Source organism: Platalea leucorodia, assembly GCF_965183815.1.
Source record: "Platalea leucorodia genome assembly, chromosome: 16".
Classification (NCBI taxonomy): domain Eukaryota; kingdom Metazoa; phylum Chordata; class Aves; order Pelecaniformes; family Threskiornithidae; genus Platalea; species Platalea leucorodia.
In genome coordinates, this window is record NC_138838.1 from 1007809 (window position 1) to 1129656 (window position 121848).

Here is a 121848-nt window from a genome sequence, read left to right on the forward strand (position 1 = left end):
CGCGGCAGAGCCTGCGGGACGTAGCTGCCTTTCCCCGGCACAGCTCGTTCCTGCGGGCAGAGCCGGGGCCCGGGCCAGCTCCTCACCGGGCTGCGACGGCACAGCGAAACACTACCGACAGCGCTGCGGGGTCTGGCAACCTCACTGAACCAAGCTTGAAGGAATTCAAAGGCAATTTAGCTTAAATATAAAAATAAATTTTTATTTTGTTAAAAAACGTTTAAATATTTGTTTGTGATTTTTTTTTTTTTTTTTTTTTTTAATTTAGACTTCGGCAGACACACACACTCACACGGCTCGGAGAGTAAAAAAACCTGGCAGCAAAGCACCCCTGGAAGTGGTGGGGAGCCCGCGGGCAGGGGTGCCCGTACCTCGCCCACGGCAGGGTGGGGGGCGGCTCCGGGGCGACCCCCGGCTCCGGCAGTCTCTTCCCGTAGGAGCTCCCAGGCAGGGGAAGGACCCCGCTCCTGGCTGGCTGGGAAGAGGGGAGGCAGCACCGTAGCTCCTAGGAGCTGGTAAAACCCAAAAAAGTTGGGGATGAGCTAAAAATGAAAACCAGTTTGGATTTGGGGAGGGAGAGGGGAAACCCATCCGCTCGGGCCTCCTTCCGTCAGCGGCTCCAGAGCACCCCGAGGTGGGGAGGGGGCACCAGGAGAGGGGAAGGGAGGGGAGAGACTGCCAGGGCTGGAGCCCCCCACCCCGGCTGCCTGTCTTTCAGTTCCCACGACGAAGGGACAACTCCCCCAGCGCGAGTAGCCACGCAGTGATGCTACTGTCAACACCCAATTAGCCAGGGCGCGTCCCCCGCAAAGGGACGGGCGCCCCCCCAAAAAAAAGAAACTCCAAACAGCAAATCCGGCATAACCAACATGCCGCCACGCACACGGTTCAGTTCTTCCTCCAAACTCGATTCAATGAGTGCATCGCAACGGGAGCACGAATAAAGCAAAACAGAGGGGGCTTCACACGAGCGGGGCAGGGGGAGCCGGCGGCCCAGCGGGGAGCGGCGAGGGCCGGGGGCACTGCGTGGCGGCCGGGAGAGGGGTGGAGGGACCCCCGTCCCCACCCCACGCCGCCAGCTGAGGATGCGCCGTAGCCTGGGACCTCGGCTGGAGGTCTGACGGGAGATGAAGTCACGGCGAGGGGGTCGTCACCCACGGCACCGAGACGCCCACGCCGGGCCGGCACTAAGCCTGGCTCGTGTTCTGCAGGGACGGCAACAAAGCAGAGCCCTCCGGAGGGAGCGTGTTCACCAGGCCACGGGATGAAACAACGGGGAAAGGTTTCGGGACCTGGTGAAGACGGCGTCCCTCAGCAGCCTGGAACCGCGGCCGGCAGGAACACAGCATGTCTCCAGCCGGGCTCCGAGCGGGGGGGAGGAGGGCACGGGAACAGCTAGAAGAAGCAAATGGGGAAAAATTTACACGTTATGAAACATGGCAAAATAAAGTAAGGGAGGAAACGCTGCAGATATGTACAGAGGTTCATCCAGCCTTGGCTGTGGAACTGTTCAAGTAAGAAGAGTTTGGTTTATCCCGTCCCACCCTGGTCGCCGCCACCCAGCACGGTCTCCGGCTGGCATCAGAGACGGGGGGCCCTGGCCCCATCGCCGCCGGTCCCGCCACGGGGACGGCTCTAGACCAGAGCCCCCCATGGGCGCGCAGGGGCTCCTTGCGCAGGCCGGCGGAGAGGGCCCAGCGGCACCGGAGGTTATTTTTTGCGGGTGTGCTGTCTCCGTGCCTGCAGTCGCTGGCGAGCGCCCGTCTTGGATCCCGCCCCGATGGAAAAGGCAGGGGTGGACGAACCTGGAAGCAGAAAGGTTGCTCAGGTCTCGGAGCTGGCACGGGGGGTAGCGTAATCCCCGTCCTGGGGGGAATGGGAGGTTTTGCATCCCCCGAAGCCCAGCAGGTACCACCCGAGCCGGCTCCCAGAGCACAGCCTGGCCCTTCCGCCGTCCCCAGCCCGAGGGGACAACGTGACCCCTCAGCTCCCCAAGGCCAAAACACCACCTCCTTCCTTACCGAAGGAAGCGCCGACTCCTCCGAAGCCCGAGGCAGGAGTGCTGGGCGTCCCGAAGGAAAGGCTACTGCTTCCACTCCCCACTGCTCCCGGGATGGGCGTGCTTTGCCCGAAGGTGGGCGCAGGAGTTCCTGCAAAGCAACACTGCTATGAGCCGGGGTCGGGAAAGGAAGAAGAGCCTGGCCTTTGGGAGCCGGCACAGATCTCCCTCTAGGGAGAGAAGCACCACAGTCCCCCGGGACCACCCTCTTCACCCGAGAAGCCCTTTTAATGCAAGAAGTTGTGCTCTCCTGGTAATCCCTGGGCTCTCCTGCCAGCAGGGCAGCACAGGAGGATTTGTAGGCCAGGGAGGAACAAAGGCCTCTGTCTTCCTAGATCAAGTAGCTGCTCAGCATGCGGGTTTCAGCTCTGTGGGAGGCGAGATGGCCCAGCGAGGGTGCAAAGTGGTAGGCAAAAGCTCAGGGAGCAAGAAAGAAGCGATTGCAATCGCTGGCTGGCAGAGTTTCTACTCACCAAGAAGTTCCAGATTGCTTTTAAGCACTGGCAAGACCTTGGCTTCTGCAGCGTGCCTGGCTGGGCTCGGCACTCATGCGGAGCCAGGGAGCTGGTGCGTTCAGAGGGGCCAAGGAGCAGAATTTAAGGATTCCCCTCCGCCACTGAGGGCTGGGGACCCGGACAGCGAGTGACGGAAGCGCCTTCCCTTCGCATGGCAAAGCTCCGCACAGCACAAGCGCCAGCCCCTCTAAGGCTTCTGAGCTGGGGAGCTCAGCAAGGTCCGGCAGGAAAGCTGCTGCCTACATCTAGCCCTGCCCTTCACCCCCCGAGAAGGCCCGTCCGCCCCGACTCACCTCCGAACGCGGGCTTGTTGGGCGTGCTGGGCACGGTGAAGGCGAAGGGCGTGCTCTGATTCTGCGCACCCAGCGCGCTCTGCGTCAGGGAAGAGCCGAACGGCGTGGCCGTCGCAGCTGCCCCACTCTGCCCTGCCCCGAAGCTGAATGCCACGGCGGGAGAGCCACTGCTCAGGGCGGGCGTGCCGATCCCGAAGGCGCTGGCGGAGGGGCCCGGCTGCGCGGTCGCCCCAAAGGTGAAAGGAGAAGGGGTGGTGCCGAAGACGGCGGTGCCAGTGCTGCTGCTCGTGGTCTGGGTGGTGGAACCGAAGTTGGCAGTGGTGGAGGTGGCCGTCCCGAAAGAGAAGACCGATGTGGTGGTCCCAAACACTGCCTGGGTGCTGCTGGTGCCAAAGGAGCCCTGGGCGCTGGTTGTGCCAAAGGCTGGCTGAGCACTGCTGCCGAATGCCGGCTGAGCAGCGGACTGGGCTGTGGGAGCTCCAAAACTGAACGGGGGGCCAAAGCTGACGGGGCCAGCAGCGGGTTTGCTGGCGGGCGGCTGGCTCTCCGCAGCACCGGCGCTGAAGGCGGGCTGACTGGCTGCGCTGGGATACGGCGGCGGTGGCTTCGCGCTTGTGCTGAAGGAACTGCCAAAAGCTGAAACAGAGGAGCCAAACGTCAACGCTGCTTGGCTTGTGGTGGCTGGGGTAGAGGAGGTCAGTGTGGTGCTCCCAAATATGCTAAAGCCCACAGTGGTGGTAGGAGCCGTCGAGTTTGAAGGTGCTTGGCCAAAGGCAGGGCCTCCTGGGACACTGGTGGTGGCAGTGACTGTGGCTGGAGGTGGCTTTCCGAACTGGAACACGGGCCCTGGGGCGGCAAAGCTGGCTTCTGTGCTGGGAGCTGAGCTGGCCGGGCCCCCGAACAGGAAGGGCTGCGACGTGCTGGTGGATGTGGCAGCGGTGACGGTCAGGCTGGCAGTGGGGCCAGTGGAGGCGGGCGGGTTGAGTCCAAAGCTGAACACTGGTTTAATGGTGGCATCTGTGGAAGAACTCTGCGTGGTGGCAGTCGTAGCTGCTGTGGTGAAGATGACATTAGGGAGACCTGCGAATCCTGCCAGGGTCGTTGTGGAGGCTGCTGGCAGATCTGCGGCCGAGGCCGGCTGTGACGTTGGTTTGAAGGCGAAAGGAGAGGCCTTCTCTGGAGATGAAGCTGCGGTGACGCTGCCGAAGATAGGCTTGAACATGGTGGTGGTGGAGGATGTTGAGGAAGGGCCTGAGCTCGCAGGCACGGTGACTGTGGTGGAGACAACAGCCGTACAGGGTGCTGCGCTCTCGCTTTTCGGCAAAGCGCCAAAGATGGGTTTGAAGACAGGGGTCGTGGTGGGCGCAGCAGCAGTCGTGGTGGACGCAGCAGCGGCCGCGGTCGTTGCCGGCTGGCAGGTAGGGGTGTTCGGCATCCCGAAAAGGATGCTTGGCTTTGGGAAGGAGGGAGGCTTGCTGGGGGTCTGGCCCAGCTCCGTGAACGCAGGAGGTGCCAGGCTGCTGGGGGCCTGCACCCCCAAAGCAGCGGGGGCAGCAGGGGCAGGCGTGCTCAACACAGGCACAGGCTTGGTGTCAGCAGAGGTGGCGGGCAGAGAACTCGACTCCAGCGATACAGCAGGAGCGGGCGGCTGCGCAGCTGATGAAGGCGGCTGGAACGTTACCACAGCTCCAGTGGAGGCTGGAAAGGGGGAGAGAGCTTAGTTATGGACAGGGGGTCACCTACAGACAGCTCACCCTCCTGCCAGGCACCCACCCTGCTGCTGCGAAGGCTCCCGGAGCAGCACCTGTCCGTACCAGCCAGACCCAGCCCTCCGCAGCCTCCAACGGGACCACGGGCTCAGTTTCCCCAAACTTGCCCCCCCCAGACCTGCCGGCCAGCTCCGCTGCCAGCAGAGCATTTGAACAAGGAGTTTTGCCACCTGCCTCCCACAGAGGCAACGCAGAGCTCCCACTGCGCCTGCCTTGCTCTGCCAAAGTCCCACTCTGCCGACCCTCCTCCTCCTCCTCACCTGCTGGCGCAGGTGCAGCCTGGCTGCTCTGCATCTTCTTCAGGCTGTCCAGGAGCGAGTTGGTGCTGGCCGGGGCAGGAGCTGTCGAGGTAGGTGCAGGCCCTGGGGAGGTCACGGCGAATGCCAGCGGCCTGGACACAGGCGTAGTCTCTGCAGTGGTGCTGGGGACTGCATCTACTGGGAAGGAGCAAGAAATCAGGACCTGCAACTCGCTGTAGGGGAACTACCCCGTAGCACAGCTTCCCCAGCAGGTAAGGAAACTGCACGAACATCCCACGGCTCCAGCCCTGGGGAACCCCACCCATCACCCTGGGGACTCTGGGCATGAGCTCTCCCGAGTCTGAAGACACTAAGAGCACCCCCAGACCCGAGGACCAGGTAGGACTGGCCCAGGAGCTTCCCCAGCCTGCGCTACGCAGACACCCCACTGCCCTGCCAGCCCTGGCCCTGGGTTTCTACCCCTTGCCGTCCCCTCCGCGTTCCCGGTCTGCCCTTACCAGCCTTATCCTCCAAGACTTTGTTGAACCACTGCAACGCTGCCTTCTTCTCCGCGTCCAGGTCCTCCGACGTGATGGAGTAGCCCAGCTGAGGCGGCGGGGGCTGCCAAGAGAGAGCAGCAGCTTAGCTCCTTCTCAGGGAAGCCGGCAGAGCCTCTCTGAACGTGTGGTGAAGGTTGGCCGTCGCAAGACCCGTGAAGCAGGTGGTTCTGCCACAGCACGCTACCGCGGAGCTCCGTTCCCCATTCATTTTGGCCCCCGGCTTGGCGCTGAGGGCACGGCAGGCCTTCCCCAGGCCATTACCTGGTCCGGCAGCAGGCAGCACAATCACGCACAGCCCACCAGACACTGGGGCTGGGGATAGCGTCACTTCCCACTCGGCCAAGGACGGGGCCTCCTTCCTGAGGGCAGGCAGGTCAGTCTCCCCCCAGCCCTGCAGAAATTGCAGTGAGCACATTCTATCGCCAGAGGAGGGCAAAAGGGGCTGCGAGACAGCGACGTACCAGCGCCAGCTGGTCCCCCCGGCGAGACGACAGCAACTGGATCTTTCGCTTGCGCTTCCCGCTGCTCCCCGACATGGACGGCGGGCTCAGGGAATTCTGCTTCTTCCGCACCGGCGTCTCCGCTGCTACAGAAGGAGACAAGTCAGGACCAGCTCTAGGCAGAGGAGGCGTTTGGCTTGTACCAACGGGGTTGTCCTTTCTGACTCCTCTCTGGATAACCCATCGCAGGGGGCAGAGGCAGGGCTTTAAGCCAAGGACAAGGCTGCGATGCCCTGGAAGAGCAGCTGGCCCCAACACACCTCGGGGCAGCCTGTTACAAGAGCCTTCTGGGGCTCTGCAGGGCAGCAGCCCCTTCCCACCTCCACAGACGGTCCTTGCACGCTGCCTACCCGAACCACAAACCATGCAAACTGCGCGAGCCACATCTAGCGCTGTGCCACGGGACCCTATCTGCAACGGGCACAACGGTTTTCCTCTCTGTTTTAGCTGAGGAAGCGTTGGAATAAGCTCAGCCTAGAATTTGATCAGGGTGCTGTTTGTACCACAGCAGATCTTGCCCCACGGCTGACACCTCGACCCATGCTGGCTTGGGGGCTGCTGTTCCCCCTTGCAAGCCAGCTCCCAGGCACCTGCTAAGCACACCTACGCCGTCAGCACCCCTTGCTTATCACCTGGAAATCCCTTCAGGGCAGTTGCTGAGGCCAGCAGAAGCGCCACTGCCTTGGGACCAGCACGTTCCTAGTCTCCAAGTGACGTCTTAAGCCAATCCCACCTGCAGACCTCAGCCACCTCCTGTCCCACTGCTTGCTTGCACCGGTGGCCCATCCAACCCGGGCACAGAGGTGGGGCCCACCTACGCTCACCTTTCTCTGTCTGCAGCTCCTTGTCCGATTTCACCGGAGTCGAAGTGTTGGAGCGATGCGACTCCTCTTCCCTGCGCAGGGGAGAGAAAGCCAGTTAGGGTCAACCCCAGGCTTGGCCCCATCCCCAGGGAGCAGGATGAGACCGAACATGAGCCCAAGCGCTAAGAACTCCCACCGACATCCCTCGTGCGTTTCTTTGCCTCCGCCAAACAACAGACCTCAGGACAACAGCCTTGCGCTCACCAGCTCCAGGCAGAGGAGCTGCTCCCCTCCCTGGGACCCCAGCTCGGTCGGGCTGCCGAGCCTGCGCACCCTCCGCAGGACAAGTCAGCCTCAGGGCAGCAGCCGGGGGTCCTGGATGGGTGCTGCTGCCCCTCGCAGGTCCCTGGCTTGCACCCACCCTGTCACCAGGGCGGGCGGTTGTGTCGGTTTTAGTTCTGACATAAAGAACTTCTCTGAGCCGGGAGAGAAGAGAACAAGGGCCTGTGCTCCGAGGCAGGCGCTAAACCACAACCCTGCAGTAGCTCCTCTGAAATGATTTTGAGGAGATGGCAAAAACTGGGGCCTGTCTCTTCCCAGCGTTGCGGCAACCAGCAACCGAGGCCACACCAACGCCACAAGGCAACGTCGCCTCTGCGGCAACCTGAGCCCTTAAATCTCTAACCCGGCCTGGGAGCAGGGCAGGGATGGTGCAGCTCAGCACTGCTGCCGGGACCGCAGTATAACAAAGCGGCAGGGATGCCAATCGACACAACAAAGGGGTTTCCACACTGGGGGGTGACCCAGCAGCCATGTCTCAAAGGGGCCTGGACTGTCCTGACTCCGGTGGAGAGCGGGACTCGGGCACCAGGATGGCTGGGAAGGTGACTGCTCTCCTCCCGGCTGGCATCGACGAGCGGGCGCTCGCCGAACGAGCAGCTGGTTACCTGGCTTTCTTGAGAGGCCACTCCGGCGTCTGGGAGCGGGAGGACGCCGGGCTGGACAGTGGGGACATGCTCACACCACTTCTCTTCAACAGCTGGAATGCAGAGAAAGACCAGCAGTAACTCAGTACAGGGGCTAACAGGGAGCACAGCCTCCCATCCTCCTCCTCGCCTGCAGATTAAATCCCATCTCCCAGGGCTGTGGCTAACAAGTCCAGAGCCTCCCTTGCTTCACCACCGCTTAACTCCCCTCCGCATTCCCTGGAGGGCAAAGTCTGGCCTCCCCAAACTGAATCTGCTCTGGGAGCAAGCAGCCTGCATGCTCGTTACAGCCTGGCCAGGAGGGCAGGGAGGGAGGACGCTGCTGGCCAGATGCCGGCTCTTGCCTTCGTGCGGCACAGGCAGAGGCTGCCCTGCTGCCTCAGACGCCCTCACGCGCGTGGGGCTGCTCTGGCAGGAGCTGGCCACCTCCTCACCAGGAGCTCGGAGCGGACAGATCCCACCTCAAGGATTTTAGACTCACCCCAGCCAGAGGAAACCTTTCCCTACCAATATATTCTGGAGGAAACCTTTCCCCCCCCAGACTGCAGAGCTCCACGAGCCATGGCTACGTCCCACTGTCACATCTGCAAGCCTGACCCAGGAGATAAGCAGTGTTTTATTAGAGCTCAGCAGCTGCTGAGGGGACCTGGGTCAAAGTGGGAGCGCATGGCTCCAATACTTGCTGACTCCAGCTGAAAAAGTGGCAGCGCAGCAAAGTGATTTTTTTTTTTTGTTCCTTTCACCTGGATCTGTCCACCCTAGTAGGCTGGCCAAGGCTGGGGGGGGGGAAGCCTCTTTCTTGCTTCAGTGTAAAACAAGCACTGCAGCAGGACAGCTCAGCCTGGGGGCTCCCCCAGTAGCATGCACCGAAGGACAAGTAACATCGCTGCCTGCTGCTGCCAGCCCGGCAGCCTGCCTAACCCACGAGGAGATGAAACCGCCTGGCTGAGCTGCGCCGGAGGCTCCCCGCAGCAACGCAGGCTCCCCACAGCGCCGGAGGCTCCCCACAGTGCTGGAGGCTCCCCACAGCGCGCGCTGGAGGCACCCAGCGACACCGCTCTCTTCTTGTGAGCCCAGGGTTTGAGTTACGCAGGGCCATCCCAGAGGAGGGTCGAACCGCTCTGCGCTGGGCTCCGGCGCTGCCTTTGGCAGGGTGTTTCCTACCTGGGAGAGGCCCCGGCTGGAGCTGTAGGAGCTGGCGATGGCGTTGCGGATGGAGCCGGGGATCCCGCCAGCGTACGTATTGTTGAGGGAGCTCAGGGAAGAGGTGCGTGACCTCTTGTTTGAGCAGTCATCCGGGCAGTGCGAGACAAGGCCCCGCTTCAGAGAGCCAGGCCTAGAGGAGGTTAAAGAAGATTTTATGAGCTCCCCACTGCTCTGCCCACAGGTCCTTTAAATGCAGGGCGGGTGGAGGAAAGCAACCCTGCTCCTTCTCACAGCGCAAGGCCTGGAAAGAGGCCTCAGCAGCAGCAGAGCCCTTACAGCCACCGGCCTGCGCTCAGGGTGACAGACCGAAGGCATGGCCACGGCCTCTCTTGCTCTCCCCCAAAGCTGAGCTCCGCAAACGAAAGCCAAGCACCTTTCCCAGAGCCCGCAGGCTTTCGGACCCCCCTCCCAGCTCACAGCAGTTGCTTTTGGCCCGATGGGCACTTACTTGGGTATGAGAGAGGCAGGGGCACCGTTGGCTACCAGCGGCTCAAACGCCGACTGCCCACTTCCACTGCTATCGTGGCGCCTGCGGGAGAGATGGCAGAAGCCTGTGGTGGTGTGGAGGCAGCAGAGGCAGGGGCTGCCCTCCCAGCCTCGGGAGAAGACCCCTTCCAGGCGGGCTTGGTGCTGAGAAAGCACAAACCTTGCTTTTTTCTTGTCACCCAATACCCAAGGACAGACATTTTCCCCATCCCCATCCTGCTGCAGGTTTTCTCTCCGCCTGGTCCTGTCCTCACTGACTCTCACCCTGAGCTGCTTCCTCCCAAGCACCAGCAGCTGCCTGCTGGGCAGAGTAGTTTTGATGTAATGAAATCTTTGCTGAAATCCATTATTCTAAGCCAAAACATTTCATAGAGTCTCAGCAGCTCATTTCTGGAACGGACCTGGGCTCCAAAACTCAGATCTCCTACCTCTCCCTAGCCAGTGCCCTGGACTGTTTGAGTCAGAAACCAAATCCCCCTTCCCACGATTCAGTGAAGATCTGAAGTCTGAAAGTCTCAAAGCAAACCCTGCTGCGAAGCAGAGCTGGAGGTGTACGATCAGCTCCGTCACTTAGCCCAAGCGCTTCCCTTGAGCTCAAGCAGGCTGAGCCCATCGCAGAGGTGATCCAGCGCTCTCCAGCTGACGCAGGCTCCTTTCTGCCCTCAAAGGTCGCAGGATTTTCTGCCTACAAGCATTGTTAATGCTTGCCAGGCTTTAATGCCATCAAAGTTGGCTTTTGTGGCAGACCTGGGTAGTGGCGTGTTAAAAAAATAGAATAAAGAAAAAAAATAAGCTGATCCTATCTGCGCACCCATCCTGTTGTCATCATGCTCAGCTCTTGCGGGGCTCAGATTCACCAAGCCAAGGCAGAGGTTCAAAGGCAGAGGGAAATCCAGCGATGGAGGAGAGGACAGCATGCCCTGCCGCAGCAGGAAGGCAGCCGGCGGCTCCCTGCAAACCGCCGCTCACCCCGCCGCGCTCGCAGGGCCGCCTCTAGCAGCAGCCCCAGCGCAGCACGCGGGGCAAAGCGCCCCGCCACTGCCCACACCGCTCCCCCGTGGTCTCTCCTACCCCTGCTCAGGCCCAGGCAGGCAGCCCCGGCCCGCGAGGGGCAGAGCGGCAGGACGCGAACGGCCTCCGTGTGCACAAGTGGGAAGGATGAAAAGCAGGAGGGGAGAACGGCGAGGCAGCGCTGTGCCCGGGCAGTTAGAAAGGCTCCGGCAGACCTTGGCACCCAGGATTTACACCTTGTCCTTCCCAGAGCACCGGCAAAGACGCTGTACCCTCATTTCTTCAAGCTCAGCGCTAGAAATCGCTGACCTTGACTAACAAAAGCAGAAGATAGTCTCTTTTGTTTACCCTTGTGTTTTTACCTCCTTTTGCTAGCTACAGCGCACAAAGGAAGCATGCAGATATTTTAAAGCGTGATGCTTCCACCTGGGGCTGTAAGACCTAGGGATCCCGTCTCTCCTGGAAGCCTGGGGCTGACAGAAGGCCAGAGACGATGAGCCCACAGCAGGTACCAGCACTTCCCACCACTTTTCCCCAAGGGATGACAGAAGCCCCTGCGATGACAGAAGCCCCTTTCCCTGCCAGGCTTCCCCAAACCACATCCCAGCCTCTCCCAACCCCAGCGACGCAGGGGAACACACTTGACCCATGAGCTTGCCCAGACAAAAACCTAAACCGCATCCCTTTGATCTCAAGGACAACTCAAAGTCTCGGAGGCCTTTCCGCCACAGCCCAGAGGGCCGGGTGATGGGGCGTGCTTCCTCGCCGCGGTTCACTTCCCACAGCGCTCTTCCAACCCAGCCTCCTGGTCACACCGGGCCCGGTGCGCTCCGGGACACGTCCCATTTGTCATCACTGAAGCGCTAGCCCCATTTACGACCTTCCCAACACACCGGCAGCGACCTGGACTGCTGCCTTATTACCTTCGCTTGTTTTCCTGATCGTTCCCAAAAGCCTGGTCCTCCTCCCCCTCCTCCTCCACCGCCCTCTTCCTGCTCTCCTTGATGGCGTTCAGCACCGTCTCCTTTGCACATGGGTCCAGGCTGCTGTTGGCGGGGAAGGCCACAGGCGAGATCAGCTGCTCCAGGCTGCGAGGCAAAGCAAAGCCTTAGGCAAGGGGGGATCCCCCCGCCACCCCAGGGAAGGGGGGTGCGGGCCCTCCCGCAAAGCCTCTCCGGGAGGTTTGGGACCTGCAACCCTCCCCGCAAGGGGCCAGGGACCGAGCGGCCGCTGCCGGCCCAGGAGCAGCGGGCTCTCCCCGGGGGAGCGTGACCGGCTGAGGGCCAGGGAACCGGTTCCCCCCTCCCCGTCCGGCCCCATCCAGCTGCAGCGGGGCCCGGTCCCCGCTCCCGTCTACTCACGCTGGGGAGCGGGCCAGGCCGGCGGCCGGCCGGGCGATCCTCACGGTGACGGGGCTGCGGAGCGGAGCGGCCCGGCGGGCCCAGGGCGCGCTCCGGGGCGAGCAGCCCTCCCAGCGGGCGGCGGGCAGGCCGAGCGGCGCGGCGCCTCGGGCCTGCGGCAGCGGGTACCGGCGGCGCGGGGCCTGCGGCGGGGCCCTGCGGGGACAGAGGGGTCAGCGCCGCCGGGGCGCGGGGCTCCCACCCCCGCTCCCGCCGCCCTCCCGCCGCCCCCGCTTACCCGAGGCCGAGGCGGCGCGGCGGGGCCTTAACGGGCCGGCCCGAGGCGGCGGCCGGGCCGCCGTTGGCGGTGGCTTTACCGGGCGGGCGCGGCGCGGGCGGGCCGGGCCGCATCGCGCACCAGGCCCCCGCCGCGCCCAGCGCCGCCGCGCCCACCAGCGCGCCCCGCAGCAGCGGCAGCAGCAGCAGCAGCAGCAGGAGGAGGAGGCAGAGGCAGCCCAGGGCCGGGGCCAGCGCCGCCGCCGCCGCCGCCGCGCCCCGCCGCCCCCAGCGCCCCGCGCCCGGGCCGGCCCCCGCCATTGCCGCCGCGCCGGGCGCAGCCGAGCAGCGCCGAGCCCAGCCGAACCCAGCCGAGCCGCGCCGAGCCCAGCCGAGCCGAGCCGAACCCAGCCGAGCCGAGCCCAGCCGAGCCCAGCCGAACCGAGCCGAGCCCAGCCGAACCCAGCCGAGCCGCGCGCCTGCCGCGGCCGACCGGCATGCACTGCGCGCGGGGGGGCGGGGCTTGCCCCGTGTTTGGGCGGGGCTTGCCCGGGGTGGGCGGGGCCAGCCCCTCCCGGCGCGGCCGTGCCTCCCGGTGTCGTCCCCCCCCATGTCCGTGTCCGTGTCCCCGCCGCGGTGTCCCCTGCCCCGTCCCAGCCCCTCTGGCCCCACCCTGGCCCCCATCCCACCCGCTGGTCCCCATCTTCATCCCCACAGCCCCTTCCCAGCCCGGGGCCCGTGGTCCCTCGGGCGTCCCCCTCCCCAGCCGCGGTGTCCCTGTCCCCAGCCCCCGTCCCCACCACGTCTCCCCCACCCGCATTCCCATTTCCCTGTCTCCGCTCCAAAACCCATGTCCTCGGTGCCATCCCAATCCCCGTGTCCCCCTCCCCAGATGTCGCCGTCCCCACCCTGTCCCCTATGGCCCCTTCCAGCCTCTGCGTCCCCCCTTGTCACCTGCGTGTCCCCACACGTCCCCATCCTGACCCCACACATGACCCAAGGCTGCAGGCACCCCTGCGCACGCAGCCCCTGTCCCCGGCCACCACCCTGCGTGGCCGCCCCTGTCCCTGGGGATGAGCCACCCCACGCGGTGCTGGGGACCGTGGGAAGGCCACTCCGGCTGGCTACGCCACCGGGTCCCTGGGGGACGTGGGTCCCCGGGGGATGGAGTGCTGCCCGCCCTGCTGCCTGCCAGCTGCCTGCACCTTCTGCAGCCCTGCCGTGCCCTGCAGAGCAAGGCCACTGTGGCAGGGACCATGCAGAACAGAGCTGCGGGGACAGGCCACGGCTGCGGGGACAGGCTGTGACAAGGCTTTCTGCAGCACAGGGGGACCAGGTGGCCCCGGCCAGGGCTGGGGGACCCTGGGTGCTGCCCAGGGCGGGATGGCACCCCGGGAGCGTGACGTCCTGCCGCAGCGTCACGCCTGGGAGGGGACCTTCCCCTGAGCATCGCCCTGTCCACGGCCCCCAGTGGCCACCCAGCAGCAGGACCCCCGTGCCGCGGCCCTGCCAGGGTGACCCTGCAGCGCAGGCGGGGAGGGCAGGGGGGTCTGCATGTCACCCCCCGGGAAGGGACCAGGGCGGTGGGGAGGCCAAAGCCCCCCCTGCTCCTCAGGGATGAGCAGGGACCAGCTCCTGGTCCCCTCCCAAGGGACGTACAGGGTGGCCCTGGGGACAGAGCTGGGAGGGGGACATCATCGCCGGGACACCACCAGGTCACCTCAGCAGCATCTCCCCAAGTTATTTTTTTGGGGGGCACCCAGCACACCCATCGGGGCAGAGCCCCAGGGTCCCCGTGGTGACACAGGTCCCCTGCCACCCACCCCGGAGCCGGCCGGGCAGGGCTGAAGGCTTTATCAAAAAATCAAAACCACACAACTTAGTAGTTATTATTATATAATGAAAAAAAAAAAAAATATCAATCAACCCAACCTGCAGTGGAGGGGCACCCCCGCTGTCCCCATCACCAGCGCCGGGGGCCGCGTGGGGGACACGCCGCCACCGCCCGGCCGAGATACAAAAAGGAGAAGGGGTTTCAGCCAAGAGCAGCGCCGCTGTCCCCAAGCCCCTGCCACCACCGCGACCCCCTCGCTGCCCCCCGGCCCTGACCCGGCCTGGAGGCCTGAGGTAGTTGGGGGTACCCCGCGCAGGCGAGACCCCCCCCCTCAAAAGAGCGGGGAGGGTTTTGGGGCTCCCTGTGTCCTGCAGAAAAGGGATGGTTGGTATTGCAGCCAGAGGGGAGCCAGCGCGGGCGAGGGTCTGGCTGCGGCGGGGCATGGGGCGGCAGTGGGAGCACCAGGGGGGAAGCCCCGAGGTCCCTGAGGGGTCCCGGGCAGGCTGGGGGCATGGAGCGGGTGTGTTGGCAACAGGGCTGGCTGGGGGACGCGGGGACACCGGGTCCCTGCACGGTGGATGGTTGCGCTCTCCTGCGCGTAGGGGGTGGCAACCCCGAGGCCGTGGTGATGGCCTGGCCGGGCAGGGGACGCAGGCGGGTCCCACTGCTCCGAGCGCCAGCCGAGGGCTGAGGTGGGAAAGCACGGGGTGACAGCCCAGCCACCCCTTCCTAAAGGGAGAAAGGCCAAATCCTGCACCCCCAGCACCCCGAGGGGGCTGGTCTGGCTGTCTCTCCCCGCCGTGGATGTGGCAGCTGCCTGAAGGCAGGGTGCAGGCAGTGATGCTGCCAGGCCGGGAGGGACACCCTGGCCCTGCAAGGGGCACCAGCAGGACCATGGGGGTGGCCGCGGGGGACGAGGACAGCGCTGCGCAGTCTGCCGCCGCTGCCCCCACTGCAGTGAGGCGAGCTGGGGGTCCCGGAGCTGGCAGACACGCCCCTGCCCTCCGAGGCCCCTGCTCCAAGGCACAAAGGTTCCCCGGCCGGTGCCAGCCCCACAGCCGCCCCTGCCCGCGGCAACGCTGGCACCGATCCCCCATGCACCAAAGAAGGGGGCAAAGACGCGGGTGGCACTGGCCCAGAGCGAAGGGTCACGGGGAGCTGCTTGCTCTGGCTTCGGGGTGCTCCAGTTTTGGGGCGCCCCGGCTGCCCCCAAACCCTCTGTGCTGCTGCCCTAAAGCCACCCCCCGTCCCCAGGAGCTGGTGGCTTGTGCGGTGGCATCGCGACTGCCCAAACCCGCGCCCAGCACCTTGCGGAGGGTTTATTGCTGGCATGAACACAGTGATCTGTCAGGGCAGGGCAGCCCAGCTCCGGGGGGCGGGGGGAAGCATTTTGGGGACCCGGCTTGGGGGGCAGGAGCTCACAGCAGCACCCCTCCCGCTGCCCGCTCCCTCCTCACCGCCGGCCGCTCCCGGCGCTGCTGCCGGCACCCTGGTCTCACCGGCCGCATTGTCCCACGGGAACACTCCCCGCCACCCTGCAGCAGCCAAAGGCACTCGGTGCCCCCGCCGGAGGGGGGAGCACACCTAGCACCAAGCCCAGCAGCACCCCAAAAGCTGGCTCCTGACCCGGCAGCACCCCCGGGGCCCTTAGCACCGCGGCAGGCTCCTTCGCAGGGAGGGGGGATGTTTGCGCTGAGCCAGGGACCGGGTTAAGGCTGGAGAAGCAGCGAGAGACGAAAGAAACCCGACCGCTCTCACTCAGCCAGAGCCGGCTCAAAGAGTTCTGAAAAATCTGTGCAAAAACAAAACTAAAGGGTTAAAGACCCCCCCCGAGACCCCCCCCCCCAACCCCAAGCAGCTCTAATAAATACATGTGCGGTTTGCGGCTGGCGTCAGGCCGGCAAGCCCTCGCTGCCGGCCCCGGGGTCTTGCCAGGTGGCTCTCGGTGCTCCGGCGCTGGAGGCGGCTCTTGGCGGGGGGGACGCGGAGGACGTGTGCTTCGGGGTGGCTTCTGCACCAGTTTATTGTGGATCTTCCCAAAAGGCTGCGCCGGGCTGGGTCCCAGCCCGCCGTCGGGGTGTCCCCTGCGGGCTGCTTCTGCTGCGGGTGTTACTCTGCAGCTGGCGAGAGGGGAGAGGGTAAGGGGGTGCGGAGCGACGCGGTGCCCCCAGCATCCCTCCATCCCATCCCCTTGGGACCCCAGGGCTTTGCAGGGCGGCAGAGCCCCAGCAGCACCCCAGCACCCTGCCCAGGGGCGATGTGGGTCCCACAGGCTCTTGCACAGGTCAGGGTCCCTGTGGCTTTGCCCATGTGTGCCAACTACTCCTGGGCTCCGCTTGTGCCAGCCGGAGTGAAACCCATGCCCGCTTGCTGCCTGGACTGCAGGCAGGGCTTCCCCATCCTTCCCGGAGCAGCTTCCCAGGTGGAGCAGGACTGGGATCCACTCACCGTCCTCCTCCCAGCCCTCCGCCACTCCTGCCAGCTCGTAGTGCTTCTTGCGCAGCTCCCCCAGCTTCTGCCGCTCCTTCTGCAGCTGGTTTTCCAGCTCCAGCACCCGCACCTGAAGGACATCGAGCACCCCATGGCCACCCTGCGCCCCGGCACAGCACCGGGTGCTCCAGCTGCCACGGAGCCGTGTGGGGCTGGGCACCCCCCTTTCACACCCGTTATCTCCCCGATACCAAGCCCAAAGACCACCGAGGTACATCCCATGAGTGCTCCGATGGCAAACGGTCCCGGGGAGGGGAGCGAGCTCAGGTGGGCACTGCCTGTGCAGGCAGGGGAAGGCAGAGTGACCTGCGTGGGCATGCTGGGAAGGGGAATTCCCCGGGGATGCCCCATGCGAGGTGGAGGTGGGCACTGTGGGGCAGCCCGGGGGCACCCAGGAGCAGGGTGTTGTGCCTTTGGGTGTTGTGCCATGATGGGCACGGCGTCAGGGAAGGCTCGAGGACCAACTGCACGTGGCTCCTGGGCAAACCTGGCCATTGCCTTCACGCCTTGGGCTCTCCCTGCGAGCTGGAGGTGCCTGGGACCAGGCAGCCGGGCAGGGTGCCTGCACCCACCGCATTTGGTGCCCTCACCCACCTCTCCTCCAGCCTGGGCGGCCTCTCGTTAGCCCAAACGAGGCACCAGCAGGTGTGTTTCCGAAAGCATGGGGAACCTCCTACCTGTGAGTCCATCTCCTGACGCTTGATCTGGGTGAGTGTCATGCTGGAGAAGTCCATGCTGTCTGTGGAGAAAGACACCACCGCCACCTCTCGAACTCCGCTCCCCAGCTCGGACCCCCCCGGCAGCTCCCATGCCGCTGGCAGGGTCTGCTGCCACGGGACACGTGGGCAGCGAGGGGCAGCCGCAGGCAGAGACCACCGGGGCATGGCCAACCGAAGATGGTGAGCACGAAAAGCAGAGGTTTTGGGGCAGGTCTATGCTTCTGCAGCCCCACGCTTACCTTTCTCCTCCACCTGCGACTTCCCGGCCTTGGTGGAGGCCACCACGCTGGCCGTGGCCTGGTTGACACCCCGGGAGGCTTGTTGGAGCTTGCAAAGGTTGGCGCTGTCTTTGTCTGCCTTCACCTGCCGGGGCAGTGAGGAGGGGTCTGCGTACGCCCCGCCGGGGGAGCAGGAGACCAGCCCCAAGGTTTTGGGTGACCACGTAGTGCCCCAGGGTTACCCCAAACCACGGCCAGGGGAGCAGCCTCACTGCTGCCCGCTCGAGGGTGGGCATCTCCCAGAGCCCAGTGCAGGCAGCGGTGGGGGGAGCTGCCGGGCGATGCGGGCAGCGGTGCGGGAGCATCCCGGGGCGCCGGGCTCCTACCTTGGAGGCTGCCACCAGCTGAGCGGTGCTGGCCGCGATCTCCCGGGAACAGACCATTAGCTCCTCGAACGTCCCCTTGCCTTGCACCACCAGGTCGGCAGCATCGCTGCGGGGGGGGCAGAGAGGGGCTGGAGCAGCCTCCCGCCACCTCCATCCCCTCCCTGTGGGGACAGCAGGACCCTGCCATCCTCTCCCCGCTCCAGTGGCACTTACACCATGACGGTGGCACCCCAGCCCACGGCCTTGGAGGCGGAGATGAGACCCTCGGTCCAGCGGGAATTCTTGGCGTAAAACTCCTTGGGGGACGCTGCGCCCTGCCGTCGGGAAAGGCACAGTCACGCGTTGGGGACAGGGGGGTGGCAGGGCCCCCAAACCCCTGCTCTCGGGGGAAGGGAGTAAGTCAGGGTTTCATTTAGGATGTGTGTGGGAGCTGGGGAGACACCGAGCCCGGGAGGTGACGGGGTCCCCTGCGTCGGAAGGGAGATCAGGGACCTCCGTGACACCCCGGGGACCACGGCCAGGGTGAGAGCCCAGGGCTGGGGCAGGAGCTCCGGGCAGCCAGTGCTGATGCCCCAACGAGCCAAGGCTTGGAGCAACACGTCCCCGGCAAGCGCGCGCTGACCCCCCGCTGGCCAAGCACCTGCTGCCCTGTGCCCTGCCTGCACTCCTGCCTGCACCCCTGCCCCCAGCTCACCCGTCCGCTCTCCACGATCTCTCTCTGGAGGTCCTTGGAGGCCAGGACCAGGACGTGGATGGCCTGCATGAGGCCCGTGCAGGAGCCCAGGATCCTGCGAGACAAACCCCACTGAGCCCCACTTGTGGGGCAGAGAGACCGCAGAGCCGTGGGGCAGCCGCTCTGCCTGCGGCACTGGGCCCCATCCTGCCTGCCCGGCTCTCTCCAGCACCCTGGCCACCGCTCACCTCTCGTTCACTTCCAGTTTGACCCCAGTGTCACCAGCCCGTGCCTTGCTCAGCATCTCCTGGTAGAGGGGAGAGAGGCCGCGCTGAGCTCTGCGCGCCATCCTGGCCTCGTGCCGGTGGTCCCGGCAGGCGCGGCACCCATGGGTGCCTCGCGGCATGCGGTGACCCTCACCTCGATGCGGGCGGATGCCGTTTCGATGGCTGCTGCCGTCGCTGCCATCTCCTTGTCCACCAGGTCACCCAGCTCCTCCTGCTTGACGTCCAGCCCTCTGGGCCGCAGCTCCTGGGGACGGGATGGGATGAAAGGGACTGCCCAGGGGCGGCACAGCCCCTCTGGTGGCGCCCGCCACAGCCTGACCCCGTCCCACCAGCCTTCCTGGGGCACCCACCTCCCCGATGGCGCTGATCCGGCCCAGGCAGGTTGTCACCGGGCTGCAGTCAGCTCCTTCCACCGTCCCCGGGTCTTGCAGGGCGCTGAGGTAGCTCACAGCCTCGCTGCCGCACTGCTTGCACATCTCCAGCAGACCTGCGTGGGCAGCACGAGAGGCTGAGGGTGCTGCGCGTGGGGACAGAGGCACCCGGCCCCTGCCTGCCGCAGCCTCCTGCGCACCCCAGCCCCTGCCTGCCCCAGCATCCTGCCCGTGCTCGCCCCTGCCCACCCTGGCCCCTGCCCGCCCCAGAATCCTGCTCACTTCAGCATCCTACTTGCCCCAGCGTCCTGCCCACCCGGTCCCCTGCCTGCCGTGGCTCCTGCCCACCCCAGCATCCTGCCCACCCATTCCCCTGCCCACGCCAGCATCCTGCCCACCCGGTCCCCTGCCTGCCCCAGCCCCTGCCTGCCCCGTCGGGCAGCACTCACGGTCGGCGGGCTCCATGGGGGCCACGTGGGAGGTAGCGCTGCCCTGCAGGAGGGTGTCGCTGACGAGGTGGGCGAAGAGGGCCAGGCAGGGCAGAAGGGAGCCAACGGCTGCGGTGGGAGAGCGGGCACATGCCTCAGCCCCGGCAGGCGCTGCCCCCCCGGCCCACGAGAGCCGGAGCTGCCCCTTTCCCCCAGCCCAGCCCCTGCCCAGGGCTGCTGGCTCTCACCTGCACGATTGGAAAGGTATTTGCTGTGTGCATCCCGCAGCCGCTCCACGCACTCGGAGGCTGCCAGCGTCCTGGACAGGAGGCAATCTGCAGGCAGACAGCAGGCAGGACTCAAACGCGGGGCATCCCTGTGTGCGGCACAGCTGCTCGCCGCCGCTGGCACAGAGGACAGCAGGGAGGGGGACTTTGCGCGGCGGTGGGTTGGGATAACGCCAGGTTTGGTGAGCACCAGGGAACTTGCCTGCCGAGCCGGTGCAGCCGATGTGAGCGGGATCCTCCAGGCGACCAAGGGCATCCTGCACCATCCGCTCCGCCTCCCGCGCAGTGCCCTGCAGCAGGGCAAACTGCTCCTCGGCCAGGCGCTGCTGCAGCGCCTGCTCCCCGCTCTCCTGCCGAACCAGCGCGGGTGTCAGGGCGCCCGCCGCGCCGGCTGCGAATCACGCCCGCGCCCCACCGCTGCCTCCAGTGCTGCCGAATCCCCAGAGAGTGGCAGGGAGGGCGATACCGAGATGTCCCGTGCCCCGTGACCCCGGGGTACCTTGTCCCTCAGCTGGGTCTGCAACGTCTCCAGCTCCATCTTGCTGCTCTCCTGCTCGCGGCTGAGCGTGTCCTGCAGCTGCTGCAGCTCGGCCCGCAGAGCGGCCATCTCCTCTCCGTGCAGCTCCGCTGCCCGGCTCAGGCTGTCCCTCTCCTGCTCCAGGCTGGCGATCCGGGTGCTCTGCTCCGCTCCTGCCTGGGTGAGCACAAAACACCGGTCGGGGCTGTACTTGAGGGTGAACCCTCCAGTTTGGGGACTTGTTCATGGGCCAGGTTCGGGCCACCCCGACTGTCCCTGCTTGGTGCATCACAGCCCATGCAGGTCTAAGCCCTGCATCACCTGGTGCCTGGCAGCACCCTTGCAGCACTGACGGCCTCGCCTGGGGCCAGCCGAGGCTCCTGGGGGAGCCCTTTCGCTTTTATAATTGAAAATTCACTTTTGTTATGACTGTCAGCATCCTGATGGAGGACCAGGGGCTACCGGCCCCGGAGCCAGCTCTGCCCCATCCCCACCCTGCTGCAGCGTGTCTGCCCACCCCGGGGACGGGCAGCTCCATTTTCCTGCCAGCTTCTGCCTTCTACAATGAGCCTGGAAACCCCTGCTGTCCTCCACAGCTTCGCAGGCATGAAATACCCTCTGGCATGGCAGCAAGCCCATGCAAAGCCTTGCAATGTGATGGCACGCTCCCTGCCTGGGTTTTACAGCAGGCAGAGCCGCCCTACCTGACCCTGCTCTTGCACCCAGGAGCGTTAACCCCCCCGGTATGACCATCACACCCATCTAGATGTGGGGAGGAAGGAGACAGGGAGTTGGTTATTAGGCCAATGCTGGGTAACACCTCCTCGATTGGTAACACCTCGCCCAAGCACCGCGACAGCGGGCAGACCTCCCCTTCGCCTGGGCTGCCCGTCCCGGGGCGGTGGTGGGGTTGGCGGGGGCCACCCATGGGCTCTCACCTGTGTGCTGGACTCCAGGGTGCCCTGGAGGACCTGCAGCTCCTGCCTGCTGGCTGCCAGCTCCCGCTTCAGCGTGTCCAGCACCTCTGCCTGCTCCTGAGACTGCGGGCAAGAAGAGAGGTTGCCGGCACCCGTGCCCCACGGGGGAACCCCCTGCTCATCCATGGCGCGTCCCCCCGTGTCCCTACTCACCTTCCTCTGAGCCTGCTCGCTCACCCGCTGGAAGGAGTCCTCCAGCTCCTTCTTCTCCCGCTCCACATCCCCCTGTGCCTGCCTGGCTGCCGTCACCTGCTTGGTCACCTCCGCATTCTGGCAACGGCAGAGAGGGAGCTCAGCGAACCCCGGTGTCGGGGAGCACGGTTGGGAAAGGGGATGCCAGGGGGTGGTTTTGGGGAGCCCACCTTCCGCAGCAGGTCAGCGTGGTTCTGCACCAGCTCGCTGTACTTCTCCTTCAGCTTGCTGTAGCGCTGCTCGTTGGCCTGCGCCCGCCCTGCCATGCACGCAGGAACGCCGAGATGAGCACCCAGGACCCCCACCCTGGGGCTCACCCCCACCCCAAGCCAGGAGCCAGCTCGGCCTGCTCACTTTCAATCTCCGTCAGGCTCCTCTGCGCCTTCTCCGTGTCCTCCCGCTGCTTCTTCAGCTCCTCCAGCTCTGCCCGCAGGAACTCGCTCTCGTCCTGCGCCTGCTGCTTCAGGTGCCGCTGCTCGGCCAGCTCGGCCTCCAGCTCGCTGGCACGACCGCGCAGCTGCACCGCGCCTCGCGCGCTCTGTGGGGATGGCAGGCGGGCAGCTCCCGGTGCCGTTCGGTGGCTGCCGGCACCGTTTGATGCCCGCCAGTACCGATCGGCGGCCACCCCACTGGGTAGCATCCCGCAGAGCCCAAACGCAGCAAGGTGAAGCAGTGAGGATGCTGGGCAGTGGGGGTGAGCCTGGCCCCCCCGGCCGGGATGCAGCCCCCACCCCAGCACACCTGGGGACCCCCCGTGTGGGTAGGGATGGCTGCACCAGGGACGGAGAAGCCACGGGGGACAGGGCAGGACAGACTGACAGGGTCACCGCCTTGCCCACCCGGGGACACAGCCACCACCCCGCCAGCCCCGTTCCCAGCGTGAGCCGCCAGGTCTCATCATGGACTGCCACACGGGCGCTCGCTGCGTGACACCACCGGATGGTCATCACCCACCTCGGCCTTGAAGTTCTCCAGCTCCTCCTTCAGGGCTGCAATCTCCCCGTAGAGCTGCTCGATTAACCGGTCCCTGGGAAGGAGAGACACCGGGTACATCCTCAGTGCCACCAGCCGCGCCGGTGCCGTGGGGACGCATCCTGGGAGTGGAGGCGTCCCCTGGGCCACCGCAGCTGCTGTGCTGCAGCTGTAGTGCTGTGCCGGGGAGGGAGCTCCCGGTCTGATCCCGGCCACCTCCGTGGCATCACTGGGACCGCTCACTTGTCATCCTTCTTCATCCCATTCTGGCTGTTGAAGTTGAAGGGGTCGCTGCTGAAAGAGCTGCCGAAGATGTCGTCAAACTTATTGTCAAACAGGCTCTGCGAGGACAGCAGCACGGACCTGGAGTGAACCCACCCACCACCCGGGACCCCTCGTCCCCTCCACGTCCCTGGTGGCACTGCCGAGCCAGCCCACGTGCCGGCAGAGCTGCTGCCTGCTCGTGCTGCCTGGATCTGCCCCGCTGCTCCCAGGGCGTCGAACGTGTTGAATGTATTGAATGTGGAGCATCTCTGGTCCATCCCCACCTAACTCCCCGTAGGGGAAGATCCCCAAAGCCATGTCACTGCACACCCCTTCTCCTCCCGAAACGCTCAGCGCCCGAGAACAACCCTTGGTGGAGAGGGGCGTGAAGACCTAACACAAGCACGCAGAGCTGAGGGATGATGCTGGGAAGCCAAACATCTCCAGCCAGCCATCACTGGAGGGCACCAAACCACTAAGAGAAGCACTGCGAGATGAATTCACCCTGACTCAGACCTAGCAGCATCCACATGCGACACCCAGCACCCATGCGGCCCCCTGCGGTGATGCTCCCCAGCGCCCGAGGCCATCCCCACTGTCTCAGCACCCACCACGGCATGGTTTTGGAGAAATAACCCTGGTCTCATGCCGAGAGGCACGGGCAGCGCCGCGGCAGCTTACCTGCGAGGCCGTGTCCATCTCCACCAGGTCTGTGATGGGCTCGCTGTCGGGTGAGGATGCCTCGGCGGGGATGACCACCACGGGGCTGATGTGCTCCGACAGTGCCGAGGCGCGCAGGAAATTGGGAGGGTTCTGGGGAGGGAGAGGAGCGTGGCTGGGTGGGCGAGGACCGGCACTGCCGCAGGGCTTCGGGCACGGTTGGTTGAAATCCTGCCCTGGTGCTGAGCTGGCTGTGCCCAGACTTGTGGGAACAGAGCCAGGACCCGTAGGGATGGAGCCAGGACCCAGTCCCTGGCCAGAGGGGCAGCTCCATCCCGCAGGATCCCACACAGGGAGGGATGCAAGGATGAGTCTCGAGCTCCACATTGCCACCAGCCCCAGGAAGCCAGGCAAGGTGGCAGGTGACCCTTTTTGGGCACTGTCCCAGCGCCACTGGTCCCATTGCTGCTCCTGGACATGGGGACAGCGAGCCTGGGGACCAGGGACCACAGGGTCTCACCTCCGGCAGCTGCGGGATCTGAATCAGCCGCTTGAAGTACTGTAGGTTGCTGGAGCGGTAGAAGAGGTCCTTCAGCCTGCAAGGGGCAGGGAGTGGTTAGGGACGGCTCTTGCCCAACCCAGACACCCCACCCCAAAAGTGGGTAGCTCCAACCCCTCGCCTGGCTCCAGGAGGGTGTCACCGGGCCACCGCGCTGCGCTGGAGGGGACGGTGGTGTGTGCTGCCACCAAACCCACGGCGGGTCCTGGGAAGACCCCATTGCCCGTCTCCCACCTCCAGCACAAACTGACTGCTGGAGGCTTTCCTCCCATAAACGCAGGACCTGATGAGCAGAGAGAAGGACCTGAAACTTGAGCACCCTGCTCTAGTGGAAGATGTCCCTGCCCACGGCAGAGCGGTTGGACTAGGTGACCTTCAAAGTGCCCTTCCAACCCAAACCACTCTGTGAGTCTATGAAACCACAAACCGCAGCAGAATGGCTGCACGGGGCCGCATCGAGGTCCAGCCACCTCTCTGTGCTGTCCTCCCCATGCCAGACCTTGAAGGTCAGCTGAGAAACATCACCACTGCTCCCACCACAGCCCTGGCCATCAGCGGGTTGGGGGCTTCCTGCCTGGAGGCCACGTCTGCACCACCACCTTCAGCTCCCCGCAGGAGCAGCTCCCCCAGGAGCAGGGTACCTCCCTTCAGGATTTCCAATTTTGGGGAGAAGTGGCAGTGTCCGGCCACACCACTTGTGGCTCCCCTCCATTCCGGCCACCCCGGCATCCCAGTCCGTATCTCGGCGCTGTTGATACCTGCCCCGAGGTCTCTGCCCAGGGTGGTCAGAGCCCACGGACAGCCCCGCTATCTGCTGATGTCTGTGCCCAGTGTTTTTCCCCATGGGCACTGGTTTGCAGTTTGTGACCTTGAATTGAGCTGTTCCTCGCCCTGCTCTTGGTGGCCAGTTTTCGTTTCGACTACCCTAAATAACCACATACCAGAGGCCATGGCACTTCACCGCTTGCTTTTTTTCAATCTTATTTAAAATACGGCAAGAGGACCAGTTCAAGCACCGTCACTGGGGATCACCTCGAGACACTTGCTGGTACAAAACCCAACCATTTGTCTCCTCTTCTTTATGCAGTTACTAATCCAGGGGAGACTTGCCCTCACACCTCATTGGATCATGGACTCACAGAGTGGTTTGGGTTGGAAGGGACCTTCAAAGATGATCCAGTCCAACCCCCTGCCACGGGCAGGGACATCTCCCACTCGATCAGGTTGCTCAAAGCCCCGTCCAACCTGGCCTTGAACACTTCCAGGGATGGGGCATCCCCAGCTTCTCTGGGCAACCTGGGCCAGCGCCTCACCACCCTCCCGGTACAACATTGCTTCCTTATGGCCAGCCTGACCCCACCCTCGCTCAGACCCCGTGTCCTGTCACCGCAGGCCCTGGTCAAAAGTCTCCCTCTCTCCTCTCAGCCCCCTTTCAGCACTGAGCGGCCGCAGTGAGGTCTCCCCGCAGCCGTCTCTTCTCCCGGCTGCGCAGCCCCAACGCTCTCCGCCTTTCTCCCCGGCAGAGGTGTCCCAGGCCCGGGAGCATTTTGGTGGCCTCCTCTGGAGCCGCTGTACCAGGGGCCTGTCTGTGTTGTGCTGGGGAGCGCAGAGCTGGAGGCGGTGCTGCAGGGGGGTGTGAGGAGAGCGGAGCAGCGGGGGAGCATCCCCTGCCTCGAGCTGCTGGCCACGCTGCTGCTGCTGCAGCCCAGGAGACGCTTGGCTTTCTGGGCTGCAAGCGCACGTTGCCGGCTGATGTCCCATTTGTCACCCACCAGTGTCCCCCAGTCCTTCTCCGCAGGGCTGCTCTCCACCCACCCACCCATCCCCCAGTCTGTGCTGGTCCTGGGGATTGCCCTGACCCCAGTGCAGGACCTTGCCCTTGGCCTGGTTGAACTTCATGAGGTTCTCATGGACCCACCCCTGCAGCCTGCCCAGGTCCCCCTGGGTGCCACCCCTTCCCTCCAGGCACCCACTGCACCACTCAGCCTGGTGTCATCCACATTTCCCAAGGTAGTTCCATTTTTTCCCAGAACTTTTGGAAATAAATAAGCTCACTCCCACTGCACATCACCCTGCGGCAGCTCACGGCCTCTCACGAACCGAACGCCCACCTCCTGCACGCAGCAGCACCCACCCCATCCCACGCTGTCTTTCTCATGCAGACGCTCTCCCACTCCTCGTCTCCCTGCTGTGCCGAGCGCCGGATCAGCCCCTCTGCTGCCTCCCTCCCCTCTCCCTTTTTATCAACCAGCACGACGACACTCCTCAGCCGCTGGGCACTGCCAGTCCTCCAGCAGCATCCCAGCCACCCTCACGCCCAAGGTCTCCGGTAACTGGGTGACCACGACTTGGTTCTGGCTCTCTCCGCCCCACCTTTTATCAGCTGCTTTTAATATCTCTCTTATTGATATCTTAATTTGGGACAGACACAGGTGCCACGAGCTGTACCCTTTCCTAGCTGTGTCCCCGCAGGGATGGCTTTTCCCACCCAAAAGCCACCTCTGCTCCGCCACACCACCCAGCAGCACCCCTGGCACCCAGGCTCTCTGCAAGGCTCTTCACGGGCCCCTCCTCAGCTTTGCAACACCCGAAGGTTTCATCCTCTGGCTGCCCCTTTTAACAAGCTCCCTTGGGTTTGTGCAACGGGCATTTTTTTTTTTTTAAATTCAACAGAATTGAGTGGAAAAAAAAAAAAATCTCTTTTCCCCTGTCCCGCACCCCCAGCACCATGACCATGAGTCCCCCCAGGGCTTGTGCAGACCCTCACCTCCCACAGCAGCATCTCCAACCGCCTCCATCTGCCGCTTGCATTCTCCTACCCCATTGCATCCCTCTCCCGACAGACCCATCACAAGCAGAAAACGCTGGTAAGGGTGCTGAGCACCCTGCTCAGCCAACACCCAGCCCAGGGCATTTCTGGGCTGTCCCCACTGGCAACCCCCCCTCCACTTGGCTTCTCAGCCCGTGCCCAGACTTTCATCTCAGCACGTCAACTGCAAATTGCATTTAAAACTGCAATTAAAGGGTCTGAGCATTTTAAATCGTCGGATGTGCCGTCAGCGGCTGAATGCCTCGTTAGAATTAATAACGCTGTTATCTGGTAATTCAATAGCTGTGGATTAGCCAAGCGGAGCGGCTGCCTTGGAGGAAGCTCCAGGGAAAGCTGAGAGGTCGAAGCGTGCTGGATTTCAGAGCCCCAAGCAAGACAGACTCCTGCACTTGCTCCATCCCTATTGCTCGGCTGCTGAGACCCGGCACAGGGGCTCCGGCATCCCCCCGTGCTCCCTGCGCCCTGGGAGCACCCCCGGAGCATCGCCGGCAGCGGGGAGAGCCAGCGCGCCGGATCTGGGCACTTACTTTCTGAACTGCTCCAGGAAGCGATCCCGGTGGCCCTGCAGCGTGTCCGCCGGCAGACCTGGAAGAAGCAAATAGAAACATCACCGGGTGTCTCCACGCTGGGAAGGAGCACGGATCGGGGACAACCCATCGGCACAGCCACGTGGGGATGGGTCTTTCTCAGAGATGGCCGCCCTCCTCCCGCTCTCTGAATGCTTCGGGCTCAGCGTCCCGTGGCAGGAGGGGATCACATCCTTCCCAAGACACCCCCAGGGCAGGGAAGTCAGCGGGCTGGCGTTCAGGCAGCTGCCACCACAATTCGAGGTCCTGGGGGATGTGGGTTTTGCAGCCGGTGCCTGTCCAAAGCTGGGGGGCCTCCCCGTGGGCACCATCCCCGCAGCCGAGGGGTGTTTGGCAGGGCAGGCTCCTGGGACAGCTCGGTCCCCCAGTGCTTGCATCTCCTTGTCCCTTGCCCTGCTGACTCCCTCCACTCCCCCAAAAAGGCTGGGAAGGAGACGGGGGGCGAACGGCCCAGCCTGAGCAGAGTGGTGACCCCCGGTGTCCCCCTCCGTGCCCCCTCTGCCCAAGGTGGTGGGGCTGGGGACACTCACAGGAGTGGAGCTTGAAGAGCAGCTTGACGGTGTAGTCGTAGAGGTGGCTGCAGTCCAGGATCACCTGGATGAGCGGGGCCAGGCGGCACTGCCCCGCGGCCGTCACCGACACTGAGCGCGACATGTCCAGGGAGCTGAACACTGCGGGGAAGGAGCACAGGATCAGGCTACGGCAGCACAGGCAGCACCGCAGGGTGCCATGTCACAAATGTCATCTGGAGCAAGAGACCCAGTGGCCCCTAGGGACCCAGCAGCCCTCGGGGACCCAGCCTGGCTGCCGTTTGCTGGCTCAGCGGGAGGGGAAATTCCCACTCGGGACTGGGACTCCCCCGCGGGCATGGGAACAATTTAGCCTGGCTGCAGAAGGTATTTCTGCTGCGGTGGGGACAGGCCAGCCTGAGGCGCGGGACACCAGGCTGCCGGAGACATGTCTGGGGACTCTCTTCATGATCTAGCCTTGTGGATGTCCCACGAGCCGTGGGATGCCTGCCCTCGAAGCGGGCCGGTGCAGCAGGCAGCCTAGCAAGGGCGGTTGGACAAGATGTCGGCTTCATCTCCCCCCACCCCGGGACTCCATCTCCCTCCATCCAGCGACTCCCCTCCAACAGGCAGAGCAGCGAGAGCTCCTGCAACGGGGCTGCACCGCATGGATGAGCCCCCCGGCACTGGCACCGTCCCACCGTGCGGCCACGAGACGAGGGTGCTGCTCCAGTTCCGTCGAAACACAGCCCTGTCCCGCCAGCACCCACAAGCTGGTGCATGCAGTAAATAAAACCTTGCCCCAGAATTGCTTCAATTTACCCCAAACCTGATCCTGCTTGAGCATGCAGAGGCGCATGACAGCCCTGAGGGTTGAGGCTGGCTTGTTTTTACCCCTCCACTTGCTCGTGCGGGAGGGCAGGAGGAAGGCAGGGTGCTCCCATGCCTCCCCCAGCTCCAGCACCGCCACAAACACCCACGGCAGCTTGTGTTCACCACTAATAAAAACCAAAACCTGTCGCAAACCCATGAGTAAGACGAGAACAAATTCAGCCTGGGGAGGCTGCTGGGGCGGGAGAGCCTGAAGTCTGGGCGGTGGAAGCGCCGCAGGTGGCGGGGAGCAGGGTGGGGGGACGTGGCCAGCCCCATGGCACTGCCAGAGGGCTGCCACCAGCCAGCACGGCACGCAAGGACTTCAGCTAATAATAATTCGGGTGAAGTGCCCAGAAAAGAGATGAGCTGCGACGCCCTCAGACGGTATCCTTCCCGGAGCCTCCCCTCAACGCAGCTCAGCCCCCACGGACCCCCCACCCCAACCCCTGGCAGGGCAGCGCCAGGGCTTACCCGTCTGGAAGAGGTTCAGCTCGCACTCCAGGTAGTCAAACATCTCCACCGTCAGCTGAAAACTAGGAAAAAGGGATGAGGATGGTTGGGGAGCGTCCCTGCAGCCACCATGGGCCTCAAACTGTGCCAGGTGCCAGCCCAGAGGGATGAGTGGGTGCTCCGGCATGGATGCGCCAGCCTTGCCCGGGGGCTCTGCCCGCTCCCAGCACCCGTGGCAGGGGTGGGGGGAAGGTGCAAGGTCCCATCCCCAGCTCGGTCTCGCTGCCGGTGAGGGTGGGCAGTGCCGGTGCCACCCTGGCGTATCTGCCCTCCTCCCTCACCTCCCGCCCCTGCCCCGCGCTCACAAATTATTGACGTCGTTCTCCCCCGCCTCATCAAGTTGCCGGTCCGACATCTGGAGATTGCCGGGGAAGCGGGGATTCTGCGTGGGGAAACAGGAGTCAGGAAAGGGTTTCGGAGGATCTCCTGCTCCAGCCACAGCTCTGGGAGCACCAGTGTTGCCAGTCTGGCTGGTGGCCTCAGTGCAAGGACGGGGACGGCTCTTTGGATGCACCGAGGGAGTGATGCAGGGGGAAAGGAGGCTCACACGAGGTCTGCTGAGCAGACCGCAGCATCCCCAATCCATGGCACCTGTATTCTCCCCAGCAAGAAAAGCCAATTCTCCCGGGGCTTAGAAACCTGCTGAGCCAGGAGGAGATGGGGCTGCCAGCTCGTGCGTGGCATCACCGAGAGCTGGAGGGGAAGGAGCTGATATCTGCTTGGGGGGGCAAAGCCTCTTCATGCTGCCCAGAAGTTTTGGGGAAAGTCCTATCATGTCTCCAAACCAAATCGGGGTGATGGGTACAGCCTGGCTTCAGAAAACCCCTCTTTCCAGCAGAGCTCGGAAAGGAAGAAAACAGAACGGGTACCAAACCTGCGCAGCTGGTTACTGTAAGGACGAGGGCGCTCAAAGCCACGCAGGGCTTCCGTGACTTCCCATTCTCCTCTTGGCAGCACGCTGTTATTTTGCCACAAGCATATTCTATTCTATTCTATTCTATTCTATTCTATTCTATTCTATTCTATTCTATTCTATTCCTATTTCTGTTCCTATTTCTGTTCCTATAAGAAAGTATCTGCCTAAATAATAAGCTCCATCAACGTAAGCACAGCTTCCCAAGGTGCGACACGGCACTTCTCCCTTCCTATAAAGATGCTCGCCATCACCCTGGCGGCCGGCATGGCGTGGAGCAGACCCAGAGCCGGCCAACTCTGAGCGCATCCTCTCCAAAGGCCAGCCCAAAGAAGGGACCTGCACCGCAGCACTGCCCTGGAGGCTGGAAACAAGCTCCTGATGATGGGGAAAAAACCCAATTGGGATGGTCCCCTGGGATTCCCCTGGGATGCTCCCATGCCCATGAGCACCCATGGACCAAGAGCCCAAAGGGGAGAGAGAAAAAAAAAAGGATTTTGGTGACCGGCACTGATTATTTCAAGCTGGGGACAGCACTGGGTGGGACAGGATGGGACGGACACCAGCGGAGCCGAACCGGCAGCATCCTGAGCGCAGCGATGCTTATCAAGCGGGGCAGGCGAGGGAGGGCAGAAGCCCTGGGAGCACCAAGGCAGCTGGGGGCTGAGGGTTTGTTCTGTGCCACCTCGTCCCGATCTGATAAATCTAAGGTGAGATTTATGGTCTGTGATGAACCGGGTGTTCATAAAGAAACTGCAAATCTGTGACTCTGTGCTGAGAACTCAGGCTGGGCACGCTCGGCAGCACTTAGGTTAAGTTAAACATTATTTCTCCATCATTCTGAAATTTCCAGGCTGACTTGTTCCTTCCACTCCACTTTTCCTGCCCACATAAAAACCTTATTTCAGAAAGCACTACAGCATCTTACATCCAAACTTCAGTCCTGATCAAAGGCACGTTTCTAGACACATCTATTTCATTTCTCCTTTGCTGACCGTGGCAGATAATCCTCCATGCTCGCACGCCGGTCAGAGCAGCCTCATCCTCCTCCACGCACCAACAGGGACAGACTCCAGCCCAAACCCCCGGCATCCCTCCCCGCATTTGCGGCGATGCAGAAAAGCCAGGCTCTGCCGCAGGGTTTTCCAGGGGATTTACACCTCGGTGCTGGCCCCTGCCCTGCCTGCGCTGCCTCCTGCCTGTCCCTGCTGCCTGCGCTTGCTTTAGCCCTTGCCGATCTTGCCAGGGCAGCGCTGGGGATAGGCAGGAGCTGCTCCTATGGTGCGGCACGGCATGGCGTGGCGTGCCACAGCATGGCCCCCACAAGCCCTCCCCACTCCAGAACCCCATGGCCTCTCCCACCTCTGCCCATCTCAGATACCTGGGAGGGGATGCACACCCCGATTTGGGGGTCTCCTACTGCTTCTTGTAGCCCCCCCAACTTCCAGCCCAGCCCACGTGCCTCCAAGGAGCCCTGATCCACCACGAAACCATCCATCTCCGAGGCACTGGTCCTTGGGCCACTTTTGGCCCAGGCTAACGACGGACCCTGGCAACCTGGGCCACGTTTCACAGAGGCGGCAGGATGGTCACGACAGAGGAGAGAACCCGCGGAGGTGACAGCACCAGGACGGCTCTGCCAGCCCCTGTCCTGCCCCATAACGTTGCCACCACTTCTGGCCCAGTGCCCCATCACCCACCCCTCGCTGCGGCTGTGGGGACGGGACGATGCTCACCTTGGTGTGAAACTCCATCTTGGTTCTCAGCAGTTTGAGGTAGATGCTGCAGAGCTGCCCATAGCCCTCGCTCAGGTGGCCCTGGGGATACCAAAAAGCTGTTAAGACCTGGGGCAGGCTGTGAAAAAGCCTTCTCCCCTCGCAGCAGGAGCAACCCCTCCCTTATCTCCCCCAAAAAACACAGCCAAAACCCTCCTCGCCCACACCCCGACTGCAGGTTGGCTTGCAGCAAACGTGCCGAAGCAATTTGGTCAGGACCTTCTCATCACCTTCTCTGCAGTTTTCAGTGCTCTTTTTGACCACCAGAGCTGAGTTTTACTGGGCTTTGCCATAAAATAGGAAAAAGGCATTTGATTTTGGTGGGATACCGAATGAGACTGGCAAACCCAGCCCGGGGAGGTCACGGCCACCGCGGCTCAGCCCTTGGAGCCTGGGTGAGTCCAGGGTCCAAGCCACCACCACTCCCCAGCCCGGGGCACCGGGTGCCGCTGAGGGACCCCCGGGGTGTCCCCACCGCAGTGGCCGGCAGGGTCGGCCGCTTACCCACATCCTGCTCATGTCGCTCAGCTCGTTCTTGTATCTCACGGAGTCTTTCAGGACCTGGAGGAATGATGATGATAATAAGCAGGCAGCGTGGGCAGCAGGCAGAGCACCAGGGCAAGGCGTGCCATACTTGGAGCCGGCAATCGGGGTAAGGAATGAGAGGTCCGGATGCGTTCCCGACCCTGCAGCCCACCGGCGGTCTCGTTACCCCCAGCCCCAGGGTGCCCCAGTTTCCCCAGCCGCACACGGGGCAGGAGGATCCTTGCTGATGGCTCCTGCACCAATGCTGACGCCCCACGCCCAGGGGTTTCCTCTGGCACCGGCGCCGCAGTCGGCACCGGGGGTTGTAGCGCAGGGGGGCTGTGGGCAGAGCAGCGCCGGGAAGGCTCCGGCAAAGCGAGTGGGGAGGGGTCCCCACCCAGGACTGACCGCCAGGAGGGCGCCGACCCGCCAGCATCTCCCACCGCCCCGTTCAGCCCCAGGGAGAAAGGATTTGGCCCCCGGGGCGGCTGCCGAGCCGAGCTCGCAGCACTCACGTTCGAGTGGCCATCCCGGAGGAGTTTGTGGAAGACGTGACAGAACTTCCAGCAGAGCACGGCATTGCCTGAGAGCGGCAGCCGGTTCACCACCGACCAGAAGGTCTGTGCCCCCTTCTCGTGGTGCGTGCCCAGGATGCATGGTGGTGGCCCGTCAAGGAAACGCTCCTCTCTCCCTTGGCGGTGACGGACGGTGGCCACCCTGAAGCCAGCTGGTACCCGCAGAGCCGAGGGGAGCCAGGCCACTGCAGGGAGCTGATAAGTTGCCAAGCCTGGGCAAACGCCATCCCCAAGGATGACACACGCCATCCTCTCTCCTCCAGCCCCACACCACCGCTCCGGGAGTACCGTGGCACGCTTGGGGCTGGGGCTGTGCCTCTGCCGAGCCTTCCCAGCTGCCCTGCCAGGATGCTGGGGATCTGTTTTTAGTGGCAGCATGCTGACAAGCACCTTCGGGGATTAAGCATCCTCGGCCCAGGGTAGACAACCTGCTGCAGGCATCTGCCCCTCCCGCCCTCCCATGGGATGGCAGTGCCGGGAGCACAAGGCTGGGCACCCACCTACAAACAAAGGCTGCAGCAGCAGCAGGGACCCCGTGCCATGCCGGCAAAACCCCAACCATCACTGAGAGCCCCCCAGGGTCCCATCCAGCCGCCCCCAGCACCCCGGCAGCCGGCTTGTGGCGCTGGCCCAGCTGTGCCAGCACCTCTCCCCAGGCGCTGCTGCCCCTTTTCCGGGCGGCCCCGGCCCCGCTCCCACGCTTGCTTGTCCCGCAGCCAACTTTGGGAAGGATATTTCTGGCGTGTTTCTCCTTGACAGCCACTTCCTGCGCATTAATAGCCTTATTGATGCTGACAGTCTGCAAAAGAGAAGCGGTGGAGGGGGGGTGAGATGGGAAAGGCTCGGGCTCCCCCCTGGTCACCCATCACCCGCTGAGACCCCCCGGCTCTGCCGGCACCTGTGGGTGGCTGGGTCCCATCCAGGTCCCCGGCCCCTGCTCGTGCCAGCTGGATGCTGCCCGTTGCCGGATGCCTTTCTGGGATGTGGTTGGCATCCGCCAGGTTCAGCTGCTGCCAGGATTCATTTACTCAGCATAATAACGATGCAATTAAAGCAGCCACTACAAAGGACCCTCTCCTGCCCTCGGGGCGGTGGGATGGGCAGAGGGAAGGCAAATCCCTCCCCTGCCCTTGGATCACAGGCAGCAGCCGGCAGCTCCTGCTCTGCTTTTGGGGGGTGCTGAGCAGGGAGGGCATTTCAGGGGGCACAGGGAATCCGGCAGCAGGATGGCGAGACTGCTGCGCGCTGCAGAGCGGAGCAGGACCCAGGCTGCCCCGCGCTGTCTGGCAGCAAAGGACAGGTCCCAGCTTAATTGCCACCGAAGCAGAGCGGCTCTGCAGTTGCTGGTGTTCTGCCACAGCCCACCCGCCCCGCGGCCGGACACGGCCCCAGCTGCGGGATTAGAGGGACGGGAGACGGATCTGCTGCCCACAGCGCGGGCAGCTGCCCTGGCTGGCACCTGCTGCCACCTCCCCACCCCACCACCGACCGGCACATCCCAACTCGGCCACAGGCGCGTCCACGGCATCTTGGCCACGGCACAAACGGTCCCCACTGCCTGGCGCTCCCCGGCCGCTCTGATCCCACCGGGAGCTGGCACAAGCCTCCCGTGGGGCAGGCAGCCTCTCCCCAGCACTGCCCACCCTGCCTGCAAGCTGCCCTTCTGCTCTCTGCCAGGAAAGGCAAGACTCGCAATGCAGATGTCGGGGCCTCGGGAAGCCCATGCTGAGGAGCCTGGGCAGAGCCAGCGCTCCATTGAGCCTCTGGAGAAGCAGCAACAGCCGCTGGAAGCGTTTGCTGGGCAGGATTTTTAACCCTACCCCATTTCTGCCCCTCGGGGAGCTGTGCTGGCAGCGGGGGGACGCTGCGGCTGATCCTACGTGGGAGCGCGGTGATGCCGGCACGGGGCCGCCCTCTCCCCGGGCTCCCGTGCCGCTGCCGAGCGCTTGCCTGGTACCTGCTCCGTGAGGATCCCGCTGCCGAGGGAAGGAACCAGCTGGCTCAGCACGGCCAGAAGTAGCTAATTACTGATATAAACCAATTAAAGCAGCAGGATTAATCCCAGCACCTTCCTTGCTGCAATCCTTCTTGCACCCCCGCTTGCTCACCCTCTCCGAGGCGGCCCCGTCACAACCGACCCCAATGACTCTGTGCTGAGCGGTGCTGGGGGGCCCACGAGCACCAGCCACGGGCACCAGCCACAGGCACCCCACACACGGCTGGGCACGGCCCAAAGGCCCCAGTGCTGAGCCCGACCCACCTCCCCAGAATGTCCCTCTGCCACCAAAGCATCCACCAGCTGGAGTGGGGACAACGTGCTGAAGGGCTGAGACAGCTTCTGCTCTCACCCACAGCTGCCAACTGCACCCCCATCCCAAGGCTGAGCACCCCTTTAGCTGAAACACCAGGTCTGGGTCCTGATGTCCCAGTATGAACCAGTTCTGCTGCGGGGATGCAGCTGCTCGCTCTGGCTGTGCTGGCTGCCCTCGGCAGGGCCAGTCCATGCAGCCCCATCCCTATGGCGCTGGCTCTGCCGGGGCTCACAGCAGGTCTTCAGCCACGCCGAACTGCTCACTGCGCTCACCACCAGGTCATCGCTTTACTGGTGACCATGGAGGTGACCAGGGAGATCATCAGTAAGATGCAGGAGGCTCATTTTGGGGTGGCGAGGGACCTAGATCACCAGCTGCAAGGCACAAACATCCCTGTCCAGCGGCAGGCTGGACACAGACCAGAACCTGTGTCTTAGCCCGGCTTTATGGAGAGCTGAAAGAAACACCGGTGGTGGAGAAACCTGTCCCCGATGGGTGTCCCTTCCCGAGGGGCTGGGTGGAGGCGAGCAGGCTCCCAGCGCAGGAGGACCAAGGGTGGGAGCCACTTCTGCAGCTCCGCCCAGCCCCGCAGCTGCAGCCCCTTGCCATTTATGAAAACATAAAATAAAATTCAGCATTAAAAAATTCCCAAAGAAATCCTCAGGAAGGCGCCTCTCTGCCAGCGGCGGAAGCCTGGAGCGTGATGCCCGTGTCCCACCAGCCATCGGTGACACATGCCGTGGATCCGGCTCCAGGTGCAGCTTGTCCTCATCCAAAATCCCGCCTGCAGCCACGACGGCACAGGCAGGCAGGACAGCCACGATGGGCACAGTGCGGAGCACCAGGATAAGCATTTAAACACGTCCCACCTTGAAACGGGAGTCCTGGACCACAAATAAGAACTGCAAAGCCGGAGCGGGTGAGTGGAAGCTCGTAGCCGGAGGCAGGATGGGGACACCGCTCTCCTGAAGCTGGCGGCTTCACCGCAGCCCGTGTCCACTCCGCCGTCCTTGAAAGACTGGACAGGGATGGTCTCCGGAGGGAAGCAGTGCCCGGGGCTGCCGCATCCCCGGGAAAGCTAGAAACAGAGCTCCCAGTTTAACCGCTCTTTCATGACAGCTTTTCCTGGTAAAGCAAAGACACGTTTTTCCAACCGAAGAGGCCCCCAGTGACCCTCCAGAATGGGGAGACACAGTGGGGAGGTGACAGGGGTCTGGCAGCCCCTGGCTCCGGGCGGTGGCCTCCAAGATCCTCCATCTCTGAGCCCCCTGCTCCGTTTGAAGCACACATGAGGTCCATGCAGACAGCAGAAAGGTTTTCCGAGGAAAAGGCAGATCCCACATTTCTGCCCTTGCGGATGCCGCAGGCATCCCCCCTGCCGCCGCATGCCCTGGGATGGCAGGGCAGGGATCCCATCCTGGGAGCCCCTGGGAGCAGGCACCGGGACTTGGGAGATGCCCAAACCGCTGCTCCACCGGCAAGCGGCTCCGGCAGCGCCCGCGCAAGCAAACCGGAGGAGCGCAGGGCAGCAGCGAGGGACCGAGGCTACAAGCGTCACCTCCAAGGGACAAGCCGGGTCAGGGAGGGCAACAGCGGTGTACGCTCCTGTCCACGAATTTTGGCTGTGAAACTGGGTTAGAAGGAGGGAAATTTGGGGCTGCTTTGAAAGAAAGCTCAGACCTCTTTGCCACCAAGAGAGAGTCTTTCACCCCGACCCACAGGTGCTGCTTCCCAACACCGTCTGGCACCATTACGAGCTTCAACACCACAAGGGCTGTTTCCCACCTGCCAGGCCACGAGCGCGGCCTCGGCAGCGCCGCTGGCCCAGCTCCGGTTTCTCACCGACGGAGGGATGTCAGCCCCCGGTCCCCGTACCCACACGGGCACCCAAAGGGCTCCTCTCCTGCTGCCGCCCCCCGCAGCGCTGGAGCAGGGCAGGGGACGACGGCAGGCGCAGGGAGCCTGCGAGGGGCAGCGGGGCCCTTCCTCCCGCCCCGCACCCCTCCCCGCTGCCGGGAAAGGAAACCCCGCTGTTTCCTCTTGTGCAACGCCGCCGAGGCAGCGGGGCCGGGAGGGAAGCGAGAGGGGAGGCTGGTGGGGCCCCGTTCGCAGAAGGGGAGCTGCGAGGGGGTGACACGGCCACGCCGGCCTCTGCCCCCGGGTGTGGGGCAGACCGCGGCCGAGGCTGGGTGAGCAGCACCGTTACTGCTGCAAGCACCGGTAACGCTGCAAGCACCAGTAGCGTTTCAAGCACCCCTTGAGCGGGGCGAGGAAATGCCACTGTCAGGAGCATGGAAAGGCTCGGGCCATTTAGGGTACGAGCAGAATCAGGTAATACAGACCAGGGACTATGCAACCACATCTCTGCCCTGAGCAGCAGGACCTCCCCGAGCCACTTCTCCTCCCTCCGCAGCACCCAGGGGTCCCCAGAAACCCACGCAAGGTTTTTTGCCTTGGCTCGACACGCTGCCACAGCCCTGCCCGGGGGCAATTTAGCACTATCCCATGGGAATCCCGCTGGCAACCAGCACTGCCAGCCCTCGGGGGGAGCTGGACCACATCCCCTGGGACCCCCACGACCCCTGACAAGGAGATGCCACATCAGAGCGGAGCCACCAACAGCCCCACATTGGGGTGACCCCCCCCCAACCCTGGCTCACATCAACCATAACACCTCTCTGGGCGTGCGACTGCAGGCTCCGGACAGGGACAGAGGAGCCCAAAACTGCACAGAGGGACCTGGGACAGAGGGACAGAGGCTTTCTGAGCACCGACAAACACTTCTCTCTTTCACATGCACATATGCACACCCTCACCCCCCTTCCAGATCTCCCCAAATCACGCTCTCAGCCTCCTCTGAATTGCAAATCTCCTGTTCGGAGGTGAAGAGCCAAGCTCTGCTCAGGAGCTGCACAGCACCTTCCCGCTTCTCCTTTCATTTCCAAGAGGAAATAAGCGTTGATTAAAGAATCCAGAGCTATTGCAAATTATTTGGAGAAACTGAGTAAGTCACAGTGCAAATCCTCTTAGTAATGCTCCCTCATTTCTCCTTAATTCCTTTCTATAAATGGAGAGCTGGGATGGAGCATACCTCCAGAAAACTGCTCGCAACCAAGCCCTGCAGACACAGGGGCTCCGGGGAAAGCAACCGCAGAGGGAGACCTGACTACGACAAGCCTGGGGAAAAAAAAAAATCCAGGAGTTTAATTAAAGTGCAAATCCCAGCCTAGCAAAGCTTCGCTCTGGCCCCGGAGGTGTGCAGGACACGGGGGTGCGGGCAAGCTTTTCGGAGGGCACACATCTCTCTTTAAACATCGCTCGCCAACAGCAGCTAAAAGCAAATCACAGCCTTGCCGGTGCTCATGGAAGGTTTTTCTCCAGCACAATCCCGAAGCAAAGCCGGCTGGATAACGCTGGGGGTGCTTCATGCCCCGCTGGGGACCGGCAAGAGCTCCTGGGGAGAGATGGGGTGGCCGTGGTCCCCCCTCTACGGGGCTGCTGGGCACCCGTGGCCTTCGACGGCAGCGGCAGGAGCAGGGAACAAGCCTGGCTTTGTGCCCGCCGGCAGCCGGAGGGAAAGGCAGGCAGAAAGGCAGCGCTGGCAGGGCTGGCCGGCCGCGCGGGGCCAGGCGCCGGGCCTCGTACGCGCACGGACGTATTTCTACGTATAGGAGAAGAGGATGCTCAGCACAAACGGGGTCACTTGTAATCTTCCTGCTCAGTCCTAAATGCTCCCTTTGAACGGGGAGCGAGAGGAGACATTAAAAAATACCTTCCCATCATTTTAACGCGGGCTATTTGGCTGCATCCACTGCTGGATCCATGAGTTTAGAAAGAAAGCACTCCTCTCCCGCCTGGCCACGTGCCGGAGCTGCTCCAGGGATGAAGCACCTTTACCAGGGCTGTGTGAACATCTCCCTGAAGGTGCTGCCAGCTCTTCTCGCCTCCTGCTCCCACCAGATGTGAAATCATCCCCCAAATGACACAAGTCTGAGACTTCCCTTCGCTTGGGCCATAAAAACAACCACATTTTCCCCAAAGCAATGCTGGCCTCCGGCGTTAGAGACCCAGAAACCTTGCTGCATCTGCCGGGGTTTGCTCCCAGCTGCGGTGGCTCGAGATGTACCTCTCTAGGAGGAGATGCCGCCACCACCAGCTCGGATGCCAGCAGAAGGAGGACCAAGGTGTACCAGAGACAGCCCTGAATCCCAAGGAACACCAGCACGGGGGCCTCCGGGGGGTGTTTGGGGACACCTTGCGCCACACCCTGCCCTGGCACATGGGACACCCCAAACCGGAGTCACCAGGAAGATGGCCATGGGCTCCGCGAGCCACGTTGGAAACTGATGGCATCACCACAAGGCTTTTCTTGGCAAAGACCTGCCCTGGCCGCTACACCTTGCAGCATTGCCGCCTTCGCATCTGCTCTCCCAAGGCTGGGAGGATGATGACTTCAGATCGACGTCACACTTGGTCTACCCACCACCAGCGCTCTCCGGTGCATGGTGAAGCCCGATGTGAGCATTATGGAGAAGCTCTTCCAGCATGCACGGTGCTTCCAGGGGGGAAACCACCCGGGCCAGGCCAGGGAAGGGTGATGTGGTGTTCAGAGGTCTCCACACCACGAGGAGACATGAGCAGGTGGCACCTGACTGCCACCAAGGCCTTTGCCTCGTGAGCTATAGTACCGTTATCATGGTAGAAAAATGAAAATAAGTTGAAGAATACACATTTTGAGTGTATCTGACCAGACCGCCCCATTAGCTCCCAGCTCCTCCCAAGGGCAGCAAGGTGGCATCAATGCAGAGGCTGGGATCCGCAGGGTGATGCGCCCATAAGCTGCCTGTGCAAGGACCGAACCCACCGCTCCTCCTGGCCCTCCCAGAGTGTCCAGGGAAAATAAGGAGTTCAATACCATCATGAGAGCTGGGGCAGGACGAGACAGCGCGATCCGATCGCTCCTCCACCTTCATCCGATCGCTCCTCCAAGGAAAGAACGAAGACGACCACCCAACCGACTTGTGGTGGGTCCCAAGGACTCGCGCGAGATTCTGATGCCAGGAGGGGGGAGCCGGGCTGGTCACCAGCACCTGGAAGGGTTTGGTTCCACTGATGCCAGAGACGAGAGCTTGCTACGTTGAACGCATCACTGCCCACCATCGGGGGACCAGCACCCAAAGAGTTGGGCCACTGGATTTCTCCAGCGCCATAAACAATTCATGCAGATTAATTCCTTGGACATGTGTTTTTTAAATCCAGTTTAAGGAATCTGGACTTTTCCAATACACAGATAAACCTTTGGGAAAAAAAAGGCCAGTGAGAAAACTGATTTTGGGGAGAAGAGCTGGCAAAAAGTGAGGCTAGAGAAGAAGCCAAATCTCACCAACAACCATCAGGGGAGCTGACACCATAAAACTCGGATCCCTTTGAAGCCTCCAGCTGAAATAACAGTCAAAAGAGAAGTCAGCCGAGGCTGCAGAAGAGCTTGGGGTGTGCTTTGGTCACCTCCAGCACAGGCCCTGGCTCCTGCTGACGGGCACTTCCGACCCGCCACAACCGGAGACCCCGGCACCGGACCCCAGCACAAGCGGCCGGATCCAAGGAGGGGCAGAAAACCAGGAGGCTCCCCAGGACCCCAGCACCCCTCCGCGGCTGCTCTCCGCAAAAAAACACTCCTTATTTGTCTTGCTTAATTATTGATATGGGCGCTCCATCGCTCGTCCCCGCGTTGCCCAGCCGGCTCGGCCACAGCCAGAGCCTTCCCGCCACAGCCAGAGCCCTTCCCGCGAGCTGCCCCATTAGCCAGGCTTTTCATTTTAAGTGGGGATTATATGCGAAAATAATCTCTTCCAGCAGCGGTGATTTCTATCCAGGGAGGGAGGATGGCTGTGTTTTCCAGGGTCGGTGGTTCAGGAAGGTCCTCCACCACCTTCAAATATTCCTGAAACATTCCCAATGGTCCAACCGGAGTTGTCTTCTTCCCAGCAAATGCAAATATTTGGGCATTTTTTGGAATGGGAGGATATAAAGGAGCGAGGCTGGAGGATGCGGGAAGCAGACGCCAAGAGCTCGTCTCCGGACACGCGTTTCGGTGATCAGCTGCCATCCCAGGACCAACCTTCCTTGGGAAGTTTCATCCCGGCGGGAACACGCCGGGTACGTATCGCCCTACTGGGATGCTCCCGAATTCTGCAGAGCCGGGATGCCCCGGGGATGCGGAGCCCGGCCATGCCAAGGTAGCTTTGGTGGAAATCCTTCCTCGCCGAGCAGCAGCTCCCGCCAGCAGGACGGGGCGTCCCTCGCCCGCGACCCCTCCGGGATGCCCGGATCCTGCAACGGAGCCGAGAGCAGCCAGGACCCTCCGGGCTCCATGCTGCACCCCAGGGACCCTTCCCCATCCCTAACCCGGCTCTGCCGGCGCCTCGCAACAAGCAAAATCCCTCTTCCCAGGTGAGCGGCGCAGGGGATGAACATCCCTCCCTGCCGGAACGGACCCTAAAACCCCACTTTTCACCCCAAACTTGTTTCCATCCCTTATGCCCGGGGGAGGGGCTGCTCCTCCGCAGCAGCGCGCGTGGGGACAGCGTGGGGACAGCGTGGGGACAGCGGCGCTGGTGGCATCACCTGGACCCCGCCGAGGCGAAGGCGGGGACCCATGCCGAGGCCAGGCTGCGGCAGCCCCGGGGGCGATCAGCTCTCCCGGCGGGGCTGAGCCCCCGGTAACGGCGGGAGGGGGCGCACAGCTCCCGCTACCCCCCCCCCCCCCCCCCGGTTCCTCCCCATTTTCCACCAGGAGACGCCGACATCTGGGGGCTTCCAAACCCCCGAAACTTCCCCGGGAAGGAGTTTCCCTGCAGCAAACCCTTATCCAGGGATACCCCTCCCGCCCACTTACCACCTTGCCCAGCTCCATGGCGGGGGCCGGGGCGGGCTCAGCGCGGCGCGGCGGGGCCCATGGCGGCGGCCCCGCGGGGCGGCGGCGCTGGAAGCTTCTGCGGGCGGCGGCGGCGGCGGCGGAGCCGGAGCCGAGCGGGGCCGGGGGGGGGGGGGGGGGGCGCGCTCCCGCGCAGGGCGCGTTCCCGCGAGGGGCGGCACAGCCCGCGGGGGGGGGGGGGGGGCGTGGAGCGCGGGCGGAATGAGAAGGGGGGGGGGGGGGCACCGCCCACGCTGAGGCGCCCACCCGGGAGCGGCCCCGCCCGCGGGGTGGGTTCGGGGCGGAGGAGCGGGGTGCGGAGGGGGCGCCCGGGGGGAGGTGGGCTCTGCACCCCGCCGGGGCGGCCGGCCTGACCCCCTGCCCCGCTGCCAGACCCCCGGCCTGACCCCCTGCCCCGCTGCCCCCTCCCCTGCTCTGCTGCCAGACCCCCGGCCCCATCCCCTGCCCCACCCCCGGCCCCACTGCCAGTCCCCCTGCCCTGCTGCCAGACCCCCTGCCCCATTGCCAGACCCCCCACCCCATCTCTCCGCCTGGGGTGGAAGCTACACCGTGGGTCTGCCCACGGACCCGCGCAGGGTTTCCCTTGCGCAGGAGCCCACTCGGCTCTCGCAATCTCGGTTCCAACAACAAAAAGCAATTACACTGGCGGGGCAAACGAGCGCCCCGGCCTCAGTCCACCACCCGCGGGCAGGCGCAGCGTGCCGCCCGCCCGCCGTGCCCGTGCTCCGCGCAGGGACTGCCGCCAGCCGCGGAACGGGCGAACTCCCAGGCAGGAGCATTTTGGTTTTTTCCAAAGAAGCACTTTAGCATCTTCCGACGGGAGGCACAAAAGAACCCCAAACAATTCTTCTATCGTTCTGCGAATCCCCTGAAAGCCCCCCAAAGCAGGGAGGAGGCAGAGCGTCGCAGCTGCCCCTCAGCTGAAGGCGGAGGAGAAGCTTCGCAGCCCTAAGAAAAACACGCTGCTGCGGTGCTGGCCCTGGCTGAACGCGCTGATCCCCCGGGATTGCCGCAGCCTAGTCACGGCTCAGCCACTTACTCCGGGATGGGGACTTGGCTGCTCTTAATAAGATAACGGGGTCCCACATCCCTGCGGGGACCCACAGGGACAGCGCTGCCACCCCTGCGCCCTGCCCACACACCCCCCCCCCATTAATCCCAGCCCTGGGGGGCAGCTTTTAGGGCCAAGACCCAGGTCGTGTTTTCCTCAGGTGGCTGTTAAAGCCCCCGTGGCGATTCTTGGGACGGACGGACGGACGCGTTGCTGGACAGCTTTTGGCTGGACTGAATGTGTTTTCCTGGAGCAGATGGTTTCCAGCAGCAGCCAAATTCCTCCGGGAGCAGAGTCTGGTCCCTGCTCTGAGCCTGGGGTGAGCAGGAGGCAGCGCTCCGGGTGCGGGTACCTGCCCCAATCGTGGATATCTGCCCCCATCACGCCAGGCACGACAGCCCCTGTCACAACAGGCACGACAGCACGTGTGTGTGGCAGGAACGGTCTCTGCCGCGCCGGCCACGGGAGGCCCGGCGCCAACGCCGGCATTGCTGGGACAGGGCGCCCAGGCCCCGAAAGCAGAGGGGGGACAAACCCAGCATCGAGCACGGTGGCTGGGAAGGGGCAGTGGGGTTTGTGCCCTCCCCACGGTGAGCGATGCCCAGCCGTGCTCTCGGCACGGAAAGCGGGAGCGTGGGTCCTCGCTGCGCAGCCCAGCCCCCCGCCTGGTGCTCCCCTGGCCTTAATGGGATCCTGGAATTCATTAATTCACCCTCAGCCGGGTTTAGCGTTGCTCTGACCCCAACGCTGCCACCGCTGCTGCCTTGCTGTCCGGGACGTCCTGCAGACGGGTCCACGCTTCCCAGAGCACCGCCTCCAGAGGCACCAAGAAGCCACAGCCTCCAGAGGCCTCAGCCCTGCAATGAGCACTTGGCCAGCAGGTTTTAATGCCTCGTTTGCATGAAGAGACCCTATGGCAGGTACGCAAAGAGCACGCCCTGCAAGGCAGAGCCAAATCCAAAGAGCATCCTCTGGAGCAAAACCCAATCCCCCCAGCACACACACATAGGACGGACGTGACTTTTCCTACGATGCCACCTGCATGGGAAATATATAGCTTGTAAAATAACACGCGGGATCCATCCTTTAGCCAGATTGACCAGCGACACCCTGTAATACCATCGAAACCCGTGTGCAGCCATGCCAAGCTGCCCACGTATGGGCTTTGTGCTCCCAACATCCCTCCTTAATCCCACAAATTACGTCAGCTTGTCATCATTAACCTTATTTTTCAAAATCAAGCTTCCACGCAAGCTCACCCCTGAACCAAACATCTCAGCTGGTGCTAAAGCTGGTTCAGAGAGAAGACGGTTATTGCGATGGCCTCCTACGGATGCTGCAGAGCCGGGACAGGCGAGTGTCCGGCTGCTGCGGCACAGCCACAGCTGTGGTTCCTGACAGCTGAGCTGCTCCAGCCAGCAAAGCCTGGGTTTTGGTGGCCACCAGGAAGCACCTGGGGAAAACGGAGAGAGCTCCACGTTCAGCCGGCTTCACAGCAAGGGGGGGTCTTCAGCTGGAGGGCAAAAATAAGAGCCAAAGCAGCTCGGGAAGAAAACCTGAAAATTAATTTAAAGGCAATTTCAGAAGGGTCCCTGGAGCAAAGGGAAACCCAAATGTGGCGAGCAAAGCCGCGCTCCCCAAGCTGAAAGCACCGAGTGGGGAGCGGGGACGTCAGCGCCTGCGACCACGGCGGGGCTCAGGAAGGGCCGGTGGGACCCGTGGGGACAAATCCCACCGCTACGGGGATGCATCGGGGTGAAAGGAATCTCCTTCTTGCTGTACCGAGCCCAGGGCAGTTCCCTCCTGTGGTTCACCGCATCGCCGTGCACAAATGCTGGTGCCGGCACGCGAGAGCCGCTCCTGCTCCGCACGGTGCTCCCGGGTTATTCCCAGGGGCTCCCCTAAAGCTGCCGAGGCGCTGACCAGCTGCTCTTTGCAGGAGCATCAGCTCTGCTCCCAGCTTCCTTCAACTGCTAGAGATACAAATATCTATATATTATACTTAACGCACTGGTACAAACGCACCGAAGGCTGTGTGGTAAGTGAACTTGCTCTAAATGTCCGTGCCGCTGCGGCAGGAGTGGGGGGATGTCCAGAGAATCCCAGTCGGGTGTGCAAATCCACACGCTTCATCCCAGGCTCCAGCAACCCTCTCCAGGCAGCGGGGGGGATGTCCAGAGCATCCCAGTTGGGTGTGCAAATCCACACGCTTCATCCCAGGCTCCAGCAACCCTCTCCAGGGCTGCATCCCACCCCAGGAATTTGGGATGAGCTCGCGGAGGACCAGCCCTAGCAAGCCTCTGCGGGGCAGATGTGCTCCAGTTGGGATGGAGGGAATGGCTTTGCAAACGAAGGCAGCGGGGGGGATGCTGGGATGGGCTGAAGGGGCTGCGGAAAAACCATGGGGCATCAAAGGCGCTGCCTCCACCAACCCCTCCGGCTCGGGCAGTAGGAAGGGACCTCTCCCGGCAGGGAATAGGGAAGGCAAAGCAAGGGCTGCTTCCCTGGAGAACCAGGGGGGAGGCAGCCCCTCGTTTCACCCCGTCCCCCGAGTGCCTTCATCATCCTCCCGGCTGATCCAGCGAGGCGGACAGCCCCCTCTGCTCCCCCCCAGCTGTATTTAATCTCCTCCGGTGCTTCATTCCAAGACCCTTTACACCACCCTGGAAACACCCTCCATCCTCCTGCAGCTCCGTGGTTCTCCCGCGAGCTGCCGGGACGGCACGTGCGGTCTGGACCGCAATGGATGAAGAAGGAGGAGAGACGTTCAGCATCTTCCCTGAGCCCACTGGAGGCTCCGCGAGCAGCTTTTAAACTCTATTTTGGCAACCAACTCATGCTAAAATGAAGGGAATTAGGGCTAAAATGTCTCAGCAAATGTGGCCTTTTGTCATTACGGCCAGCTTGACGAGGTTCATCGGGTTATGGTCTAGAAGGCATTTTCTTTTATTGGTTTTACATTCCCTACTTCTATCGGAGCGAATCTCCGCCTGAGCTGACGCTCGGGGCGGGATGGAGCAGAAAGCTCGGGCCGCTCTGCTCCGTGAAGCATTTACGTCTCTCTCAAAGGTCTCCTGCCTCTTTCCACCCCCCTGCACTGTTCATTTTACCAGGTCTAAAAATATTCCGAAGCTTTTTAAAACCTCTTCCCCTGCAGCCGCCTCCCTCCTTGATGACTAATAATATCTGTTGCTCCCTCTTGATCTCCCTGTATTTCCCAAGTCTTCCCCCAGGGAAGGAACCAAACAGGAGCCGCGTTCTCAAACCACCCCTCGGCTTTAGTCTCTTGAATTCGTTTTCCTCAAGGAATGCCTTGTTTTTTCCAGCTGCTCCAGTGCAGGACCAGTTTAAACTCACCTCCCCAGAGCAGCTCTCTTAGCTCATGATAAACTAGTCCTGCCCCATGGGTTACCCACACAGGATGCTGCTGGAGCACCTTTCTGGTACGGAATCTCTGGGATTTCAGGGTTTTAGGTCTAAGGCAGAATAACAGGTTCATTGGGAAAACCACTGACCACTTCGAAAACTATTTGTTCTGTATTTTGCAGGTTTCAGCTCTTTTCAGCATCTCTCCAGACCCGGAGCGCTCGCTCGAGGGATGCGGCTTTGAGGACTCGTTAGGGTGGGTTTCATTTCTGGTCCATGGAGCTGGGTGAGCATCACTGGCTGTGCAAGGAGTTTTTAGGAGAAGGGAAGGAATGCCGGGCACCAGGGTGTATTTGTAATAGGGTGATTTTGAGGAAAAACCTACTGCGCCATCGCCGCCTGTGGCAATGGTTTCTTTTTTCCCTCTGGGCTGGGAGTTCAGAGCATCGTAACACAGAACAGCTTTCCTGACTGACCTGCGCTGCTCCACGTCCCCCCGAAAGAGAGACGAGACCTGCCGCGGGCACCCTCCCCACGGCCAGCGTCACACCACAGGTCATTTGGGATGCAGGGATGGAGCATCCCTGTTGGCAGAAGCTGAAGGTGTGATGAGTTTGTCCGGACGCAGACACCCCAATACAGCCAAATCCCTCTGGGCTGATCCCACACCACTGCGATTTTCCGAAGGGATTCAACAATGAACCACTGTCAGAAAACCCTTACGCTCGTTAACACCGGTGATGGAAAAAAATAGCCCCGAAATGGTCACAGTCTGGTGAACCAGCTGCTTTTCAGCACCAAAGCTGCACTCGCGCGGGAGGCAGATTTAAAGGGTGTTTGGGTGCTCCAATACTTCTGGAAATCCCCCCGGCTGACTAATGCCCAAATACCTTTGCAAATCTTGATTTAGGAAAAATATCCGCTCCGGAGCGGTGCTTAAAAAGCTCAAGGCCGTTTTCAAATCCTTGTAATGCCGCAGTTTCCTGGGCATGTGAAAGCGAGAGGAAAAAGCAGATCAGTCTAAAGCGGGCACGGGTCCAGGGCTGGCGGCCGCACCAAAGGCTTGCGCCGGCACGGAGCAGGCAGCGTGGGCAGGAGCGGGCAGCCGGCGGCTGCCGGCGAGGGGGTTGTTTCAGTGGGTACCAAGCTCCCCCAGCTCCTCACCACGGGCTGGAGCAGCATGGGGAGCTGGGGAGAGCCGCCCTTCCGTGTCACCCCAAGCAGAAGACAAATGAAGAGCATTGCAGAACCACGCAATCCCCATGGGACTGACGGGCACGGGCGAAGCCGGCGCCGCTGCCAGCCCCAGGCCAGGGCGCGGGCAGGGAGCCCGGCTCCATTATCCCTCTGCCTTTATAGGAAGCTGCTTTGTTGTGTTGTCAATATACAGATTTTCTTAAAAAAAAACCAAAAAAAAAAGCCATGGTTCATGCTGCCATTATTGATTGCTTGTTATTTTTAGCTCCTTGTTCAATCTATGGCCGTTGGTGTTACAGCAACCGCACGAGCCTCCTGGAACATCACTCAGACAGCGCCTGCGGACGGGGCCGGTCCAAGGTTAGCAGGAGCTCAGCGAGCAGCTCTGCAAAGCCAACGGGATTAAAAATGCAAGAGGGAAAGAGAGAAACAGGATAAGCAGCATCCGCCTCGCTCGCTGCTTCACCCTCGTGCTGACATTGCAAGGAGCCAGGCAGATCCTCCCATCCAAACCCGGAGCAGAAGAAACTCCCGTTCCCCAGCTGGCGTGGAGGGCTGGGAAGCTGTAGAAAGGATGACACCAGGCTGAGTGGTGCAGTGGGTGCCTGGAGGGAAGGGGTGGCACCCAGGGGGACCTGGGCAGGCTGCAGGGGTGGGTCCATGAGAACCACATGAAGTTCAACCAGGCCAAGGGCAAGGTCCTGCACCTGGGTCAGGGCAACCCCCAGGACCAGCACAGACTGGGGGATGGATGGGTGGGTGGAGAGCAGCCCTGCGGAGAAGGACTGGGGGACACTGGTGGGTGACAAATGGGACATCAGCCGGCAACGTGCGCTTGCAGCCCAGAAAGCCAAGCGTCTCCTGGGCTGCAGCAGCAGCAGCGTGGCCAGCAGCTCGAGGCAGGGGCTGCTCCCCCGCTGCTCCGCTCTCCTCACACCCCCCTGCACCACCGCCTCCAGCTCTGCGCTCCCCAGCACAACACAGACAGGCCCCTGGTACAGCGGCTCCAGAGGAGGCCACCAAAATGCTCCCGGGCCTGGGACACCTCTGCCGGGGAGAAAGGCGGAGAGCGTTGGGGCTGCGCAGCCGGGAGAAGAGACGGCTGCGGGGAGACCTCACTGCGGCCGCTCAGTGCTGAAAGGGGGCTGAGAGGAGAGAGGGAGACTTTTGACCAGGGCCTGCGGTGACAGGACACGGGGTCTGAGCGAGGGTGGGGTCAGGCCGGCCATAAGGAAGCAATGTTGTACCGGGAGGGTGGTGAGGCACTGGCCCAGGTTGCCCAGAGAAGCTGGGGATGCCCCATCCCTGGAAGTGTTCAAGGCCAGGTTGGACGGGGCTTTGAGCAACCTGATCGAGTGGGAGATGTCCCTGCCCGTGGCAGGGGGTTGGACTGGATCATCTTTGAAGGTCCCTTCCAGCCCAAACCACTCTGTGAGTCCATGATCCGATGACAGATGCACCACCTGAAGCCCTCAATCCAAGCGGGCAGCCTTCAGTAGCCACGTAAGCGAGTCATGGCAGTGGGATGTAAACCTGCACGCTTAACCTCAGCTAATATGTACGTGACCACTTGCTCATTGCTCGCAGATCTCTTCTGTGTCCCCCGCAGCCCCATCTGTACCTGCAGGTTATTCTGAAACCCAGCTGAGGCTCGCTCTTCCTTCACACACGCACAAGGCACCGCTGTAGTTAGTTGCTTCCTTCTTGTAAGCCTAACGCCAACACCATTGAGATAAGCAAAACGCCCAGAAGAAGGAAACGGGGTTAGCAAAGGTCACAACTGCGCTACCGAACCGTCAGCGCCGTGCTCACCGCTCCCATTTTTGCCACCTTGCTGCTCCGTGGGCTGCCAGCGCCCGGAGGTCCCCTGTCACCCACCTCCTTGTGAGCCCCAGAGGTCTACGGGCATAAATACCCCCAGCATCTACCCCCATCAATGGGGCCATTTCCCCCCATCGACGGCCCCCAACTTCATCCGCACTTCTCCACTTCGCAGCCCCTCCGTATCTGGCCCCGTGCCGTCAATGATTCAGAAGATGGTTGATAAAACATGGCTCCCACCCATTTTCTTTTGAAGCCCCCAGGTTCTGCCCTGGAGCCTTCACATATGGGGAGCTGGAGACTTCACGTGGAGCACAGCTGGTGCCCGTGGGGCTGGAGACGAAGCCATGCCAAAATACCTTCACCATCTGCCCTCGGGTGCCTTCCTCCCCCTCCCAAAGCACACGGAGCCCCTTCCCTTTGGTAGTCCCCAAACATCCACCTTAGGCGATCTTCGAATTGCCCCGTCAGGTGAATCATTTTCATTATCTGCTTTTGTTTGTCCCTTGAATTGAGACCCGCAGACCTGGTGGCAATGCCACGTGCGTGACGCTTCAGCTCAATGCCCACCAACACTTGCACACCCACCGCCCAGGACCTTCTCACACCTTCTCCTGAGCTCTACCTCCACGCAAACCCAAAAGATGGGGGAGAAGGGGGCTGAGGGGATGCTCCTGGCAGATGTGCAACGCGTACGCACGCCTCAGCACCTCCAACAAGGCCTAAATGTTAACAGCTTCGGCACATCCGCCTAACAAATGAGGAACAAACTCATCTGAAATGAAACCACCTGATGCAAGAGGTTGGGAAATGCCACAGCAAGTGTTTTCCCTGCAGCCGGACTCCACCCTACGGGGACCAGTTGCTGCCAGACCCCTGCCAGACCCTGCCTGCAGTCTGCAAAGCAGTGCTGGAGGGCTGCAGAGGCCACAGAGGCTGAGCCTGTCTCTAGCTAACGGGCAGCGGCAAAAGTATTTATAGGAAACAGGCAACATATTTACAGCCCCGGGAAAGTTTCCAGCTCTGGGTACGTTCATATGTAAGCGCTGCGTGGTTGCAGGGAGAGGTCGGAGCAAAGCGGGTGACACCGGCTCGCAGCAATGCCATCTCCTCCTCCGACTGCTCCCGGAGTTTTTTTCCACTTTCTTTGGTGTTGCAGGTCACTTCCCAGCTCTCTCAGCCCCCAACCCGGCCACCGAGACCTCTGTCCGCCTCCCTGTCTCCCAGAGAGCCACTTCCCAGCAGTGCCGGCATGCTGTGGCCTCCGAAGCACCACGGGTTTGCAGCCTGCGGTCTTGCAAAGGAGCAGCGGGCTCGTCTCCCTCCCACCAGACCCAGTGGGATCAAGGTGCCCGTTTCAGTCCAGGTGGAAAACGGCAGAGCAAACGAACTGATGTCCAAATGATGGAGAAAAAGGACATTTTTAATTCACCGCTCAGCATACCCCTGCACGCGGCGGGCTACCAGTGCCGAGATGATACCCTGTGGCTGAACCTGCTCCCCTCTCCCCCGGCAAGGACAGAGCTCACTCCCAGCATCCAAACCTCTGCCATTGGGAAGGTTTGACCTTTATAATTAATAAATACTGGTTTACTAAATACATAGGACCTAAGCCTACAGATATTTAATAAATACATAGGACCTAAGCCTACAGATATTTAGTAAATACATAAGACCTAAGCCTAAAGGCCAGAGAGGGCTGTCAGCACTGGAGCAGGATGGAGCTCCGTGTGCATCCCTCTGGAATCTCCCAGGACTTTAGAAATGAGCGCCCAGCTTTGTTAAGCCACCAGCGCCGTCCCCAAGGCCTGGTCCCCAGCAGCCCTCCCCGGCGCCCAGGCCACCACGCGCTGCCGGCTGCAACCAGAGCTCAGCACCCCGCGACACGGGGTGTCTGTTCCCTGTGCACAGGAGCAGGATGGGACAGAGGAGGAACAAGGGATGTTCTCTGATGGATACATAACTGGAAAATAAACCAGTCCTGTTCTGGTATGCGAGCTCAAGCTTTCCTCATGCTCTTTTAAAAGCGCTATGGGCCACGCTCCCCGTGTTCGACACCTCTCCTGTGCCTGCGGATGCTCCCCACCGCAGGTGATGCTCCCCGCAAGGAGCTGCGTGACTTTGCCGGGCTGCGAGCATCTGGCACGCCGCCCGCTTGCTGGGTGTGGAAAGCGCCTGGGGAGCACATGGAGCCGGGGCAGGGATCTCCGCTGGGACGCAGGGTGGAGCCTGAGGTGGAAAAAAACCCAGCGTATAAAGGAAACTGTGTTTCATATGTTATTGCTGCCTGTCTGAGCCTTACCAACAGGAGAATCGCAGGCACGATTCCGTGCAAAAGGCTGCGAAATAGCTTCCCGAGATCTAAATATTGTTTTTTACTCATTTTCCTTGTTCAAAAACAAACACCGCTGGCTGGAGCATGTGCTAGCATGCCCTTTGGCTTACCCAGCCCAAGAAGAAAGGGTTGCACTGTCCCGCTCCCGCCAGCCCCGGCATTGCGGCTGGAGAATGTAAAACCCAGCTCCGGGTGTGGAAAACACGCCTGTGCCTCCTGGCAGGACAGGGAAAACGGATGAGGCACTTGGACTGGGCACAGACAGCGAGAGGCGGCTCCGTTGGGAGCCTCTCTGGCGGCAGGAGGTGATGCCCCTGCACTGGGAGCCACTGGAGCTTCATGGCCACCCCGCTCCCTGCCTCCTCCGGCCCCGCGAGCGGGGTGATGCATCCTCCGCAGTAGGATGGAGTTAGGGGGGATGCAGAGCCAGGAGAGCCCTGGACACAGCCCTGCCTGCACACCGCCGCCCTGCCTGTGCACCGCAGCTGCAGGCAGCAGCACAGCCCCAGCCCAGTGCAGGACAGGCAGGCAGGGCAGCCGAAGGGCTCCGCAGCCCGAGGATGCTCCTGCCAGAGTTAAACAGGGCAGAGGGAAGGGCAGCCCCAGTATCTGCACGTTGTTGCAGGAAATCGGAGGGTATAATCTGAGAGGGAAATCTCTGCTCTTGAAAGCAAATCACAGCATCTGGAGCACGCACGATGCTATCATTGCCAACCGCTGGGCGTGCGTCACTGGCAGAGGGGCACACAGGACACCAAAACGACGAGGTATTGGCTCCGCGAGACGAGGTGCGTGCTCCTCGCTATGGATCGACAGCTGAGCTGGAACTGCAGTGCGAGCAGGCACCTCTTCCCACACCGTCGGTCATCCCCCCTCCGTGATACAGCACTCACATCAGCAAACGAGCCACGTGCAGCAACTCAGCCCCGCTCTCCCAGAGACGGGCAATAAGGGGTCTGGCTGGCACAGTGAAATCATGAAGTTTTCCAAGTACTTAAAATCAAACATCCTCCGAAACACCCCCAATTTCATTCTTTTTCAGCAATTCAGCGGTTGTCGGACACTGCCAGGCCAGCCCAGCCCAGGGGCCTGTGGCCCTCACCGCTGCCAGGGCATCCTCCTGCAAGGGATGTGCTCTGCTGGAAGGTGACAGGGCTGGCCGGCGAGATGCGGGGACGAGGGCTCCCATGAAAGCTGGCGGGTGGCAGCCAGCCTCTGGGACACAAAAGCCACAAGGGTCAGACTTGTCTGGGCGAAGGTGGATGGCTGGCTGAGCGAGGCACCAGCCTGAGGACCGCGGGAGCCGCGCCCAGTGCTTCTGCAGAGAAAAACCTCCATGTTCCTAGGGCATTCGGGGAATCAGGACTTTTTTTACATTTTTGGATAAATAAAGAAGATATTGTGCTAGAAACCTACTGACTGATATGATCAGAAACAGCCCAAAGAGCCCTGAACACAGCTCTGCTGCCGTGGCTGGTCCCCCGCGCCGTACCCAAGCGCTCACCAGCAAGGCACGGAGAAACAGAAATCCGCATGGTGAGAACTGATGAGAATTTGTACGATGCTGCTACCTGGGAGAAGAGCACATTGCAACTAAACACCAGGACCAGGAAAAAATGCAGGTGAGAAGCAGACGTTCCCATATAGGAGCACCCCAGCTGCCGGGACCGCCCGGGCATCGCTGCTGCAGTGCTGCGGTCCTTACGTGGGGCAGACGGAGCTGAGCACTGGTCCTTCTTACCCTGTAGGGCTGGAAAAGATGGAAATACCTAGGATAAGAAGAATAAGCTCTTGCCACGGCCACTCATGCTGCTCACAGGACGCTGGGTATTTCACCGAGCAGTAAACTCGCTGCTTCGCTTTGCAGGCTGGGAAGGAACAGTCCCTTGGAGGTGCTGGGATCAGCTACCCAAAATTTGCCTAGCGTCAGAAGAAAGAAGCCAGCAGACTTCATCCCCTCTGATAGGAATCAGCAGTTCTTAGCATTTCCACAATGGGCAAAATCCCTTTTTCCTGCTGATGGGAAGAGAAGCTGGATAACTAGAGAGTAATTGCTCCCAGAGCTAGTAAATGTGGCAGAAAGGGAGGAAAAAGGGTTAAAATGACAAACGATGTAACAGACACAGGCTGGCTAATTGCCATTTCCATGCGATGGCTGATTAGAAGAAAGAATTGGTTCAGATTTGACCTCAGATTAATTTTTTCCCAAGTAAGTCCCATTCCCAGCAGGCATCAACCGGCAGCAGGGACCCAAAACGGTTCCCATGTGATTAAAAACACTCAGAGGGGGAGATGGCAGCCATGGCATGCCCCAAAATGGTATCCAAGTATTAAGGGATTAAGGGAGAAATCCAGAGGTGATATAGTTAATTATTTATATATATATATATATATATATATATATATATAGTCAGTCCTGGTGGGATGCCCGGGGGAGCCTGTGTGCCCCTGCCCTGGCTTTGCACCGCAGCCAAAATCCCAGCTAATTTTCAGGGGCTGAAAACCACAGGTTTTGTTAAACAAACTGTCCTCTCCTTTTTGCTCCCATTTATTCGCAGCCGTGCAGCAGCCGAAGCCTCACTTCCCTCCCAGTGGGCAGAAATCACTGAACATTTTGTCTGAGCTCTTTGCTCACCACCCAGCAGCTTTAGCAAATACCTGATCGCTTATCCACCCCCCAGACATTATTAATTTCTGCAGCTTCGTCCAACACCGCCGGCAGACAGGGAGCTCTTCTGCCAAACCAGCCACGCCAAGGCACAAAATCTGGGGGTTACGGAAAATACAGGCAGGGGTGAGAGACCTCATTCCCTGGGAAAGCCGTCTCGTGGAGGCTCCACGGCTGGTGTGAGGGCATTGGGAATAAGGCAAAGGAGAAAGAAGACCCAGTCTGAGTGGAAAAAATGCAGGACATGGTTCCCAGCTCAGCACTTGCGGCAGTGGGACTCTTCAAACTTGGACATCTCAGCTAAAAAAATAATAAAACTGGAATGCATAAGCAGAGAGCAGCCCTATTTCTAGCTGCGACTCCTCCCTGTGTGCTTGGCCTCCCAGACGACTCAGAAACTCAAGGCACTTCTTTCCGAGCTATAAAAAGAGCTGGAGCAGGACTGCAATAGCCGGGAAGACAAACAAGAGGGAGCGTGTCCTCCCGTCGAGGCCAAGAGCATCTCACCAGGAGGGGAGCAAAGCCAGGAGATGGTCTTGCTCAACCCTGCTCCTCAGCTAACGTCACCTTTTGAGGTGCCCGCAAGGAGGGAGGGCTGCGGGGCACGGCAGAAACTTCAGGCTGGATCCCACCCACCGAAACGTTGGCTTGTGTCGTGTCCCGAGTCATCCCACCGCCTCTCACCCCTCCTGCGCGAGGAGGAGTAGTGAAGGTCCAGCTTCATGCCGTGCTACGTGCGACCCCCCCACCCGTCAACCCAACATAAGCCCGGGTCACTGGAGCAATGAGATGCTCTGTGCTGGGGGGGAGGCACAGGTACATCCATGGAGATCCATGGCAGGTACCACGGTGAGCAGAGCTGGGGCACAAAGCCTTTCCTGGGACCATGGGGAAGAACGAGCCACACCAAAACGCAGCTCCCTGCTCCCCAGGTGGGCTGCTGAAGGGGTTAAAAACCTTGCCTGACACCTGCTCCACACATCCCAGAAGGACACCATGGACCATGCAAGTTCCAGGTGACCGAATGAGACCATAAAATTCAGCAAACTCAGAAAGACCTACCTTTGCCCTCTCCAGACAAGTATTTATCTCCACAGAAGCAGTCAAACCTTGCTGACTCCGTCGGAACATTTCATTCCCATTTGTGAAGTGCACAAAACGTTTCTGGATGGGAAAACACAAGGTCTTCACCAGGTCACAGACTAGGAATGGCTCCACCAGAAGAGATGACTTCTTCAATGACTTCATTGACTTATTCAATGTCACTGCCTTATTCAGTGCAGAAGTCATCAGCTCTTCTGGTGGAGCCATTCCTAGTCTACACTGACTTCTTCAACACGGAAGAAGTCAAAGTCTTCCCCTGCCTCCACTTCAGCATTGCCCTAAGACCTTGGCAAATCTTCACACACCGCTAATCAGTGGCGTGGGACTTTTGTTGTGAGCAGTTCTGAGGGCTGTAGAGCTGGACTGGGTGGCCCCGAGGTGCAACCTGAAGACGGCGCACTTGGTGCGCACAGTAACCGTGGCTCGGGAGGAAAGTGACAACCACGATGCCCACGGACCAGCCAGGGCGAGGGCCGGCACCAGTGTGACCTGCTGCCAAGCCCACTGAGATGCAGAAGTGCTGATCAGGGCTTGATTCAGTGGATTGCAGAGATGGCATTTAGTCCACACCTGGATGAACACTGCCCTTCACCAGCGGCAGGTTGGGGACCTGAGGGCCACATCTGGTTTGCGCAGAAGATGCAAATTGCTCTTTGCAACCACACCCAAAGCCTTCCCGTGCCCAGATGCCCAATCCCGGGGAGCACTGCTTGGTGGGAGCTGTAATCTCAGGACATGCATCGCTAGGTCGGTGAGGTCTACTGCTGAGGTCTCAGCACTCATGCCATCACCTCTTTTCTGGGCTCTCAGGAGGAGGAGGGACAATTCCTGGGTGTCCCTTACGTCCTGGCACAAGCACCTTGCAACCCCATTTGCACTTAGGAAACCCTGTATTCTTGTTCACTTCCATGTGAACACAATGACTGGAAAACACTATTTTCCAGCCAGCATCTGCTAAATAAAACAAAAAGCGATGCCATGCACTCTCTAGAGAGCGCCAAGCTGCTCGCGTGGAATAAGAGACAAATGGTAACAATAAATAGCGAGTCTCCAGCCCAGCCCTGGTGAGAGAAGCCTCTTCTCCCAAAGGGTCCCTTTGTTTGCTGCAACTTGCCTCTTTTCTGCGTGGTAATTATTTAACGTGCCCTCCTCTATGGCAGCGCCTCGGCTGCCAGCCCAGCTCCAGCGGCACGGTGGTGCTGGCCGAGGGGCTGTGCCATCTCACGCAGGAATCGGGTCCCTCGGCAAAGCGGTGAACGCGGTGGAAAGCTGGGCGGTGAACACCAGACCCCAGGAGACCCCCAAGGAACGCAGACGCCAACGGCCTCTGATGGAGTGTTTGGGGCAGCGGGACCAAAAACCCACCCAGGAAGGACACAGGCTGATGCTGTTAAATTGGGATTTATTGCAATCACATCAAGCTGGCTACCAGTCAGACGAGGTAAAAATAGCATGTAAAATTATGAAAGTCCTGGAATAAAGTAATCACAGCTTCAGCAATCTGATCTGCAAGCATGCTCAGCAGAGTTTTGTTAGTTTGCTCAACTGCCGAGCAACAAACAATCTTCTCCACCTCAACACTCAAAGGATGGCAGATCTGGGCAACTCAAGTCAACCTCCCAACCTAAGTTTCACGAAAAAGCCATAAAAAAAAGCCTGCTAAGCTCACTATGAGCTGCATGAAGCTGAACGAGCTCTGGAGCTACAGCTACCTGATATCTCAGTAACACAGCTTTTGCAGCCACCACACTGATGCTTTTGGCATTGGTGGGAACAGAGAAGGCAATGGTGTCCGAGCACCAAACCGGCACGGCCAGCTAAAGGCAGGGCAAGAAGGGATCAGCAAGCGTGTGCCAAGCCCCGTGGGAGGACACAGGCTCCAAGACACAGCTGAGGGACATACCCACCTCAAAGCCTGCAGTGGGGACTGGGACCATCTGGGAGCATCTCTGTGCTAGACTGAAGATGTTGTTGGAAGCCATGGCCAGGGTCATACTCTACAGCAGCCGCAAGGCTAAGCCCGTCCTCGTGGTACAACACCAACCATGACCACAACCAGCCTACGCCACGCTCTCTCCATCGGTGTGAGACTTGTCAAGCTGCCGAAACGTCCCACCAAAGAAGGGAGGGACCAAAATTCTGTGGTTACAAAAGGAAGCTCCATGCGCCAAGACACAGTTTTAATCTGAACCAGGGTGAGGTTTGGTTGGACATAAGGAAGCAATGTTGTACCCTGAGGGCGGTGAGACACTGGCCCAGGTTGCCCAGAGAAGCTGGGGATGCCCCATCCCTGGAAGTGTTCAAGGTCAGGTTGGACGGGGCTTTGAGCAACCTCATCGAGTGGGAGATGTCCCTGCCCGTGGCAGGGGGTTGGACTGGATCAGCTTTGAAGGTCCCTTCCAACCCAACCCACACTGTGAGTCCATGATAAAATATTAAACGTCTCCATGTGCCTTTGAGCAAGCAACACTCACCTTTCGCATGTAGACCAGGGATCATTTACCTTCCACCGTGATTAGCCTGGAACAGCACACAATGTATAATTAGTCCAGCCGTGGGCTGGGACTCGTGCGTCCGGGCGAAAATACAGGCTGCGCTGCCGGTTTCTGCTGTCACCCGGGGAACAGCCTGTCCCCAGGAAGTTTGCTTATTTGGTGACTGTGCAAAATAAATCAGCCAAGCTGGTGGCAGAGATTAGGGCCAGGATCCGGCCCTTCCTCCAGCCCTCGTGCTGCCGGGCTGGTTGCTGGTCCCACGTCCCTGCTGCCCCGGCATGGGTCAGTCTCGGGGGACCGAATTTCTTTAGGATAGAGGCGTTTTAAGTCGATTCTCTGCAGCCCGCACCAGCACCCAGCCCGCCAGGGCTGAGCCATGGGGCTGCCCGCAAAGCCTCCTCTCCTGCCTGCACCGGGGTGAGTGTGGGCCAGTTCTCATCAGCCCTCCCAGCATTGCTTGCTGTGCGCCGAGTATGTTTTTTTAAATGTAATTATCAATATTCTTAATGAAAAATAATTTTTTAATAAAAAAGAACTTTTTAAAAATGAAAGTGTCAGATTTGTGCAAGAACAAGCCTGCAAAGACGTGGCAACCTCTGGCTCCAACCACTGCCCCTGTTCTTGCTTGGTTCGAGCTACGAATACATCCAGTTTTCTGGCTCAGAAATACACGTGTCCGAGGACCCGCGCGTCTGTCGAGCTCAGGATCTGTGCAAAGGTTAGGGCAGTCGTTGTAGCCCACCAGCCAGAAGAGCGTATGAGTTACACAGCCGGAGGCGGGTGATGGGATGAGCATGGGTACGGCATTTGGGTGCCGGGGCTCACGCCTCGCTGCCTGCGTGCCAGACGGTGCTGGAACAGGCGATGCTCAGCCTGGTCCCGCCTCGCACCCGTGGGACGATGCGCTGGGAGCTGCAACGGGCACCTTCTCCCCCTCCTCGGTTTCTCAATCTTCAACCAAAATTGTCCCTCCTGCACCTTCAGCCCTTTCACTTTGGTCTCTCCAGAAGTTTTTTCCCCTGGAAGAGCAATGCTGGGACAAGCCACCCCCTCCTCGTGATGGGCACCTGCTTCCCACCTGCCCTTCCCCACCATTTTCCCTGGGCTCAAGGGTCACTGCCAGCACCGGCAGAGGGGACCACGCTCAGTCCAGAGTCCTCCGATGGGGAATTTGGTAAAAATAATCCGCCTGGCTGGCTGCTTCTCCCCAGCTTTGCAGGCGGATGGAGTTAAACAGGCTGACGTTCAGAGGGCAGGAGCCCCCGCACTCATTAGCGCAGGACACGCTTGGCAGGGAGCCCTCTCCTAACTGCAGAGCCACCGAATTGCAACCACCCCGGCTCACATCGCTCATGCTGATCTGTATTTTAAAAATCAGATTTTAAAGAGCCTCCTGTAACCATCAGGGCAGCGCGTGCTGAGCAAGGGCAAATGGGTTTTGGGTCAGCAACGTTCCCCAGCCCTTGGCATCCCTGCCTTCCCGCTCGGCCTCCGGCGTGATTTGCAGCAAGGGCCCCCCTTGTCACTTGGTGGTCCAAAAACATCGCGTCCCCGTCGGGAGCAGCCCCCTGGACTCGGTGGCAGATGTCCCCCACTTTCAGCACCAAACCTATTTATCCTCCTGAGCATCAGCCGCTTCTGGAGTCCATCACCACATTAAAAAAATCAGTTATTTCTGCATATATTTAAAAAAAAAAAACCCAACTCCTCCATCCCAGATTGCACTAAAGAGAAAAGCAGCCCCTAATCTGGTAAAAGACAAACTATTTTCTTTCCCTGGGGATGGAAATAAGTTCCTAAGAGGGACTCGCTGAAAAGAGATGAGATGACTCATTTCTTCGCTGCTGAAGCTGTATTCAATCCCCAGCACCTCTAATTCCGATTAAAAGACAGGAGACCAAAAGCATGAGGGGTTCACACAGCACAAAGCACAAGAGCTCATTTTCCTGGAGATGAAAGAGCCATGAATTAATCCCCTGTATCACCTACTCCCCCAGGATGGGCTCAGCTGCCTTCAGCCCTCGCTCCCCGCAGCCAGGAGCTATTTTTTCCTGTTCTTGCTAGTGTCAATATGTTTCTTTAAATATCTTTTCAGAGAGGCTATATATATAGCCCCACTCTGGTGCTTTGAAAGGAGCCTCATTTCCTGTGTAAGAACTGAAGTTCTTGGCAAAGCTGCCGGCGGCTGCAGCATCCGAACCACAAAAATTGTTTTTTTCAGTAGTAAAATGGTATTTCCTCTGCGACTGCGAGTCGTACCAAGCCAGGTCTGGTCTGAAACCAACGGGACTGCTGTGGATGGGAGATACGGTGCCGTATTCCCAATTATGTAAATGATGGGGGAAAGGGATTAATTGCATTAATAGCAGCGGTCGAGCTGCAACGGTGCCCAAAGGTGGCCCAGCCCATCACAGGGACCCGGGTGGGCACAAAGCTGCTTTCAACCTGCATTTGGCTGTGAAAAATTTTGGTTCCCACATCAAAAGGATTTACTAACCAACACTGGGAGAGAAAAAAAAAAAAAAAAAGCCCATTTCATTTGACATCCCTTTGTGCCATATACGTTTTCTCCTTCTTCCGCACGATCTTTACACGCCTGGTTTTTGAGAGGGCTCCTCCAGCAGCACGGCAGGAAAGAAAACAGCTTTCCAGCCCCTGTGAAATGGTGGTGGGATGCCTCATGGATGCTCAGGACCTTAAAAACCTTTCTGAAGAGATGTGGCATCAGCTGCGTTCAGCGTGCTGCATCTCCCCGCCGGGAAGCCCTGAGCTGCAGGGTTTGACACCCCTCTGCACCATGTCGGGGACCTCTTAGGATAGGAACAGTGATGCAGACAGATCAGCAATCACCTTCTGCTGCAAATATGTCTTGCCACGGTAATTTCTGAGTCATAAATTGCTTTTCTTGCTGGTCCAGCAGCAACACACAGTCCTAAGGATCCAGTGTGCAAACATGCCAGAGAAGGTGGTGGCCACGGGCAACCCAAGCGATCCACGTTTCTCTTTGCTACTCGGTGACCTTTCTCAGAAAAAAACTGCAGTCAAAGAAGATAAAGTGCAAGTTTTTTTAGATTTTCTGGAGGAATTTTAAACAAGAAGTGTCTTCTCCCAAAACTCACCACTATCAGGACGGATCATCCTTGGGATTGTCCCCAGTGGACAAGTGCACAGGGACCCTGACGGGAAGGTAACCTTGGTACAAGGCAGCACCACGTCTCCTGGCACAAAGCCCCAGCAGACACGAGCTCTGGGGGACAAGCACAAAACTTCTGTCCCCCTCCACAACCCCAGGCCGTGTCTCCACCAGCGCTGCAGGGATGTCCTCACCACTGGGACCCAGCACCGCCTCCGGACTGGGCAGCCCGCAGTGGGGCAGGGCACGAAGGCTCACGATGTAGCACGGCCGGGGCATTGTAGCAATGAAATATAGGAGAGTTATGTTGCCGTCTTTGTAGCCCAGAAGACAACGTGCAACCACAATATACTGCTTTCCTTCTGCCCAGAAGCCACAGGGGCAGGAACAAGGACTGGAGCTCAGTGCACGTCCTGCTGGGACTCCAAGGACACTTCCCCCGTCTTCACTTTCTGAGCACATTTGCTCCTCTCCAGTGTTCGGTTTCCTGAAATCGGGAAAGGGGCCGGTGCAGGAGCAGCTGAGCAGAATCACGCTGGGTCAGGAAGGAGACCCTCCCAAGCCTCTGGCTTTCCAGGGGCCAGCTGGTGCTTGGGGAAGCCATGCACCACCTCCATGAGTCTGCACTGATGCTGATTGGCGCCCGGCCTCGCCGGCCACGTCCCTGCCGGGAACGAAGGGAAATTCCCCACAGCAGTCCAAAACATGAGTAAAGAAGCAGCCCAGCCTGGCATTTCACCCCGGTGTGCATCCTCCGTGCCCCGCAGAAGTCCTGCGTCCTTCTGCCTCTGTTTTCACCCTCAAGACCTTGGCTCATCCAATTGTTGAACATCTGGTCTTTGCCAAACCAGCCAAGCAAGTCAGCACAGAATGAAATTCGCTCCTCGGCACCATCACGGCACAAGGATGTCTGCTGCGGTCAACTGTGGCGAGGAGAAGGGGAGGGAGACCCAAGGAGGGAAGATCCCAATGCACCAACATAAAGGAAGAGGTCTTCAGACCTTCCCTGCAGAGCTCCGACACCAGGACATGCTCCTCAAGACAACCAGGAGAACTTGCAGGGGATGCAAACATCAGACACCATGTGAAATACAAACATTTATCTCAACATATGGCAGAATTTTCCCTTTTGGTGGTTTTTCTCCTCCCTTGGTGACCTTTGCTCTGTCCAAAGATTTATTCTACTGAGGATGAGGCAGTGAGCAGTGGTGAATCACAGCAAGTGAAACACCAGCAAAAGGGAGACAGTCATTGCAACACTCGTCCCCTCCATGGCATTGATGCACCCCGTGTGGCCATGCATCTGCAGGACAGACAACTGCAGGATTTGGTGTCCCTGTTGCTCAGCTTTCCATGAAAACTATCAGCGTTGACGGCAAAAGAAAAGGGGAGCCCTTGGGCGTGTGTCCAAACCAGACGGCCCAGTCTCCACGGTTCTCACTGACCAGCTCTCGCCCAGCAGGCAGCAAGGACATGTGCAGCAGCGCAACAGCAGGGACACCGTGTTTCGGCACATCCTCGGGTTTCTCACATTTGCATCACCAAGAAAACCAAGACACTTAACCAACCGTAGGAGAAGAAAAGAGGCCACCGGGAAATTTATTCCCATTTGTCCCCAAGCCAACAGACGGACGTTGTCAGGGCAGAGCTGTTGCGCAACATGATGACCACCACGAAAGCATCCCACCTCCAGAGTTTCCCACCACCATGCAAGTGTCCCACCACCACGAGAGCGTCCAGCCACCAGAACGTCCCACCACCACCAGAACATTCCACCACCAGACCTTCCCATCACCAGAACGTCCCACCACCACCAGCGTGTCCCACCACCAGACCTTCCCATCACCAGAACGTCCCACCACCACCACCAGAGCTTTGTCGGGTGCTCTTGTTTTTTCAAGCTGAGCCTCAAACCACATAAATCGGGTGGTGCCAAGCCCAAGCAGGTGTTCTTCGGGCTTACCAAAGGCCCATTTTGACACACTTTCAGCCTGTTCGGGCTCTTTTAGCCCAGAATAGTCTTTCTGGTGAGTGTGCTGCTGTCACAAGACAGACAGGTCTGGAAGTGAGGAGGGAATAAGCCTGTACATGCAGAAAGATGGGTAAAATCTTCATTTTAAAGGCCATTTAACAGATTACACTTTTCTTAAGAAAAGCTACTTTCAAAAAAAAAAACCCCAAAAAACCAAAAAACCACAAAGTTTCTATGAAGAAACTCAGAAAGAAGAAGTTTGACAAAACCCGTGGGTGACCAATGTGTGGAAGATCTGAGGGGTGCCTGGCAAGTTCCCTAAACTGGAGAGAAAGAAAAAATTATGCAAAAAAAGAAAAAAAAAAACGAGGGGAAAAAAAGAGGAGCAAGAAAGGAAATTGCATAGAACTGAACACTCAGAAGAACCAAAAAGCCAGGGAGGGACTGAGCTCCTAAAAACACACACTGTGTCCTTTGGCTGCAAATTGGAGAGGCAGGTTAAATCCAGCCAGCACGGACGTGGCAGCGGGCGCGAGGGCCGGCGGCGCTGGGTGCCGCGGGTGCCGCTCCTCCAGCCGAGGCCGCCGCCCTCTCCGCGTCTGCCCTTCCCAGGGGAGCAGCGGCTCTCGGGGAGCACGTGGGAGCTTTGGGGATCCCACGGCATCGTTTGCTGACGCACGGGACCAGACAGGCAATTGCACGCACAAGCTAGTCCCAGTTCTACCTCTAGTGCTATAAATAATTGATTTTTGAGGTAACTTGAGCAAGGAAGGTAAGACGACTCCCCGTGCATAACCTCACGTCCAAGCTTAAATCCTGATGTTTCTTTTTCTGCAAAAAAACCCCTCAGAGCTGATCCTTGGTCTTTATTTTCATTACAGAGCCATCACCGACATGCTGTTCCCACTCCAGTCTCATCCAGGTCCTGATCCCCCCCCGGCCGCCCCTCTCCTGCCTCAGTTTCCCTTCCTCTCCCACGGCAGGTCAGGACGGCACCGCTTCCCCTTTACTTTCCACCCCTGGATGCCGAAAGGCCCCATCCCGGCACCCTGGGTGCTGCTGGGGAGCGAACAGCAGCCGCTTCCCAACATGTGGGTGCCTCGTCCCGCGAGCGGCCCGCGGGGGTGGCCCCGGCCCCACGCCCTGCCCACGCCGGCTGTCCCCGAGCGGCACAGGAGGTCCCCGGGGCTGACACCCAACGGGGCGACCGGCCCTGCTCGCCACGGAGCCGCGCCGCGTCCCGGGGGCAGAGGCCGTCGTCTCCTGCCCGCCATGGCGCCCCGCTGCCCTCCTGGGTGGGTGGAGCCAGCCCAAGCCCCGCCCACTCAAGCGATCTCCACCTACCTGGAGCAGCCCCGCCCCCTGGAGCCACCCCAGCTCACCTGGGCTGGCCCCACCCACTCAGGCCAGCCCCACCCACCCACATAAGCCCCACCCAGTCGTGCCACCACCACCCTACTGGCCAACCGGAGCTAGCCCCGCCCACCCGGGCTGGCTCCGCCCACTCGACTAAGCCCCGCCCGTTTGCAATAGCCCCGCCCACACAGCCAGCCCCGCCCACTTGAACCAACTCCTGCTACCTGGCGGGCTCCGCCCCAGCAGGCTCCGCCCCAGCAGGCTCCGCCCCTCCCCCCCGGCATCCCCCGCTCCGCGGCCCCGCCCCGCACCTGGGCACGCTCGAAGCTCTCCCGCTCCGCCTCCAGGCCGCCGCCGCCCGCCCGCCGGCTCAGCACCTTGGGCAGCGGGTTGGCCACCTGCTTCATGGAGCTGCTCACGCGGTCCATGGCCCCGCCGCGCCCGCCGCCGCTCCGGCCCCGCCGCGCCGCGCCCTCGCCACCGCTCCGCTCCGGCGCCGCCGCTGGCCGGACCCCGCGCCATTGGCCCGCCCACCTGCCACTCACGCATGAGCACGCCCCGCCGGTACCGCCTCCACGCCGGCGGCTCCGCCCGCCGGCCCGCCCCTTCGCTCTCATTGGTCGGCCTCACTGCCACTCGGGAGGAGCCCCTGGGAAGGCGGGCGCTTAGCCGGCTCCGGCGGCCAGCTCACCTGACCGCCGCCAAGCTCACTGGTCCGGCCGGACGCCACTCAGCGCCAGCTCCGGCCCCTCCGCCAGAGCCCCGCCCTCTGTCCCGCCTTCAGGGACCCTCCCTTTTAGCACCGCCCACCTCAGCCCTGCGGTCACGCCTCCGTCCCATCTCCCTGTCGTGATTGGCCTCCGCCCCTGCCGCTCACACCCCACCGCCCCTCCCCGCGCCCCGCCCGTGCGCGGCGTGGCGCCCCCTGGCGGGGATGGGTGGGGCCGCCGAGGATCGGGGCCGGGGTCGGGCCGGGCTGCGAGGCCGCTGGGGCGCCAGCCGGGAAGGGCCCCGCGGTGCCCGGCCCAGCCCCGGGGCTCAGCGACCTCCCCGGGGCTCGGGGGACCCGGTGCCGAAGGGCTCTGAGCTGCGGCCGGAGCCGGCCGGGGTGGGCAGGCCCGGCGGGGTCCCTCAGGCCCGGGCGTGCGGCCTGCTGCGCTGAGGCCCTGCCCCGGGCTGCCGGCCTGGCCCGGCCCCACGGCGGGACGCGGCCTCTGCGCTCCCCCGCAGCTCGGCCCACGGTATAACCAGGCCACGGGGGAGCACGGAGGCGTGGGGCCCTGCCGGCTCCTGGGGGGGGGGGGGGGTGCGGGGAGCCCTCGGCTGAATCCTGATGGATTTGGGGCTTCGTGGCCCTGCCCGGGGCCGTGGGAGGTGGGGAGAAGGCACCCCCAGGGTGTCAGCGTGGAGAGGGCGACCGCCGCCTGCGGGAAGGCGGTGCGGGCCCTTGGCTTTTGTGTCGTCCCGGCTGTGGATGGGGAGCTCGGGAGAGGTGTGGGAGGCAGCTGCGGGCAGAGCTGGCGGAGCGGAGCGAGGAGAATAGGTCTGGTAGCATTGGGGCAAAATAATGGTTCCAGGTGTCTGAAAAACAAGGAAGGAGAAGCAGGAGAAGGTTTTCAGTTCCCCCGAAGAGCTGGCGGATTGTTGGCTGCGATGCTCTTTTGCATAACCTGATCCGGGCTCGCATCTCTGGTCCCTTCACTCGTCAGAGACTTGTGCTGGTGCCTGGTCTTTGCCCTCTCTCAACCTGGCGAATTGCTGGACTGGGGCTGTGTCCTGGGTTCAGCTGGGATAGAGTTAATTTTCTTCTTAGTAGCTGGTGTAGTGCTGTGTTTTGGATTGAGGATGAGAATAATGTTGATAACACACTGATGGTTTGGTTCTTGCTGAGTAGAGTTTACACCAGTCAAGGGCTTTTCAGCTTCCCCTGCTCTGCCCAGTGCACAAGAAGCTGTGAGGGGGCACAGCCAGGGGGGCTCCCCAGACTGGCCACAGGGCTATCCCACACCATATGGCAGCATGCCCAGTATAGAAACTGGGGGAAGAAGAAGGGGGGGACGACGTTGGGCATGATGGCATTTGTCTTCCCCAGTAACCGTTAGGCGTGATGGAGCCCTGCTTTCCTGGGGATGGCTGAGCACCTGCCTGCCGATGGGAAGCAGTGAATGAGTTCCTTGCTTTGCTTTGCTTGTGTGCGCGGCTTTTGCTGTACCTATTAAACTGTCTTTATCTCAACCCATGAGTTTTCTCACTTTTACCCTTCCGATTCTCTCCCCTGTCCCACCTGGGGGGAGCGAGCGAGTGGCTGCGTGGGGCTTAGTTGCTGGCTGGGGTTAAACCACAACAGGCTGGCTCCTGTGGTTTTGACCAGGAATCCCATCCCACTCTGGAGGTAAATTTCCCACTGGGACTTTTCCCAGAACTTGAACATTTCTGCAAAATTCGGACAAATCAGCATTTTTGCAAAGAGACTGAAACTCTCTACGGCTGCTGCCCAGTTAATCCCCAGTGATGGCAAAGGGGGCTGTGCTGGGGTCGTGCCAGCTGGGTTCCCGAGTCCTTAAAAGCAGCTCACACAAAATCAGTGTCTTTGCTTCAGGTGGGGAGGAACCCAGCCTGTCTGCAGCTGCTGGGGGCAATGGGGCAATCTGGGAACAACTGGTTAGGATGTGGGTTGTCAGGAGCTCTTGTGCAAGCGATTCTCCCTGCATAACTCACTTTTGTGGCTTATTTTCCAGCTGAAACAATTGCCACAAGCCCCCTCCTGTAGCTGCCCCATGGAACGTCGAACAGACTGTTTGCACGAAGACTTACGTGTCTCTGCGCCGTGGATATCAGATTTGCAGCTGATGGGAAACGGCCTGCACCGTGCAGCAAGGCCATCTCCTCCCACCCCAGCTTGTCTCACCTCCCTGTCTGCCTTCTCTCTAATGGACTTTCTGGAAATCTGCCTCCTTCCTTGGGGCTGGTCCCAGCGGAGGTTTAATGGGTTTAATTCAGCTACGATTGCAGCGAGGTGATTAATAATTGAAGAAATGAAGTCATTGCCGAATAGAGATGAAGGAAAGACAGAACAGAGGAGGGCATTCGACAAAGGACGGCGAGGTCCTTGCAGTCTGCCTGCCTCTCCCACCCCTCCGCCTGGCTAAAAGCATCCTGCTCCTGCACGACCCCTCCGGCATGCAGGCCCGGAGCTGGGACCTCGACGCCAAGGCGAGGGACCACGAGGCTTGTGTTATCTGCTCCCTCGCGCTGAAGAGCAGAGTCGCATCTTCTTCTTCCCTGGCCAGGGCTGAGTGCCCAGTTTGGGACCTGGGCTGGCCAACTGGGAGACTCCTGGCTGGGCAGGAGCAGAGGAAGGAGGCTGGATGGGGGCCAGAAGGGGCTGTTTCTCCTCTAATACAGGGGCTGTGACAGGACGGAGCTGGGATCCAGCCCACGGGAGCTGCTCAGACCACCCTGGGCTGGCCCAGTCCACCCAGTGACTGCTGGATTGTGCTCCGGGGCTGTGGCCCAGGCTCGGCTGCTCTGCAGAGGTTTGGGAGGCTCCCTTCTGGTGGGACCACGTGCTTTGTTTTGAGGCGGCTCTGCAGGGATTTGGGGGGCTGCTTTGTGGTGGGAGGGGGTGCCTTGCTTTCAGGCAGGTTGAGAGATGCTCTGGAAGTGGGGAAGGCTCAGAGCTGTTGCTGTGTGGGCTCTGTTCCTTTGCCTCAGGTTCCATGGGGAGGTGATGGAGAAGGGCCAGTGTGCAGGGCAGAGGAAAGGTGGGTTGGGCACCGCTCCTCTCGCCCAGCACGTCCTTTTCGGAAGCCGTGGCTGGGTTTCATCTGCTTGGTTGCTCTGTGCTCCTCTCGCCCCTGTCCAAGAGGGGGGACTGCAGCCTGGAGGCAAAGGGGGATGGGAGAGCCTGTCATGGGGGTGTCTGGCCTGTGCGGGGCCAGGACCTGGCTTCCCCAGTGCCACCCACCCCAGTGCAGCCGCTTTCACGTTTCTGGGACAGAAGACCTTGGTGGATGGCTCAGGCTGTGGACTGTGGTCACCTTCCTTGCTCTCAGTAGCTACCTGGGTTGTTTGCACCCGAGTATCTCCTGCAGGATGGAGACCATGGGTCTGGTGTCTGTGGGAGATGGAGAGGATGGTGTGTCCCCTCTCTTCTTCCCTTCAGGCAGCCTAATGCTCAGCAGCATCTGACACCCATCAAGCGCTGGCTCAGGCCGGGCAGGGGGGACTGGAGCTGGTCCTTCCCCCTGTTGCAGGGCTCCGTAGAGCAGCCTCCCCTTGCTGCTCACATGCTCCTAGGCTCCCTCCCGTAACAAATGTTCTCTTTCTGCCAGGACGTTGCTTCTCAGCTTGGTTGCAACCCAAAGGACCTGCAAGCAAAGGGGAAGAAGAAGTGGCAGGAGAGGGGCCAGATGAGCTGCAGGGGCCGTGGGCCCTGCCCGGGGCTGAGGGATGCCCTTTTCCCAGGAGCTGGGAGCGAGAGGCTGCCTTTCCAACCCCCTCCCCAGCCAGAGCCGGGAGAATCCCAGGGTGCTGCTGCAACGCTCCTCACCCTCCCGTGGCCTGGCCCGGGCTCAGGGAGAGCACAGATCCCCCTTGTTCCAGCAAGAAAATAGCGGCACAGAGAGCGCCACAGTCCTTCCTCTGTTACCCAGCTGGCTGCGCCGGAGCAGGCGGGCACAGGGCTCTGCGCAAAGATCCTGCTCTCCTTTCCCTGCCGGAGGTGAGCTCCCAAATGGACCCCCTTCGGTCACCCCAAGCCACGATCTCCCGAGCCCACCAGAGCGGACGAGCCGTCCCTGGAGGGCGCAGCTTCTGGAAAGCCACGCAGCAGGAGGGCAGCGGCCACGACAAGACTTCCACAAACGGGATTCTGCAACCACAAATACGCCCCTGCCCTGGTGACAGGGCTGTTTGCTCAGACCCTGGGACAAAAACATCTTACGAGCCGAAGTGCCCCCCCTGGTCCAGGGAGAGAGCAGGGTCTCAGGTGCGGTGTGGTGGCCCAGACCCAGCAGGAGGGGCCCTGGGAGAGCGAGGAGCACTTGGGGCAGCGGAGCGCACCAGGAGTCTGCGTGTGTGGGAGTTTTCACCTTTTGATCCCATTTTTTGAATGCTTTGGGCAAACCAGATGCTGCTGCTGAGTCCTTGTCTGCTCATGCTGTCAAAGAGCCCCTGGGCTGCTACGTGGGGCGGCGAAGGGAAGGGGCAGCCCTGCTGCGGGAGGGCCAGCTCCCACCCGGGAGGGCGGCCCAGGCAGAGCAGCCGCTTGAAAGGGCACAGGGAGAGGGTCTCAGAGAGGACCGCTTAGCTAAGGAGCGTGAGGGTCCATGGGGCCCTCACCTCTGCCCTGGGCGAGGTCTTCTGCTTGCTCAGCTTTTACAAGGAGGGATGTAACCCCAGAACATCACCAGGTGTGTTCCCTGCACTGAAGCCTCAGCAACTGCCTCCGCTTGTCCAAGAATTCAAAAGCAAAGCTGAGCATGGTTTCCAGCTGGATCTACAGGAGAAGACCCAAACCTGACCTTGGGCTGCGGTTCTGCAGGGCTGGCTGCCTAGGTGAGAAACTGGCTCGGGAGCAGGGCCTGGAGGTGGGAAGTGTTTGCCATCTGCTGGAGACCTTCCCCATTGCACGGGCAGCAGGTCCAGCCAGAGCATTGCGCCGAGCCCAACGCGCAACCCTGGGGGTGACCACCTCCAGCCGGCTGCTTGTGCCAGGAGCAGGTGGTGGGGAAGGCTGCCTTCTCCCAAGACAGGACATGGCAAGCTTGCTTTGCTTTTGTGTCATGAGACAGCCCTTGGCTGCCAGAACGTCAGCCCTGAGAAAAGGTTTTCTGTGCGGGGTTGTGTGTAGGACCCCTGTGCTTGCTGCAGGAGAGCGTGGGTAGCGAATGAGCCATGGGCTGTAGATCTGGAGAGCCACTCTATCCCTGTCTTCCCTTTAGGATATGGGCACAACCCAACATTCACCAGGGCTCTTGTGGAGCGTTGTCTTTGTTTTCTAGATTCCTGAAGTCCAGCGGGCTGACTTGCAGACGTACCTCCAGTGGAAGACAACAGGAGGCAGACTTTGCAAGTACAAAGCACCACCTAAGGCCAAGTGCTCAGAAATGTCAGGTTCTGGGTATCTCAAAGCGAACACCCAAATGTTTTTCCCTTAGTTTCTCTGAACCTCAGCTGCCGTAGCTAAAATGGTCACGCAACGCTAATGCTGCTGGGCAAACCCTGCTCAGCTCCGGGCAGGTTGGTGCTCGGTGCTGAGGGCATCATCAGGGAAATAAAGGCATGCCTGTGTGGCTGTGATTTGGCAAAGGCAGCCTGCGTCTGTCCTTGGGATTACTGCCAGATTTCTGTGAGGGCCGCATCCTGACATGGCAGCCAGCCATGTCCCGCTCTTCAGGCTCTTGGTCCAAAAGTGAGGCTTTTCTAGGCACCCCAAATTTGTCTTGGAAAATGGCACAAACTGCAGCAATGTATTTCTGCCTTGCTGTGTCTGTTGGTGTCTTTCTGCTGACATTTACCAAAAATACTCATCTGGAGGCATATCCTGATGTAGAAATTTCAGTCCAGGGATTTCAATACAGTTTCACAAGTTACTCTATAGACCTTACAGTCCTGTCGGACCGGTTCTCCTGGGGAATCAAATATGAACGGTCCCAGAGGATGTAGACTAAGGGTCCATCCAGCCCAGCCTTATACCTCCAGATGTGGCCCCAGCAGACCCCTTGAAGAGAAAGGCAAATATTTGTGCTGCCTCTTTCAAGTGCACTCCCAGCCTCCAACCGTTCTCATTTTCCAAATCTTCTTGAGCTTATTGCTTTGAAATCCAAGCCCTGACTCAGACACATGGAAATTTCCTTGCGATTACCATGTGCCTTGGCAAGGAGCTCCTTGTATGAAGAGCTGCTTCCTTCTGTTCGTTTTGAACCTGGCTCTTGCCAGCTTCATTTGATGGTCCATGGATCTTGCACTGGGAGAGACGGTGAATAATTGCTATTTATCGCTCTTTCTAGGCCACTCATGATTTTGCAGACTTCAATTCCCATGCTGGAAAGTCTCGATCGAAAAATACCTGTTCTCATCTGAGATCTTACTTGTCTTTCTTGGAGCTGCACCACCCTGCAATCGCTGTCATTCTCTCTCTGCTTCCAGCTGACTTGCTCCCAGTTAAACCCAGAGTTTCCCACCTTAGTGATCTGGCAGCTCCCAGGGGCACTGTAATAATGTCATCGCCCAGACACGACTCCAACCGAGGCAGCGTGGTGGAGCAGGCGGCCTTCAGGGCTAAGAAAAGACTTCCTCCTGCTTCCCAAATCTGTTCTGGGGATGGATCCAAAGATACCATGTGTGGTTTGTATCGAAAGCTGAAACACACCATAAGGCAGAGGTTTTGCAGACTCCATAAGTAGCTGCTATTTGGGATGTATGATATGGAGGAGGTTTTAGAAATCAAAATATTTAGAGATTTGCATTATTTGTCTTGGCAGGAAGGAGCAGTCAAGACTGAAATATGAAATCTTCCTTCAAAGAAGGAACAGAGTTGAGGAAAACAGTGAATAGGGGGAATAACAGAGGTGTCAAAACCTCCAAGAATTCCTTTTGCGATGAATGGAAGCAGGAAACACAGCCCGGTGTATCTGAAAGAAGAGAGAATTCATTGAAAATGTCTAGGCACATTTATATTCCTGATTGATAGAAAATATTGATTTTTTCAGAATGAATCTTGACATTTCCATCAAACCCATATTTGAATATTGCAAGAACATCCAGAACATTCAGCTAAAAGCAGCTCCAAGCTGGGCTGTGTTGGTGTGAGCTGCATCAGCGAGGACGTCTCCAGCTCATTCCCCAGCCTGTTCTCCTCCTCTCAGTTTTATTCTAGTCCCTGTGTGGAGATGTGTAACGGGAACGTTCGGATTGGTCAAAATGGGGAATGTGTGCAAATGTTGGGTCTGAAAGCACTGGTGGAAATGGCAGGAGAAGGGCTACCAGAATGGTAGACCTTGGTGGCACCTAGGTTAGCAGGTCATCAGTGCATCATGATCATCTCGTCTCATCTCAGTCTGATCTCCTTCTCATCTCTCCGTGCGGTTTCCCAGTCTGCCACTCGGTCAGATCTGTCTCCAAGCCTGTTTCTAGCACCCCCAGCCTCAATCTGCCGTCTGTTGCCTCAGGCAGGGGTGTCAGTCTTGGTCTGTTATCTTGGGCCCGTCAAGCTGTCACGTCTCTTGTCTCAGGCAGCACGTCCATCAGTCATACATGGCCAGCCCCGTGGGGACAGGGGTGTGCAAGGGGGCCTGCACGGTCCAGGCAGCTCCTGCCCATACACCCTGCTCCCTGCCCAGGAGCCCGGCTTCACCTGCACCTTCCCCAGCATCCCTGGGCAGCAACTGGGGAAAAAAGGGTGCCAAGAGCTCCTGGAGGTGGGGGAAGCGTGGGTGCAGGGTGAGGGGAGTCGCTTATGGCTAGGCTGGAGCTGCAGCATGGCTGAATTGGGCATGGGGGTGGCGGGGAGCTGCTCTGCCCCAGATGTCCTGGGAGCACAGATGGACCCATTGCAGGAAGAGCTGGAACAGGGAGGCAGAGGGAGTGCAGAGGTGCTGTGGATTTGGCATCATGGCTCGGCACACACCTTTTTTCCAGGCTGGCCCTGCTGCCGCCGGTGCTAACATCTGGTGCCGGGTGTGCCGCAGCCTGCCTGGCCCCTTCCTGGCGGCTCCCCAGGAGAGCCGCTCTCCCGAGGCTCCCTGCTAGATTAAGCTGGGTGCTTCAGGCAGGGTGAGCAACTCCTGACCGCTCAAGGGATGGACCAGTAGCAGGCTGACATCTTCCTAGCCCCGCTCTGTGCAGCATTGGGGTGAGTGGCTCCAAGCCAGGACATTGGTTGTGGGACCTCATGACCTGGGAGATGCAAGGCTTCATCCTAGCATCTGAATGGGCTCCGGAGCACAGGACAAGGGGGATTATAGAGCAGGCAGGCTCCCACATGAATCCTGAGATCCTCAGCTGTTCAGAGCAGGGTACCGTGAGTCATTCTCTGCCACAGGCAGGTAAAGCCTCAGCCTTGATTTGGGCTGTCATGATTCACTCCTGCTCTGGGAGTTTAATCCCTTGGCACAATCTGGGATGGCAGCAGTCCCATCAGTGGGGAAAGAGAGATGCAGAGTAGCGAAAGGATGTGCCAAAGCCTTCACTGCTGCAAAGCTGGGGACTGGGCTCTGATGGCTGCAGAGGAACCGTGGGCTGGGGGCTGAATGGGGGCCGCCTTCTTGCCGTGTGATGGGAGATGCCTGGCCCTGCTAAGGAAGCGTCTTTCCCGAAGCCCCGCTGGCAGCGCGTGCCCCGGGGTCCCGGGGCTCTGCAGGCAGGCCCTCCCCGGCTGCCCGCTCTCCAGGCTTGTGCAGGCTCCCTGCCGCCACGGCAGCGAGGCACCCACATGTGGTCTCACCCTGGCTCAGTTTTGCTCGTGCTTAGTAACACAGTGTTTTCGTGAAACAAAAGGCTCTGTGTAAAGCAAATCCTGCAATGCCACCTAGCCCACACTTTCTAACAAGTCTGGCTCAGTTTTTCAAACAGTTCGGTCTACTGAGACGTGATGATGGTGTGCCACATGCCCTGGAGCACTTGGGAGCCCCAGACCTGCAATCAGCTCTCCTTCAGCCGGTCCAGGGAATCTCATTTCCCTTCTAGTTCCTCCTCTGGGTTCCTACAAGGCCACCGCTTTGGGCAGTGGTTTCTCTTTCTCCTCCACGGAGGATCTAGGTGCCTTTCTTCACTGGACCTCGCTCTTCCTCCACTCTCCTGAGGCTTCATCCACAAGCCTTTGCCTGGAAATCAGCAGAGCCCTGCTGTAGGGATGTAGCATTTCCAACAGGAGTTTCTCTGCCAGCACAGTGACACCGTTCCCGTCCCAAACAATATGAGCTAAACCAGCAAATCTCTTCTGTATGTGTCCGTGGCTGGTGCGCCAATGACAAAGCAATGTCAGGAGGAGGTCGATTCTCCACTGCTGGAACTAAATAATCATCTAAGCCAACTCTGCTGTGCCAACATGGTCATGAGCTTCTAAAGCTCTTTGTAAACGTTAATGGCCGATTCTCACGTCCATGGGTAACATAGTGCTATTTTAGCTGTCACTGGTATTTGTGAAACTGCAACGTAGTGAAAGCACCAGTGTCCTAATGACTTGCTGCAAGTGAAGGTCAAGAACAGGAGAGGAGCCCAGACGTGGGCTGGCACAGCGCTCTGCCCTCTGCTCTGCACGCTTGCATACTGATGGCCGCCTGGGCCCCGTGGCGAAAGCCCCCGGCTCCTTGGGGCAGTGCTGGAAGCGGGGCAGGGCATGGCTGCGGTGAGGCTCGCCGACCCGCCGAGTGGGCAAACGGGGAGGGCTGCCTGACTCACGGACTCTCCCCGCTCCCGTCGCCGTAGGAGAAGTGAATCGTGCCCTGTTTGTCTGTGATGCAGATATTCTAGGAAATACTAGTGCGTGGCAGCCATGGTCATTCTCCATCCATCGCAATCATGTGACTTTTAGGCAAGAGGTCCGGCTACTGATCTGAATTGCTACTTCTAGGTTTTCTACAGAGTCCTTTGGTCAGGGGAAAGGAAAAGAGTGGTCATATCCTGTTCACTATCATTTCATGGTATCATGTCATCATATAATATGCCACATCAGGACACTACTCTCATCGAGGCTCCGGGCACTTCCCTCCACAGGACTGCGCGGCACCCTTGACACAGCACTTTTTCCATTGTGTCATGTCGTGTAGCAATGTTTCCGGCATGTTTCTGTCCTCGCTGTCTGTCCGCCTCTATAAAGCGGGCTGAACCCAGGGATCCCACATCAGGCATAGCAAGGGGCTCTCTGCAGCAGTCTGGCCTGACTCCTACAATTTATCTCCACCCAACAGGAGCATGAAGGCCTTCACAGCTGCCCTTGCTGTACTTTTTGTGGCTGTCCTCTGCTACCAGGTCTCCTCTTCTCCAAGTGAGTCCAAGCTCTCCTCTCCGAGGAGCTCTCTCCTCTTTTTTTCTGCTGTATAAGGTCTAGTAGTGCTTGGCAGCTCTCCCTTCCGAGCATCTGCGGTGGGAAAGGAGACGCCCACAGTGGAAGCAGCCCCTCCTCCCGCGGGGACCTTCTGGTCTCCTGACCCTGCTTCTCCCCACTGGTGCTTTTCCTGGTCTGGTTTAATCAGAAAACTTAACTTCTCTTCCAGCTTCTGTCAACTTCTCCGGTCCCTGCTGTGTCCAATACAGCCCCAAAGCGTTTCCTGCGAGCCGCGTGGTGATGTACGAGCACACAGGCAGCCACTGCTTCCAGCCAGCCGTGATGTGAGTAGATCTCCTGCACAAATCCTGGGGGCCCTGCTCCACTGAAGGAAATCCCACATCTCACCCCATCCTGGCAAGGGAAAACATCAGGCTGGGCTCTCCTGTGTTAGGAGAACAGCCTGGAAACATCTCGGAGGCCAATCCCACATCCCAGGCAGCCAGTTTCTGGACCTCCCTATTAGATTTGAGCCAAAAGAGCTTCTGCTGGTGACCCCCGTGATCCCCAGAGAGCGGGACACAGGCAGGACGATGTCCCAGCTGGAGCAGGCATGCTGGGGACGAAGTGGCTTAAGCGGCAGAGAGCAAGACACCTGTAATGACATTAAGCCACCCCCCCCCCCAACCCCCCCCAATATTTCCCTGGGGCTGTTCTGCACCTATAGAGGTGTCTGGTTTGGTGGGGTTCACCAGTGGCAAGGAGCGGGTGGTCCTCTCCTCTCCTCTCCTCTCCTCTCCTCTCCTCTCCTCTCCTCTCCTCTCCTCTCCTCTCCTCTCCTCTCCTCTCCTCTCCTCTCCTCTCCTCTCCTCTCCTCTCCTCTCCTCTCCTCTCCTCTCCTCTCCTCTCCTCTCCTCTCCTCTCCTCTCCTCTCCTCTCCTCTCCTCTCCTCTCCTCTCCTCTCCTCTCCTCTCCTCTCCTCTCCTCTCCTCTCCTCTCCTCTCTCCTCTCCTCTCTCCTCTCCTCTCCTCTCCTCTCCTCTCCTCTCCTCTCCTCTCCTCTCCTCTCCTCTCCTCTCCTCTCCTCTCCTCTCCTCTCCTCTCCTCTCCTCTCCTCTCCTCTCTCCTCTCTCCTCTCTCCTCTCCTCTCCTCTCCTCTCCTCTCCTCTCCTCTCCTCTCTCTCTCTCCTCTCCTCTCCTCTCCTCTCCTCTCCTCTCCTCTCCTCTCCTCTCCTCTCCTCTCCTCTCTCTCCTCTCCAACTGGATTTTCTTTTGCAGATTTACCACAGTCACAGGCAAGATGGTCTGTGGCAAACCTGATGATAAGTGGGTCCAGGACATCGTGAATCACCAAAAGGACAAGGCAGGCAGCGGATGAGCAACGCCCTACTCCCTCCAAGCATCACCTCTGCGAGGACCTTCTCTAATGGGCAGCTCCGCAACCGTTCCTTTTTTCTTATTGCCTGTCAATCTGGCAGACTATTTAATGCAGTGTTTAGCACTTTTATTTAAGTTTTTGCGAAGGTATTTTTAATTTATTTGGCATTTTCAGTGAAATATTTCATTCTAATTTATACTGATTGTGTTGAAGTTACTTTGTGTAATAAAAAGCAGCAAAACCTGCAGCTTCTCCCACTGGCTCTCGGGATGCTTCACGGAGGCTGCGGTGGGCAGCGGTGGCTGGGAGGGGGTCCAGGCTGACGCTAGATGGGTCTGCGGGGTGGTGGGGTGGCCCCCAGCTGCCCCCCAGCCCCTCCGTGCTGCGCACCCCCCGGCACGGTGCAGCGGTGCTCATCCTGCCCGCTCCCGGCAGGGCTCTGGGCAGCTGCCTGCGCCTCCGACCCCTTGCCTGCCAGGCTGTGCTGGAGCCCTGCCCCGGTCGATACCCAAGCTTGCGGCTCTCTGCGGTGGGTGGGTGTCGCAGGGGATGTTTTGGCAAGTGGCGGTGTGGGAAGGCGCGGGGTTCACCGAGCTCGGCCAGCAACCTCAGGCAGCTTGTGAGCAGGCAGCGGGCAGGCAACGCCGGGGCTCCTGCTGCAACGAGGGGCTGCTCTGCTCAGTGAACACCAGATAAGACCCCGTCTCCTCTGCCATCCCAGTGCCCAGGGTTATCTATGGGCAGGGATTATTTTTGGCGCTTCCTAATTTGTCCTGCTCTCCCAGCACGGTTTTTCTTTCACTTCTACCACTGGGGCTGGAGCAAGCCCCAGCCTTCAGGGCCGGCTGCAGCTGTCCCGGCTGGCGCCACGCTCCTCCCCCAGCCGGCGCGGAGGCTCCCACGGCCGGTGCCGCACAGCGGTGAGGCCGGCGTCTCCTCCAGGCTTCCGTGGCGTTGCCGGTTCTGCCTCGCCGTGAGGCTACCGCAACTGTGCCTGCCTGCGAGCCTGCCTTTGCTGGTTGACCCTGGGGGGAAGGAGGTGCCCGGCAAGGCAGCCCAACCGTGGAGGCCACCATGGCCCTGGCGGGTGCCCTGGAGCGGCTGCAGGAGGAGGCCATCTGCCCCATCTGCCTGGAGTACATGAGCGAGCCGGTCAGCGTCGACTGCGGGCACAACTTCTGCCGGGGCTGCATTGCCAAACACTGCCAGGAGAAGGGTCTCTGGGCCGATGGGCCCTTCTCCTGCCCGCAGTGCCGGGCCTCCTGCCACCGCAGCGGCTTCCGACCCAACCGGCAGCTGGCCAACATCGTGGAGAGCATCCGGCAACTGGGGCTGCGGGGCGGCCCGGGGTTGGAGCCGGGGCCAGGGACCCCACTTTGTGCCCAGCACGACGAGCGCCTCAAGCTCTTCTGCGAGGAGGATGAGGAGGCCATCTGCGTGGTGTGCCGGGAGTCCCTGCACCACCGCTCGCACACTGTCTACCCCATCGAGGAGGCTGCGCAGGTGTACAAGGTAGGGGAGGTTGGGGCGCCGGGGGTCCCCATCCTGCCCTGATGCACCCTGGGCACGCTAGCGCCGGGGGGATCAGCCACAAGGGCCCCACCGCCCCTCTCCCAACAGCCCCAGTGGCACTGCTGGGAAAGCAGAGGAGGGGGTGGCAGAGACGGCAGCACCCACCCAGCCGCTCTCATTGCAGGGATGAGACCGGACCCACCGGCTCCCAAGTTATGGAGGCACCCAGCTCACCCCTGTCCATCCGGGTGCACGGAGGCAGCCTGGCTCCCTGCCCTCTGCAATCCCCCCCGCCCCAGAGAAGGGGTGGTGATGGGTCCTGCCCTGGGGATATTTCGCCTCGATGGAGGAGTGCACCCAAACCCCACGTCCCAGCGGTGCTCCTGGCAGCACACCGCCAGCCGCTCCACGCCCCGGCATTGCGGGGAGCTGTCACTTTGTTCTCCAAAACCTAAATAGTGAGAAAACTACGGGTAAAACCCGAGGAGCGCGGAGAGGGTTAACGCTGCGAGCGGAGTGAAGAGCACAGCTGCTGGGTCCGGGTGCCAGGGCCGGCACCGCCTGGCACGGGGTCACTGTCCCCTGGCTGCCCGCTGGCACCAGCGGTCCCGGGGCAGAGGGGGCCCGGCCGAACTGCGCCGCTCGGTGGGTGCTGCTGGGGCAAGCTGAGCCCATTTCTTCTCTTTTCAGGTCAAACTCCAGAAATCCCTGGAGCAACTTTTGAAGGAAGTGGATGACGTGAAGAAGCGTGAGTCAGCGGAAAGGATGAAAACCCAGGAGTGCAAGGCAGGTGCCTGGCTTAGTTCTTAAAGAATGAGCTTCAGAGAAATCAGCAATTACGATCTTGTCCGGGGCCGTGAATTTGGCATAGTCCTTGGGATGGGACACGTCCCAGTGTCCTGCTGTTGTATGGAGAACCCGTGCTGGGAACCAGGCTCAGTGACTGTGTGCGGCTCTATAAAAAAATAAAAAGGTTTGCAAAGAAACGCTTTGCAAAGAGCAGCACGCCAGTTCCACCGAAACCACAGGGGCTTGTGTGCCGGTTAAACAAATAGACACTGGATATTTGTTATTTGCCTTCCATTTTACAACGTGTGCTTGAGTTACGAGCCAGGCGTGAGCCGTACAGTGAGCTCTGCTTCACAGCAATAGGAACTGGAAGTGTTTTCATTAAAAAAAAAGCTGAATTACTGCACCTCTACCTGACTCCAGGCCGTCCCAGGGAGATACAAAGCCAACAAAACAGCTGCATTTCATGTCTCTCTGGGGTGGAAGCGGGAAAGTAAAAGTAATTGCAGAAAAGGAAACGAAACTCCTGGACTGAGTTATCCAGCCCTGAGCTGGAGTTGATGATTAATCAGCTTTGGCAGGGAAAACAGGTTTCTCTGGACTCCCCTAGTTATTTGCTCAGCTCCCCTGCCTTCCCACCGCAGCCTGGCCAAGTGGGTGGTGGGTTTTTGGGGTGCCCGCTGTCCCCCTCAGGGCTGGGACAGGGCCAGGGATGGAGGTTGTGAAAGGGCTGTGCCACTCTCCCCACACCCGCCTGAGTCAGGGCTCCAGGGCCAGGGCTCAGCCACTTCCAGCTTCCTCGGCTGGTTGCGCTTTTTTAGTTAAAAGGAAAAAAAATGTCCCTTGCGAGCAGCGGGGGGGGAAGTGGCTGTGACCGTCCTGGTTTATCAAGCCTTCGTGACTCAGGTCCAAGAAATCATGTGCTTGGACAGAAAAATAAATGCAATTCAGTTTCCTTTCGTTTATCTTCTGCATTTTGAGGTTTCATGGTCCTAGCTAACCGCAGCATGTTTGCCTGGTGCTTCAGGTTTCGAGCAAAGTGCCAATTTTTAGGGCTCAGGCGAAAAACCCTAAAGCGCTGGCAGACCCTGCCTGTTGCTGGCTGTAGTGAGAGCTCCCAGACGCCTGGGGAGTCCTCCCTGGCTCCCCCTTCCCATCCCTCCCCAGCCCCGGGGCTTCTTCCACCTCTTTCCCATTGCTGTGGGTTTTTCCAGACATGGAGCGTTTCCTCCGGGCTGCCCGAGCAGCGGGTTAGCCTGAATCTAGCTGGAGGGACGAGTTGTAGAACATCTAACAAAAACCTACCCCGACACCTGATGGCATCTCCTTGCCGCCCCCCAGTCCCCCCGTGCTGCACCGAGACATCTGAGGTCCAGCTCAGCAGAAATGCCCCAGGCAAAGTCCTACTGCTGGTAAACTGAGGAGGTCGAGTGGGAACTCAGGCGAGGTGGAAGCACAGCAGTTAGCCTCTGGCTGTTTTGTTTAAATAAATGCACTTATCAAAAAAATAGGGTGGTTTCCCAGGGCCTGATGCCGGGCACGGATGCTGGAGAATCTGGCTGTGTCTCGGCTGCATAGCTAACGTTGCCTCACTTCACCCTGCGTATCTTCTTACTGCAAGGAGACGGTGAAGAAAAAGCGGGAGAGGATTGTGAGCGAGTTCGGGAAGCTGCATCGGCTGCTGGCTGACGAGGAGAAGCTGCTGCTCCAGAAGCTGGAGGAGGAGGAGAAGCGGATTCTGCTGATGATCAATGAAAACCTGGCCAGGCTGGTGGAGCAGAAGTCCTTGCTGGAGGAGCTGATCCTGGAGATAAAGGAGAAGACCCAGCAGCCGGCCGACGCGCTGCTCAAGGTCAGGCTATGCCACCAGCCCCCCTAACTCAGCCCCGATGCCTTTGCCGTCTGGGCGGGTGGCCGGGGCCAGGCTGGCTGGTGGGCACGAGGCTCTGGAGCCCCACACCCAGAATGATTTTTCTCTTCTCTTTCTAGGACATGAAAAGCGTCCTGAGCAGGTAGGTACCTGTGCTCCCTCCTCCTGCTGTCCTGCCTGCCTCCAGGCTCTGAGATGTTCGTGTCTGCTCCGTGCCAGCCACCCCCTGTCCTCCCTGCCCAGTGTCTGGTTGGGTCCTCCCTGAGGCGAACAAAGGAGGGACTGAGACCAGCGGAGGCTGGAGAAAAGACTCCATCCTCTTCTTCCAGGGCCCCAGAGCCAAAGTCTTGCCTGGCCTTGTGGTGGGTGGGATGCATCCCCTCCTAAGGGACACGCTGCCTGGCTGGCCCTGCTCCCTCCTTCCCAGGGATGGGCACTGCTGCTCCCTGCATCGTTGAGCTCTGGTCCCACCGGGCTTGCCGATAAGCGAGTGGTTATCCCTAGTGCTCTTCACAGCCAAAGAGCTCAAGGGAGGAGATGCATCTGTGTGGCCAACAGAAAGGCGTTAATCGCCCCCCAGCAGGAGACCGGCCGCACTGGGGGCTCTGGATACAGCCCATGGGCATCGCTCTCCTTTCAGGTGCGAGGGGGTAAAGTTCCAGTCCCCCAAGGCTGTGTCTGTGACCCTGAAGGAAAACTACAGCATCCCCGAGCGCTGCCTGGGCATGAGGGACATGCTGAAGAAGTTCAAAGGTAAGGGGGCTGCTTTTGTGCCAGCTCCTGGCACATGTGGTCTCCGGTCCCTGTCCCCCGTACCCTGGGGCATGGGGAGGTTTTCTCAACAAGCTTTGTCCCGACGGTCCCAGTTTGTGTACTGATGAGTTCAGGCTGGTTTTGTGATGGGGAGACCTTCCTCATTCTGGTCTTGGATGGGTTGTGAGGTGACCCTGAAGCCTAGGAGGTCACTCAAGGATTTTCAGGCTCTGTGTTGCCCACGAACTCTTGCTTTCAGTATTGGCTGTTTCTGAAACTGTGCCAGGGGCTGCGGAGCCACCCTCCTTCTGTTCCTGCTCTGCAGCCAGATGACAAATATTTTGATGTGGTTTATGGTTAGCATCATTTTCTGTATTGCACTTCCCCACTGCTGGGCAGCGCTGGAAGCTGTGCAAAACCACAGGCACAGGCAAATAAACGTGGAAGGTAGGAAGATCTGGAAGAGCCCAGCATCCAGGTCGCAGGCACCCGCTCGTGTCCGCGCCTGCAGACCCCTGAAGTCTGTCCTTCCACCCTTCTCTCGCTCCAGTGGACGTGACTCTGGACCCCGAGACGGCGCACTCTGAGCTCACCCTGTCCGAGGACCGCAAGAGCGTGCGGCGCGGGAGCAAGAAGCTGCTTCTGTCCCTCTTCGACAACCCCAAGAGGTTCAGCACCTCTCCGGTGGTGCTGGGGAGTCAGGTCTTCTTCTCAGGCCGCTGCTACTGGGAGGTGCAGGTGGGAGACAAGCCCGAGTGGGGCTTGGGGCTGTGCAGGGAGTCTGCCAGCCGGAAAGGCAACGTCCTCTTCTCCCCAAACAATGGCTACTGGGTGCTGTGGCTGAAAAACGGGGGCAACTATGAGGCCCTCACCTCGCCCGTCTCCCCTCTCGCCCTGAGCGTGAGGCCCCGGCGCATCGGGATCTTCCTGGACTACGAGGCAGGAGAAATCTCCTTTTACAACGTGAGCGACCGCTCCCACATTTACACCTTCACTGACAAGTTTTCGGGGAACCTCCGACCTCTCTTCTTCCTGGGTGCCTTTTTGGGGGGCAGAAATGCAGAGCCCTTGGTGATCTCCTGGGTCAGGGACACGCAGGGAACTGGGTGCATTGTCCTGTGACAGCGGCTGCCCCAGCTTCTCACCGGTGGCCAGAGACTTGGGAGCCCGACTGGCTCCTCCCGTGAGCAGGGCAGCACCGGGGAAATATCTGTGTGCCTTGGCGAGCGTCACGGCAGGGTCCCCGTGCGCTCCTGGCTGCTGGGGTGACTCGCCAAGTGTGACACCCACGGCGTGCCGTGCCCATGCTGGGAAGGGCGCTTTGCAGCGGGGACGTGCCACAACCCACTGTGCTGGCAATGGGGACAGGAGCCCGCCGACCACCGCTGCCCTGCCGCTCATCTCACCGGCTGCTGGAGAAGGGTGCGCGCCCAGCCTGCTGCCTAGGGCTGATTTTGGTGTGAATTGTACTGGAACGAGGCAATAAAGGGTTGATTTGGGGAGCCTTGTGTTGTTAACAGTGTGCTTTTGTGATGCGTCCATTGCTGCTCGTTAGCCCCAGCTAACCACAGCTAGCCCACAGCATCTCAGCCCACAGCATCTCAGAGGACAAAGTGTGCTGCTGGACCTGGTCCTCTCCGGCCCAGGGAGGGTCCTTGAGAGATCCCGCTGTGGCTTCGGTGGGACACCGCAGCAAGCCGGGCACCCGCCAGGTCCTTAAGCTCAGCTGTGGCATCAGCCAGTCCTACTCATCTAAACCAGGGTGCCTGTGGTCCACAGGGCCAGGAGGAAGGAGACACTGCCCTGGGGGCAGACGGGGCGGAGGCGATGCCAGCAGCTGTGGACTGCCAGCTGGAGCGGCCGCGGTGCGTGCCCTTCAGACAAAAATAATGAAGCTGCTTAATTTAAAGACCGATTCAATTAAAACAAAATGAGATTTGATAAAACATGGTCTTAAATGCTCAGCACAATTTCTCTGGGGATGTTCTGAATGGTGCTTTAGGAGTCTCCTAGTGAAAAATGATGCTGGGCCTGAGATAGCAGTTCCTCTCAGCTGAGTTTTGTTGTGTTTTGGGGAGTCCCATCCTCCTCGCTTCAGCTTCAGGCTCTTTCTTTTGGAGGCTGCATGGCAGAGAGAAGAGACCAGCTAGAAGAGCCCAGTCCCAGCTTTGCCATGTCCCAGGAAGGAGAAGCGCAATGGGTCTCGGTGGGCTCTGCAGCTCATTGACCTCCATGGAGATCTTACAGAGGCAGTTTATGGAGCCTGAGAAGATAAGAAAGGACATGACTTTGAGGTCTTGACAGAGGGCTGGAAGCAGAGGCAGGTGGCGGGGGGAGTGGTGAGGACAGCCAGGGAAACCTGTTGTGCAGGGTGACAGTTGGAAAGGGACCAGGCTAAATGTCACCGAACGAGGGGCAGGAGGAGGTGGTGGCATGGAAACTGTCCAGAAAGCAAGAGCAATCTGACCACGGCAGGGTGACGGATGAGTGGTGCTTGCTGCGGCACCGGAGGGACAAAGAGCGTTTCCAGAAGAGGCAGGAGGAAGTGCAACAGTTCGGAGATCTTGCAAAGAGGGGGAAGAAATGAATGAGCAGAAAGGATGTGAACTCACCCGGACGCAGCATCCATAGCGTTCCTAGAAATCATGAATCCACCTCTTGCAGGAAGGGGAGTAAAGGTTGAAGGCATGAGATAGCTCTGAATATGCTATAAGATTTTCCATCTGGTGGACTCTCCACATCACCTGCAACTAAGAAACTGCTCAGGGCAGATACCATTCTGCCCTGAGATGCCCAGACTGGTTGGCAATGGGCAGCTAGAGAAAAGCCAGCAGCACTGGGACCAGGCTTTTAGAGCTCCCTGCTGACTTAAAGCTAAAGCTGCTCCTAAAGCTATTTGCAAGCAGGTTTTCTGTTTAAGTCATGCCAAGTTGAGCTTGCCCTCGTCCTTGGTGGAAATGCATTTATTGCCTGGCTTTGGCCTCCACGCAGATCCTGCCCAGCAAGGACCAGGTCCTGCTCGGGCCACCCACCCCAGCCGTGAGGGATGGCTGCACGGCACGGTGCGGTCCGACCCGAGCATGTGGGTACTCCTGCAAGCGCTCCTGCTCCCCGGCTCCAAGCAAGGTGGTGACCCTTACGCGGCATCATAAAGTTACTTATTACCAAAGGGGCTGACCTGTATGTGCCAGGCTAACCACAGCCACACCATTGCTATTTGATTTCCATATTCTGAAGGAAGATACTTATGCATATACATATATTTTACAGGGACATTTTGGGTTGAGGCAGTCTCTTGCTGTCGTGAGTCCCAGGACTGATCTGCTCAAGGTGTCTGGTTTTACTGACGGCAGTAATCCGTCGGGATACCACGTCTGGCAGAACAGCCATGGGTTGGGGTTGGGTGATCGGGGAGATGGTTTTTTCTGAGCAATCGGTAGATTAATGTCACATTTTTGGGCTTTAGCTCCTGGGGCAGTGCGGTCACCCAGAGGCGCTGACTGTGTCGCCTGTTAAGATTCTCCATAGCAAAAATTGCAGACCTGCAGTTTTAGAAATGTGCTTTCTCAACAAATGTTATCATCTTTCTTTCTCTTCCAGTATAGCGGAAAACGCTTTGTAATCTTAGGGGGATGTGAGTAGTCGTCTGTGTCTTTCTAAGAACTGAGCAGAAATGTTCTTTCGGGTCTTCATTGCCACTTCTGCCTTCTGTTGGCCATTATGGGGAAGGTGGTAGCCAGGCACCATTTCTAGTGTAATACTTCTGTGTCTTCCTCAGCCCTGGAAGTCTGGGATATATCAGTACTTTAGGAAACCATTACTTTTGTATGCAGCATGCGAAACCATCCACTTTTACATGCCTTTTTTGGGTGCTGGCCCCCCAGAAGAGAGATGCTCTCCTATCTTGGTGTCTCTGGGAAGAGCTATTGTGGGTGGAAGACTGAGCCTCCCCTCCCTGCGGCGAGCCGGAGCCCTGGTCCCTGGGATGGTGAGGGAGGCACAGAGCTGGCATTTCTGAGCACACAGGCATTTTGCCTTCAGGGTATCTAATTCCTCTCTGAAAAACTGGAGATGTAAAAGCTGTCAGACCATGAACTTCGATTGCCATCAGTCTGTATCTCCATCAGCACAGCCCCGCTCCTCCTTCTGTGCAATGCCAGACTCCGACCTCCAAGCCCCGTGGCTGTTGTTATACCTCAAAATGCCTACGGACACACCAGGGTGATATAAACAACAAATATATAGCGATGTGCATGCATATTATAATAATGATGTTATTCTTATCGTAGTAATGATTTTATTTTTGTTCACAGCTAGGCTTCCCCAGAGTTTTCATTAAAAATATTTAGGTTTATGTACATTGCACAAACCATTCGGTAAATACCAGACTCTGGTTTCAGGATGAGTCTCTCTTTTAGTAGTTTACAAATTCTGAAGCCCTTGACATCATTGCTCTTGTCTTGGTCTGAATCCAGAGGAAACCCCCTGCAAGCCACCCTCCTCTTGGATCCCACCCCTCCCCTTTCTCTTCATCTGCTGCCTCCAGCTTAGTGCCCTCTGCTTCTTGCATTCACCTGCCCCGTCTCCAGTGGGTGCTCCCCGAGCACCCTGCGAGGCCGTTTCTGGGAGGGGTGAGCATCACGATTAGCCCCTGAGACCCACGCACGAGCACCGGGGCATCCCAGGGCTCCTCCAAGGGCTGCACGGTGTGAGGGTTTTCTTGCATCACTCAGCTCTAGCAGCAAGGTCAGCCCCAAACAGATGCATCAGCGTATATGGCAAATGTATTCCCTGCTCTGGGCAGGGTAATCCCTGGGTGAAGATTTGAGCTAATGGTGACAGGGGTACCGCAGTCCCTGCCTGCCTGTCCCTGCTCTGGGCCACCTTCTTGCACTCCTCCTCCTCCTCCTTTGCAAAATGTGGCAGCTCTAAGATCACCAGGGATGCTTTCTCCATGTGCACCCTGCTGCTTGTGGGCCTTGGAGGCAGCTGCCAGCTTGCTGAAAGCTGCTGGCTGCCTTTGCCTTGCTCGTGCGGGCTTCATTCACACCTCTGTGCCCGGGGGCGTGGATTATCGAGCGCGCTGTATTCCTTGCATGCACTTTGAGGGCTCCTCTGAGCTGTCACGCGTAGGTGGGTGTAAGATCAAGAAAGACACGAGCAATTCAGGACTCCCTGCAGGCTCCCGGAATAGCAGTGAGGAGTTAGCTGAGGTACCCAGGGTGGGTGTCTGCGGTGGGTGGCTTGAATGTGACCCCGGTTGTTAAGGACGTTGGTGCATGGGGTTGTTTGTAACAGGCTCAAACAGGGCCCGGGCTGGATGGTGCTCCCCAGATGACTCTGCACTCCGTGTCCTTCGACAAGAAACCCCAAGGCTGCAGGACGGTGCCACAGGGACAGATGGGGCTTGTATCCAAGAGGGACTGTGGAGGCTCAAGCCATTTTGGGATGACCCCGTTGCAGGTGTCCCCCATCCTGTCCCCTGCTCCTGCTGTTCCCTGGAGCGGGGGCAGCTCTGGGCACTCAGGTTTGTGCCAATCTCAGTCCTCAAGGTGAAGCTACCAGGCTCTGGCACTCAGATACAGAGCCGGCTGTTACCCAATGGCCAAGGTGTCCTCACCTCCAGCGTGGCCACGATGACCCCTGCTCCTGGTGCTGGCCCTGGAGCATGCAGTGCCCAGGGACTCAGGGCTGTGACCAAAGCCACTGCCCTTGCATGCAGGAGCAGCTCCTTGTCACCAAGGCACAGCCGCCTTCGTGGTGATGCCCACCCGAACCACCCAGCCACGGGCTCCCTCCCAGCAGCTCCTCAGGGAAGGGAGCTCATGTCCTGCTCGCTGGCACAGCTCTCCATTTCACCCCCTCTCCTCCTCGGGTGCTATTTTAAGCTGGGTGCAGTCAGCACTGCAGGGGGATGACTGATGGGGTGCACGCCGCCTCGTGGGCTGAGGAGCTGGGGGCTGCAGCTCCTGAAGTGACGAGGCTCCTGACATAACCGATACGCTCCTTCCTCCCCCAAACGCACCCACGTCCCCCTTCCAGCCCCACCTGAGGCTCCTCTCGCTGCACAGCTCTCACCCAGCCTCTGCCCTCTGTCTTCTCCTCTTCACCCCCTCCCCAGGAGCCCCCTTCCTGCCTCACTACCCCACGTCCCACTGACGTTCATGTCTGTCCTCCCAAATTCAGTGTGTAAATGCTGTGGGGTGAGCTGAGTCTCTGACCTGAGCCTTTTTCCTTGGGCTGCACCAGAGGTCCAGGCAGGAGGAACCCAAACCCTCATTGTTCATCCGACAGTGCACGTCCAGAGCTGATCAGAGCAATCGAAATGCCATCAGTGGCGTGGGCTCCATCTCCTTCAGCTCCGCTGGGAGACCAGCCCCAGGGCTGCGGTGGAGATGGCTCCTTGCAGGGCCAGATCCTGCCCTGGGGCTGGGGTCTGGCAGGGCGATTGCGGGGGGACACTGCAGCTCTGGACAGGCATCTCCAGAGATGGGCAGGTTTTGGAGGCACGGAGAAAAAGCACCTTTTCTCATAACAGGGACACATCTGCTAAGCCTTGTGTCCCAGCTAAATGAGAGTTTAATGAAATGGTCCTACAAATCTGGTAGTGATATATATTTTTTCCATTCTCAGCTCTGGGAATAGCTGATCCATTTTAGCTGCAGCTCTCAGAAAACTTTCCCTGAAAGAGCCGGTATGTTAAATTCTAGCCCCTAAAGGTAACTTTTTAATTGACTGTAATGGGGCCAGCGATGGAATTTAACTAGCTGCCAGTAGTCATAATGAGTAGTGATTAAATACCTCATAAAAAGAGTGAGCCAAACTACCTGAATGTACTCTATGCCCTTCTCACACCTCCTCCTTCATGGTTTTTCTTTTCTTATTTTGCAAAACAGCACGTTTGGGTAAGGAAAGCTTGTGAGGGTTTTGACAGCATAGAAAAGGGAATAAAGAACATGTTGCCACTATTATAATTTCAGCTATTGTCATTGCAAAGAATTGTAATAGAAGCAAAGACAGAAAGTTCTTACAAAAATATTTATTTCTCAAATTTGAATTAAATATTACATCAAAAATGCAATTAATTAAATACAGAAAATATAACCTGAGCATGAGTCTTCATTTAAAAACTATATCTATTAAATAATATTCTTATTTGTCTGGAGTGGAGATATTGCACCTGATCCCTCCCCTATAAAAAATTAAATAGCAAAACACTAAAGTCAGATTCTGGGACATTTTCAGTTTTCTAACTAGCTTTAAATGACACTGAAGCGTTTCCAACGGAGCCCACAGCTGGCCGTGGCTCGCTCGTCCTGGCAGCGGGGCGATGCGGCGGCAGGGTCTGTCCGGGGGCCTCAGTTCAGCTCCAGGTCGTTCACGTACTGCTGGACCCACTCCTGCTCGGGGTTGGCGCAGACTTCGCGGCCCTTCTTTGTGACAAACCTGTGGGGTGCAAAAAGGTTAAGTTTTCGGTGGGAGAGCAATGCATGGAGGGGAACCCTGCCCCAAACCCAGCCTCTCCCGAGGATCAGCAGAATTTGGGCATGTGGCACATCATGCCCATTACGTCGGCAGTGGTGGAGCAGGACTGGCGCGAGCCCCCTGTGCGCTGAGCCCATGGAGCATCACCTTGCACCTTTTGGGCACCCATCCCTCCTGTCCCCAGGGCCAGCCTCCATCCCCTGTCTTTTGAAAAGGGGTCTTTCCCTCTCTGGATCCTCATCCCAAAGGGAGACCCCACCACCACCCTGGAGGAGAGGACTTACACGACGGCGGGCTGGGAGCACAGGCTGTTGGTCTCATAGTACTCCACCACGAAGCTGCGGGGCAGCTGCCGGGCGATGTAGGTGAAGCAGCAGGAGGTCGGCGGGTCGGAGCCAACTGTGAAAGGCAAAGATGGTCATCAGCAGTGGCAAGGGATGGGGAGCAGGGGCAGGGAGCTGGGACCGCAGACCCCCGGGTCCGGGGAGTGGGGAGGACATGGAGGAGGAAGAGAAAAGATGGGGTCTTTTTTCATCTTCCTGTGATTCTTTCTCTTCTGGGTTCACCCTGAGCTGGGGCTGACACAGCCCATGCCGTGCTTTGAGCTGTGCCTTTCCCATGGCAGGAGAGCCCCGATGGCCCTGGAGCACCTGCCAGAGGGTGGGCTGACATGGTAAGGGACCTGGGGTGGGAGACCTGGCAGAAGGGACCCTGTCCCAGCAGCGTCCCCATTTAGAGAGAAGGGGCAGAGCCCAGACTTACTTGGCGCAGCAGAGGTCTGGTAGCAGAAGGCGGCGATGAGAACGGCGAGAGCAGCCACAGAGACCTTCATGTCAGCTGAGAAGTGGTGGCCGAAGCTGAAGCAGGCAAGTGGAGCTTGAAAACCTCTTCTCTGTCTGATGCTGAGACAGTCATCTCCCCAATTTATGGGCTGAGGAGATCCGTGCAGTGGCTTGCGTAGGCATGGTGGAATTTCCCCCAGAGAAGAGGCTGCTTGTGGTGTGATCTCGTGGTGGAATGGAGCAGCAGCCCCAGCCCCGGAAGGGTGAAGCTCCCCCCTCCATTCAGAGCCTCCCCAGTGACACAGGATATGAAAGTCACCATCGCTAGTTCTGCTTCTTTCATGCCCCTTAGTAAGAATTTCCCCTGTGGAGGTTCCTGTATTTGTCAACAGGCCCCTCTTACCCAACCTGCTCAATTAGCTTGGAGGTGAGAGTGCATCCTTCTCAGAGCTGTGCAAATGGGCTGAAGCATGGATGGGATGAGGCCGGTTAGGGGAAAAGGGGCTGAGGTCTCCTCCACCGTGGACTGTTTCCCTCCCACATCTGCACAGCCTGTGCTGCCCCAGTAGCAGGAGATGGGAGCTGTCACCGGTGGGCTCCATGTCCTGTCCATGCTTCGCATAGTTCGAGAGGACTCAGGGCATGTCCTGCAGCCGTGACAGCACTGCAGGCACCAGCACAGGTAGTGGGCATGAAATAAAGAGTCCCAGAAGCTGAAGCACTTGAGTTTTCTCCTCGGTTTAAGGGAAGGGAGAGCTGAGATGGGGCATTATGTCCTGAAGGTGCCTGACACACTCCAGGTCCCAAAGGAGACCCTAAATGACCAGTTTAGATTAGACAGTAACATTTCAAGAGCTATTGATAGGTGAGGCCTATCATTGTTAGGCATGGAGATACAGAGAGCCAAAAGAAGTATGGAGACGTTGACTGTGACCCCGATGATGAGGCAGGAGGGGCTCCAGGAGCAGGGTGAGGAAGAAGACACCACTTCTGAAGGCCAGGAGCAGTTTAACTGTGGGACAAGGGCATGGGCAGAAACTGGGATGTCCAGGAAGAAAAGAGTACCCAATCTCAGCAGAAGAGAGAAAATTGTAATGACCACAGACAAGGAGGAATGACCATGTTGTATGGGAGAGAGGAAGAGCTCACAGCTCTCCAAGGGCTGGGCGAGGCCTGGGCAAGGGCTGTGACCAGGTACGGTTCACTGTGAAGAAGCCACCAGCCTACATACAGGCTGCCATGGAGGTCTACCAAACACCTCTCTGTCCCCAAGGAGGAGGAGAGGGAAGGGAAGGCCTGGCAGGGAGGTGATGGATGCTCTGGGAAGAGCTGAGGGCTGTCCAGCTGTAACGAGGTGTTCCTAGAAGGGCACCTCTTCTCAACAGGGAAGAAGATGCATTTCTGGGAAATGTCTCCGTTTTGTTGTTTTCAAGACATCACCGAGTGGTGATGCCGCCTGAAAGTCAGTGGAAAGCCAATAACATAAAGCGGAGCAACCCAACCACACCACCAGCACCTCTGCACCCCTCCTACCACAGCGCTGAGCACTGACTCACCATGTTTCTATTAAAGGCTCCCAGCTATCAACCCAGGCGCCTTCTGTAAATAACCTGGTGTTTTCCAAATATCGCGCCAACGCCGGACGGTGTGTGCAGCCCTCCACCAGCTGTGGGCTGCCCTGCCTCCCCTTCTACAAGCCGCGGCAGGTTAGCTCCATGCAGGTTAACTGCTCTGCTCCATGCAGGCAGGGAGGGGTCTGGAGGACAACGTGGTCCTGGACTTGCACAGGAGAAGTCCCCGAGGTGGCCCACCTTCAAGGAGGCTCCTGCTGGGAGCTGTGGTGGTGCGCCTGCCCCTCGCCCTGGCTGGGGAGGGCAGACCTACCCCATGGAGCAAAGGTGGCACTTGCCAAGCTGAGCATCACCTGCCTCCTGGCCACACCATGGCCAAGCTGGTCCCCTCTCCATCCTTCCCTTTGCCATCTGCAGCGAGAGGCACCTTGCAGGCTCACCCATCAGTTCAGACCCCACTCCCCCCTCCACTTGTCAAGCTTGCCTGTCCCCAGATATCCTGGGAGGATGAGGAGAGAGCCTGCCTCCACAGGCAGGACGCCCAGCCAGGCAGGAGGCGGGAATCCGGCCTTCAGCCGGACGCCAGCTGGACCAGACATCGGCTCTGAGCTGGCGTCGGCTTATTTCACTCCTCTGTCTGGTTGTTCAGGGAATATAACTTGTAGATGTACGTAAGAGCGTGGTTTGCCTCTGAGCTGTTCCCTGTGATTGTACCTTCAAGAATTCATGGGTCATGTCTTGAGATCTGCCACCTACAGCCATCTGGCCCAGTCCTGCTCCCAAGGCACACGGTGTGGGCAGGGCAGGCAGGCAAAATGCCTTTTATGGTGCAGAAATGTTCTGATAAAAAAACAAGTTTCATTAAAACAGAAGAATTAGTTGGAAATCTGCATTGATTATTCAAATGTTTTCAATGAGATATTTTTCTGTTTCAGGCAGCTGAAAACCTCTGTGCCTTTATATCTTTGTCGGCAAGCAGATGCCAAATTATTTTGGACTGTCAGGGACCACTTTTTCATTAATAAAAAAAGAAAGTTTCCTTAGTTTAGCTGAGTCAGTTTAGGATAAGTAAGTTTAGCCTAGATAATGTGTGTTACAGGGGACATGTAAGGGCTGAAAATTTTTTACTGCTGAAAGACAAAAATAATGCCAAAGTCAGGGTGTTTGCCTCCTTGGGCTCTGTTTTTTCCTTAGAAACCCCACAAAAGCCCCCACTCTGCCAGGTCTTTGCAGGCTGGATGGAGGTGGGAGGCTATAGCCGTATCAGCGATGCCCTGGGATGTTGCAACATGCTCCTAAAAAATGTTTCCTTACCGACTCCCCTGCGTTCATGATGAAATGAGAAAGTCATTTCTTCTCGCTCTTCCCCCTTTTAGAAAGAGAGGATGCTGCGTGTCTCAGATGAAGGACCGTCTAACCCGGGAGGTGCTCTGAGATGGAGAGGTGGCCATGGAAGAGTGGCCAAAGCGGGCTGGAGCATCTCAGGGGGAATTAGGTTCATAGGACAGCAAAATGGTGGTGTAAGATTCAAGTTTTCCCACCGTGGCTCCAAGTGGTTTCAGGATTCATGACCCAGCCTCTGGTCTACCCTTGCCCCCGCCGCCGGCAGGCAGTGCCTGGAGTCAGCAGGACAGGCCATCTGAAGCAGTCTGGCTGATGTTGCACCAATTTACATAGCGGGATATGATAGAGCTTTTCTGCAAGCCCCCAAAAAATCCCAGGAGAAAGTGCTAAATAAAGCAAATGCCCAAAATAAGTTCAGTGATAGCAGAAATAGGGAAATTCTCAATCTTGAATGGAAGGGGAACCGTGAAAAAAATGAGACTGGCTGATAAAGGTTGCTATTTATAGCAGATTTTAATGCTGAGGAGTCAGGATTCGCTCAGAAAAGGAAGTACTAAAAAATCTCCTGAGTTCAGAAATTGCCTCTAGGACAAGCTCCGCTTCCACCTGCCGCAGTCTCCATCCTGCCCTGCTCAGAGCTTGGGCACCAGTGACTTTCCATCAGTGTCCAGATATTTCACCCCCACCGTTCTTGACATTTCTGGAGAAATGTTGGAATTTTTGAGATGGCATCATATCCTGGAACTGGCTCCCGCGGGAACCTGTGCCTGTGGAAGTGACTGGGAACCATCTGGCTCCACCGCAGTGGGTGAAGGGGAGAGCACAGCCATCCCGGCTGGGCGGCCTGAGCCAGCGCCGGTCACCGCCGACTGCGTTGCGTGAGAGACCCCTTTGTGTTTCTCCAGAATTGTGTCATGCCAAGAAGGTGTTCAGAGCTGGTAAGAAAAATGTATATCTCGTTAAAGGTTCAATCTTTCTCCAGCAAGGGCATCTGAAAAAAATACCCCGGGGAATACTGTCATTTTCTAATGGCTGATGCCTCAAATTTTTCTTGGCCTTCCTTTTGAAACAAAACAAAACAAAACAAAAAGGATTAAGTGTACAGTATTTCAAAGCAAATGAAAGTGAAATAAACCCCCTCCTTGCTCCACACACCTCTCCATCCTTGGCATGAAAGGGAAAGAAAAAAAACAGGGAAAACTTGAGTTTTAGCAATTTTTGTGGGACTGTGCCCCTGGCTCACCCCGACTGCCGGCTCCAGGGAATGGGGCATGCCTGACCCGCACCCCTCGGCATCCCTCAAACCTTGCAAATGCCTGGGAGGACCAGACGAAGTGTCTCTGCTGGGGCTGCATCCTCTGCCCCAGAGAACAGCCCGCCTCACTCAGATCTTTGGGGAGTCCTCCAGAAAGAGCAAGAAGACCAGGCTGAAAATTGAGAGATCTGCTAGGATGACAACCAAAACCAGTTTATAAATGAACTCACTGGGCTTTGTGTGCTCATTGTAATCAAGCAAAAAGGAAAAGAAGCAAACCACGAATCGATTGTTTTCATTTTCATTAGTGCTCCTGGAGCCCAGCTCTCCAGGAGGTTTGGGTGGGCGGGCTGCAGGTGGCCCGCAGAGTGCAGGGTGGCTGGCTGCACCCCATGGGTGCTTCGGGGATGGCCGAGCATCACGACCTTCCTCTGCTCATGGAGGGGGCTGAGACCAGGGTTAACCTTTAAACTTGTGTCAGGGCCATTGCCACAGCTGGGGGGACTTCCCCAATGTATGGCCCTTGGACCTCCTGAAGACCCCATGCCCACCAGCACCAGCTCGGTCCCTCTCTTTGCAGCGTGTTGGCAGGGATGGGTCTGTTGTCGGTCCCTTCCCGGCACTGACGGAGTGTAGGAAACCCCACGGGAGGTGTGAGCCCCCGCTCCCAAAGCGAGGTGTGAAGGTGTGAGTTTTCCAGCTGCGGTGGCCATGCACGGAGACTGTCAGCGGAGCTCGGATGTTTACGAGCCTCGCGATTTATTTTGGGCTCGCTGCAAGGCTGCAAACCACTTCCCATGTGTGGGGGCTGTTTGTAGGTTAGGGTGCTCTGCAGTGTCTCCCTGAAGCGCAGGTCCCATCCTGCTCCCTGTGATGTGGAGACTTTTGCCACCCCAGATGTGCTTGTGCCCTTCAAAAGGGCCATTGTCCGGCCGCCCTGGCCAGCACGGGCTCTGCCTGGCACCCGCATCCCCTGTGGGAGAGGGGAGGGCTTGGGGAGCTCCGGCACCGCTTGCCGGCCTGCCACAGCCCCGCAGCCTCCCCGTGCGGCCTCCTGCATCCCTCGGGGACCAGGCAGAGAGGTGCAGCTGCAGGAGGGACTCGCTGGGGATGGTTTGTGAGTGGGAGCGGAGGGGAGCTGGACTTGGTCGGGGATCGCCTTTGCCCCAGGCTGCGAGCAGAGGGACAAGGCTGTGACCCCCGGGACACTGCACCACCCCAGGCGAAACCACCAGCATCTCCCAAACGGAGCACCCCACACCCCAGAGCTTGCATCCGCTTGTGGGCTTATGGGCAAGAGGATCAAATGGCTGGGAGGAGAGGCAGGGACAGGATAATATCCCTTTACAGGCTCCAAGGTCCTTCTGATGGCGCTGAGGTGCCAGGGCTGGGATGGTGCAGCCCCCACAGGCGAGCTGTGCCCCCAGGGGAAGGCGGACAAGGCTTCCCCATCAGCCTGGGGACAGCCCTCACCATCACCCCGAGCAAAGTATCCCTGCCCTGGAGGTATGTGCTGTGTGACCCGTGGCTCTTGGGGAGGGCAGGATTTCAGGAGTCCCAAAGCCTCTGGGCTAACCCTTGTCACCATCTCTCCCAGGAGATGACAACTCAGCACCCACTATAACATCCATACATACAGGGAACTATAGTCGTCGTCTTTGAATAATTTTAGCTTTTTTTTTTCTACGCTGCCTGCACCCAAACAAATCTCATGCCCCAGTCTGGCTGAGGCTAAAATGATAAAAAATGGCTCATTTCCAGGAATAGTAAAGGAAGCTTGAGTGAGATTATAAATACTTAAACTGCAGGAACAGCAGAGGGCTCTGGGATTTGACAGAGAAGCGAAAACCAGTGTACAGAAACCGAAAACTGAAAACAGAAGCTGGCCTTGGAGGGCAGCGGGGGTGAACTGCTCTGGGAGCAGCCTGGAAAAGCGTGCAGCCACGGTTGCAGCCACGGTTGCAGCCGGTGACTCGAAGCCGGAGTCGTGTGGCAGGGGCTCAGTGGTGCGGAGGAGCGGCTGGGGAGGGAGAGGTGCCCCCCTTCCAGGAGCTCAGCGCCCTGGGGAAAACCACATCACAGCTGACAACGGACAGTTTTGTAAGGGCGAATCCGTTTGTGCCGATGACACAACCAAGCGACTGCAGCTGTAGCGGCTCTTTGCAGACCCCCTTCCTCCAGCTCTGTCAAATTCATTAACAGTCAATGACGGCTCCTTTCCGTCCATTGACCATCTCAGGGTTTCCAGATGGAGGACACAGCTGCCTGATGCAGATCACATCACACCTCCCTGCCACCTGTGGGTGCTCTGCACAGCGAGTGAGATGGCACCGCACAGGCCACCGGCCCTCTGGCTTGCTCCTTGCGGGCGGCAGGCTGGAGAGCAGAAGCTGTGAAGTTCCCATGAGCAAAGCTGTCTCTGGCTGCTGGTAGCCACAAAGCTGTCTTTCTGCAGCCACAACCTTTCTCGCCCGGCAATACAGCGCCGGCAGCCAGCATTTCCCCATGCACATGCTAGCATGTGAGTTGCAAGCACAGAGGAACATAAAACTCCCACTGTTGGTTTCTGCATGATTTATTTCCATGGCAAAAAGCCATAATTTGGTTTTGCTCTGCAGCAATTCAGCCAAAAGCTGGAGCCACTTCTTGTTCTGCCATGCGCCTCTGCCCAGAGCTGCTCAGACTTACCCAGGGAAAGCAGAGCTGGTCCTGCCAGGGCTTGCTATGAATCTGGAAAAATCCAACTCCTTCCCCGATACCCACGTCAGGACTTACAGAGTCTTTGGCCCCAATAAAAGCACACCCTCAACCACTCTGGTGATGCCTCTGCCCAGCTGCAGGGTGAGCCTGCAACCCGCCACAGCCAACAGCACCAGTGTCCTGGGTTGTAACACAGGATAAGACCATGCAGGGAAGCAGGAGTGCAAAAGAGATCCTCCCTGCGGGGGTAAGGGTGCGGAGGAGCAGATCATCACTGATGTCAGGGGCCTTGAACCTTCATTCTGCCTCTGCCAGAGACGAGCTGATTTCTGAAGGACGGTGTCTCCACTGCTCTCACTGGCAGCTCCAGGGTAGCTGAGCAGGGGATTTCTACTTCTGGGGATGGAAATCCAGGCCCTGGAGCCCCGCCACAGGCCTGAGCATCCTCTCTGCAGTGAAGGGGGGCTCTGACTCCAGCTGCACCCCCAGGCTGTGGCAGGACTTCGGGCAGTCCCAGGCCACCCCATCCCTGCAGAGCTGCTGCTCTGCCCTGCTCCCCAGGCAGGAGCTGCCCCGAGCCACGGCACCGCGCTGCCACCACTCCAGCGCCAGGGACCTGCCGAGGCTTGAAAGTCTCTCCCATGCCAGGCAGGTTCTCCACCACTCGTTTCTTGCCTTTTTGGCCAGAAAATCCATCTTGGACGCAAGGGAGCTTTTGGAGGGAGTGGTTCAGGCTGGAAAAATGTCTCCGGTATGGCAAATCTCTTCCAGCAAAATCCCCGCTCCCTTGGGGGCTGAGGTTGGGGGTGGAAAAAGACCGCCCTGCCTGCAAAGACCCTTCAAAGCAGGGTGAGCTCCTGCAATTTGCTTGCTTTGTGGAGGCCTGTGGCTGTTGAGGTGACCGTGGGTAGCCTGCAAAGGTGAGATGGCTGGCTTGGTGGATGAGGGCAGAGCAGTGGATGTTGTTTATTTTGACTTTAGTAAGACTCCCATAACGTCCTCATAGGCAAACTGATGAAGCATGGATTAGGTAAATGGCAGTGAGAGCGACTGAGAACTGGCTGAACGGCGGGGCTTGGAGGGTTGTGATCGATGGCACGAAGTCCAGCTGGAGTCAGGTTGCCAGTGAGGAACCCCAGGGATCAATACTGGGGCCAGTACTGTTTAATATCTTAATGACCTGGATGATGGGACAAAGTACACCACCAGCGATGCTGGGAGGAGTGACTGACATGCCGGAGGGATGTGCTGCCATCCAGAGGGACCTGGTCAGGCTGGAGAAACGGGCTGACAAAAACCTCATGAAGTTCAACAAGGAGAAGCGCGAAGTCCTGCCCCTGGGGAGGAACACCAGGCACCAGTATACACTTTTATATACATAAAAGGACCCAGGGCTCCTGGCAGAGACCAAACTGGACGTGAGCAGCAATGTGCCCTTGCCACAGAGGCCAGCAGGCTCCCAGGCTGCATTAGGAGCAGCATTGCCAGCAGGTCAAGGGAGGGGACCTTTCCCCTCTGCTCAGCACTGGTGAGGCCACTCCTGGAGTGCTGGGTCCAGTTCTGGGCTCCCCAGTATGAGAGACATATGGACATACTGGAGAGAGTCCAGTGAAGGGCTGCGAAGATGATGAAGGGCCAGGACCATCTCTCTGAGGACGAGAGGCTGAGGGAGCTAGGACTGTTCATCCTGGAGAAGAGACGGCTCAGTGGGATCTTATCAACACGTGTGTGGGGAGCCAAGCAGATGGAGTCCGACTCTTAGTGGTGGCCAGTGACAGGACAAGAGGCAATGGGAAATTCTATTTAAAAAACAGAAAAAACTTTCTTACTGAACACTGAAACAGATTGCCCAGAGAGGTTGTGGAGTCCCCATCCCTGGAGATACTCGAAGCCCATCCGGATCTGGTCCTGGGCAGCCTTCCCAGCTGACCCTGCTTTGAGCAGGGGCTGGACTGGGTGATGCCCGGGGGTGCCTCCAGCCTCAGCTCCTCGCTGGTCCGCGTTAAGCCAAGCACTGCGGGACTGGCGGGGGCAGAGCGCTTTGGGTGGCACAGGGCCCACGGTCCAGCCAGCTCTCAGCTCCGTGTGCTGCAGTTCGGCAGCCTTTGATAAACACCCAACACATAACAGCACGAGCGCGCTTTGGAGCCTGCCTGTTGTGTTTTTTTTCCCAGAGTTGCATAAGCTTAGGCAAACATTGTGTCTTTTGCTATACAGACTCACAGGGAAAATCCCTCCTGTAGTTCAGATAAATAGTTCTCTTTGTGGCCGTACCACTTGGCACATTTTAGTTTCCTTTTTGATTTGATGAAATCGAAAATGAGCACTGAGTCAGAGCTCAACATACTTGGCTCCAATGTGAACCATATCCCATTCTTTCTGACTTTTTTTTTTTTTTCCCTTCCCAAATTCCCTTTGGCTATTTCACTTTCCTGACATCCTCTGTCATCATTCTGGAATTTCCACTCGCGTTTCTCCCAGCTGCCTCCAGGACTCCTTATTAAAAGGGAGCCGAATCCAGCTGCTGCAGTCTGAGCCGCATCTGCCAGAGCTTCTGGTCCTGCTCCGACTGCCGGGAAGATGAAGGTCTCTGCAGCTGTTTTTGCTCTTCTCCTCATTGCAGCCTCTTGCTCCCAAACTTTCTCTGGCCCAGGTGAGTCCTGCTTTTTCATTTGTGAAGGAAGAATGGATCTGAGCCTTCGTTATCATTTCCCTATTGAGCTCCCCTGGCAGATAACTGGGAATTTTTTAGCGTTTGTACTGATCTCCACTCCGTATTGAGATCAACTACCTGTAGGAACCCCAGAATTAGAAAATCATCCATCCATCCATCCGTCCGTCCGTCTGTCCATCCAGCCATCATGGGCTCAGAGTACTTATTCCTGGTTATAGTTTAGGAACTTCAGCCTCTGCCCTGGGGCTGGCAGAGGTGGGGAAACGAAGCTCTGAGCAATGACTGGGTGGAAATGTCCCCTAGTACCTGACAATGCTGTTCCTGGCATTGGACCAGGTGATCCCCAATGTCCATCTCAACCTTAATTATTCTCTGATTCCTCACTCCCTTCCCTGACAGCACGGGGGATGACGGGCTGGCTGCTCCCGACGCACAGCCCAGCACATGCTCACGTTGTCTCTCCTTGCCTCTTCCAGTTGGATCCGACCTCCCAATCTGCTGCTTCTCTTACACAAACCACAAGCTCCCGCGGAAGCTCATCCTGCGTTATTACAGCACCAGCACCACTTGCGCCCTGCCGGCCATCGTGTAAGTGCCAGCGCTGATTCCTGGCTGCAGACAGTCTGGGGACAGCCGCCGTGGGGTGGGTGGGTGTGAGTGACCGGCTCTGCAGGGTGGCTGTGGGCACGGGGGTCTGCAGGACCGGAGCAACCCCAAGGGGAAAGGGCTTGCACAGGGACTGCCAGGGATGCTCTTGTGGGGATGCCTAGGGATTTTCCTGCAGGACTCGAGGAGGCAGTGTGGGAAAAGGGATGGGAGCGGGGGAAACCACAGCCAGCTGCTGGTTTCAGCATCAGCTGAGGGCATAGGGGAGAACCTCTTGCAATGCCCCAAAGCTGGGATCCAGGCTCTCCTGGGATGCAGGTTTGAGCAGAGATCTAATATGTCTCATCCCTGTTCCACAGGTTCATCACAAAGAAAGGCCGCCAGGTCTGTGCCAACCCCAGCGACACCTGGGTTCAAAGTTACCTGCAAAACTTGAAGCAGAACTGAGCAAAGCAAGATGGCAAGCATAGCTGCTGTCATGCACGAGTCGCGTTATCCTGAGCTCCTGAGATGGAGCAGGACATTGCAACAGGAGCTGTTCGAGCCCATGTCATCTGCAGGTGGCTCCAGGGGACGGCTGGAAGGGGACCATGAGACACCTCGTGTTGGGGTGCTGCTGCGTGCCCTCGGCTTGCACGGACCAGTCTGCAACCTCATCCCTCTGCCCTGACACCTCCACCTGTGGCCTGGGAAGGCCCATGGGACTGCACCTCGATTGTTCTTATATTATTTTAAATTATTTAAGAAATTATCCTATGGGATAGGCAGTATTTCTGTGGATAGTAATGCTATTTATGGGAGAGTGGCAGGGAGGGTATTTATGGAAGGGTGGCTCAGAGTCTCAGTGTCGGATGATGGGTGGCCCTGGCTTACACATGTGACATCATGATTCTGGAGAATAAAGAATTTGGACGAAACCTCTGCTTTTTTCCCTTTATGTACCTCTGTGTGGTGTTCACCAGCGCAGAGACAGAACCTCACCCTGAGCCTATCTGCACACTCTATACGGCATGTAATGATAGGAAATGATTTGAGGCAAAACCATAAAGTTTCCGTACTGCAGACATATGAATATCCTCTGACACCTCATTCCCCCACCACATCCTCTACAGAATTAGACTTGTTTGTACGCACATACGGGCCTTTTACATACATGAATATGCTCTCCACACACCCCATGCATGTCCCATATGCTTGCTTGCTGCCCCCAGCCCCACACGCCGCACCTCAAGCTGGTCCATGGGCGCTCTGTATGTGCAATGGGGTGGTGACGGGACAAATTGCTGTAAGGGGTAAAATCCTGCTAGAGGCTTTGGGACTGGGAGAGTGGCTCATGGTCAGATGGGTGGAAGCAGAGGGCATGGAGCTGCCGCGGTGCTGGGGCTGCCCTGGAAGCTGGCAGGTACCCGGGGCTCATGAGCTGCTCATCCGCCCTCGTGCCGGGGGTGCTGGGGCGCAGAGCAGCGCTAATTCCCTTCCCGTACACGCCCCAATAGCCATTTCTGCCAGCTAAGCAGCATTGTTTCCCAGCACAGAGCCCACAGGCACCCACATGCACATTGTCAGCGGCCCCGCGGCGCCTCTCCTCACACGTCTCTGTTCCTCTGAGACATCACCGCATCTCTGCCCGCCAGCCCCCGTGTGCATCTGGGTCCTGCTGAGCCCGGCAGTGCTGCCTGGAGAGGGGCAAGGACCCCAGCTTTCTTTCTGACCACCCCAATGGGGGTTGTTCCTCACTTTCCCACCTGTAAAACAAAGGGAAGGGTTCAGCTATGCTGCAGGGGTACAAGAGCCACCAGCAAACCTGCTGCTGTCATTCCCAGGACATGGCTTTGCATGGGAACGTGAATGGGAGGGAGCAGGTCCCAAGGATTGCCCATTGCACTTGTGCTCAGCACTCCTCTGCTTCTGCACACTAAGAAATGTCCCCAACAGCACGGTCACCCCCAGAGCTGCAGCCATCCTGTTCCAGTCGGTATTTCTTCTTCCTAACTCAAAAAAAACCTTTCATTGCATCATTTTTTCCTGCAGCTATAGATCACACTTGGCAGGCCTGAGGCTGGGAAAGCACCTCCAGATTGTCTTGTGATTTCTCTCTAGTCTTGTGTTTTCCAGGCTGGAAAGCTGGCTGCAGGCAGGAAGGTGACCAAAGGAGCAGCATCCCAGCGAAGGGCAGACCCAGCCCAGGCACCATGTTATGTCCCAGGAGATGGTGCTGGTGATGGGGGACCATGTGGTCTGGCTCCATGGGGATGGCTCCTGACCACTCTGCTGAGAGGATTTGGGAAAGGCACAGGCTCTCTCGCTCGCCCCGGCGGCGTCCCTGTGCTCCCCTGGCACATCAGGGTGCTAGCAGAAAGGGTCAGGTCCAAGCAGGGACAAGGTGAGTCAGCACATTTGCAAAACTCTTGTCCCACTCTATGGCCAGGGCTTACCATTGTGGGGGAGAGACAAAAATCTGCAGAGGGGTGTATCCTGAGCAGGGCTTCCCCACTGTGCCGTGAACATCAGAGCAGAGAGTGGCCGCTGCATGGAGGGGTGGATGGACAGGAGCTGCTGCCCATGGGTAGGCATGTGAGGAGCCTGGGAAGGGGGTGCTGGGGGTCTCCTCTACCCCTGAGGGCATCCCGACCCACCCCACCCCTGCTGCATGCCCAGTTGCCTTTCGTGCTGAGAAGCCGAGTTTGGTGCTGCAGAGGAACTGCAGGAGCCCAAAATAGTCCCTGATCTGGGGCTCCACGTGCTACGAGGGGACGGAGGATGGATGTTGTGCTGAAAGGGAAGGCTGGGGGGGGCTCCGGTTTGCCTGAGCAGGGGACCAGCTGGAGAGGCAGGAAGACTCAGTGCTGCAGCCAGCTCTTCTCCGGACAGTCCCTGGCTGGGAGCCCAGGCACATGTAGGAATTTCCCTCTCCAGCCTTTCTGGTTTCAGTTTTTTTCCTGAAGCTCCAGGAGCAGCATCCAAGCCATCATCCCTGGCATGAGCCAGGCACCATGAGGGCAGGTCCCCCTGCGTGGGGACGGTGACAGCCCAGCCCAGGGCTCCCGTGCCTGCCTGCACTGCCTGGCTGTCCGTGCCGGCCCATGGGGATGGGCTGGTGCGGGGCAGCACCGTGGTGGGGGTCTGTAAGAGCAAAGGAGAAACCCAGGGCCCCAGGGGTCAAACACGCAGGGAGCAGCCTGCCTGCAGCCTCTCGCCTGCTGCCAGCTCTGGGCAGGGGAGGGCAGCCAGGAGAGCTGCTGTGGGGAGAGATACTGCTGAATCCAGGGGATGTATCTGCTGCTCTCGATGGTCTTGTTTAGAGGCTTGCGGCAGCACCAGCCCTTTCTTGCCTGCTGCACAGAAATCTGCAAGAAATGGCTTGGCTATAATTCAGTCCCTAGCCCCCAAGACCCTTTCCCACATCAACACTGACAGCCCAGCATTCCCTTTCCTGCAGGTTTCTTTGCTCTGCAAGCAGTTCAGGGACATCTGTGCTGAAAAATGGGGAGCAAGTTGGGATGGGCTCCACCATGAGACTGCACGTGGGACATGGGACACAAAGAAGCGTGGAGCCAGGTATCAAGTCTCAAGACGCAAGCCAGGACTCAGCAAGGCCAAGTGGTTCACCAGCCAGATCTGAGCCGAAGGAATGAGTCCAGCGGAGAGGCAAGGGAAGAGTTCAGCTCCCCAGTTGCCTGCTGGAAGGTGACCATCGCTCAGCTGTCAGGCTTCTTGTGTGCTTACAGAGGTGGACAAAAGCCAAGGCCAGCTGCTCCCGTGGGACCTGGCAGGTTGACTCTTCTGGACCCCATGAACCACAGGCTTTTCCTTCACTGCCTGCTGTGGCAGAAGGCACCCAGAAGGTCAGAAGACCTTCATGGTGCCATGGGCAAAGCACCTGATAGCCCAGTTCTCTCTGGTCTTTTTGAGAGCACGAGCCCTGTGGCCATCCCCTTTCTCCCAGTGAAGCTGGGAGAAGCCCTGGGAAGGGAGGTGAGCCAGGCAGACCTTCAGACCCAATGGCTGCACTGGCTCCCTGCTGGCCCCTGTTCCCAACCCGATTCTGTAGCTGCCCCCTCCATTAGCCCTGCGGGGCAGTTCTCACCTCCTCTCACTCTCGGGCATTCTTCTCAACACAAGGAGTGCAGTTGTGGCTATTTCTAGCTGACGTTGCTGAAGCACCTGCTATATTAAGGGAGGTACACCCTGACATGGCCTCTCCCTGCAGCTCTTTGATGGTTTGAACTTGGCCTCATGGCTCAGCCTTTTTGAGTTCTCTCTTTCTAACCTACACTGGCCATGTTCTGGCAGCTCCATGTCACTCAAGAAGCCTTTCTCCTAAACCCACCCATTTATATGTCCCATCACTGGTGCTTCCCTGTGGGAGGTGGGAACTGGACATGGTCTGTATGTCTGCTTAACTCCTGATGGGAACATAAAAGTCTCTCTGGTTGAACCTTGTTGCTTTCCTCGTTGCTGCCCTCTGCTCCCAATCCTGCTCTGCTCCAGGTGAATTCACCTCTGTCTTTGTTTTTTCCTCTCCTGGAAGAAGAAGGGCTCATGGTGGTGACCTGTCATGCCTGAGGAACAGGCATGACCTGCTCTGACTCCTTGATCTGGTGCGTGACCTGCTGGGAGTGCTTATTCTCTGCTGGTCATACACATCCTCCTGGTCATATGGCTTCGGTCCTGCACCCCAAATCTCTTCCAGATGTCCCTGACGCAGCTGTGTGCTGCTTCACATGCACTGGCAGAAGGTTTCCAGGAAACACGTGAAGGACTATTTCTACACCACCAGCAGTTGCCAGCAGCCAGCTGTTGTGTGGGTACGGGCCCTTGCCCATGCAGGAAGCCTTTGGCTCAGCCCCATAAATCTTTCTGCTTCTTGGGATGAAGAGTGGGACTTGTTGGGGTGTTATCTGGGATTGGCCATCACTCAGTCCTGGCAAGGAGAGATGCTTCCCAGTTGCAAGGAGATGGCTGAGAAGGACCTGCCCACGCTGACACTGGGATGAGCCCAGTGGAAGGAGGATGAGAGGTTGTTCCTGGTATCCCGCGGGGGCAGCCGCCCCAGCACGGCTGAGAAAGTGCTCCCAGGCGAGGTGTTTGGTATGCAGCAGAGGAGGTACTGTCCCCAGGAGACACCACCCGCACGCTCTGCAGTGGCCACTTGGGTCTGTGGTCTGTGGTCCTTCTCCCTGCCTGTGGGAGCCAGCAGCAAGCTGAGGCAGAGCCAGGAGTCTGGCCCAGGGACCTTCTCTAGTTTCTCGGCACCTCCCCTTGGCTGCCTCCACACCAGGCAATGGTCACAAAAAGGACATTCCCCAGCCCTGGTGTGACTCAGTGCAGCTCTGCGGCAGTGCATCCCTTCCTCACCACAAATGTTTCTTGGTCCTCCCCACTTCCCAGCTTCATCACCAGAAGAAACACCAGGTCTGCACTGACTCTGACACTGTTTGGGTGAAGGCATTTATGAACTTTTTGGGGACACGCTGAGATGGCCACCCCTGCCTGGTCCCCCAGTGCTCCAGCTCTGGCCCCTGGGAGCCCAGGGCCAGCCCCAACTCCTCCCACTCCTCTTACAACGGAATGATTTTGGTGTTGTGAACTGCTTGCCTCTCGCTCATCACAGTCCTGTGGGCAGAGAAGTGGGACCTGTAACCCCAGCGGGGACTGCTGGCTCCATCAGCCCACCTCACCCAGCCTGGCTCTGCAAAGGCAAGCTTGTGCCTCAGTTTCCCCAACTGTTAGTGAGGGATAGCAATGCTTAAAATCTTTCTGCGAAGTGCTCAAGGAGCCACCATATGAAAGCAAACCAACATGCGCACTGTTTGATTAGTCTCATGTTCAGGAAGAGCTGGCTGATTTTATATCCCTTCCCTGCTTCTGTCTGCTGCCGGACTGTGTCCCAGAGCCCCCCTCGCCTCCTGCCACAGCGGGCTGTGCCAGAGCTGCTTTGCAGGGATGCAAAACAGAACCTCGTACCTCTCCCCTCCCGCTGAGCTGCCTGCCCAGGCTGCAGAGCGTTTGGGCTCCTTTGAGAGCTTCTCTGGGGCATCCCTCTTCTACCTTTGGGGCATTTCAGGTGTGCCGTTATTTAGCAATTTTCGCCCTTATTCTGTAGACGTGGTTTCACACCGTCTTTAAGGAATAAAGCCTTCTGCTCGTAACTCTTGTCTCCATCACTGAGCTTGGACATTGATGGAACTCCTCCCTGATGCACAGGCTTCCCCTTCCCACCCACCCACAGCAGAGTGGGACCCCCCAAACCCTGCTCTCCACAGCCCAGACCCCTGGATGCGCGGGGGAAGGTGTGGGGAGCCAGCCCTGAGCCCGCTGTGAGCCCCAGTTCGGGATGGAGCTGGGCCCTGGCTCCCTGTGGAGCACATTGTCCCCCATCTCCTCCTGCCAGGTCTTTGTTCACTCTGCAAGGCTGCTGTCAGGGTGGGCTGTGGGGCTGCACCCCTGGCCCCCAGCCCCTGGGCCTGTAAATCCCACTGACCGACAGGGCTCTTCCCATCCCAGACCTAAGCACTGGGATCCCTTCCTTTGCCGCATCCTCCCTCTCCGTCCTCTGCCCCTGTCCTCTGCTCCCAGCCTCCCAGCTCCCTACCTCATTCCTCTCTGCATCTCCTTGATGCCCCACTGCCCTCTGCACCCACCTCCACTCCCCTATACCTTTCCTCCCCATCCCCAGGGACAGCCACCCTCTTCTGCCTTGGGCTGTGCCGCCCTGTGTCCCCCTCACCAAGGATTTGGGATGCCCTCCATCCCTGGGACCCTTGGGACCTCCATCCCTCAGCACCTGGGCAGCACGCAGGCAGGTGCCCTGCCAGCACGCAGGGACAAGATCAGTTCAGGTTGTGGCACCAGCTCTTGGTGCACAGACATCTCGGGGCTCCCTCTGCTGCCTGCTCTCGCTGGGAGGATGCTCTGCCAGCTCAGCCTGGGGTCCACCAGGGCTGCAGAGGCCCCTTGCTGGTCCTGGCCTCATGCCTGGGGCAGCCCCCTCCTCTCTAGGGACCCTCTGAAAGCCCCCCCTGTGCCCCTGGGCTCTGCAAGGTTTCTGCATCCATTCCCTGCACTGATGCAGGCGGTCGCTGCTGGGAATACAGTCCCAGGCTGCGGAGACCCCCAGGAGCGGTGGGCAAGAGCTGTGGCCTTGGGTCCTGCCAGAAATGGAGACTTTGAGGCAGTTAATAAAGAACTGCAATAGGAAATGCTGGTTAATAAACAGGGAGACCTGTGGAGAGGTGGTGATGAGCAAGGGGAGAACAGGGGACAATCTGAACATTTGGAGACCACCATGGTACCAATGGGCTTGGGGGTGTTTTATGGACACTATATTTCACACTGGTTTGCTTGCTCCTAATTATGGGGGATCGCCTGTTGCTAGCAATGAGGGGGGCCTGAGAAATTACTCCTGGGGTGATGAGTAGCTCATTTTGTGGTGGAAAATGTCCTGGGAGGTGAAGATTTGACACACACAAGCTGCCAGGTGGGGATACTTTTGGCCAAGGGATGATACTAAAGCTTCTGAGCTTTTGCTTCAGACAGCTCTGATGGAGACAGCCCGGAAAGCAAAGGTCTCCGTTCGCCCCGCAGAGCTTCAGCGGCAGGGAGGTGAGAACCGGCAGTTTCATTCTCTACCCACAAAGATATCAGCTACTTTTAAATGCAAACCATAGGCTGATAAAGTGCTTTTGTTGGTTTTACTTGGTGCAAAAGATCTCTTGTGCTTTTTTAAACCAAATTTAGGTTTCCTTCCCAAAGCAGCTGAAGAACGGCAGATAATTGGTGCCTGTTGTTTGCAGCAAAACACCATCAGAGCGTCCCCAGAGCCGAGCACAGCTCGGGCTGCATCCCCAGAGGAGCTTGTGCTGGGGACATGGTCCTGGCTGGCCAGCCCCTGAGCCGCCCTCCTTCGAAGTCATTGCAGAGACGCCGCTGCACTCCCACCCTGTGATTTCCAGACATCCCTTTGCCAAACCTGCAGCGGCAAATCCAGTGGGTCCAGCTCCACCAGCTCCTGGCCTTGGCTACTGATATGGGGGGGGAAGGGGCTGGGGGAGAGGTCCGGCTCCGCAGCAGCCCTGGGAGGTGCTGGAGTCATGACGGGGCTGCTGGGAAGGATTTTAGGGCTAAGGAGGCTGAGGCATTTCCAACTGGGAAGTTGGGCTTCTTCCCCTGCCTCTCCCAAAATGGTTTCAATGGGGTCCTATCGGCCCTGTTTTCCCAGGCAGGAGGGGAACAACCTCTTCCAGAGCTGACACAGAGAGAAAAAATCTTTATTCTTTGGCATCAGCAAGAGACAGCGTTTTGACAACAAGGCTGAACAATGTGGTTCAACAATGAGCATCCTCTTAAGTAACCTGCATCCCGCTTCCTCGGCTAAGGAGGCAGCTCCTACTCACGGCATGTGCCTTACCACGGCAAAAGTCAGCCAGCTGACTCAGAAGTCAGCCTGGGTTTACATGACAGCACTCATACCTGATTTCAACAGACCACTTCCCACAAATAGCTCTGGGGATAAAATCCCCCTCCCATTCTAGCAGCAGAGGCACAAGGAGGGGACAGTTTAGCCACATGTCACACAGCAGGCTACGCCAAGACGGGTCTGCAAGGCCAGGAGGTCCCCAGCATCACAGCTGCCAGTAAGGGTGGCTAAATTATCATGGATAAATGACACCTTTGCAAGACAAAAGGAACTTCAGGGGTCTCGAGGTGGCTCAGCAGGTCCTGGTGCTCAGCAGCAGGATTTCTAGGTCAGTGCCAAGACTCTGCTGGATGGTGTTGCAGGACTTCTCCAGGGCAGAGACCTCTCAGCTCCCAGCGCTCACTGTAGCTCCAGGGTGTTCACGTATTCCTTCACCCATCTGGCATCAGGGTCAGCGCAGACCTCCCGGCCCTTCCTGGTGACGAACCTGTCAAGTCAGGCAGGGAGGTGTTACAGCCCCAGAGGGGGAAAGGGACATGGGGGCCTTGAGTCACCTCCTGGGCAGATGCTGACCTGCCCTGTGATCAGGGCTGGCTCCCAAGGGGATCACTTCCCCTCCAGGCTCCCATCCCACAAACCCCCAAGCATCAGGGGGCTGCAGAGCCTGCTAAAACCCAGAGGACAGGGAGAGATCAAGGTCCCCTGGGAGAACCCTGCCATGCTCAGACGTTCCTGGCCACATTCAGTGCGGGGTTGAGCCTGGATGCAGCGCGTGGGCGGCTGCTATATCAGGTGCAAGTCTTGTATGTGGCACATGATGTGCATTGGGCTCATCGCCACTGCGAGGTCCTGCTGGCTACACAGAGACCTCCTTCCCACACCTTATTCCCAGCACCGGGATGGTTCAAGGAGACCAAGGAGTACATTTATTGCTCAGCTGGGGAGGATGAGTGCTCATGTGCTGCACACAGGACCCACGGCAGCTGCCCCCTTCCCTTACTCCAGGTATGGTTCCTCACACCACCACACTCTTAGCCCCGTTGGACGTGAAGCAAAGAGCCCAAGGGCTGGCAGAGCCTTTCCTCAGAGCCCAGAGCAGGAGCCAGTACTCACACAACTGCTGGCTGGGAGCACTTGCTGCTGGTGTAGAAATAATCCTTCACATGACTCTCGGGCAGCTTTCGTGAGGCGTAGCTGAAGCAGCACACAGTTGCATCAGCCCCAACTGGAAGAGATCAGGAAAGCCACCATGAGTCTATCACTCAATAAACTGCACATTCCCCAGCCGAGAGCTTGGGCAACCATCCCCTTAAATCAGCTGTGGAGCCCTCTTTTCTTCCTGTTTCCCCAGAAAGTCAGCAAGAAATTGCTGTGAACACCAGAGCTTAATTAAAGTCATTGCTAGTATTGCTTGTTAAATGTTTTGCACTCACTTCCAATGATAACAATCCCTTCAGTCACCCTGGGACCACTCCTAAAGCCCAGCAACAAAATCAGGGGAGGCAAAACCTGAAAACTTTGATACTTATCAGTAAAATTCATCCCTAAGAGAAAAGGATGCTAGAAAGGAAGACCAGTCCCATGAAAGCAGGAGAAGTTATTCACACAGGTTTCGAACCTTTGCGGCTAACTTTTTCCAGTTCTGCTTCAAAATTACTGCCAGTCAGAGCAAAAATCCACCCCAAGAGAGCAGAGAGATGCTGTACTCACTTGGAGCAGGAGAGGCCTGAGAAAAGAGGGCAGCAACGAGGATGATGGAGAGGCACACTGCGGAGACCTTCATTGTGGACAGAGAGGAGCTGCAAGGGCAGAGGCAGGACCAGAGCAGATTCCTCCTGTATCTGGTGTGAGGCGCTGGCTCAGTCCTGCTTTTTATAGGGATGGTGGCAATCCATGTCAGTCAGATTTCAAGATAAAAACTTGGAGTTTCCAAAGCGCAAGAGAGCTGATGTCATGGCACCTTTGCCTCAAAAATGCTGAAAAAAAGGAAGCAGCCGGTCTAGGAAATACCAGAATAGCCTTTGTGCGAGGTGAGGTAAGTGTGAGCAAATCGCCCGCATGAGGGCTATACTGACCAAGACAGGATATGAAACCGCTGTTGAGCAGCAGGTTCACACTTAGATTCACCAACATGACAGCAGCACCCATTAAACTCATCTCAGCATCCTTCCCAAAGGACCAGGAGGACGTCAACTCAGTGTCGTTTTCAAGGACCCAGGCCTTGAGGACAAAGGTGCCCAGACCCTCAAAATGGCTTGGGGACAGTGCAGGTCCAGCCGGGGAGTTCTTGCTCCCGTGGTGGGTCTGGAACGTGCACAAGGTGGATGCAGGTGGGCGGTGCGGGCAGCGTGGGCAGCTCTGAGCTCTGCTGCCTGTGCAGGCAGCAAGGATGGCTGGCACCCTGGAGACTGTAGATCTGGGCTGGCAGTCTTGGCATCATAAACCACAACATCCTCAATGCTGTGCTTCCAGTATGGAGCTCAGGACCTCCAAACCCCTCCTAACACATCCCAGCATCAGCCAGTAAGGGGAGTGCTTGCCTGGGAAGCCTGACTTGGTCTGACTCTACAAATACCATCTTCTCCCAGAGACATGGGGCAAACACAGGTGCCAGTGCGGGTTGGGTACAAGGTGAGATGCAGAAGGCAGAGCAGGAGGTTTCCCTGCCCAGGGAGTGGAAAGGGACCAGCTCTCGTGCAAAGGCGTACCCCCATCCCCTTGTGCACACTCACAGTCACAGGGTTCATGATGTGGTCGGCCCAGAGCCCCCCGGCTCTGCCCTTGCCACGAGGTGATGGGCTCCCCGGGATGCCCCAGGGAGCATTTCCCCTTTTTCTACCTCCGTCTTCTCTGCAACAGGCACCAAATTTGCCAGCTCACAGCCTGTGGTTTCTCCGGGTGTTTTCATGTCCGGCTCCCAGCGACAACTGCCATTCACGAGGCACCACGAGCTCATCTCCGCGGGATTTCCTCACTGCCCTGTGGCCCACGTAATGCAGCGGGGACCGCAGGGCAGCGCTGCTCTGCTCCCACTCTCCTTCTCCCCCACCACGCCACGTGGGCCTGCGTGGGGCCCGCGGAGACCTCCTTGTGTCTGGGTGTACTGGAGCACTGCCTCCCCACAGTGTCCCCTTCACTGCAACGTCCCCATGGGTGAGGACCAGTGCTGCAGGAGTGTCCCCGCGGGCTGTGCCAGGGACCCTGCTGGGGTGTGCAAGAGTCCACGGCTTTCCCAGCTCATCCTCCCAGGAGTCATCCTCATGGGGGTGATGGTGTCCTGGGGACCCTGAGGACTCCTGCCTTCAAAAGCACGTGAAGGACCTGGAGCTGAACCAAGTGACTGACACCAGGGGGTTGTCACAAACACACGGTGGTGGCATTCTGGGCCAGCACAGCAACATGCCAGCAAGTATTCAGGCTTTGCAAGGGACAAAAGCTCAGGTGGAATTTGCCAAGGGACATCCCGCTCTCGGAGGTGGGGAGAGGCATTATTTATTGCTACCTCTGTATTGCATGTATTCCAGTATTGTAATTAGCCTATTGTCCTGGCTAAGTTATGTATGTATCATGCCCCAGATCCATGTAGGGGTGCGAAGCAAGGTGATGTGTCTCAGCCTCATCTCCTTGCTACAACAGCAATTGCATTTTGTACTGAGCCTTGACCTGTCCCTGCTGCCCCAAGGCTGGTCCTGGGGTTGGGACTTCTCTTTCAAAGGAGCAGTGCCTGTAGAAAGCAGGTTTTTACATCCCCACCACATGGCCCCACACACTCCTGGGCTGCAACATGCGGCTGCTGGGCTGCATGGCTTCCTTGTTGCATTGGGGGGGTGGCAGTCACTCATCTCCCCTTCCTCTGCCATCACAGATGGAGACTATCCTGCTATGGGACATGCAAGTGAGCCTGTTTTGGTGTGCCCAGATCTGCTGGCAGAGGAAGGAACTGTTACTGTCTATGATAAAATATCTGGCAGGTGCAGATAGAGATCTGAGAAACCACAGAGCGATACTGACGCTCCCCCAACCGCAAGACTGCCGGAGCTCATGCTCTGTTAGAGCTTGTAGAGGCAACTGAAACCATGACATCTGCATATCTTTCTGAAAGCGCAGGGTGGCTGCGCCTCAGCCCAGCACAGCTCCCTCTTCCCCGCACCCGACGTGCCCAAGGGAAGGCATAATCCCATATGACCATTGCACAGCCCAGCCTTTCCCCTCACTCGGAGGGTTTGGCCCTGTGCAGGTTTTTGGAGGTGTATTCTGCAGCCCTGACCATCACGGCAGAGATGCCAGAGTGTTGGAAAGATGCCAGACCATTCCTCGTGGCTTCATCCTTGCTCCAGGACATCTCTTGCGGAGGGCGATACTCCTCCCTGCTCTCCTCCTCGTCCTACTCTGCACTCCTCCAAAGCTACCCACTGCCTCCCTTTGCCCTCTCCTGCCCACTGCAATGCAGCTCCTCAGGGAAAGGTGGTGGCAAAGGCAGCAGCCGGTGGCTGGGACCCACCAGGCACTGCAGAGAAACCGGGGCAAAGATCAGGGTACCATGGGGACAGGGGAGCTGGATGCCAAATGTCCCACTGCGACCCCAGACCATGCCATGGAAGGGCTGCAGGGGGGACCATGCTGGGATTCGGCCTCAGGTGGAGAGGGGGGATGGCACTGGACATTTTAGGGAGCTACATGGGACAAGGCAAGCCACAAGGAGGTTTCCCCACTCTGTGTGCACTGACCCCTGCAAGTCAGGGAGATTTTTCTCTCTGTCCTTTTACGTCCCCTCTCAACCACCCATGAGCATCCAAGGAGCACCGGGCCCTCTGCTGTCTTCTGTGGGAAATGTTCCTGGAGCCCTTTCATTCATCTCCATCTCACTCACAGCTCATCCATCTGCTGAGAAGCCCTGCAGTGCTTCCTCCTGCCCGCCCAAGAGCGCGGGTGGGGGTCTCCTCCCTGCGCACAGCCTGGCACCCCGCTGGGTGCCATCCTCTGTGTCAGTGCTCCTTCCCCTCTGGGTCCGAACCCCGCTGCGCTGGGTGCTGCGGGGACAGGTGACAGTGGTACTGGCACCCTGAGCCCTGGGCTCTCCTTTGGGCTCTTTGCCCCGGGCAGGGGTCCAGGGCTCTGCAGCGCCCTGTCGTGCTGCCCATGCTGGTAGCAACCACCCGGGGAGCGGGGGGCCCATTTCAAGCCCCTCTCCATCTTCCTATTCACCTCTTTTCTAGGAGGTGAGTGCAGGTGGTGGGAGAGAAATCTGGTTTTGTTTTTGACCCAGCCTGACTTAGCCTCTTTATTTATTTATTTATTTTTTCTTAAGTGAAATGTATTCTTAAGTCTTATTTTCTTAAGTGAAATGTATAGGGCCAAGGAAACAGGCTATGTGTGGTATGCAGGACAGAGGTGGAGGGATCCCGTCCAGCCCCTCCAGCAGCACAGCTCCCCAAGCACGCTGGCTAACGAAGGCTGGCTTCCTTCTGCAGGGTAAAAGAAGGCAAAAGTCTCTGCTCCCTCAGAAGGACTTTCTGGAAACTGGGATCGCCTAATCTTTGCAGCTACAGATGAAGTCTCAAAAGATGGCCCCAACTGGCTGTTAGGGGAAAACAAGATGCAAATGTTACTGTAAAACCAGTAGGAAGGGGGACTCCAGACACACCAGCACAAGGGCTCAGACCCCCCTTTCCCCCGAACAGCGAAGGCTCTGCTGACAACAATCAGCCTGCACCTACGCTGCTCTGCTTCTCCCAAGGTGACTATGGGGAAACCCCGGCTGTGCGCTGGGAGCTGGGGCTGTTGTTTCCATGAAGTTGGATCGCCTGTGCCCAGTGTGAGGTGTGTCACACGAGCCTGGCGATGTATAGCAGCACAGATGGGGTCCATGCTTCATCATCATCGGGACTGAACCTCCCTGGTGAACCCCCAGGGGACTGCTAAGTCTTTTCTTGAACCATTGGACATCATTGCCTTCTCCAAACCTGCCTTCAGCAATGATCAGACTCCTGGCATAGCCACCTCCTGCTTCCCAGGCCTGGCAGAGATGAGGTCCTCTTGCACAGAGGGTCTTCCCAATGCCACAGCTCTCAGAAGGGAGCAGGCATCCCTGCAAAGTCCCCCAGAAGGGCTGTGGCATCCATCTCATCCAGTCCTCTCCTTGGGCTGTGGAGCCCAAGTGTCCCTGTCCCTTCAGAGCTTAGTTGTCGGCCACCAACAGGTCCACCACCATCACCACCGCATCCCTGGTGGTCTAGTGGTCAGGATTCGGCACTCTCACTGCCGCGGCCTGGGTTCGATTCCCAGCCAGGGAAGGGGGTCCCTGCAGCCACCGCAGGTCCCAGCCTTTTCCTGGGTGGCTACACTGCCCTCGAGCAGCTCCTGGGGTTCAGCACGGGGTTCAGGAGCTCCCACATCCAGTGCCTGGGGCTGGGTCAGGGATGGCTGAATTTTGGAGGGTGGCAGCAGCCTCCTGTCCCCCCCACTGCCATCAGGCTGCACCCCCCAGCAGAAAAATACCCCAGGTGGAAAGCAGCCACCAGCCTGTGATGGGCTGCAGGTGACAGCGGGGTGACCCAGCTGTGTGGGGTGGACATGCCATTGCAGGATTTCTTCTTGCGATAAGGAGAGGGGAAGTCCTGCTCCCCTGAACACCATCTTGGCCCTCTCCTAAAGGTAAAGGGCTCCCTGGGAGATCAGGGCCAGGGCCGGGGTGGGAATGCAGGGTCCCTTGATGAGGGGTGACAGGTCTGTGTCCGTCTGTCCCTCCTGGGGACAGGAGGACAGGGGCTGCCAGTAAAAGCTCCCGCTGTGAGCAGGATTTGAACCTGCGCGGGGAAACCCCATTGGATTTCAAGTCCAACGCCTTCACCGCTCGGCCATCACAGCAGCTTGCTCAGAGGGTCTCCGCAGGAGCCCATGGCTGTCACCCTGCCCCAGGGGCCACAACAGGACCTGATCCCACCCTGGATGTGGGTTCTGCCATCCTGGCCCCTGCTGCACACCCAGCACGGGTACTGCTCTTACTGCTGTCACCTGCCCTGCACAGAGCTAAGGCTGATATGGAAATCAGCATCCCAGCAATGCTGGGAAAGTGGGCACCAGTCACAACATCAGTGGTGGTGACATAGGAGAGGGAGATGGTGGGAGGTCTGTGTCCCATCTCCTTGTATCCAACAGGAAACGTGTCCCTGGATGACCATCTCCAACCTCCTTTCCCAGTCCGGGAACATCCCAGCCTCCTCAATCCCCTTCTCCCCCCCAGTATAGATACATTTGCCCCTGTGAAAACAGGTCCAGACTTTGCTAACCGAGGCAGTCTGACAGACAGACCAGGCAGTGTTTCGTCCTATAGCTGGCAAGCTGATCTTGCAGACTTGTGGGGTTTTCACCAGGTTGCTGCCTGCCTTTTGGCTTTTGGAAGAGGGGATTTGGAGAAAGGAAGAAAAGGTGTCTGTCGAAACTAAATCCTTGCTGAGCAAGGTCTGGCAGTAACCTTGGTCTCTCCTTTGGAGCACAAAGGTCCTATTTGGAGCACAGTCCTAGAAGCACTTGCCTATCTCTGTTTCGGGTGGGAGCTGGCTCTGGGAACCCATCCTGAGATATCCAGACCGTTCTCTGGCTTCTCAGTGTTATGCCCAAGAGCTGTGGAAATGCTTCGCTATGTCACTGGCACCCCACCCCTCTCCCATGGGGATTTATCAGCAGGGAATAGCTTGGATGTAGGAACTGCTCCTCCGTCTCAGCTCCCAGCCCAAAGGAGGGTCTGTCTGCACTGCCACCCTCCCTGGCCTCTGCCTCGCTGGGCAGTTTGACACTGAGTCAGGCTTGGCACAGTCCCACAGGCATGGATGGATGCCCAGGCATGGGTGGCCGCCTGCTCAGATGCATCAATGTGTTGGAAACCAGGTGCTCACACCAGCTCCGTCACTGGGCACGTAAATGGTGAGTAGAGCAAGGCCAGCAAATGTGATGGAGCTAAAGAGAGGGGTGAGTGGAGAGAATGCTGTCGTCGGACAATTATGGAGAGACTCAGGAGAAAGGTTAGGCTTAAATTCATCCCTTTCAGTTATTCAGATCTCCTTCTCCCTCTTCTAGGCTCCATGTTCACATTCAGAGCTGCAAGATACATTCCCTGGATCTCCTGAAGTGCCTGTGGAGTTCAGGTTAGGGTCTGGCACAAGAGTGGAGAGCCCTCAGAGCTGGAAAGCCGCCAACATCCTGATGGACACAGTTAGTGAAGATGAGGTCTATGGTCTGGAATGGCCTGTTTCTCCTTACTCCTTCTGAAGATGAAGAACTGCGCATTTGATATCCAAAGAGCTCTCTTGAGGTGAGGTTTCATTTCAGGGTAAGGGTTCGAGCATCCTTCAGATGGCAAATGGAGGAACCTAGAGGGACCAGACCAGAGTGCATAGACTTGCACATTACTGGAGCCCAACGGGAGGGGCCTGGAGGGATCCACAGTGCATATGGAAAGGACGGGGGGGTCCAGACCCCAATGGAGGGACCTGGATAAGACCACAGGGGGAGCAGAGGGACCTGGAGAGATGTAGTACCCAAATGGAGGAGCTTGGAGGGGACCAGAGCATAAAAGAGAGGAGACAGTATCCTCAGTTGGTTCTTGCAGCCTGGCTGGACTCAGGCTTTCATTGCACTGGCCAGAATTCCCGCAATATTTCTCAGAGTTGGGTTTTTTTGTTGACTTTTTTCTTACCTAATCTTGTGTCATCGGCATTGAACACCTATTTTCATCTACAATTCTTGTGATATTTACAGACAAAACAATCTTGCCTAGTAGAAAGAACAGGATGTGTTTATAGAAAAGTCTTAGTTCAACAGAGAACTGACAGCTCTTCTCTTGTAATAAATGGCACTTTGCAGTATTATGCAACATAGAAAACCACAAGGTCTGTCATGAGACAGACCTTATTCTTCTTCAAAGAAAATTTCAGTCTCTGCTTCTACTTGCAAGTTTTCACCCTTTGATTTCAGAATTCAAATTGATTTCTGTTTCAGAAAATAGCGACCGCCTTGCTCGAGTGCTGGCTTTGCCAGACCCAGCACACCGTGGTCGCCATTCACTGCTGCGTCCCATTACCTGATGCAATGTTGAAGGCACTTTGTCCTGACTATAAAACAGTGCTTAAGCATCTTACTGGTTGTAAGACGATGGCATATGATGATAAAGAGGAGACTACTACATGTGCCTTGTGAATAATAATGAACCCCTGCAAGCTCTGTCTGTACAGACACTCCTTCCCATGGTTAAGCATTGAATCAAACCCCAAAATTTGTGCTAATTTTTTACATCTACGCATGTATTCAGCCTCTCTAGAAATTAAGCTGTAGTCCAGGGAAAAGAGTCCACTGTAGCAAATGACTCCCATGTCTCCCAGCTGGTATGGCATGATGAAAACTACAGTGAGTATCTAAAGCTTCTTCCACTCCCTCTTTGTTTAAATAAATCTCTGGAACTTTTGAAGCCATGTATTCTCCCAGTGGCTTTCTAGGGGCCTGACAACTGCTTCTGCTTTGGTGTATGGCTGTGTCCCAGACTCCCGGATAAGATGGGAACTGGTTCCAGAGCAGGAAGATAAAGTAAACTGGAAGAATTGAGAAACCGTCCTCCTGCTTGGCATAAGCGGCAGCTGAGTTCTCCTTCTGGACCTGCCAACTCCATCTCCTGGGAAGCCATCTCCCACCCTCCAGTCTGAGCATGGGGTCACAGTCTGAAAAGAAAGTGGAAGGAATGGAAGGGGGGTTTTACTAAAAGATGGGGAGGAATAAGTTTGGTTCATGAGGAGTTGAAGATTTCATTCATGGAGAAGAGCGGCAGCTTGGCCCCTGGGAAGGGGAAGAAGGGACCAGCCCCTGCGGAAGGAAAGCTGCTCACAAGGAAGAGGTGTGCTGGCTGCTGCTCAGAACAGGAGTCATGTTTAGGCCCTGAAAGCTGAGGTCTTTCCATGGATGGATGTGCAGGAGCTTGTCCTGGTGGGTGTGGTGGGTCCTACCACTCTGCTAGAAAGTCACAGATGGCCTCCCACAACTTTCCTTCCCTGGGAACTGTGGCTACTGCTCAGGGCAGTGTTAGGTCTGAACACCCTACCCTGCTGAGTCATGTTGAGCTGGCATAGCCCCCGCGACCGCAGGGACTGCCAGGAGCGCTGCAGGCGACAGCGGCAGCGAGAGTGGTCAGGCTGTCCCACGGTAGCCTGAGAAGGCCACGGATGGTCACCCCATGGGTGACTTTTCTGGAAAGAGGCGTGAAGTGGTCTGTACTCACTGATGGCACTGCCCAGTCTGTGGGGCTCACCTACTTCTGCATGGCGGGCAGAGACACTGCGCGCTTGCCTGGAGTACCTTGTGGCTATGAAGTAGTCTCTGTGGCTGATGGAGGGCTGCTCTAAGGAGGCTTCATAGCCTTGGGTGTTGATGAGTGGTGAACCTTTAAAGGAGGACTTCAAAGAGAGGTAATAATCTCATCCCTGGGCATCATGCAGCTGGGGAAATCCCTGAAGTGAACACCTCAGTGATGCTGGAAAGACCTGTGGTGCCATCTCCGGAGCATCCCTTGCTGTTGCTGTGACTCCCACACCAACAACACGAAAGGTTCCACTGAGAGAAGAGTCAGAAGTGAGCTGACCATGCCGTGGGCATGGGGCCCTCAAGGACACATGCAGCTACTGCAAGATGGGTACCAGCTCCTGCTGGGGGACTGAGGGTTTCTTCTCAGTGAACCTCACCAGTTACCATCCCAGGCTGGAAAGTGAGACCCTCCTGGTGTTCCAGTTCCCCTCTTTCAGAGCTGGTGGCTGATGGGAGTAGATCAGTCGAACCATGGGCAGATGGAAAGTGCTCTGGGTGGACAAACTGGTTTTATTCAATGTCACCCCTGAAGTGCTGGGAACTTTTCCTCCTCCACTCACCCTACAATTTCTGTGCTGCTAACCTACCACTTCTTACTTTTTTCTGTTTTATCCTGCTCGCTCCGTCCCTATACAAGCTCTGCCCTTCATCTGTTGGAGCAGAAGATGCACCCGGCACAGTTTTGTAAACCCATAGTGGTTCTTCCATGCCACTGTGCCCTGGACAAGGACAGGCTTGGCTTGTGCGGGCTGTGGGCTCTCAGCAGTATGTAAATAAATCCACAGTTTGAAATATAGGAAAAATATGCCATTGGCAGGTGAAGAAGGAGCTTCATATGTTTGAACTTGTACCTAAATTAAGTCCTTAATCGCTGTTAACCTTGAGACATCATGGTTCATGCCTGGGTTTTACTAGCATAAATGTGTCTGTGTCATGAAAATGGGGGCTGAAAGAGCTTACAGGAAAATTAGAGGTGTGTCGAAAGGGGAGGGGGAGGATGCTGCTTTTTGCTGTTAAGATGGGAAATGAGGAATGTAATAATGAGCTCTTTCTTTTTTGTGTTTCTTAAGTTTAATGATCTTGTTGCTACAGCTAATGCTTAATCACATATTTAGCAAACACCATCAGCAGTCACATAGCTACAGGTTGCTAGATTTACACTAGGATTTACAGGTGAAGACCTGCAGCCTGAATAGTAATACCAAGGAGTAATCTTAGTAACATCAAGAGCCTGGAAGAGAAGAAATCTGCAACTTCTAATCACTCAGGACAGAGAGGAGATCTGATGGAGGAATCTGCTGCTTGGTAGGCTAATTAATGGATAATTAATGCCCTGGCTGCCCAGATGCCTTGAACGCTCTGCTGAATGAACATCAGCCTTGGTGGGCCCGACACCCTGCTTTGTCTTGAAGCTCAAAAGATTGCACCAAAACACCATAAATCCTAGTTGGAGGTGACATAGGACAGCTTGCCTCTGGACACATGAAAGCCCTGGGTACTGCATTTACACCCAGGCTCAAGTAATTGGTAGGACAGGTGTAACGTTAATGCAGTGTTTGCATGGCAGGTGACTGCAATCCTGGGAGCAGCATCGGGACACCTGGAAATGATGGTGCACACCCTCGAAGGCAGATGGTGTCCCTGTACCAAGGGCAACCAGAGGTTCCTGGACTGTCACTGAGGCATTAAGGTGATTGCAATGATACGTGTCAAAAATACAAAAGAAATAGCAAAACTATCCTTCAGGTACCTGGACGCCTGCTTATGTACATTCTGTAGGCAGAAAGCTGGATGGACAAGGTAGAGTGCCTGCCAGGGTGATCAGAGGCCCTCTGATACCAGGGGCTAGCTTCTGCTTTGGGTTTTTAATTTCTCTTTAGGGGAGAAATATTGACATTGCATTTTCAGCTTCTGAAAACCTGACTTTCACAAATCTTTTTTTTTTCTTTTTTTTCTTCAGATTTAAAATGGTACATGTTTGTTAGCAGTTTCCTTTCTCATATTTTCTTTTTATTTATTTTGGCTTCATAAGAACTGTGATAATATTTAAACACGGCTGATTGTCAGTAAGAATTCAGCATTGTCTTTTGTGATCAGCCTGATCGATGTTCAAAGAATTAAATTATTTCTGCTACCTTCCCTTTTGGCCACTGAAGTACAGCCCTTTTCCCGACTGTAGAGCTGTCGTAATCCACGTTGAAGTGCTTGGCTGACCCAACACTTTATTCCTTTCTGGACATTTCAGGACGGAATCTCCCATTTTGTACCTCTGGCCTGTTCTTATTTGCACAGATATAACTTTGTGAATATCCATATTACTATGCATATGATTTTACTGGAGACAGCTCAAGCTTGCTCTGTGCAACTGCCTTGTTCTCTGTCCAGTCTTTGTCATCCGCAATAATCAGCAGTTATTTTATGTGCATTTCCAAATCACTGATGATCTGACTACTGTTTAATTGTACAAATCATCTCACTGAGCAGTTTTAAACAGGACACAACTGTGGTTTTCCTGGGTACAAATTTTGGCAGGTCTGCCATTCAGACGTGCTGTGTTTGGACCTTGGTGTACTCCACAAATGCACGTTGGCAAAACAACTCATTTCTGGCTTCCCAAACCATCAGATATGTCAAGCAACACGGAAAAAGAAGCCAA

General features: G+C 58.4%; 6 protein-coding genes across 12 annotated transcripts; 2 read left to right on the top strand and 4 right to left on the bottom strand.

Moving 5' to 3' along the window:
- Positions 1-239: 239 nt before the first annotated feature.
- Positions 240-12178, bottom strand: POM121 (POM121 transmembrane nucleoporin; the record flags this gene model as incomplete). Its single annotated transcript, XM_082328106.1, has 13 exons — positions 240-1805; positions 2022-2150; positions 2868-4565; positions 4897-5073; positions 5394-5496; positions 5897-6021; positions 6760-6830; positions 7686-7777; positions 8889-9060; positions 9379-9459; positions 11351-11515; positions 11789-11983; positions 12066-12178. The coding sequence occupies 13 exons, from the start codon at positions 12176-12178 to the stop codon at positions 1711-1713; spliced, it is 3216 nt and encodes a 1071-aa protein (XP_082184232.1). The 3' UTR covers positions 240-1710.
- Positions 12179-15790: 3612 nt separating this feature from the next.
- HIP1 (huntingtin interacting protein 1) lies at positions 15791-65181 on the bottom strand. 7 transcript variants are annotated; one of them, XM_082328274.1, is made up of 32 exons: positions 40670-40711; positions 40202-40582; positions 33710-33773; positions 32915-33057; positions 32379-32435; positions 31836-31916; positions 29492-29568; positions 29148-29209; positions 27825-27965; positions 27235-27292; positions 23839-23914; positions 23340-23471; positions 22638-22735; positions 22377-22449; positions 21777-21960; positions 21593-21681; positions 21384-21500; positions 21192-21293; positions 20236-20430; positions 19939-20086; positions 19698-19784; positions 19471-19578; positions 19001-19137; positions 18784-18894; positions 18612-18670; positions 18385-18478; positions 17904-18004; positions 17691-17796; positions 17326-17449; positions 17045-17106; positions 16326-16437; positions 15791-15997 (listed from the first exon to the last, which is right to left on the bottom strand). In XM_082328274.1, the coding sequence occupies exons 2-32, from the start codon at positions 40205-40207 to the stop codon at positions 15987-15989; spliced, it is 3015 nt and encodes a 1004-aa protein (XP_082184400.1). In that variant the 5' UTR covers positions 40208-40582; positions 40670-40711; the 3' UTR covers positions 15791-15986. The 7 variants fall into 7 exon arrangements, with proteins under 7 accessions (XP_082184400.1, XP_082184396.1, XP_082184395.1 ...); XM_082328270.1 differs by lacking the exons at positions 40202-40582; positions 40670-40711 and adding an exon at positions 65030-65181 and having other exon boundaries at positions 15791-15991; XM_082328269.1 differs by lacking the exons at positions 40202-40582; positions 40670-40711 and adding an exon at positions 65030-65181.
- Positions 65182-78159: 12978 nt separating this feature from the next.
- LOC309597970 (E3 ubiquitin-protein ligase TRIM39-like) lies at positions 78160-83513 on the top strand (the record flags this gene model as incomplete). The annotated part of the gene is made up of 6 exons (XM_082328027.1): positions 78160-78597; positions 79288-79383; positions 81008-81238; positions 81376-81398; positions 81897-82009; positions 82560-83513. The coding sequence occupies 6 exons, from the start codon at positions 78160-78162 to the stop codon at positions 83129-83131; spliced, it is 1473 nt and encodes a 490-aa protein (XP_082184153.1). The 3' UTR covers positions 83132-83513.
- Positions 83514-89367: 5854 nt separating this feature from the next.
- LOC309597947 (C-C motif chemokine 4 homolog) lies at positions 89368-90326 on the bottom strand (the record flags this gene model as incomplete). The annotated part of the gene is made up of 3 exons (XM_082327957.1): positions 89368-89455; positions 89779-89893; positions 90257-90326. The coding sequence occupies 3 exons, from the start codon at positions 90324-90326 to the stop codon at positions 89368-89370; spliced, it is 273 nt and encodes a 90-aa protein (XP_082184083.1).
- Positions 90327-99696: 9370 nt separating this feature from the next.
- Positions 99697-100895, top strand: LOC309597927 (C-C motif chemokine 4-like). The gene is made up of 3 exons (XM_082327929.1): positions 99697-99799; positions 100297-100408; positions 100786-100895. Exons 1-3 carry the CDS (start codon positions 99727-99729, stop codon positions 100871-100873), a joined length of 273 nt encoding a protein of 90 aa, XP_082184055.1. The 5' UTR covers positions 99697-99726; the 3' UTR covers positions 100874-100895.
- An 8349-nt stretch (positions 100896-109244) lies between these two features.
- Positions 109245-110633, bottom strand: LOC309597950 (C-C motif chemokine 5-like; the record flags this gene model as incomplete). The annotated part of the gene is made up of 3 exons (XM_082327961.1): positions 110556-110633; positions 109959-110070; positions 109245-109332 (listed from the first exon to the last, which is right to left on the bottom strand). Exons 1-3 carry the CDS (start codon positions 110626-110628, stop codon positions 109245-109247), a joined length of 273 nt encoding a protein of 90 aa, XP_082184087.1. The 5' UTR covers positions 110629-110633.
- Between the last annotated feature and the right edge of the window lie 11215 nt (positions 110634-121848).

Bases quoted from the DNA above. Each gene is read 5' to 3' on its own strand.
- HIP1 (XM_082328269.1), bottom strand. From the start codon at position 65,146: ATGGACCGCGTGAGCAGCTCCATGAAGCAGGTGGCCAACCCGCTGCCC. The intron at 29,569-31,835 runs GTGAGCATCGTC...TTCCCCACGCAG, and splicing joins AGATGGAGTTTCACACCAAG to AATCCCCGCTTCCCCGGCAA. The intron at 18,895-19,000 runs GTGGGTGCCCCA...TCCCGTCCCCAG, and splicing joins GGATCAGCGCCATCGGGGAG to GAGCTGCGGCCCAGAGGGCT.
- LOC309597927 (XM_082327929.1), top strand. From the start codon at position 99,727: ATGAAGGTCTCTGCAGCTGTTTTTGCTCTTCTCCTCATTGCAGCCTCT. The intron at 99,800-100,296 runs GTGAGTCCTGCT...TGCCTCTTCCAG, and splicing joins CCAAACTTTCTCTGGCCCAG to TTGGATCCGACCTCCCAATC. The intron at 100,409-100,785 runs GTAAGTGCCAGC...CCTGTTCCACAG, and splicing joins TGCGCCCTGCCGGCCATCGT to GTTCATCACAAAGAAAGGCC.